The sequence below is a fragment of the Chelon labrosus genome (genome assembly GCF_963514085.1).
Source record: "Chelon labrosus genome assembly, chromosome: 15".
Taxonomy (NCBI): Eukaryota; Metazoa; Chordata; class Actinopteri; order Mugiliformes; family Mugilidae; genus Chelon; species Chelon labrosus.
In genome coordinates, this window is record NC_140348.1 from 16,411,365 (window position 1) to 16,524,004 (window position 112,640).

Sequence of the window (112,640 nt, forward strand, 5' to 3'; positions counted from 1 at the left end):
TCTCTGATCTTCACACGGCGGTGCCCCATATCTTCACAAGGCCGTGGCCTAATTGATTTTTTTTTTTCATTCAATATTCCCCTGGAGCTTGCTTTCTTGTCAGCCCCCTGGAACAAAACATTAAAAAGGAGGAGGAAAAAAAACTCGTCTCCTCACTCAGTGGGGAAGCACAAAAGTCTGCAGAGAGGGCCCGAAAAGAAACTCTTCTTTGAGGCTACCGAAAGGTCAAAATAATAAATGTAGACTCAATTGAGGCTCTCAGCGCAGACAAAGGGGGCAAAACGTTACATTTTGGCAGCGCAGACCCTCATAGCGTGATAAACTCATTTAAAGAAGCTGAAATAAAGAGCGAGCAGCATGGGTCCGGAGAGGGAGAAGGGGCTTTCAGTCTGGCAGGCAGGCCTGGCTCCTGGAAGGGCCTTTTCTCTTGCCCCAGTAGCCTCCCGTCTCTCCCCCAAAACCACTTTCATACCCCTAAACAACATTGCATCAGTGCCACCCAGTCATATTGGTGACTTTATCTACGCTTTTACAGCCAATTTAATTCAATGCTGTTCACACGAAATTAGTTTTTTATGCAATGAACCAATTCTATCAAAAGCAAAGAAAGCTCAAATCTGATTTACAGGAAAAAATATGCAGTTAATCGTTTACTAGAAGAAGCAATAGTTAATATAAAGTTAATAATAAACTTGATACAGTTTGGGCTGATGTTCCTGCAAGATACAAATTCTAAACTACAGTGTATGTCGGGAATGCAGAAACAGATTAAAAACATGCAATAAAGTAACAAAGTTCTCATTTTCATTATTAACAGCAGCTATTTGTAAAGTCAGTGTATAAGCCAACAATCCTGCAACTGTGACTCGAATTTTATGAAAGCCTTTTTATATGCAGATCAGTCTTTTGGGGGATTTTTGTTTTGTTTTGTTTTGCTTTTTAACCAACCTCTGTGGTCATGGAAAGGATTCCTCAGCATTTTTCCTGCCATCCAGCTGAGAGTTTTTCTGGCTCACATGAAACAGGCTGGGTGGAGTGGTTTTCATCTGACAAATATTTTCATTATCTCACATTCTTGGCATCAGAGGCCGCGTCGGAATAACACATTCACCGGTGTCTGCTTTGAATTATGCCCACCCAAGGGTGTCAGAAACAACACAGGCCGAAGATTAACTACGCAGTCTGTCGAGCTAATGACACTACCTTATTTTATAGCTTCAGATTAACTGCCGCAGTGTCATTAGACATTGTTTAGTCAGTGAATGTGCAAAGATGAATACAAAACATTATCTTTAGCCTCATATAAAATCATTTAAGACATTTATCAGCTAGTCTCAGTTGAGAGTTTGCAGATTCTGCACTGGAGTATAGCGCAAAATTAACACATATCACGCCAGTGTCCCTATGCGTATGGTTGTCTGTACTTATTGGCTTTTGGTGTGTATTTAATCTACAATGTGTCTTTCAGTGCAATAATTTTAACACTGTTTCATTTTTCTTTACTACTCCCCGTTTTCCCAGCAGTAACTCAACACAAGACCCTGTCTCTACTTGGGCCTATGTTATGACCTGACAGCTCCTGACAGTGGAACACCCCCACATAAATAAGCATTTGACTACAATGCAATGGCTAATTTGAAACCCTCAGCTATTGAGTGCCTTTCAAGAGATACAATTTTAATTAATAAGATCAAAAAACATTAGGATGCAAGTAATTATTACCAGAAAATTTACCAGAAAAACATGAATAGAAACATACTAGAAATATATTGTACGTTATAACCATCTCCCTGCCTTATAACATTTAACACAAACTGGACTGAAAACAAAAATGTATCTATCCATCTATCTATCTATCTATCTATCTATCTATCTATCTATCTATCTATGGCAGCTGTTGACAAGTAAATTATAAGATGTATCATCTTAAGTCTTTACCTGTTATGTCATGACATAAGGTGGCAATACATTATGTATACAGTGGGGACATTTTGGAAGTTTTGTTTGGGCTACTGGTGAATGGAGAGGGGCCGTTTGGTCCTTTGGATAGACTATATACATACACAAGAAAGAATAATAGTTTCAGTATCATCACAAACTACACGATTGCTAGTTGCAGTTCCTTAACAATTCACTGGAATAGATAGATAGAATAGCTTTTATTGTCACTGTGGAACACAGGCTGCACAGTGCTACAAGATTTAGTTTCCAACTCTGTAAGATGCTCAGTATAAAAACAGTAGTAAAAAAGTATAATATATATCTAAGTCTAATTTAAATATGAATATAAATCTACATATGACTGTGGAATACAAAATATGGCTCTGGAATATACAGATGCATGTACAGTAGGTACTGTGTTATCCAGCATAGATATAAGTTATTTACATAGCAGCAGCATGGTTACAATGTAAACTGGATGGATATATTTAGCTCTAAACATGTAAATGGATCTAAATTCTTTGGATTTATGGGAAATGTTTAATATTTAGTTTGTAAAATGTGATTATTTTCGAATAGAATTGAAACCAATCGAGCTAACCAATTAAATGTAGGCAGCCGGGTCACATGACCCAAATCTTTTTCTTTACCATGACGGTCAAGATAGTTAATCTAAAACCTCCTACTGGCGGACCGAAATATATAAAACACTTTAAAAGTTTCACTTCACGGACAAGAGCGGGCCCTAATCTAATTAATATTTGAGACTAAATCTACTACAAGGGGTTTGGTTTTGGTTAATGGACTGTTTAAATGATTACCACGTCCTGGTGTTGACGGAAATAAAACGAAGGCGGAAGTTGATGGAGTGACTCCTCTCACTTCCTTATATCTTGTGTGTCCGACTGACGACTAGTCGCTGCGTCTGCAAGGATGGTCGTACTGAAAGGAATCCCCGCAATTTTATCACCTGAGCTGCTGTATGCTCTGGCTAAAATGGGCCATGGAGACAGTGGCGGAGCTAGACTTTTATCCTTGGGGTGGCCAGGGGGTGGCCAAGGCTATTTCAGGGGGTCCACAGACTATAACAATGAATTTGTTTCTTGACTTATCAATTGCAATCGGAGTGTCAAATGTTGAAATGTACATACTAAGCACACAGGAGATCAGATTTGTGTATATATAATTTGCAGTTTATTAACAATGCAGAAAATGTAAAACACAACTTGGCAACAATTTTTCAATAATTAATTAATAATAACTAATTTTTACAAAAATGGTGAAAATGCACCAACACATTCATAGTTACTCACACAAACATCTCTCTCTGTCTCTCTCCCTCCCTCTCCAATATATCAACACACAGGCATCAATTATTTAGTTATTTTAAACAGTGACTCATTAGGACACCACCGTAAAACTTACTTTACGACAAGGATTTCTCTGTCCATGAAGGATATCCTTCTTCTCCTTCTTTTTCTTTGTCACTTCGTTGATCTCCGGTAACAGGCAACGATAACCGACTCCAGTTCAAATCTTCCTCTTCTTCAGTGGCGATTCTTCTTCTTCTCCTAATGAAGGTGGCTCGCAACGCTTTGTGGTATATAGCGCCAACTACTGTACAGGAGGGACTTAGCAGTCAATAGGCTTCACTGATTTAAAAATGCAACTGGCTCCTTCCGACAAGAAGTGCGGTGCGCCGGTGCCGCGATATGTCAATCATCTGGGGTGGCATCTGGGGGGTCCAATCAGATTTCAGGGGGGTCCAGTGCTACCCCGGCCTCCCCTCTAGCTCCGCCACTGCATGGAGATGAACTGGGTAGGATACATAGCATAGCCACAGCCTACAACCTTTGTACAGTGTATGACAGTAGGCTAATCTAAGTTTATGACAACACCATGTAAACAGCATGGACTGTAGAAAAGCAGTCTGTGGCACCTGTTGCTACACTGCACTTAAAGATTTAAAACCAGCTGTTCATTCATTCAGTCAGTGTTATTCTTTATATTTATCACAGTGCTCGCTGATGCAAATTTCCCAACATCTTCCACTTGTGCTTGTGGTCCTCAAGAAATAAGAGCCGATGGTATGTGAACATATCCACAGTACATATAAACACAATGCTGGGTGAGTGTGCCTTGTTAAAGTCAGTGCTCTCAACTCTGTGTCTGATCTGCAGGTTTGGGAATCCCGCAGCTTTTGGAGGCCATTTTAAAGCTGTTTCCCCTGGATAGCTATGTCCCCTACCTGGTAACACATCTATACCAAAACTAAAAAGTGGTGTTTTCTGTCATTTTTTATTTTCCTGCTACTATTTGAAATCTTTGTCATATGTCTCCACAGGGTGTTGTGATGGATCTGGTAGACAGTGACAAGCAGAAAGGCTTGGCTGTATCAGTGTGGAATAAGTACGAAGTGCACCTGAGCCAGGGTGTACCACCCCGGTTTGGATCTCACGTAAGGCATCCCGTTCACCCAGCAGTTAAAACAAAATTTAGCTTTTGTTCTCTTCATCTCTGACTCTGTGTGCTATTTCTGTTTACACACAGGCTGTTCTTGAGAAGGTGGAAAGGTTTGCTTTCTATGAACGTGCCAAGAAGGCGTTCGCTGTTGTGGCCACGGGGTGCGTATAGTCTCTGGTTCTTATGAAGTGTTCATTTGTTAGCTGTTCTTTTCACAAATCAGAAAACTTACCGACTCAGGAATTCAGATCCTTTTCAGTTTGATATGTGTTTCAGGAACCCAGCGATCTGACTAAACCGCCCTGATGTTTCACTACATTCATTAGAATAAACAAATATATAGAATATGTGCTGCAGTTTAAAAGTGTGGAACTGGGCTACTTTTAAACTCTTAATTATCGGAGGTTATAATCTGCACAGCAGAATAGTTGGAAAGTCTGCACAAAAGGTTTATATCCAAAAATGTGAATCTTAAATTTAATAATTTTTCTGTTTCTTGTTTTACTCAGGGAAACAGCTTTGTATGGCAACCTGATATTGAAGAAGGGCGTCATTCCTCCTGAGCAGCAGCAGTGATATATGCCTTATGTAGCAAGACTTATCAGAATATGAAAAAGGTTTGTTTTACGGCCCCGAGAATTCCTTTATTCATTTGGTATTAAATCACTTTTGTTATCACCAGAAACAGTATGTTTCAGTTCATACTTTCAATTACTCAGATAACCATTTTGTTCAGTGAAGATTTAAGTCACGTAAGTCAACGTAATTTCTTCCAGTTAAAATCAATATTCAGGTATTAAACTGACTTTCAGTATTGTTCAGTGTCCAAAAAAAGCTGTGAATTCAGAACATATTTTCTTTATTTAATCAGTATAGAGCTGACATGATTTTGTATTTTTGATAATGACTTCTGAATTGTACAATTGTTTTAAATAAATAATACACCCAAGATTTTTGACAAGCGTGTTAAGTCGTCTCCATCATCAAGATACATATGAGTGACACAGATTTGGATGTGTTTATTTTTACAGCAGTGCAATAGAATCAAATGACTCAGATATTTACCTCGTGTATTCACCTGCTGCAGCTACAGTGCCTCAGTCTAATTTGAAATGAAAAGGTTGTACACGGGTAGAGTTCAGTTGATCACTGATGGTGGAGATGATCTAGATCTTCCTCTGGCTCGCTGTGTTTCTTCCAAGAAGGCAAATCAGCAGGAGCCACAGCCCCAACGCCCTCCTGGTAAAGGACGGGCATGACGGGGTCTTTGTGGTAGAGGTCATCCATGTCCTGCTCTGGCTGAAGGTGAACTCTGACATCACTTTCACTCCTCATCTCACGTCTCAGCGGCTCCATCTGCACAGGTGAACCCAGGTCGTCTTCATCATTCTCGGAGAGTGCACCTCGGACCCCCATATCAGCTATATCTTTAGCCACTAGTGGGGCCAGATACTGGCTCAGCACCTCTCTTGCTTTGTCTTCATCCCATTCCTGTTCAGGTTCCTCTTGAGTCACTTCACTGAGGTCAATGTCATCTTCATCCTCCTCTGCAGCCACACTGTACTTCACGTTGGCCTTTGTCTCTAAGATCTCTTCATCGAGGTCGTCTTGGTCTTCTTCGTCCATCCAGGGCTGTTGATCCTGTTTACTGTCAGCCATACTCTTCCAAATTCTCATTTTGGGGTCGATGTCATATTGAATCTCATCCATGTCCTCTGGAGGCTCCACTTCCACTCCCAAGGACATTTTTCCATTGTCATCCATGGACCTGGAAGAAAAATTTTGCAATATCAGGTTACACTTCCAGTCCAAGCAAAGATTAGTCTCTCATTTTAGATTAAAGCAACAAAGGGCAATGATTTCAATGGTAGACTGACTCGTGTTAGCAAAAAGATCATATTATAATCCCGTGTTTGTGGCTGTGATTCAGCATCTTAAAGTTGAGATGATCTTAAAGTTGGGATAGTGAGAAATAATGTTTTCAGCTGAAGAACAAAGAGACGACACTAAGTTGTCTGTTACGGAGAACACTAAAATTGCTGGTTTGTACTGATTGTTGCATGAGGAACTAATAAACCATATCCCAGTGCCTTTCACCACTAAAATTTAGAGCCTAGCTTAATTTGCACACTCCCGCAAGAGCTGGTTTCTGTTCCAAAAGTAAAATAATGCTGCCAAAGCTATATTGAATACATTCTCTGTTTCTTTTTTTTTTTTTCCTGATTAACGTTATTTATTTCCCACAAATTTTATTTCATCCTTATCAAAACCAGACGCTGCTAATCTAGCATTTACGTTTGCCACAGTGTTAAAAATTTAAGATAAAGCCATAGCTATGGGCAATTTTCATTTTCAGTACAGCTTGTTATCTGTAAACCTTGTGTTAGGACGTCTTTGAGAAAACCACAACTTACAGAACAGCTTTCTGGATCACTTCATCTGTAAGTTTATTCTGAAAAGGAGCACAGGTGTTGTTCAAATACAGATGAGTGACCACACAAATATCATACAAATATTTTTATTTTAAAGTAATCAGGAAATTTGCCAAAATTTTTGGACAGTGTATATATAGAGGTATATATATACATACCCAAGGCTTTGCCGTGATGCCAAATATAAGCGAAACACAGACTATCAGAGAAATCCTAAAAGTGAAAAGACTCTGGATTAATGTCTAGCATGTCATATATGTACACGGAAATTGTTATTCAATCACAAATCACCCCATGCAATCCACACATGGTTAAGCATTAAAAAGTGTTGTAGACACTTTGAATAGGTGTAGTTTTGTAGTGTGGTTTGTTTTGTTGTAGTTTTCCTACCTGAACATGGTGTCTCTCTCTGTCAGCTCAGCGGTCTGAACTAGAAAGCTGCCTTCTGTTCACCTGCTGTGGAAACAAAAGACCAAAGTTCCACCAATAAACTTGTCCTGTTTTCTTGACCTTTGTATCTTCTGAAGTAAATCATTGTTCCTTATCTGGTCCTTGCATAATAAAATGGCTCGTCATCAAAAAAAAATAAACCACCTTTGGCAACATTTTGTCAACATATAAATGTGCTCCCTTCAATTACTGGCTACAGTCAAAATCCTGGATTTCTGCTATCAAGTCTAAAATCTGAATATACCCCGTGTATTTCTCACAGTGTTACGATTAAAATATCATTCTTGTGTTTATGATTCATAGTAATTTAATACAATTATCAGTATTATAACTACAAATTTTATGGTTATGTTTTTTTTTGTAAGCAGTCACTCTCCAGGCTAGAGGGCGAGACAGGTTAAGACATTTTATCATGAGCTTTATTACGCAGTAATAGTTTTTCTAATCTCCTTTAAGGGTTACTGCCTTGGCTCCACAGTGCAATTAAATAAACTTTATTGTTTTTTATTATGCACATGTATAATAATAATATTTTCAATGTAATAATTTTAAAGGAGCTTTGAGGCCCCCAAATGAAACTCAATGACTTTTTCATCCCCATGATGTCTCCTCTAGCGCCACCATGAAGTTGACATTTGTGGTTTGGAGTAAAATGTCCAGAAATGTGCTGGATGGATTGCCAGAGTTACACTTTGTATTATAATCATATTACTCATAGCCTGACCATAGCCTGACTTTTGATATTACCCCATCAGGACAAAATTTTAGTTTTTCCAATACTGGAATTAAAAACCAAATTTCTAAAATAATGATACCAGCTTCAGGCTTACCTCCTGTGCATATTATAAATGGTATAATGCTAGCAAGATAAACAAAGATGGTGAACACAGCACAACACTACTGCATATTCCAGCATGTTATACTTAGTGCAAGCACGGCTGTACTCTTAGCTTTGTTTCCATGTACTCACATACTCCTTGAAAATTTAGATCTTAATCTAAATTGGACTAACTTAACGAAATAAAGATTATTATAATAACCTATTAAATACTGGAATAACATTTGAAAGTTCCTTCAAGATGACTTAAAGGCTCAGTGTGGGAAACTGTAGCTCTAATTTTAAGTTAAGTGATTTTGGATTGTTGGTATTTTAGTCTTCTGGTCAATAATTTGTTCAGAAGAAGAGACATTGTGCACAAAAATTAAAATAAAGTCTATGTATCATGAAGCAACAATGTACTCACTCCCCATTATTGGCTCTATTTCATGGGAACCTCCCCAGACACAGACAGAGTCCTACTGTGTACAGCTACAGTCATTTAAAACGACTAATTACACTTCACATACACATACATTGTAGGAGGACAGATTGGAGGCAGATGATGGGTCTGTGATCTTAGTGCCAGGCACCGCACTCACTGAATCAACTGCGAGTGTCAGCTCTGATTTATGTTCATGCCGGGATCCTATCACAGTGTGAAGCTGCTTCAGAATAAAACTGCTTGGTGTGTGATATACACTAAGTCGTTTAAATTACAACTCAATTATGAATCACTTTTTGCTGATATGTGAACTCTAAGAATATGTTAAACATCTGTAAGCTGAAATGCACAGACGACCATAAACCCATTTAACTCAGCTAGCATAACATGTGGACCCCTCAGGAGTATGATTTCATTCCATCTCAGTGTTTCAGCATCTGGCAGACCCTCCATCAAACCGCTGCTGGCACCACGGCCCGTGAGAACTCTTCACCACACCTCCTTCACTGCTTAGACAACAGTAGGAGAGTCATTAAGCTAGCATGTGAGTTAGTGATGTCTCACGACAGCAGGATTCAGCACTCTGTACAACAAAATAGGAACAATAAGACACGGCATACACTTCCTGCCTTGTTCCAGGATGGCTCCAGCGCGTCTGCTGCTTATCTTCCCTCTATCAGATCCATATGTACAAATCCGATATTTCCCCTTGACTACCCCTGCTCCCAGGTTACTGAGTGGTCTGTCGCCTTCTACCAAAGACAAGCCCCCCATAACCACACAACGCCAAATATCTTTAAGATAGCCGATTAAATGCTGAACAACTGTCTGCATTATACTGTAAAAACAATATTGCATTTATACATTTTTTCTTTTACATTTATAGTATTTAGGCAACTTCGTTAATTGGCTTTCTTGCTAACATTTAGCAGGGAGACTGCCACCATTCTCATTTTTGTGTGATTAATATGAAGCTACAAAGGGGCCGGTTAGCTTAGCATAAAGACTGAAAGTAGGGGAGGACAGTTAGACTGGAAGGTTTTGAGTATATTTGTCAAATAGAACCAGTGAGCTTGTGATTGCAACATGAAAACATCCATACACTAAATACTTGGTGTTGAACTAGTATTATTGGCCATATATCGTGAGAACAGTGGTGCTAGGCAACTGTTAGCATCTATGCCACTGAAGCTAACAGTTTAGCAAGCTAACAATTGGGTAAGCAATGGTAATTGTAATAGTGCATAATATTAGGAAAGCCATTAACAAGATAAGACTCCAAACCTGAGACACGCTATAAAATTATAAAGAAAAACTCTAAACAACACATTAATTTACCAAAGCAAAATGTAAACTTTGATGGCCTCTGTCTTTTCTGAAAACGTCTGCACTATACACCCCACATGAGAACTTTCAGAAAATCTATGCAAAGAAAATTCATGAATATCACAAGTTGGGGTTGTTCATATGAACCCTTTTTCGTGAACAAAACCCCATTTAAAAGCACCAGAACAAGTTATTTTTTACACACACACATTTTAAACAATTCTGTTTGCACATGTACCGAACATTGCATTAGTTTAGTAACATTAGGTAGCTACTGCTTATTGTTTATACACTGCTTAATTGCTGACTTTATCTGTATTTGGTATTGCCTAATTTATCATCTGTCCATCTCCTTTATTGTAAATTATGCCATGTTATAGTTCGTGTCTACAGTTTACTCACATTTAGCGCACAAATCCATCTGTACATGTTTATAGTACCTTATTCAATCATTGTGTATATCTTGCTCATTCACCTGTATATGGTCTCACCTGTACATAGGTTTTGATCTGTAAATATTGTCTATATGCTGCAAAAACAACCTGTACCATACTGCTGTACACCACACTATTTATGCCACGTGCACTTACTGCCTATTGCACTTCTGGTTAGATGCTAAACTGCATTTCATTGCTCTATACCTGTACATGTGTAATGACAATAAAGTTGAATCTAATCTAATCTAATCTAAATTTTAGGCTAGCTAGGTAAGATAGTAAACTGCACGTTGTAGCTGTAAGACTTAAACAGGGACTCTTCATGAAGATAATGTAAAAACATTGCTGCCAGTATCCTAATGAAGAATACATGCAGTTCCTGACATTAAGGTCTGGAGATGTGATCTCCCAGAAAACATAAACCTGAGAGAAGACATCCCACAGAGTCTTGAAAGTGAAGTTTGATGGATAAAGTGTGCTAAAGCCTCAACCAAACCCCACTTGTGTCCTGCACACATCTGCAAACATCTTTCATGTGAAGCCCAGAGGTCCAGCAGCTCCAGTGTATTAACTCCTGACTGACCCACAGGTTTACAGGAAGATGTTCTCTTCGATCGATAGGACTCAGCTGCGTATCGGACTACTGGTGTTTTGAAATGTATGCAGAAAATTCATGAGCATTTGTTCGAATAGCAGAAAAGTTAGCACAGGTAGTTTTTCACAGCAGTAGCAATAAGTGTGTGTGGCACAGAAGGCCTTTTGAAAGATCCCAATTGATATAAGCCAGCAGAAATTGCTCCCATAAAACACAAAATTGTTGTTTTTACACGCTGGTAAATGCATTCGTAAAATGGGTGATACGTGACATGTTAATTTAAGCTAATTGTGTTACGTTTGGACAGAACCAGACCAGCTGTTTCCCACAGTTTTCAGTCCTATTGCTAAATTAAAATTAACAGCGTATCATGATTTTGACCACAGATATGAAGCTAGCTTTTGGCAGCCACAGTTGGCAAGACAGGTAATACGTAGGTGTAATAGGCGTTTCCCAAAGATTAAATTTTGAAACCACTTAACATTAGTCTCCAGGCTCCAATAAAAGCAATTACAATACAGTATAAACATAATTTTCAACATAACTATATACTATAAATAAAACTCTAACATAACATGAAGATTTATCACTGTGATGTGTTTTTGCATTAAAAACAATATTAATGATTACTTGTCTGTGGTGATGAAAATGTTGCTGTAATGTCATTATGAAGGCAACCACAAAAGATGGTGAAATACCTCTTAATGAGCGTCTAACCCTCACACACGTTGTCTTGTATCAAAATGGCTTCAGGTGATGTGAGGATAGTCTAATCTAATTGGTTTTTATTTGCGGTGTAGAGATTGTGCCCTGATTCCTCTAGAAGCTAGAGGTTTGGATTGATCTGCCAAGAGTATTAAGTGCAAATCTGTTTTTCCTTTCCCTATCGGACTGCGTCACTGTGCTTACATCCTGCTGTTGGCCAGAGGTGCCCGTCGGTGCGATGTATGAATGTGCACGTGTCATGTGAATGACAAGCCTTTTGGAAAATGCAAGGGCGACAGAACAGAATGAATGTGAGATGTCAGCAAGTAATGGCCGCTGCCAACAAGCTGTGAAACGCACAGGAACACAAAGTTATTGCACAAAATGCAAGAAGTAAGCCAAGAATAAATTGCTTGTCTGTAACTGTTTAAATGCAGCATTAAGTCGTGATTTATGCTCGTAATTCTAGGATAGAAAACATGCTCCAAATGTTGCAGCTTGCAGCAATTTATTGGGGAAACCACCAAAATGAATATTTGACTAAAGTCCCATTTTTAAATGAAGGCTCCTGGCTTCATGTTGCTTAACGTCTCTGTCGCACACTTGTTGCATATGTGTATGAGCATGAATGCATGTGTGTACAGTGATCAGTACACAGCTGATTAATATGTCATTGTACAGATGACAAATTAACCCTCTTCAAATTGTTATTTGAGTGTGGGATTTTCAAATCTGGCTCTGCTTGTCACTGCTTCGACTTTCAGGAATGCAGCTGTCATGTCTCAACTTGACTTAAAGTGGCATCTTTATCCAGATGTTTCTCCCGATAAAGAAACAAATAGAGAACATAACATTTAGCAGGTGACAATCAGACGGAGACATCAGACTCCACAACGCACAATGTACTGCTGTTTGAAATTAAATGTAAACAGAAGAGTTACACTAAAACAATCATCAGCACTGAGGCCTCATCATCGCCGTCACCGCTATCAGTAAATCCCACAAAGGTCGTCCCGGAGCTCAGGGCTGTTTTTTGAGGCTAACCACCTCTCTGTCTTTACACACAGTTTTCCGTCATATGCCCCGCACTCATAACATTTAGGAAAGCTGTGGTTTTCTAAATAACTAAAATTAACTAAATTATCTACAATTAAGTAAATTGATGCTTTACCGACATCCATTAAACACACATTAGACATCTAACGGTGGAGTTTACTTGCATGAATTACAGGGCTGAGGGAAGGACCTCCATGGAAGAGTGGAGGCGAACATGAAATGTAGTGACGACGGCTTGGTGACCGAGAGAGCTGTCAGACTTACGGAGTAGCCACAGAAAGAATTAGTGAGCCATCTGCTCAACAGTCGCACGCAGCCACTTTGGATTCAGCGTTTGACATTACGATTGCTTAATAACACGTCTTGCTTGCCGAACAGGTGGGGTTATAGCGAGTTAAGTAAAGGGAGGGATGAGCCAGTCAGTCTGGGGCCCCTGACTATCAGGCTCCTTAGGTAATGCCTGAGACAGCTTTCAAGCAACAATAGTGCTGACGACAGCCGATGCAGACGAGGGGAGATGGATCAGGAGCAGCGCAGCTCCACATGAGACGCACAGAGCAGCCTGTTATGTAACTGATGACAGAAGAGTGGGAAGGTCTTTGCTTAAGAATACGGTTGACCTTTTTGTCCAGAGCAGCTAATCTGAAAATCTGATCTGAGTATCTGCGTGAAAGATGCCCATTAGCTATGCAGAGCTGCTAGAATCTGACACAGAGTCGTTACACAGCTCTGACAATGTGTGTCACCCATGGAAATAACAATAATGAGAGGGAAAGTTAAGGTGGTCTCTCTCTCTCTCTCATACACACACACACACACATCCTTGTCCTCCCTCAATCACACCCCTCATAAACTCAGTAAACATGTGGGAGCTGTTAAAGTACGTTTAATAGCTATTTACTCTGTTTTGTATTCTCCTCATTAAACAGAGTTTCCACTGCAAGAGAACTAATGTTTTGGAAAACTCTGTTAAAATTAAACACGCATCATGCCAACCCTTGGCACACATGGCTCGTATATGTAATTAAGACATGTGCCCTCTATTGGAGAAACCGGAGAACTGCAGAGAGCCGAATGCTGACATGGATTCACAACATTTCTTGTCAGATATTCTTCTCAAAACTTTAAACCTTGCAGCAACATATTAATTTAGTCTCTTGCCGTAAGCTGATATGACAAATATTCCCTAACCTCTCAGCTCAGCTACATAGTAAAACATATTTAGCTATATTAATGATCCACTTTATCCAAACATTAGTTGCTAACTGTGCTGTTTGGAACTATAAATAAAATTACTCAAATGCTTTGCAGAACTGGGATGAACTTATTACAGCCAGTGACCATGTTGACAAAGAAGAAGTCATGTGATTTATTAAAAAACTTGATTATTGCTGGTTTAGCGTTCAAAGGTCTCCGACTGGTTTGCATTATAACCTACACGATGCAGACAATATGAAGATATGTGCCAGAGTAGTGATGGTTCATGCCAGAGAAGAAAAAGGCCTTGAGGGTGGAGTACATCAAACGCGAAGCACAAAACACAATGACACAGAGAGACAACTTTAACCCCCCCTCACACCCCTCCTGTCCCAGTTCTTGAATGCCTCCTCGCTGGAGTCCGCTGCAGGCCTAGCTGCCAGCTGGAGTACCCCTAACCTTTAACCTCTGACCCCTAGCCCCACAGAATTCATTACAGAGCCGTCAGCTGAATGAACGTAGAGGGGAGCGCATCTTGTGAAACACTGTCATGCGAGCATCCAGCACAGGTGTTACAGATGTTCTTCACACTGTTCTCCGGCACCTTCATGTGCAAAACTCACTGCATCCAGAAATCCTCTCGGCGACCGTCACGCTCTGCGTTTGTGTGTGTCTCAGTTTGCGTGTCGCAGCCCCATCTGTCCTGATGCTCCTGGGTTAAAGAGGAGATCCTGCTGCTCCTTGATGGAGAGCCGCCTGCTACAGAAAGATCCGGTTACAAGAGCGCCATGCTTTCATCCTTATTAAAGAAGCATGTGCCCGCTCTGAGCAGTCACGTCGGTGCAGCTCTCTGGTTTTAGTTCTTTTCTCTGTAGAGGTAAGATTTTACACAGATAAGGCCGGTTCAGACGCTCTCCTTGAAAAGAAATAACAAGCTCGGGTCTTTGTAATGGTTCATAAAAGACTTTTATCAAGGAAAGTAATTAATTCCTCCTTTTTGTGCATCACCATATTTCAAATACATATGGTTTCTACAGTCACAGGATAATTAGACTCCCTCAAGACAGAGGATGTCAAACTCAGATGATTCAGTTAAATGATTACTTTATCTGTGGTCACATCATCACTTATCACTGCTTCTAGGGCTGTTTCCTGTGGACCTCAGTGCTGTTGCCATAGTGCGTCCAACTTGTCCTTAAATGCTGTCCTCCATTTGAAAATCTTTCACTCTGCACAGAAACCTCCTGGCATCACAGAATTATCCCAAACTTTTCTAACCCATACTTACCAAGTTATAGGAGAGCAGGAGGAGTAAGACACTGTGAGACATTTTTAGATTTTAGTCTAAATGTTTGGGCCTTTTGTGATGTGTTTGTGATGTTGGCCACCAGAGAAGAAGAGGGTTTATATTTTCTAGTCAAGATGACAGTTGTTTTTCTCAAAGCAGTTATCTAAAAAAACAACAACAACAAAAAAAAAAACACTTCTAGGAAATGATTTAATGTAGTAATATGAAATTTGGAAAACGATTATGTTTCATTCTTTTTTGTATGTTTTACGCGATAGAGCTCATGATTAGATGTATAACTGGAGACATTAGACAACTACAAGATGCATGAATTATTTCAAATATTAATTTGCCCCTTCATATAATTTGGCGAGTTTGTTTTCATGCTCTGTTGCTGATGTGTGTCGCGCTGACAAATTATAATCGGATTTGAGGAATCTTATTACATGTAGTGCATCGTTCATCAACTGCAGCTTTTCTAACAGCCTCCATTCATGCCAGAGATCGCAAAGTCTGCTCATTACACATCATTCAGTGCCACGTAAACCATCCTCAGCGCAGTCAGAGGATGTGAGTCAGACCTCCACAAGCAGACCCTCATTTGAAGAAGATGACTGTCCCTCGATGTCTGTCTCTGGTCGTTTGTTGCCACTGTGCTCCCTGACCTCGGCTCCCAGACCCCGCTTTGTTCCCACGCTGCGCCCTGTGGAAAGTCTGGCTCCAACCTTTTCAAACCATAATTACATACCTGCAGTACGCAGACGACAGCGGAGTAAAGAGAGACGCAGCATGAAAAGGAAAGGGGTCACCATCAGTGATATGTGATAGCTTACTGCCACTCATTCGCTGCTGTATCTAATTTATGTTGAAGGACAACACTCTAAATTGGTCTTTTGACTTTGCTGTTTCAAACTAAATGAAATGTCCTCATATTGTTCAATATCTCATTGATAATATTATAACAGAAACTTTACAGTCTAGACATAAATGTTTCTTTGTGTGCCACACAGTTTTTTCAGGTCGTGCCAAATTAAAATCACACATTTGTAGAAAATGATTTGTGTAACTGCTGCACATCATGTCGTGGTTTAAAATTCCACATTAAACTCAATTGCATCGTCGCTTTAAGTAAGTATTTAGACGTCTATTTACAAGTTCTTCTATAGTTCAAAGTGACAACAAAGCATAACATTATCCTGTTTCAATTATACGGATTTTATTCAGCTGTAGTTCTGGTGGGTGAGATTTCTTTTTTGTTTGTTGAGGTTCGATTCAAAGCTGTGTGTCACCGCTTGTCTTAATCTCTTCCTCCTGTTCTCTTTGTCACAACTAATTGAAGTATGTGATGTCGGAAAAAGTCTGAGGAGGTGCACACAGCAAAGCTAATAATTACAGACATGATGTGTCTACTGACTAACAGGCACTCAACACGCACTTTTAGGCATATTTCTTGATTTAAATGTTATGAATGCTGTTCAGTAATCCACAGTAGACCTCGACACTGACAGTGCTTTTATCATCACAGACATAAACTCTCCTTTGTTAAGCAAATCACCAAGTAGAGGTTACTTGGCCATGAAGGCAACGCACTGCAGACTGTATGTACTGTATTTCAGCAACTTTTTGGGCACAAAGGGGTTAAATGATGTAAAAGGAAAGGTTAAACTCAAAAGTCACAGTGAATTAAACTAACATAATAATGATGCCCACTGTGTCCTCTCCAAATAAGCCACCACAAGATGAATCTCACTAAAGAGGGTTACTGTTACATTGTTGGTTTATATAGCCCTATGAACTTATCCCTGAGGAAAGACGCATGCCAGAATGGGATTTTAACTAATGTCACTAAATCACTCCCAGCTGGTCTGATTGCAGGAAATGCGTCTTTTCTTCTCACAACCTCGCAGAAAATAGTACACGAAGCGTGGTGTATTCACGTCAGTCCTCGGAACTTATGTTGAGCTTATGTCGAACCTCAGAGCGGTAACGTCCTCCAGGGCTGCGGTCACAGTCTGCCTCTGTCTGTCAGACCTCTCCGCTGCCATGAGAACCTCCCATTCATCACTTAACCTTTCAAAAGTGGTCGAGTCACTTCAGAAGGGGAAAAAAAAAAAAAAGGTTCCTGGCTTAGGAAGGTGTGAAGCGCGCCAGATCAGTGAGAATTGATTCCATAATGACGGCAACAACCGGCGTAAGGTCAGCCACACAGCGACTGTGGGCCTGAGTGGGTATTTAAAGGGTCTAATAGACATTTGAGCAGGCTTTGGTCTCATGCTTGTGAAAGCAGTTAAGCAAAGAGGCAAACAGCCCGGGGCCAGCAATAACAGAGTGGAACTGATTAGAGGAGGAGAAGGAAGGAGGGAGCGAGAAAGTAAAGAGGGGAAAAATGAGACAGGGACTGATAGCATCTTCTTACCCAGCATAATTATATTAGACAGCTAAAGGCTCCATAATCTCTCAAATAATGGCGTGTTTAAAATTGCATGAGAAATGTAAAGAATAACAAAAGAGTATGCCGTAGAAATATTTCTGTAATTTGGAGTCATGGCCATAATTAAAATAACAACGCGCAGCATTCATTTTGATGGGAATTCTCCTAAAGTACTCATTATCCCACAGTTAAAATTTGATGATTAAGTCTGTGGTTTTAGTGGAAGAATCAGATCCTATAAGTTTAAGAATAAATACCTACATTTAAGTATTTCATGCTTGAGAGTCATACATTCAGCAATTTTAAGCATGTTTATTGAATCAAATTAATTTGAATACATCACCACCCTAAAGAATGCGTAAGAAATTTATTTTGTCTGACATGAATTCATTAAACATTACACTAGTGAAATGCTTTTAAAGGTATTTTCTTAATCTCTCTGCTTGAAATCGCAAAACATTTGTCAGGAGCGAAACCTTTCATTTAATTCAATATTCCGCAGCCAAAACAGTTCAGCAGCGATGCACAGCCTGTGGAAATGCTGAATGCAAACATTGGTTCCTCTTTGGGCAAACACTTAATCATTCCAGGCAAAAAGGAGACATCTGCGAGATCACGAAAATACCTTTGAAAATATAGCTTGCTGCTGATATGTTTGATTTTCCCCCCTGAAGGCTTACATAAGAAGGAGCATGAAAAGCCAACGTGTCAAATTAAACGATTAAATGATATTGAATATATTAATGTACTCACAATATTATTAGCAAAATGATAGACAATACTCAATTATCATCTGTCATCATTTGCTAAAAGATATTCAAAGATCCTGGTTTCGGGTTGTATTTATTTTTCATTCTACTTTGACAGCACGTGGCCGTGCTGAACCTACCATCCAAGAAAAAAGATACCCACTTTTCCCTTCCTTCATCGCTCCTTTCTGTCCTCTCACTTTAACACCCTCTCGCCACCCCCTCACCCCTAACCTCACCCCATCTCTCTACTGCCAACTCTTCATATGTCAGTGAAAGCTGTTGCTAATAAAAGTTAAAAAGCAAACTATGAAAAGGAGGTGAGAGGGAGCAGAGGGAGGCACATTCTTTCCTGTCTGCATGAGAAGAGCTTTGCCGGGCTAAAAGGGAGTCTCAGTGTCCTGGGACAGGCCTGGAGGGGAGGGGGAGTGGAAAGAGGTTGGTGATAGGAGTGTCACCTCCGTCACCCTGGGACATGGAAAAAAACATTTTGTTTCATCAGGTTTCAAAAGCACACCACTTACACTGGAGACGCAGGGCGGCAGGACATCCCTGCACAGCAGTGGCAGAGCTAGAAAAACGCCGAGGGGAAAGAACCACGCCTTCAGAAACTTAAAAAGGGGGGGACTCATCCTCTCCTCTCTTCTCTCATCACCTCTCCTCGACATGGCTATAAGCAACACTAAAGCAGCACCCCAATAGCTCATCTCCATCTTCTCTATGTCCAGAGAAGGCGGCCATTGTGTGCCCGTTCCTCTTTCCCCAAGTCAGTTTCCTATTGAGGCTTTGAAAAGGCCTTTGAGGGGCCCTGTTTTGGCTGTGCAGCTCACCTGCAGAGGGGAAACTATGGGTCTATTCTAAAGCCCAGCAGCTGCCAGGGCAGAGAGGCTGGCACCCAGTGGGAGAGAGAATAGCGGCTGCAGAGCCTTTCAATATGAAGCCACTTAGTAACAGAAGGCATGTGCCAAGCCTGCAAAGCCAGAATGAAGAGTCACCCTTTGGAGTTCACCAAATATCAGAGAAGAATTAGGCCCATCTCCTCTTTGCTCCATTATCCACTCTGTCCTATTTTTGTCTGCGTGCTCTTGGTGTGGCAAGGCTGTTTCCAGAATAATAATCCACAGGTAGCAGGACACAGACAGAAGAAGAGCAGAATTATTTGGAAAATGCAGTTCAACAGGTAGGATGGTAGGAAAAAAAACGTTTCACAACTGGACGAACAAAATTCTGCGAAACAGTTCCCTCATCCATATTTAAAAGTGACTACCGAATGCCTTGACATGTGACAGATCGAGCTATGATACTGCTGTGAAGATCTCAGTGACTGCAGGCCTGTGAAGAAGCCTTTACCGCACAAAGCCCCTTTTCTGTCAGCGGGCTAGCTCCCACACTGGCGCTAATTTACGATGCCCTCACAGCAATTTCCACAGTCAGAGAAGTTCAATTGTGTTTTCCAGCTCATTAAGCATCAGCACAACAAAGCTTTCATCTTCTCCTTCATCTACTTCATCCCCCTCTTCTCTCCCTCCCTTTATCCCGCTGTCCACTAATCTGCCTCTTTTACACAGCATCCAATCTAAAAAGATGAAGCAGTAAAGGTAAAATGGGCTTCCTTATTCAAACTATTTTCCCGCTCCCTGCAATTAATTCTGTTTGTGTCCGGCTTTGTGTTTTGGTTGGTTTAAAGCACAGCCACGACTCTGTAGATTTCCCTCATACAGACGTAGGGAGAATTTAATGGTTGTTTATTCAGGGGCCTCTGCTGTGCCCTCCCATCCCTTTCAGAGCTTCATGAGACGACGTGGACTCTATTGTAATCTCAGAAGAATCAACTCTGCGTATTTGTTCAAGCTGTCACTGAGCTGAGATCAGAGACATGCTCTCAAATTTAGGTTAGTGCCTCAAATATCGTTTAATTTAACAATATTTTACAGCGTATCCGTATCGGCGTTTGAGAAGTACAAAGCTGCTGAAGTACAGCACTTTCCTAATGTCCAAGAGGTAGACGTGTGACGGATGGAAGTGAATGCAAAGGGCATTTCCCACCATCTAAAGCTTGCGCAAAAATGCCCCTGAGCAAGGCATGAAACTCCAATTCGTTCCAGTTTCAGATCTTCTGTGGGCAACATTATCAGAGCCTCTGAGAGATGTTGACGCCATAATTTACTGGCAAAATCAAGAACATCTTTTGAAGTCAATGTGAGTCACAAGCTATTAGAAAATACATAAAGGAGGAAATAGGGCCAGTCTACTCTGAGCTCCACACTGCCATATATCAAAACAAGTTGCTCTAGAGACATTTCCATTGTCACGCGAGCGGTCACATTTATGCATTCATACATGTTGATGTGATGGAAAAGACCATTAGTTCTGTTAAATGTCAAATAAAATCCTGTTTATTGTACACAGTTTAGCTGGAGCCCGTACTTTAGGAAAAATCTAGGAAACTTTTTTTTTTTCATCTTCTCAAATAGAAACTTACAAAGAAGGAGAGAGTATTAAATACTGAAATATGGCCCTTATTGCCGTCTTCTACTCAAGTAATAGTTGCACTGTCTTGCTGAGAGCAAGACAACACCAATACCAGTCTCATAGGTTTTTAAGTTTAAGTGAACAGCTAATCAGTGTGATCTGACCACCAATTCAACAGTTTCAACGGGACGAAAAGTCATCTATAAGGATCCAACAAGAGACACCAACATCAGCTTGGTATGTCACAGCCCTTATCTTTTCGATAATGAGTAGTAGAATACGCAGTCAGCTAAGTTTGATGCAATACATACATGCAGTGTTTCATATAATTCATATTTTTAATAAACTTTTATTTTGTCGTTTCTGTCCAGCGCTGTATTACAGTTTCATTTCCAGGATGCAAAGTGTCACATTTTAGAATTGCAGTATGTTCGTCCAGATTATACAGTTTCACCGCAAATTATTAGTTCCTGTTTGAACTCAAAGAGATACAAGGGAGACTTTTTATTCAATTGAATGCCTCAGTGGGCAAGTCATCCCTCAACAGGTGCTGCTGTGTGATTTGTCACAGTTTAAAGGGTCACAGCATGTTGCAGTGCAGCTGCCATCACTCCAGTGGGCTGGAGGAAGGTTGCTGGGAAATGTTTAACCTGAGCTGCGAATAGTCAATTGTCAACAGCGGTTTCATTCAAATCTGTGCGCCATTTTTAATCTTCCACTGAGCCCGCACCAAATGTGTTCACTGCCTTCCCCTATTGCGCCGTGGTCTGACCACGGTCTGCTGTTCCCTGAGAGGAAACAGAGACACTGATGCTGTGGTAGACACATACTTGAGATTTAATTCACTGTAAAACTAGAGACTGTAGGGGATTAGACCAATGGGATTCCCTGAAATGCTTCTCTCATTATACCTGAGACATCTTCAGTAGTTTATAATTGAGCTTCTCTGTATTTTAAGACTCTGCATGGGTTGAGGTGTACCTCCGAGTGTGTGTTTTTGTAGTGTGTGTCAGGTTTCTCTTGTTTCCATTTGTCCAGCGATGTCCCCCTGCTCCTCTGCTGTCATCACCCTCATACTAATGTCGCCAACATCTGCTATCATGCCCAGACAATAAAGACGCCTGCAGTATGATAATTTGACATGCCGAGCCTCTGTTAGTGGGTCATTCTCAAACATCATCATCCTCGTCATTATCATCAGTGACTGCAGGCTGCCATCTGAGTTCCCCCCTGCTGTCAGCGCCGTTACTGAGCTCACCCTAACCCCTGGCTCGCTCCAGGTCCAGAGAGGGTGTCCGGTTCCCTTAGTACCCCTCCATTTCTCCCAAACTGCAACAATACAGCAACAATATCTCTGTGTTCACCTGTTAGCACCTGGCACTACGGGCAAGACTCGGTGCTGAGTCCCCGTCAGCCAAACACTCTGCTCATCTCTGTTAGACGCCATGTGGGACGCGCCTTCCTGTCACCAAACCCAATATACTACATACAAAACACACACAGGCATAATAACCCGCTCGCTGCTCGCCTGTCAACACTTTCCCCAGACAGCCGAGCCATGCTAACATATAGAGAATAAATGAAAAGCACTTAACCAATCAACAACCCATCAGGTAATTACAAAGGTTTCAAGCCTCATCTGCCATGTGAGACCAGACTATATCCTGCTTAAGAAGGGAATTACTGAGATATCTTCCTCAAAAAGTAACAAACAGCCAAACAAAAATTAATTATAATCAAAGTGGGGGCTTCAGCATATTTTGATTTTGAATTGCATCACTATGCGCAATCCTACGATCAAATATTACAACTGAAAGAGTCTCTATTTTGAATTAGAAGGTTCTGTCATGACTTGACTAAACTTTGAGGATGAGGAATGTCAACAAACATTGCAATCCAACCCTGTCACCTAGAAATTACATCTATATATAACTACTTTGCAACAGAAACTTACTTTTGTTGACTAAAACTACCACAGATGGAAGCCTAGATGCAAACCAGTCTTTAGTGTCAAACTCCTGCCACCTTCGTGCAACTCCTGTGTGAAAGATAAATATAGAGCTACGTTCATTCATTAAAATAATGGCCTCCTGTGCGCATAATTCCGTAAGTGATTACGTTCAGGGTCTGAATTGTTTTTCCAAGAGAATTGGAAAAACAATTCAGCTCAATATAAATGTCGGCACGTTTTTTTGTGGACTTCCTTGAAGTCATACAGCACGTAGTCCTTCATTTGTTACACATACAAAGAGAAGTCGTGTGAATAATGTAAAGAAATCTTGAGAGAGAAGTTCAATCTCTGGCCTCTCGTCAGGCACAGACACAACCATTAAGATGTCAGCAAGTTGTGGAGAGAGGTCGAGGTTCACCTAAAACCTATTTGTGGTTCAGATGACCTACAGTCCGAATCAGAGAAACCTCATGTCATGTTTTACTCTGTGACATCCTGACAAATGTTCTCAGATGATAACGTCGGGTCGACATTATCCGAAGCATGTGGGAAGGAGGAGACAAGGTAAGTAAGTTATAATTGTTGTATCGCAGTTTGGATTGACAGGTTAGACTTGACACTGAGAGAAAACAGAGCGAGCAGCAGCTCACATGTCACAATGTGCTGACAGTGGCAAAGATGAAACAGCTAACTGAGACTGACATGTTGTTGCAGTTCCCTTAAATCTCAGATCAGATAAGGAGATGCATCGCTGGGAGGACCTCGGGCCCTCCACATCCTCTGTGGTTGGTTGGCATGATTGGGCCTGAGTGAAAGAGAGCAGGAGCCAGCTGAGCCTGTATGCTTCACTTTTTTATTTGAGTAATTGATGTAACACCCATATCAATCATGACCATTTACACATGGTTGTGCACATGGCGTACATGTGTGCTGCAAGTGCTGTGCCCAGTTTATTTAATATAAGCAAATCATGGCAGTGTGAGTTACTGTAAATGTCAGCATGGAAAGGAAAGTTTGTGATCTTACATGCACTGACATTTTGACATACCAATGTCGGCAGGTCCACTCAGACACACAATAATGTTCTGTTATTCCTCACCGGGCCGGCCTCCCGTGTCCTTTAAAGACGATACACTTTCACCACCACAAGTTCCCCGCTGTGAGTTTCATAAATGTTTATTCCACATGACTCCGGCCTCCTTTCCCTAAAGTTTGCTTAGGTTAGCTGTAAGCCCTGCCAGCTCAGATGAAAGAGAAGAATTTAAAAAAGATGACATTTATAAAGCCTGCTTCAACACGTTCGGTTTAAAAGAAAAACTCTTTGGAAAACCACAATTAACTCTTTACACAATTCCAGATCGGGGCAAGTCAGCAGGAAGGACAGGTGAAGAAAGAAAGAAAGAAAGAAAGAAAGAAAGAAAGTTTAGTCCAAATGTATTCAAGTAAATAAATATAAACGAAAACTGTTGTGCAGATACTATACTACAGTTAGGTTTTCAAATTGTTGACTTTTCTGGCATGTACTGTATGTGTGCCACTCAGGGTGAAGCAGGATATATTTTTATTTAAATATTTACTCATTCATTATAAAACAATGGAGGGGAAACAAAACATTACACAGAGCCCTGCGTCCCCTTTCAAGCTAACAGAGAGCGAGAGTGGTAATATTCACAGTAGGCAGAGGAGAATGTAATGTTGCACTAAATTACAGTCATTGAAAGCTTGTATGGTTACCCAGCGATCTATCACTGTCACACAGAGAGGGAGAGGGGGAGAGGGAGCAGACAGGCGCCAGGCGCTGCAGGATCAAAGCAGGAACATACCTCGGGCAGAGAAACAGTTAACTCCATTTAACCAATTGTCCCACAGACAATCAGACAGTCAGTATGCTTCTGCAGGCCCAACAGCAGTTCCCATTAGAGAAAGAAACTCTCACATATTGGGTTGCACTGAAAATGATTTCATTTGAAGAGCGGCAGAACAAGGCCAATTTGGACGGGCCTCTTCAATGGCCCCTTTATTGTCTCTCAAAGGGATTACAGACAATGAACACAACAGGCTGAAATATGGCCATAGACAATTTGATTACAGGCCACAAGATAGAAATTTACAGTGATAATAACTCTTAGGAACATAAAGAGTGCTGTAAATCGCAGCCTGGATTGCCTTACTACTTTAATGAAACATGGTGATGAGCCACTGTCAACGCATTCTCATGCACAACTTTCAAGATGGGCTCCTGCAGCAAGTAATGTCTCTATTAATTTTGTTTTTCAACATAACAAAACCTTTGAGTGAAATTGCTGTGACACATATCTGGTGAAGTTTTGGGCTTCAGTCCAGGAGACACAGAGCAGCATTAGCAGTCTCCGAGAGTCGTGTTTGTGCCCACCTGATGGATCTAATTGCCAGATTTACTCACCTTCTGGCTGTTTTCTTTACCAACTCCTAAGAGGAATATCTGACTGTTTAACTGCTAAATTCTACTCCATGTTTACCAGCCTGGTGGTTTTGACTGTACATCAGCAGTGTACTGCCACTGAAAAGGAGGTTGATGATAGCAGTGACAGGGAATAAAAAAAAAATAAAAAATAAAGCTGGGGCTATGAAACCAGAACATAAGACAGAAAAATGCTCCACACAGCTAAAGGGAACTGTTGAGTGTTTAAATGATCCAATTGTAATATAAAAATATTGACTGGTGCGGTTTTAAACTTAAAGTTAGGTCGTTTATAGATGGTAACTGATTTTAGCTACTTTGCACGACATGATTCCGCGCTGTGTCACTGATGAGAGGTTTACTATCTGTCAGGAACCAAGACGCATGAAATGGACCATAACACTTTCATTACAAGCCTGACCTATCAGAAAGCGCTTTAGCTGAGTCACGTGAAAACATCTAAAGACTGATAGGCAGGCAGCAAGATGAGAGAGAGACGTATGGCACTTCTCAGAAGGAGAGTCAAGTCGGTGCGTAAAAACTGAAGTTTAACCACGCAGCTGCGCAACTTCGTAGGAACCTCGGCAACAACACCGATCTCTTCAAGTGAAGACACGAAAACATAAACAGTAAGGGAGAGAGCGGACGGAAAATAGTTTGTATGGCACCTCAGTCGTGCGTAATGAATCCTGCGCAGGGATCACCGCCCTCGGCTTCTCCTGGGGAGACCTCGCCAGAGGATAGACCCGCTGGCAGCATGGGAACGGACGAGCTAGACCTGTCACCTGTCAGAAGATGTAAAACCAAAAGTTTAGATCTGCCTTTCAGCGTGGAATCCCTCATATCAGACAGGACTCCGTGCAGAAGTCTCCACTCCCCTGAGCCTGGCTCAGGCTGCGTCCGGGTGGAGGAGACCGAGTGTGCGTCACCGAGGGGACTTAATCGGTCCAAAGCGGAGGCGGTGGATCTCAGTGACAAGGAGACGAGCACCTGGGTCCAGGCTCCTTATGCATCTCCTACAAGTGAGTGTGGATATTATTTCCGTCCTAATTCTAAGGAACCTAAGCTAAGCTATTTTCAGCTGCTCAGAGGGTCTCCAGAGATTCTTGCACAATGGTGCAGCTGCAGTAATTGTATAACACATTTAATACCAAAGGTCTTTCGGGTATAATTACGAATAAGGCAAGATGGATTTTAAAAATCTGTAATGATCTCAACACGTTAGATTAGATAATGGAGTGTAATTTTAGAATTTAAAAACTGCAAATAACGGCACCTAACACCAAGCATCAGCACTGACAATCTGTCTGTACAATGTAGTGTCTGGTATTTCTCTGATGTGGCTTTGTTTTATTTTGATGTTTATGCCAAAATCTAATTCGACGGTAGATGTATTTATGTCATATCAGTTACAAATGTTGTATTCCAGTGATGTGACTTTCTGAATCTACTTCCAGGACTTCCCAGCCCGACCCCATGCAATCTACGGAAACACAAGAACAACAGGAAACCCAGAACTCCTTTCACAACCTCTCAGCTGCTTTCTCTGGAGAGGAAGTTCCGCCAGAAACAGTACCTCTCCATCGCGGAGAGAGCCGAGTTCTCCAGCTCCCTCAGCCTCACAGAGACACAGGTCAAGATCTGGTTTCAGAACCGCAGGGCCAAGGCCAAGAGACTGCAGGAGGCCGAGCTGGAGAAACTAAAGCTGGCCGCGAAGCCGCTGCTCCCGACCTTCGCCTTTCCTTTCCCCCTGAGTGCACCAATGGGCGCACCGGCCCTGTACGGTACCCTGAACGGACCGCGGCCTGCCCTACCTGTCCCAGGACTATTCAGCGGACCATATGGGATGTACTACTTGTCTTAACTCTCACTAACTTTAAGCTGCTTCGCTGAGAAAGCTGCCTTTAAAATGCTTTCAAATAACATTGCAAAAATGTCCATCTTAGGAATCATCTGTCTCATATTTAATCTGATGTCAAATATATATATTTTTTCGTTATAGCGAAAGATTTAATGGTGCGAGAATAATATTTTACGCAAATAATAATATTTTTATACAAATATGCTGATGGAACAATCTGGCAGTAGTTTAAAATTATTTCACTCGCTTATAATTTTCATAAATGTTCTTTGACTTTCAGCGATCATTTAAATTTTACAGTAAATTATTTGTTAACCTTTTACAGTGCATTCTGTAAAACCTTTTCTTTCATAGCGGAGTTTCGCTGCGCTCATTTTAGGATTAAACGCTCAGATTTCATTTGTAACTTTCTGTTGCTTAAATATTTTAGTTATTTTATTGTCCAGACAGAAGATGATTATTTAAAGGCCTGTAGCTCTGGGCTGAAAGCAATAACTCAAGAGGAGCCACTGAAGGACCCATGTGGATTTTTTTATTTCCATTCCAGAGGCCTTGGAGATTTTCTCACTTTTAAAGCACAGTTTCAAGTTTGGGGTTGTAAAACACTAAATTGCTTCAATATTTAAGGGTTTACATTGATGATTTTCCATATTTTCGCTCCAGTGTTGTCCGACTATTGAAAACACATCACTCTGCCTCACAGTTACACTTGGTGACATTTTAATTCAAAAATATGTGATTTTTTTTTTCTTAATAGTTTATTGAGAAAGGGATACAGAAATAACAGCAATCACTTTCACATTTTGGTACTTTACACAGACTGTAAAAACAGCTGGTAATAATGTGTTAGTGTCAGTTAATGTTGGAGGATTTGTGGACTAAAATAAAACTAAAATAAAAGTTATGTACCGAGGTATAATCCCCATGCAAAGTAAAACTCTGCGAACACACTTTTTGGATTATTTTAAAAACTTAACTGTTTAATCTAGCAGAGTCAGACTTTTTTTTAATAAGATAAAGTAAGTTACCAGCCAAGCCTGCTTAGTACAAAATTTGTAATTTCAACCTTCAAGTTAATGTAACAAATACAGACATTATCTGTACAAGTTCATATTCATTAACACATCCAACCGCCACCACACTAACATCATGAAACAGACTATGAAATGCTCATTGGTGCCTTTTAGCTGTTGTAATAAAATCTGTCTGTAAATTCTAATTTTGAACTTTCATTTTAAAAATATGTTTACTGAACAGCAACGAACCTTTGGATCTTTCAAGGTGAAATAACAACATCTAGAGCACATAATTTCCTAATCTTAACAAAACAGCTATAAATCGGCTTTACCGTTGTCATTACCTCAAAGGAGAATGTTTTTGCACAGAAGCTTAAAGAGCTCTCAAGTCAATTCATTCCTAAATGTAAATAAAAGTCCTGGTTTATTTTTGCAAACACTCAAAGTGCTAAAAATCTGTCATTAATGTACAGTGTATTTTATATTTCATGGGTGAAAACTTGTTTTGTACAATTATTAAAGTCTATAATGTAAATTCTTGCGTTCCTTTAGTTTTTTTTTTTTTTTTTGCACAAAATGTCTTCCTCTCGAGCCAAATAACTTCTGTATCTGCACACTATCTTGGAATTGAGATACACTACATCCAGCAAAACTGAACAGCATCACTCAATATGTTCTTTAAATGTTTCCTTTGGAGACTGTCATAAAAGTAAAGTTGTTATTTGTCAGAACACATGGTCCCATCTGCTGATAGGCATATCCACACAAAGAACAGAAGTGTGATGGGGGCCTAATAGCACACATAAAAGACATAAAACAACTGCGCACATCACTTTGTTCTTGTAAAAAACACTTTTATTTAAGTTGCAAATGGGACAGTAAATATATTAACAGTTTATAAAGTTGCAGATCAGTAGATAAGTTTCATTTCCTTCTCCCCCGCCGTCCTCTGAAGCCTCGGACAGAGCCGTGACCAAAGCACACATTTGTAGGGATTCTGACAAAGGAAATACAACTGTTATATATTTTATCTCTGTTATATACTTATTGATTAAATATTAAAAACTGTAGGATTATAAACATATCAACTTGCATATAACTGCATTATATAACAGCCCACATAAGAGTTAAGAGAATAAACCTTCTCCTATAGTGTACTTCACACAGACTTAACTAAATAAATGCAAATGTTTGAAACTTTAAAAGACCAGACTCTCACTGTTTGGGTAAAGACTATCCTAATTTGTCAGAGTTTGCCAGAGAGAGGAAAAACATCTTGAAAATGGAGGATTTAGTCTAGCTTAGCATAGTGCTTTCCAGAATTTCTTTAGATACTAACCTGTAGGAGTATTGTGGTCTTGGTGGTGCATTTCTCGTAGAATCTGGGTCCTGAGCAGCAGTGGAAAGGTCCTCCGTAGAGGCAGACTTTGACATTTTAGCAGCTTCTTCCTCAGTCTCATGCATCTCCATGGATTCCCCTTGCTCAGGTTGAGCGGACAGCACATTACACATAACCTCACACACGCCCTCTGACTCACAAACATCGTCCACTACCTCCATGGCTGTGTCCTTCTGCTGTTGTGTCTTCGTCTCTTTGATTCTGTTAGCAGAGATAGGACATTTAACTTACATATACAAAGCTATTTGAGAAAAGCACTTTTTTTTTTTATCAGAAAATGCTACACTAATATACATTTTACACACTATTAGCAATAAAGAGCTAAAGCAAGACTCACTCTACAACATGCCTGATGTTATCACGTTAACAAGAGAATATGAATGAGTCTATAAAAACATGGTTATACCTCTACAGTTGTGATCAAATGCATAAATCTTCTTGACCACAACTAACATGGACTCACTCAGACCAAGACCACACTTAGTAATTTTCTTACTGACATTTTGCTGCCATCTAGTGGACAAAACGTAGTGCGCAAACTCTTACCCTCTGTCCTTTTTGGTTTTGTCAAATCTGAAGTCTGGAGGGTACTTGTGAACTCTTATTAGATGGTCTTTCCTTTCTTTACTAGTCCTGAACTTCTGTCCACAGCCCTCCACCAAACACTGGTACTGAAGAACGTGAATGAAGTGACAAGAGAAACTTATTTTCAAAGCCTTAGTAGGTCATTTTTACAGGACAGCCTTAGAAACGTCATGGGAGATGTCTAGTTTATCACTGACTTACCATGTCTTGCCTCTGGGCGAGGATAGCGAACAGAGAATCATGCCACTCCTGGATGTGGATGTCTAGGAGGCGTGCGCTTGGCAGGGAGCGGCGGCAAGTGCAGCACACGTGTCTGTGCAGGGAGTTGTAGTGGTGCTCATAATCCTCCAACGTACTGAAGATGGCACGGCAGCCGGAGATGTGACAGGCGAACTCTGACACACTGAGAAAAGACAAGAGGAGGAGGAGAAAGGTGACTGACAGCCTGACCATCAACACTGACATTGCTGTGGGCTGCAGTTAAAAAAAGGAAAATCCACAGCTGTCGCTAAACAATTGTCAATTCTTGGGCAAAATTTAAGGAAGGATTTAGAACAGAAATATCAATTTGTCAATAATCAGTAGCCCCAACAAATCAGTAATAGATAGAGTTAATAGATAATGTGTTTTGTTCTAGAAAACTTTAGTCATATCCAGAGTGTGTGATATGAATGGCACAAAATAATCATCTTAATAGGAACAAATGAATGCTAACTTATCTAATTTTCCAAATGAGCTACAAGCTAGGATAAGTAGAAACATTTCTATAAATATGAGTTCATATAAATTCTATTTAATGTGCTTTAAGTCTTTGTTGTTAATACACATTTGTAGTTTTATGGTTCTTTGCTTTACTGTGAATGATGGGCTGTATAAATAAAGTTTTGTTTGTAGCTAGTTAAGTAGCCAACACACAAGCTAAAAAGGTCGACGAAACACGGATATAATGTGACTTTCTTACCAGAGCGTTGACTTGTCTTCTGCCTCCGAGATGTAGAGGTCTTGCAGATACATGTGTCTCTGAATGTCCCCATCCTGTGAACAGCATTTGTCTGCATTTAAACAAGCTAGCTCATACTAGAAAAAAACATGACGGTTAGTGGAGTTCGCCTTTTGGTTGCTAGGTTACCTCAAATAGCTCGTGGTCCTTGTGCAGGTGGATGAGCTTCGGGGTGAAGCTGAACGGGTTTCCCGGCTCAGACTCACTTCGCCTCCGCACCTCCTCGTCTGTGGCACCTGACGGACAGTCTTCCGACGGTAGAACTTGGGCAAACTCTGGCTCCAGCATCATTTTCAAACGTCTACATTCACTCTTGAATGTAACGTTAACCAACTCCTGCCGCCGGTAGCTGCTAAGGTCTTGTTTGTTTGGTTTGTAATTGGCGCGGGATGATGACGTCTATGTTTCGTTTTGTTTTTTTTGTGCGGGGTGGTTGTGAGAAAGAAAGCGGTGAATTACTGCCATCAACTGGCCTGGAGCTTCATTCAACATGGAATAATCATAAACTGTATACAGTCTATGGAGAATAATACACAGATTGGTGAAGTTAAAACTGAATTTAGGTCCATTACTTTATATTTTATTAAGATATTATGTGAGTCAAAATCTCAGTATTGAAGCTTTCATTGTGTACACTTTGAACACTCCTAAACCAATTAAATTGAACTTAATTACAAGGTGTGTGGGCACCTGAATGTAACCTACAGTGTTCATTTAAAATAAATAAATAAATAAAAACTATTGGTGTTTTTATGGTTTGTTCTGCTTCGATGCGTTAAAATAACATTTAAAAACAGGAGAAACGGCTTTATGTCCCGTACAACAAACCTTATGATAACATTTAATATGTATATTTCCTCACTGACACGTGGTTCAGCAAACGCATCTTACCTTTACACTATTGCCCATCCCAAAAATTTAATGTTCTGATATCTAGTGCTTGTATTGTTTTTATTAGGCTAGTTTTATCCTTACATAAAGCCTATGGGTTTATCAAGAGTAAAAATGAAGGTGCAACTTCGCCATTTTATCAGTAGATGGCGACAAATCTTACATTTGGATGTTGCTTTTTGAGTTTTTGATAGTGTGGACATTTTCACATAATTGAATAAAGAAATGGTAATTGCGTCTCAAATAGTCATAAAGCCTAAATATAGCTTGAGAGATACATTGCGGTGTGTGCAAAGTGCACACCAGCGCCCACTGATTCTCAATAAAGTGCAAAAATAACTTTTACACATTTTCCAAGCGAGTGTTTTAGTTATTTGTGTAACTTCTTTTGTTTCACTCAGGGGACGTTGGTTAACTTTTTGCAGTTTCTGGTTGTGACTCATGTGGTTTCTCGGCTTCAACTGGTAGGCTGGGGTAAATGTTCAGGATATTACACAGCGGAGATGGGCGGAGAGCTAATGGTCTTCGGTGTCTCCCTCAGACTGCCAACCGCACAATGACAGAGTCCGTCCAGTAGAGCAACATGTCACATTCTGGATATTTTATATGGATTTTCATCTCCTTATGGGGTATGTTCTTTCTTTCAATATTTCTTTTTTTCTTTTTTTCTTTCTTTCTGTCTGTCTCATAAATCATCTGTAATACTTGCAGGAATAATTGCGGGCAATGTGAGGACTCTACCTCATGTGACAAAGTACCAAACAGTGATACCTCAGAAGCTGAAGGATTCGTCTGTTATTAACGACGATGCTGTACCGAAGGTAACACAAACTCTATACTGTACTTTCATCAGATTGCTAAAAAAAAAAAAAAAAAAACCCTTGCAGAATGCATTCTCAGTCACTTCTGCTCCTTGTGTGTGAATAGAAATACCCTGATGTACTCCAGTACTCTGTGATGATTGCAGGAACAAACTACACTCTGCACTTGGAAAAGAACAAGTGAGAAAAATGTCATTTTAGTGTATCCATTTACATTTTTTACTGACATACACTATATTATTGACATACAGTTCTTTCTTTTTTCAGAGATCTTTTGGGGAAAAACTTTTCTGTGACATACTATTCTGACCAGGGCACACAAGTCTCCAATACATCTGATCATGGGGTATGTAGTTTTCATTTTTTCATGTATTAGTTGCCTATATGAGTAATGTATTCTTGATCTATCAAAATGTAGTATTAAATTAAAATTTTTGTATGTGGGCTTGATAATCGTGCTGAATTACCACTGTTGTATAATGGATAATTATTTCACATGCTTAAATGGATTAAGGGCAGGATATCCTGTGCCACCTACCTTATGTGTCATTTAATCTCCGGTGCAAGATCTTTTTTTAGTAGATAGATAGATAGATAGGTTTTATTCATCACATGCACAGTTATACATAGTACAATGCACAGTGAAATGTATGCCGGTAGTATGTGATTATTTGTTGTTTCTTTGTCTGTTTAAGTGTTAAATATAAGAACAATGTATTGTAAAATGCAGATCCTCCACTGAGAAGTTCGGTCTTGAAATTTGACCTATACACATTGTTATAGTATTTCTAAAATAGGTGATTTCATGTATATTTTACCATGAATTCCTAAGAATCGTCACCTACAAAGTCATGGCAGGGACATCGGGAGCAATGTCATTTCAAAATATGACAAAAAAGTTTCTCAACTTTAAAGTTCCCGATAATGAGATCTGACATCACACACAGTGTTGTTATGTGGAAGCGGAACTGACATATAAGGTCAATTGTGTCTTCCGCTCTGACCAGGACACGTACCCTTTATGTACAATACATTTTCCTCAGAAAATAATTTCCATTTGTGATTTTTGGAAGTTTAGGTCTTTGATTCTGTTATAAATGATGGATGTCTGTTCAGGTTCACTGCTACTACCATGGACACATTGTGGGAGTGGAAGACTCCTCCGCCAGCATTGGACTGTGCTCAGGCATAAAGTGAGTAATGCTGCTTGCAATTGTTCTTTCATGTTTTAGCTCTTATGGCAAAAAGGATTAAAAAAAGCTTCCTTTAAAGGAACAACAGATTCAATTAAGCCCACAATGATATGGTACTCAAAGTCTGCTGCTGTGACTCATGACCATGTGCGTCCAAACCAAAGAGAAGCATTTGTGTCCTCATTCAGAAAGGCTGCATGCAGCTCTGCGAACCTGTAACCAAGTCATGCAGACCTCTGTTCTCATGTTAAAACTGGCTTTTGTCTGCATGTTAGTGTCAATAATGTGAACAGGGAAGCGTAAACAAAGGTAGTCATCTGTTTGAGAATTAGATATGCTGTCCCCTTCAAAGTTTTTGTTTCGCTCCGCAGGGGGTTTATAAGTCTCCAGGACCAGATGTACCTCATTGAACCTCTGGCCGGTGCTGAAGCGGGAGAACAGGGTGACGGAGAGACCTCTGAAGCTCACAGTGTTGAGGGTCTCCATGCCGTTTACAACTACAAGCACCTGAGAAGGAAGAGGAGCTCCTGTTCCCATGGAAACACGACCACTTTCTACGACCATGGAGCTCGTCCGTCTGGACTGTTCCAGCTCAGCAGTCTGGTAAAGACACTCAACATGGTCACATACAGTGTTTGAAGACTACAGCTGATGTATTTGGACTGCTGACAGTTCTGTGCCAGTGATTCTGTGCCTGCATCAGATTCATGATATAAGAACACTTTTTCTATTATAGCTTGAAAATATATCAACATCAGAGATAAAACTTCATCAAATTTCCGTTCAATATTCAATATAATGATCTGAGATGAAAGGAAATGTGTAAATTAAGAGGGACATGGTTTAAAATTAGACAAGAGACTGAGAGCTATTACAGGCCAATGTTTCTGCAGCTGAATTAATAGCTATTGGCCTCAATATGCAAATGTGTTTTACATGTTTTAATGCAAAAGGTTTGTATCAAAATAGTTCATAGGATCCTAGTCACACATATTTTGATGCTATAGCATGAATTTGTACATGAAAACACAGTTGATTATTGAGTATATTGTCTACATAAAACGTGGGTGTAACTGAACAGATGCATAGACACACACATTTCATATTGTTAATATCCTCCACTTTTATGTGTTACTCAGAAAAGCAGAGCCCAGATTAAAAGTCATCCAGGAAAACCCAGGACTGTGGAGCTGGTTTTGGTGGTCGACAACACAGAGGTTCGATTTCTTATATTTCTATCTCAAACTGAGACTTTTACGCTTGAAATACTATTTATTACATTACTAATTTTTTTATTATTTCGTTTAGTATAAGAAGTTTGTCAGAAGAAAGACAATGGAGGACAGAGCACTTGAAATAGCAAACCATGTGGACAAGGTACGTTTCTTCATAGTCCGTCAGCTAAAGTGCTCAAGCCGGTTCGATTTTTCCTCTGCAGGCTTCATCACTCTGGATTGAATGCAAGAAATGTGTCCTGATATTTTGTTCTTTACTGACTGGAATCTGACCAATAGAAGAAAGGGAGAGTTCTATCGCTGTGAAAATCTAACTTAAACTGTGAATCTTCACACCTAAGACGAACATTTTCACACATATCCCACAATCCTCCTCACGTACTCTGAGAGTAGGACAAGTATGAATGCATCACTGGACAAGCAAGACTCAACAGTGGTTTCCTGTCTCTGAATATAGGTTCTGTGGCAGCATTATGCGTTTGACACACATTCACAAATACCGATTAGATATATTTCACGTTTCTTTTTCGGGTGCTTTGCAGATTATGCTAACTCGCTGTTCTGTTTCAGTTGTATCGCCCTGTGGGTGTACGTGTGATGCTGGTCGGTCTGGAGATCTGGTCATACAAAGATCAAATAGAGGTCAGCACTAATCCTGAGACCACCCTCGGACGCTTTTTAGAGTGGCGTCAGCGGAGCCTGCTGCCGAGGATCAAACACGACAACGCACAGTTCATAACGTAAGATGCTGCTATTTTAATTCTCCAGTAAAAAGACAGTGTCAGTTTGTTTAAGCTGTCAGAGCGGATGTGTAAATGTTCAAACATCAAACAAGTCTCTTCTTTATACAGTGGTGTGGATTTTGATGGCTCCACTGTTGGCTTAGCAAACACCAATGCAATGTGCACATCTAACTCCGGGGCTGTCAATGAGGTAATCATACTTCAATATTTACATACTTTGAAAACATTTCAGCGCAGAACAGGTAGAAATTAAAAATAAATGAAAGAGAATTGTGTGATCTCAGATCTCAATTTTAACCCGCTTTTGTCTACCATGCACACAGGACCATAACACTAACTCAGTAGGAGTGGCCTCCACTATTGCACATGAGATGGGTCACAACCTGGGCTTGTCCCATGATACTGATAACTGTGTATGTGGCTCCTTGACATCTAAAAAAGGCTGCATCATGGCTGAGAGTGTTGGGTAAGCTCAGTTTGTCACCTGCACGTAAACCAAACTGACAACTCTTAAATTCAGAGTAAACATCTTCCTTCTCTTATGTTGTTGTTGCTGTCTCTTCTTCTAGTTTTGTGTATCCAGAGCAGTTCAGCAGCTGCAGTCAGCAGCAGCTCAGCAGGTTCTTGGAGGAGATCAACCCTGCCTGTCTGCTGGATACTCCCTCCACTGATCGCATCTTTGGGGGGCCAGTGTGTGGAAATGCCTTCCTAGAGCCGGGAGAGGAGTGTGACTGTGGCACCGTACAGGTTTGTGCATGCCATGTTAAAAAAAATGCACCATATTACTTAAGCAAAGCACACAAAGCAGTTGTAATATTCTACTGTACTGTCTGCCACGTAGGAATGCAAGAATCCCTGCTGCAATGCCACCACCTGCAAACTGAATGCAGGAGCTCAATGTGCAGAGGGAGAGTGCTGCCACAAATGCCAAGTAAGTACTACTCACTGTGTCCTCTCTAGAGTGAGTGGAGTCACACTGATGCTAATTATGTGATCACCTAACTAGATGCAGTCTGACTACGCCGTCTGGCTGGTTATGTGTGAGAGTATGTATTTCAGTAGCCGGTACATCACCATCTGTGTTTCTCTCCGCTCTTCAGCTGAAGCCGACAGGCAGCGTCTGCCGACCAAAGGAAGGAGACTGCGACCTGGCAGAGTACTGCACTGGTTTCTCTGCCGCCTGTCCCACTGACGCCTACACCCAAAATGGCTTGTCCTGCAACCGTGGAAAAGGATATTGCTACAATGGACAGTGTCCTTCACGACAGGAACACTGCAAGAGACTTTGGGGACCAGGTATAACAAGTGTAAATTTGGTTTGAATGTGCTACGACCCTGATATATCAAGACTCATCAGGAAATCTTCTGTATAATTCTTGTCAGATGCTGATGTAGCTTCAGATTCTTGTTTCAACCTGCATGGAAACTGCAGAAGGACACTGTTTGGTCAGAAATGTTCCAGCCGGTATGTAGCTGTAAAAGCCAAAACTGCACAATAATAGCACATATTTATTGTTGTTTATTTATTTTTTTTACATTTGTGCTTGTGGTATTTGGGTCACAGAGATCAAGCCTGCGGGACTCTTTTCTGCTCTGGAGGATGGGAATTCCCAGTGACATCCAGGAAGTCCTTTTACAACGCAGGAAATGGAGAAATATGCAATGAGGCTACTATGAACCCTGTAGACAATTACCCTGCGGATCTGGGAAAGGTACCCACTGGCACCAAGTGTGGCAACAACATGGTAAGAGATCTGAAGTTGACAGTTGACATTTACAAAACCTCACTGCATCAGTGTTGAACACAAAGTCTGTGTTTGTCTTTTAGGTATGCTATAATCAACGGTGTCAAGAGATCAAGAACATAAAAGTGTATGGAACAAATGACTGCTCCGCCAAATGCAACAACCGCGGGGTGAGAACTTTGTTAAACTTTCAACACTTTAAAGTGCCATGGAGCCGGGACGGCGTAATTGACTGTGATTTCTGACAGGTCTGCAACCATGAGGGCAAGTGTCACTGCAACCCAGGGTGGGCTCCGCCTTTCTGTAACGTGCAGCATTCAGAACTGCCCGAAGGTATCGTACTTGTTTTGTCAGTCTTCATATGCACATGTACACACCAACAGTCAAGCTTGACCTGTAACGACCGCGATTTACACATGGCTGGATTAGATTTCTCATGGACCCTAAAACAATCGTGCTCTGTTCTGATGAGCACAAACAGACAATGATGTAATGGAATTTCCCTATTAGTCTGTACAAACGTAGTTACGATGTTACAGTGCATTTTGTTTCCTGAGCAGGTGACGTGTGTTCTTACATGTCCATCCTTGAGAAACAAAGGTATTTCAACATAATTCGTTGAAATTAAATGAAATTGTGTGTCTGTTTTTGTAGAGTCAAGTTTGATTGTGCTGATTGTGTCACTGGTGGTTGGCTTCCTTCTGCTTTTGGCCCTGGTCATTGCGAGTTTGATGTGCTGCCTCAAGAAAAAGAGACCTGCAAAGAGGTACAGAAATAAGTACAGATGTCTTTCATCTCTTGTTATACCATTACGTGCATCAAGACATAAAGAACATCCTCATCTTGCCCATTATCTACAGCTACTGAGTCTTTTTTTTTTCTTTCCAGATGCCTCCCATCCACCTCAGGACAATTCAACCCTCTGTTTCGGTCAAGCAGCACACGAGGCAGCCCTCGTCTTGGGTCCACACACATCAGCCAGCCTACATTTTTGGAGTCTTCTGCCACTCAAGCCTGTAAACCCCTCTTCTCTGCTCCTGTCAGACCACAAACTGCAGGACCAAAGCCTAGCAGAGCAGCTCCAGCAGTGAGTTTGCACTTCAGTCCAACAGCTTCAGCACCAAAGTCTGCTTTAGTGATGACACTGCATGAGTTAGTTATTTTTATCTATGGCTACAAATGGATGTGTGGTTTGTATTTAAAACCAATTTATTGAGGGTATTTTCGATGAAACCACATTTAAAGCTACAAAACATCTGCTGAAGTGTCTCTGAGCCACACACTGACAACCAGGGCAAATAACAAAGCTTTTGCTTCCGCTTATTTCTCTTTTCTGTCTTTACAGCCACCCAAAAAAGAGCCAGGGGTACCTCAGCCGTCAGTGATTCAACAGGTAACCTGCTCTGATGTTTTGTCTCTCTTAAAAGTAAAAGTATTTATACCGGTATGTTTTGTAGTAGTCCTTACTGCATTTCATTGAGCAAATGTATGTTATTATTTAGGTCGTAAGGCCGTTCATGCAGCCACCAAGTGTCTCAAGGAAGCCAATCTACACTGAGGTAATATAACATGTCTTGTTTTCTTTTTACGGACATTCATTGTAAGTTAGTTATTAAGATAATGTACTAAGTTTTGTCATAACTGTTTTTGTCAGACTAAGCCTCTACCTCCATCTAGACCTCTGCCACCACTTACAACCAAACCTGTAAGTAACACTATAAGCCATCTAACCCCTGTATTTGCATTCAAAAAGCTGATTGTTCTTGCCTTTGCTGCTTGTTTGACTTATAATCATCCTCTCTCTAAGATCATGAAGCCAAAGCCACCAATGCCTCCAGTGAAGCCGAAACCCTCTACAGTACAGTCTTCACTGCCACACACTCAGCTGGTATGTATTCAGAAAGCAGCCTGAGTCAACCAGACTAACCTAAATCTATTAAATCTCAGCAGCCGACATCCAGACATTCTTAAGGCATTCACGTTTATAAAGACGTCTGTGGTTTTGGGCATTGTCCCAACATAGCCATGTAATGAGTAACCAGTGGCTCAGTGTTAGGGAGTTGGTAAGCTCATAAAAGTCTCCTGACTATCTCTGAATAGTTAAAGAGACTGAAATAAACATATAAGACAGAGTTTGGAAAATGCATTGTGGTTAAGGAAGCTCATTTGAATGTGCTGATGGTGTTGTGTTTCTTCGTTTTTCTAGCTTGGAGGGAGGGCTGCCCTGATCCCCCCCAGCAGGCCCAGATGACAGAGAGACTAATTCGTCATGGCGTAAACATTGAGATCCTCTCACAGAGGACATTGTCTTTGTCCCACCTAGACGGACCAAGAAGATCTTCTCAGGAGACGCTTGTCTGTTTTCAAAAGTGGAAACCAGATCCACCGACGGATCAGCAACATTAAGTGACAGAGCTTTTCTGTCAACTGCGGTCTCCCTGGGGATTGCCACTGTCTGTGTCTTGCTTATATAGGCCTTCAGTATGCTGATGAAAACCTGAAGCCATGATAAACACACTTCTGTGCTTTATGGATGACGAATGGCTAAACTGCCATGATGATTTTTTAAGGGAAATGTCTCACTGCCTTGATCCTGAGATATGTGAAAACCACAAGGCAACTGCACTATCCATGCTGTGTTTTTTACTTACTGTTTACTAACTTCCCTCATGGTTTTGGTACTTTCTTTATGAGAAATAATGTTGTTAAGGGAGTTTAAATTGTGGCACTTTATGTTATTGTTTTTAATGAAGGAAAAATTACAAAACAGTTTTTTCTTTTCCGTTTTTGTACTAACCTATGTATGATTGACTTGGTAGGACTGAATTATTACATGCTGTTTTGTATTGACTTGATACATGTTGATTGTAATTCTTCAAGGGATTTTATATTGCTTATTCTATGCAGCAGACATGATTGCAGGGTCCTTCATTGATTTGTCCTGCAAACTCTGAACTCAGAATGTTTTTATTTATTGAGATTTACTTTTTTGCGTGTAAAACTGAAGCTTACAATAAAAAAAACTTTAAATCGATGTTTTTGGACGTGTTTCTCCGTTTTCCCATCCGGACTCCATAATCTGCGTTGCCATGGCCAACCAGCGGTCGCCTGGCAACGCTTCAAACACCACCGTATTTCAGGGAAGCTAACAAGCTAGCTGGGTAAAAGTGTTTTTAAAAGTGTTTAGAAACAGATGTTACTTTAAGAATAATGGACAGAGAACTGAACGAAGAGGAGCTGCAGGATCTGTTCGCATGGATAGACAAAATACCTCTGTCTCGGCCCAAAAGAAACATCACAAGAGACTTCAGCGACGGAGGTAAGTAAACTTAGCCTTTGATTATGCTAGCAGCCCTCCGAGAAGAGCTAAACTAACTAGCAGCAGCAGTAATAAGATCTCATTTTAATTAGTCGCGTAGCTCTCCAGCCACAATAAGCTTGTTTGGCTGTTTGCGTGTTTAAATGTGCGTGTTTGTTTGTTTATTTACCTGTGAACTGACTGGCTGTCTCTCTGCAGTGATGGCTGCTGAGGTTGTAAAATATTTCTTCCCAAAGCTTGTTGATCTGCACAACTATATCCCTGCAAACTCCACACAGCAGAAGCTCAGTAACTGGAGCCTCCTCAACAGGCAAGACACCAGACATTATTTCATATATTTATTTCTTTATTCAATTCGCACATGGACCTGATTGGTTCTCATGGACTGAAAGTTATTGGATTTGGATTTGAGAGCATATGCGACAGCTCCCAAATGAAAGTGTTGTCAGAATTTGGCTTCCTTACACATATACTCCAGAATGACCTACAACACAAGTTAATACTGCTTTAGCAGAAATAACATTGCTTAAGTTTGTGCTATTCAGTGCAACTTTATAAACACAAACTTTTGCTGGGCCTCTGCATCTGGTCGTGAGAACTAGTCCAACATACTCCCACTCACCCTCTCTCCCTAGACTCTGATATGGCACCTAGCCAGCTACAGATTTATGGGACGCCGCTGTAAACACATTGGACCCTATTGTGTTTAACATCACCATCGGTTAAATCACATGCAATCTGCTGCTCCTATTGGGACATGTTTTTTTTTTGCTTTATAAAAATGTGCTTTTCTCCTCTTCTTAGGAAGGTCTTTTCCAAGCTGGACTTTCATGTGCCTGAGGAGACACTGAAGAAGATTGTGCTGAGCACTTCAGGAGCGATAGTGCCTGTATTGAATACCCTCAGGGAGAAGATAGACAAGAAACTGGAGCACAGCTCAGAAAACATACTGGTGTGTGCTGAGGCATGTTATTATAAGTCACTATTAGTCAGTGTGAATGCCAGTTATCTACAGGATATTACTGTGTTCCTTCCTCCATGAGCATTTTGACTATATTTTGACCTGCTTTTCTTTTTAATCTAGGATCTGGAATATTATGACGCCAGGCATCAGGAGAAGCCTCATGCAGGTAGAGTCTGTTCTTGTATTAACGCAAACCTCAAATTAATAATTAGAGGAAACTGCAAGTGTCATATATGACCTTAAATCACAAGACAGTGATTAAGATCTAGTTGGAAGTTACAAAACTATCATTACACCAGTGTAACCAAGGGGACTGAGAAACTGCTGAATTAAGATGAATGTGATGACTGTGTTCTGACCTTACGTCTTGCGCAGGATGTATCCCTATGGAGAATATTAGCTGACACAGTCTGTCTGTAACCCCGACAGCAGCTACACTGACTGAAATTTGCCTTTTTTTAGCACAAGGAGGGAAGTGAGTGTAATTTTAGACTTTTTCTAATGGTCCTGGATTTGCTGGTCAGGGGACAAAATCGGCATATCAAACACACCCTGAGGTGGTTTTTGTGTTTAAGGGGAAACAGTGCAGGATACAGGATGCACTGATACATTTAAATTTTCACTTCAGTACCATGTCTTCTTTCAGACTGGTAGAAGGAACATGTACACATTACAAATACACATTTAAGTATATATTTTAACACATTTTGTCTATTGAAAAAGTATACAAATTAGTGTCTGTTATATTTTGTCATATTTAAAGATACAATTTTAGAAAACTTGAAATACAAGAAATTGTCAAAGTTATGTTTTGTAACTGTGAATATGTGTTCACAGTAAAAATGAATGGGATTTTATTATACATGTGATTTCTCAAAACTTTTTTTCTCTCATATCAGATCACCAAACTTTCCAGCTGCTTTCCAATGCACAGTATAATGTGTAGGTGTTTACTGAGGGGTTTGATCATATATCTTTCATTGCCTGAATAATATTATATTTTATTCCTAAGACCATGGAACAACATGCTTAATAACAGTATTTTCTGATTTATGAAATGACAAAAACTCGACTCTCATTATTCAACTAAATGAAAAGAATTTTGAACCTGACAGTGTTGTTATTGTACTGAAATTGTATGCACAATTCTTATGTACCTCATTTCCACAACGTGTTACACAAATATAATTGTCTTAATGAAAGTAATCAACTGGGGACATTTTATGGAGATATCTTGAAATTTTAAGAGAACTGTTTAGTGACTGCTGTCAGTGCTGATTCTACCACTGAAGTGAGGTTTTCCCAAGATCTTTTCTGTGTCTTCTCTTGCCTGCTTTGATATCACCAGCGTGTGTGTCCTGCTCACAGCCCCACAGATAGGAATGACCACACAGAGACACAAATACACCTCCATTTGAAGGCAACAGGCAGAACTGATTAGAAAAATGCCACAGCCTTAAGGGAGTGAATCGGTGATAAGCGTCTCTTCCGTTTCCCACACCTAATCCGTCCCTGAAACTACCCTGCAAAGCTGACCTCAAGCCAGCGCCTCCTCCCTCTGGTCTTTCCTCTTCCATCTACACCCCATTCACTATCAGACATAGTGCTCAGGTCCTCATATCAGTTCCCAACATCGCCAGATGGCCTTTATCGCTGGTCTGAGCTCAGCACTGCTGACTTAAAGCCTGATTTTTCTCTTTCTCTATCTTCTAATCTCACTTTCTTGTTTTCTCTCTTTCCGATTGTGGTCATTGCCCATTTGCCTCCAGTCCTAATCTCTTTACCTTAGCTGTGTCGAGGTGATTTATCAGATGAATCCCTGAAGGTTTTTTTTTAACAGCCAGTATGTTCTGTTCACAATTGAGTTGGAGAAATGGTATATTTTTGTTTTGTTCAGAAATCCATCAGACGGAAGCAAGACTTCTGGCACAGATGGCAGAGGTGAAAAACGATGAAAAAAACAAACAGAAAAACAGGTATCACCAAAATGTTGCCTTTAATTTGAATTAAACTAATCAGCCTCAGTGTTTTTTTAATAGTGATAATGTGTCTTTTTGTTTTTATTGTACAGTAAACTGCAGCACGCAGTAAAGATTTACTCAGACATGGACCCTACTTTCAGAATAATCCTGCAGGAAAAGGAACAAGCTGTCATGGCTTTGCAGGAGACGGTGGAGGTGCGCGCGCGCACACACACACACACACACACACACACACTAGAACGCGGGGAACATTTTGCTGACTCGTACAACATCTGCAAACAAAAGCGTCTTCCATTTCCACGTCCTGTAGGGTAAGAGCCTTGTCATACAGGCACACCACCTGAAATGTTGTTGCAGATGAGTGTGCGAGTGAGTCTGGGTGAGACAAAGAAAGAGGGAGTGAGATTTAAAATGGTGCGATGCATGTGAGTCATTCCCTGTGTCAGCAGCGGTCAGTGAGTCAGGATCTGCTCAGCGGATACTGCAACCTTTTTTTTCCACATCTGGATGTGAAGAAAAAAAGGAAAATAATGACACAAACGTGCAACTTCTCCTTCCACCACATTAGGAAGTACTCAGCAGTAACACAATTCGCAGTTTTAGAAAGAAGCCTCCTGTAGCTAAACCTTTTGCATCTTTGTGTGTAGATCCTACAGATGAAAGTGAACAGGCTGGAGCATCTGGTTCACTTGAAGGACATGCGCATTGAAGATCTGACGAGGCATCTGGAGACGTACAAAGCAAAAGGCAATGCGCGCTGATACAAACTTGTACACCGACTAGATGTAACGCACACACAGAAGTTCTGGGGTATAACCTTAGAAACATCAACGCCAGTAAACCCTCACTTTGTCAGGGAAAATGATGAGCTCATATAAAGATCTAAGGATTTTTCTACAGGCTACAATGAATTACACATGTTGAAATGCAGCAGTGGGCTGCTAGGTAGTAAAGTGTGGTTTACTTTAGTCGCTGTTGAAATCAGTTACGTCATTCATAAAAGAGAAGGATAGCATCCTTTTACGTCTTATCTATGGATAACATGACTTGTTGAATATGAATAGTTGCTTCTTTGTGAGGAGTGTAAAGCATGTGTTTTTCATGTGTTTATGTATCTACAGTTTTCTTTACTGACTGTCAAGCGCTCAATAAAGCAGCTGACCGCTTTGATGTTCCAAATTGTCTCGCTGAGAAAGAACAGAGTCTAGCACTTAAGCGGAGGAGAGATCTGAAGTTTCGCCATAAAACGACTTACGCAAACAAAATTATGCAGCGTTAGCTTTATTAACTGTAGCTGTCATTTCCTACAATGTCTAAAACTACATCAGTCATTTGTATAGAAATTCTGCAGAAAGGTGTAAATGTGAAAATGGGTCAAATATAGAAGGTGGTTATTAGTGACATCACTTCCCACTCTTTCAAGCGCCGGGTTTCAGAGCAAAGGCGACGACAAAGCTGAGAGATTACCAAATATAGCCAAGTACTTCTCAAAAAACTGACCGCAGCCAGTTGTGTTTCAGCGTGTCAGTGTTTGTCCCTACTGTATGTTGTCTTTGCTGGTGTAGAATAACTGGAGAGAGGCGACGCGCTGAGCTGTATCAGGAGCGGCTGATGTCTTCCAGCTGCCTGTTGCTGTGTTCTGTTGTGGTCGCTTTCACGTCCCACAATTAAGCCCTACTATCCAGTCTGTAGCAAAATAACAGTAAGGTAAAAAATATATTACATCTGTAGATAGATGGATCTGCATGCAAAACTTTACTTAAAAACAAAACTTTAGTATTATTAGAAAAAAGAACTTTATGTGTGTAATGTACATTTTCTGTATAAATCTATATCCTAACAGTGTTTTAGTATGACCCACATAACATTATGACCTAATACTGTGTTGGTTCCCCTTTTGCCACTAAACCCTTGACCTGGATTCTCCTAGACCTCTGAAGATGTGCAGCAGATCCTGTAAGTCCTGCAATTTGCACGGTGGGGTCTCAATGGATCAATGTCCAGTACATCCCACAAATCCTCAATTTGATTGAGACCTGGGGAATTTTGAGGCAATAAGTTAACACCTCGAACTTATTGTTGTGCTCCTCAAACTATTCCTGAACCATTATTATTGTGTTTGTTTTTGTGGCAGGGAGCATGATCCCGCTGAAAGAGGCCACAACGAATCAGGGTACAGCATTTTCATGAAAGGGTGTACATAGTCTGCAACAATGCTTAGATAGATGATACTTGTCAAAGTAATATCCGCATGAATGGTGGGACCCAAGGTCTCCCTACAGAACAGTTATTGCTTATGGGAGACTTTAAACAAGAATGCAGCTGTAATCGAAGCAGCAGAAGCAGACATACTTTTAGTCTCTAGTATGAGTTAAGCTCCACAAACAGTGAATCCCGCTATTCCCTCAATGCAGCTTAAAGCATACTGTATCTCACTGCCCATGAACTCTTTCCCCCGAGGTTTTTAATGCAGGCTTTACGTATGCTTCCACATGTTTGGCGCCATTACCCTACAGGGCTAGTGACTGTGGGGCTGCAGGGACATTTATTTCTTACTGGCATTTTGATGTCAGGATGATTTCATTCAATAAAGGTTTTTTGCTGAAGATGAAGAACCTTTGTACCAAACAAAACAATAAGTTAATGTTAATATTTTTCAAAAGATATATTTTTTACCACTGACTCCTGTTTTACGACCGTCTGAAAGGGCTTTCGTGAAGCAGTATGTGTTCAGATAAGAGTATAAACTATAGCTTCCTCTGCTTTAAACTCTCCAGCTCCTTTCCCTCAAAGCGGACAGATTTGAAAGCGAACTAATCGAGTGGATTTACTTTTTACAGTTTTACATGCTGAGGGTCAAAGCCTGGCCTTAACTCACAGCAACCCCGGTGATTTAATCAGGGTTATTCTCCCAAAAGAGAGCTCTATTCAGATCCACAGAGGACAAAAAACAAAGGATTACACAGGCTCTGTAGGACTCCTCATGATGAGTAATATGACCTTTATGTACCCCTTTAAAAATAATTTACCTTAAAACCCATCATTTCAAAGAACGGGAGAAGGACAAAGTACTAATACGTTAAGCAACATGAGTAATGATGGTCATTACATACAGTACTGTACATACTGAATGTAATATCAAGGGTTCAATAAAGATCTGAAAAAGCAAAGCTAAAATTTCTCGTAAGATACGTACGCAAGATAAAAATGTGAGAGAAAACAGCAGAACAGAGCTGCCATTGATGAAGACACTGGTGAATCATATTCGGTTGTTTTACTCAGAGATGAGGGACCACACCCTCTTCACGGAAGGGGCAGATCCACAAAGGAGTCAAGGCAAGATGGATCCTGCAGGACGTGATGATCGGGGACAAAAGGAAGGAAAAAGAAATGCTGGTTCATCCAGGAAGCAGCAAAAACCTGACCTTGACCTCGCTTCCTGAGAGGGAGGGCATTCAACTCGCTGACGACCAAATAATAAGACCACTCGTTTAAAAGAGCACAGGCCAACAAACACACACACAAAAAAAACCCTCCTCAGTTAAGTACACAAAAGATTAGACGAGATGTTTATTTACATCCTGCTTTATGATAGTACTTCTCTCAAAGTCTGTCATTTAGAAAAAAAACTGATCAGGGGTCAGACAAAAGCTAAACACCCTCCCTCTGAAAGACTGATGGTTTAGCTGTGAAAGGATACCAGAGATTTCCACGTGGACTGGTCGTAAAGAGGAAGCCATCCCTCATCTGGTCATTCAGGGAGTGGTCACATGCCCTCGCACACACACCCTTTGAATGCTTCCTGGAAAGCCCTTATGAACAGCTGACCGGCCGCTCTGGGAGAAGGGCTTGAGGTTTGGAGTCACGCTCTTGGGATGACCATTTCACAGCGGACACACACACACAGCCCTGTTTTTGTAATGTTTACAACACATTATGTGGGTTAGAACAACAGGGACTGTGTGATAGATTGTGTTTACATTTTCAGCAAGCGCTCCCCGAGTCGTCCTCACACTGCAGCAACCAACCATCCATTAAAATAAATAACTACTCCAAACATCCACTCTTGTATAAAACCTCTTAGACGAAAGTATTTGGTGGAGGTTAAATTCATCACCGTTTGTAAATCTAACGAATAAAAGTTATTGTGTTGCAAATGTCCAAAGTTCCTAAAACTTGGACGCACGTTTTTTTTGCCACGAATGAGAAGTGTGTGACCTTGTCAGACAAAATCTGGGTCAAAATTTCATCATTTTTGAGTGTGTAGTTAAAGTGTCCTACAGAGTATGGGAACTTTTAGTTTCACACCGTTTCCTTATTTAAATTTGTGCTCCTGCCAGTATATTTATCAATTTTCCAGTCTTTGTGTAAACTTGCAGGTAATTTAATTTGTGGAGGAATGTTATTACGCATTCATAAACTTGCTTGTCTCACGGACTTTTCTCTAAACATAATCCAGCACATAATTTCATCTTCCATTGCTCTGATAAACGGCTCTTATCTTTCAATTACAACTCCTCTATTGATTATTTTTAGTAAAAATCTGTTCCGGCTCTGAGAACTTAAACCAGATAATTCATCCAACGCGGTGTTAGCGCTCCCCCTGTTGGCAACCAAGCGTACTACACAAACGCCCACCGACACATCTCCACAGATAGAAGAGAGGTACCAAAATAGGTTTTATTTTACATAAGAACATTGTCAAAACTTGAAAACATTTTTTTGCATATAAACCTTTTAAAACAAGGAGACAATATTTGAATTTCACAGATTGTACAAAATATTGACAAAAAAAAAAAGAGAAAAAAAAATCTGTTTCATGAGTGATTCATACCCCTCTTTTGCATCTTTATTTGAACCCACCACCGAAGCGAAAGCAGAGTGCAGCTTTTAACTGCGGTTTGGAGGTCACGTAAAACAGCACGAGTAGTGTCCACTGTTAGTTGTGTCTTTCTCAGACAGAATCGAAGATGAGGCCGTACAGTACAGTACAGTACAGTATGTACATCCAAGCTCTTAAGAAGTCCAAACTGAGCATTTTACTCTGCAAGAATCACTGAATATTTAACTCAGGGTTAACCCATTTTTACAATAATTACTATTTAAGGCTTGAATTCTGAATAGTGGAAGCATTTCTGCAACAAAGAGCTGAACAAAATCCAAAAGCTGAAACAAATAAAAACTAGCACCAACTTGCATCTTTTTAAAGCCGAAGCGACGATCACATTCGTCTCCATCACGTCGTTGCAAAACCGATCAGAGGTTAAACAAATTCTCCTTAAAGTTGCTATTGTAATTGAGAGCTGTGTGTTGCCTGCAAAAGCCTGTCCACCGATTCTTGAAAGGAGATTTCGTTCATTTCATTTCTGTTTTACTAAATCAACATCCTCATTTTTTGTCATTATATCATTATTGTCTCAAACGCCTACTGTAAATAGAAGGTGCGCTTTAAAAAAATGTTGATTTTAGATGAAACCGTAGCTTTGCTCATCTTTAAATCAATTTTATTTGTGGATTTTGGCTTGTGGAGGGTGTTCGCTCTGCTTAACACTGAGCAGCTGTCTCATTAAAATGCCTTTCCTGAGAATTTACATTTAACCACGTCTGAATAAGCTCTATATCAACAGAGGTGGCAAACAGCCTCAGGCTCTATTAACCATCGGAGCCAAACTACAAATTTCTGCATGCATGACCCTGACAATCAAAGCAAGACGGAGGAAAGAAAGATGTGCTGACTTCTTGACAGGGAATAGAAATCACAACTTCCTACAACCCACTGTTACAGTTACTCAACTGCTTTATTGTTGCACATGAATTAACTGTGATGATTTTTTTGAATAAGTTTTTAGAAGACAAATTTGACTTTCATTTCGCTTCACGGTAAATGTCACAGGAAGCCAGCAGATCTCAACCACAATGACAGAAAACTAACACCAGAAAGTAAACCATAGCACTGCCCTTATGACAGCATTCGCCCAAACCTGCACTAATATTAAAACAAAAAAAAAAAACTTTCACAGCTCTTATCTGTAATTATTTCAGCCAACTAGAAATGAATGTGGACTCTATGCAGTGAAAACACCACATTAGTAACGACCAGACTTCTGTTGAAGTGTTATAAGCTCCTCGACCAGCAGCATTTGACACAAGGTGAGATTAAACGGCCATGACACCGACTTGTGTGGAGAGAGAACAGCCAACGAGTGACTCAGTGCAAGAGAAGCTGGTACAGAGATGACTTGACCTCCGAACACTCTTAGACCATCCGTTCAGCTTTTAATTAGTGTCACCTGTCAAGATTCCAGTGCTGCTAAAAAAAAGAAGCCATTCATTTTCAAAAATAAAAATAAAAATTAATAATAATTAATAACCATTTTTCTTCAGAAATCATTCCTCTTGCATACAACAAAATTAATTAATGCAGCTCCAAAAGCAAAGTTAAACACTGCACTGATTGCAAGCACGTGTAAATTAGGGCGACTACTTGCTGTCGCCTTCCCAGGCATAAGCATTTTTTATGCTTTTGATTTTTAACTATGGCACTGTTCTCATTCTTTAAACTCATCTTGAGTGGAAGATTTATTAAAAAAAAAAAAATCCTGTTCATCGCACCCTTCCTACTTCTCACTTCCACTCGTCTGTCACCTTAAACGTTTCCCACTCTTTTTTTTTTTTTTGCCAGTTAGATTTAAGACTGAAGTGTGTTGTTCACCAAACTAGCTGCAAAGCTATCATCTTCAGTTCGGTGTTCTCCACCGCACTGACAAGACATTTCCTCCCCAGGCTCCCCTGTCCTGTGTAGAGGCGGAGCCGTGGACTCACTGCCCATCTGGTTTCACTTTAAGCGAGTCTTGATCAGAATTGGGTAAAGAGGGGGAGCGCGGCGACTTGGGTGGATTATTGTTGCCCTCCACAAACATGTTTGGGATGTCCTGACCGAAGTAGATCTTACTGTTAGCTGCTATGGCCTGGTATTTCATCAGCTCCAGGTATTCTGGGGTTAACTTCAGCTGTAAGGATTCAACAGAAAGACGGCAGGATGTCAGGATTAGATTACAGTTGGGTTGTATGTTCTGTTCTCACTGATATCTATAACACAACTATACAGCATCTATATGGCTGAAAATAAATGACAACTGTGCTGCTGGAGCAACTTCAGTAGTGTGGAAGTGGTTTAAATCTCGAACACTGGCATACCCCTTATAATGCCAATAAGTGCCCACCCAGAATAAAAATGGTTCATGGCCCAATCACAGTTTGCAGGGGTGGTGTAACCCTCTGATAATCCATTATAAGAAAATATTAGCATAACCAATTACACTCTATACTACACCCTGCCCTTTTGTACATAGTACTTTATTTTATTTTCTATGCTTAGATTAAGTTAATTCATTTATTTTTGTGCTGTGTTTACGACTATAAACGTTTTGAATCTAATAACCAACGCTTGATTGGATTATTTCTCTCCAGTTGAAATAAATTAATCCTTTCTGTGCATGTTTGCCCCACCATCCTGGTCATCTTCTTGCATTGAATGAATTCAGTGTTGTCACTGAAACTGGGAACATTTTGTCCTTCATCCGTTAAATTTCTGACAGATTTTTATGACCAGTCATAAACGTTCTGATTGATGCTTTGGGGCGCGTAAACACACACATCTCTTCGGATCATTTTATTTAGCGTCTATGTAAACAGTCACGTTGGAATCTCTAATCAGAATTTCAATCGGACAGAAAAAATATTGTCCATATAAACGTGGGCCAGTGACTTGAGACACATCAGGGTCTGTTTCAGCTCAGGGTGATCGTGACAAACTTCTTGAAATAAATCAGAGCAGCACATTGTTGAAAAGGTTTGGAAAAGTCTGTCACAGCTTGGAGGGAATGTGGAGGAAAGACTACTGGACATTTGAAGTTAGTTTGATATAAACCATCTGGACAGTTTTACCCAATAATGGCCTGTGTCTATTTTAAGACGGCTCCGTATTGATCAAGTGGACTGAGCTCTCATTACAGGTCTGTCAGCATTAATGGCTCGGATCATAGAGATACAGCTCTGCCCTATAAATAAACAAGTCCTCCACGGACGGGACACTTGGGCTAAAAACAAGATGATGAAACGATGTTACTACGATTATATTAATATTAACTTAAATCCCAATGTTTATGTTGTAGATATCACAGAGCTCATCGTACTATGTGATTAGATGCACTACGTCTGTGTGTTCATGTGTTGAATTATTTTTTTTTTTACTTTACCCTGTTTGATTCAGCAAACTTGGCTGCCGTGTAAAATTCTGCATCAGCCTTAGCCCTCTCCCTGGCCAGGAAGGCAGCATCTGAAACAAGGAAGCAGTGTTGAATGAGAGACACATGACAAAGCAGAACCAGACACCACCACACAGAGGGACAGGCAAATTCCATCTCACAGAAAATGAAAACAGTGAGGCTTACCCTCTATTTCAGAGATCCTCTTCTCCGTCTCTTTCTCCATCACCTTCTGCTGGAAGTGGATCTCTGCTACCTGGGCCAATTTCTGAGCCTCTGTAGGACAGAAAAAAAAACATGAGTTATGCAGAAGGTAAAGGGTGTGCAGTGGGGGTTACACATGAGTGGCTGGAGGAGAAAAACTGCTAAAATTGCACCGATGGTCATGCAAATAAAAAGGAAAAAGAAATACTGTGGGCTGATTTACAGTAAAACACAACATTTACCAATAATAGCCTTCTTCCTTTCTGTCTCTGCTTCCTTTTCCACCACTTTCTGGGTCTGAGCTGTTATTAGCAGACGCGTCTTCTCTGCTTCCCTGCATAAACACACGCAAAACAAGAAGTACTTGTAAATGTTTTGCTTTCTGTTTGGTGGCACTTGAACTGAGCGGGCTGGTCACAGAGAAGCATGCAAGTCAAACTCACATGAGTTCAAAGTTCCTCCTGATGGACTCTGGGATCTTTGGCTTGGTGACGCGTACTGCCTTCATTCGGACGGTGAAACAGCGCCAAGAACAAAAGAGAGGGGGAGAAATAAAAAGTCACCCATTGCTCACAACCAATAATCCGAATAGAGCAAATGAGAGGTCATTTTTTTTGGTCATCTTATTTTATTTCACTCATGACCTACAATTAATCAGCTAATGTCATGTGATGCGACGATTGTTTTTTGTCTGCGTCTTTTCGGCCACTTGTTTTCGAGTCCTCCTCAAGGAGTAGGAGTCAATCAACGACCAGAAACTTATTGAGGACTAGACACAGCTGTCAGAGAGCTGATGGCTGTCTTGCTGTTAATAGTTCAGCATCAGATCGGATCCTCTGACTGCACTGGCCAAAAAACTAAATGCATGTTAGCTCTAAGTCACTCATTGCATCTGGTGTCATTAAGACATGAATGCAAACACAACTACTGCTTGATTCTGTGTCCACCAGGTTTATGAGCCATGCTTGATTGCCATCTTTACATAAATGTATGTACAGTAAAAACCTGCAAATATTGCCTGTTAACTAATTTTCCTTTAGGCTTTGTAATTCATTCGTTGCATGGGGCATGGAGATGGAAAGGAAGGAGGGAGGGGGGAAATCTCAGTTGAGGCTGCTACAGCAGAGAAGTTGTTCCCAGAATTTTATCATGACAAAAATGCAACCACAAACAAATACAAGTTATGTGTGTGTGTGCGCGCATGTAGAAATACCTGTATTGTTAGTCCAGGTGCCATCGCATTAAGATCTTTTTGCAAAGCAGTCTTTAGGTTCTCATCTATGATGTCTACAACACAAAAACAGGAACAGTTTGAACGGACATCATGCTGTGCGTCACATCTTAGGAATCCCTGGAATGACCACACACTATGTGCTGCGACAAACTGAAACAAAAATGTACTAACCAAACAACTCAATGTAAACCTCCTGCAGCGTGTGTACACTGCAGAACTGGTTGAGTTCGTGGTGAATCTTGTTGAAAATGAGAGTTTTGTCATAATCAGCGGTGTAGTTCCTCACAATATCCACCACTGCAAATAAAGGAACAAAAGCAACGGTTAATGGAAAGCCATGCCAACCACGGAGTTAATAAAATCAATCAAATAGACTTCTGCAGTGGGAGAAACTGGACCATGTACCTGCTGTAGGGACCAGCATGTTAACAACTTCTATCCTGTCAAAATAGATCATCACACCGCCACTGTGAAGAAAGAAAAACAACAACTAATAAATACATAATTACTGTTACAAGCGGATAAATTTCACAACTGCTACGTCCGTGCGCTCAGTCATACCTTGTTCCGCAAGGCACATTCTTGATCTCATCTGTCTGGAGCGTAGTCTGAAACAAAAATTCAAAGTATTCTCTGACACTGGTACTCAAGTCAACATATGTAAGATGACATTAAGCAGTGAATGCTTGCGAGACATGTTCATTTACACATTTATACATCATATATTTAACTACGACTAGTCAAAAGACGTGCATCTCCGTGAACCTGGACTACGAGATTATTCAAGGATTTTATTCTCTCTATATTTTCAAGACATACAGAAGAATAGAAAAGCTGTTTCCCTCTCAGCTAACTTTTACATTTAACTTTATAGGTTCAATGTGCTGAAGGTTTTTTAAGAATCTCAGAACACTCAACCAATAGCATTTTCTTATTTACTGCAAAAAAAAGTACAACTGTTTTTCCAGGTGCCATTTTAAGCACATGTAGTAACACAAAACTATTGCAATAACTTAGTCTAACATAGAACCACCGCAGCCATGGCTGAATGACAACCGTTTGCATGCTGTTTTATTTATAGAAGACACCCCCCCCCCCCCCCCCCCCTCCTCGGGTCTTATGAGCAGCGCCTCATGGCTGACACCTACATTAGACACGCTTTTGCTGAAAGGACAAGCTTCAGTGATGAAATATAAGTTTACCTGTACTGATCGGTAGGTGGTAATGAAAGGCAGCATAATGTGATAGCCAGGACCGTTGGGAGACGTCAGCAATGCCCCACCTCTGAAACAAATACAAGCAAATTTCTTGGTCTGAGTTATTCCCCTCAGATTATCTACTGAGTGCATCACATCGTCAAACAAGTTTTATACTTCCCAGAAATGTCTGTTTAGGATAGAGTTAAATGCTTCATTGTGAGAGAGAAAAATATTCAAAATCGTGCTCTATTACTTCTGCCAGACACATGTGTTACGGTTTACCTGTAGTACACAGCAAGGTGTCCTTCTTCTATCTTGTGAATAGAGGAGTGCAACAGGATGGCCGTCACTCCTGCTATTGCAGCAAATACTGCCCCTACATGCGGCATCGTCATCCTTGCTATCACACACCTGGACGCAGAGAAACAGGTATAAACAAACTAACATATTTACGCAACATTAAGTACTCTGGGTGCTGTTACACCTGTGGTTTGACTAATACAGCGTTGTTGTCAGCAGCAATACATGCGGTTAACTGTGTTGAACTTAATGATTTTAGAGGCTGCAGGAGTCTGCAGTGCTGTTGACCAGCGTTGCATCATACTGAGCTTCTCTAATATTCAAATGTAACTTCAAATGGAGGGGAGAACAAATTCTCGGAGGTGAAACGACAAGCAAGAAAGAGACAGAAAACACATCTGCACTGAACATTTTTTGTTATTATAATACAAGTGTGCTACAGCAGAGAGATAAATAACAAGACATGTTGTCTCAGAGGAAGACAAAACATTTCTGTGTCTTCATGGTTACTTTGTTATCAAGGTTTAGCAAAGGTCCTCTGAATTTTATTGACGGCATATAATTAAAATTGAATTGAATTGAAATTGAATTGAATGTTTTCTCCTCCTCTGCTCTTTTCATTTGAACTAGATTACAAAAGTTTGGTTTTGTCAAAGTTTAAATTAAACATTATACCGTTTTACAGCCTGACACATAAACAGCTTGGCATGTTCGTATAACTACCAGTTTACCAGTCACTGTCAGGTAGTGGTGTAGCCTTTACTTTAACATGTGCATTTCATATGTTGTTAACGTTTGCGTTTGTTATAGCTAACGCTAATATACACCATTAGCCTGCAGACACACAGCGAGTAGTTCCTTTGTCAGCACACGAAGCAATGTGTCGTACCAACGCTACGTCTCGATGTTACAGTCACACTGAATTAATTTTACTAAACAATAGCAAAGGCTGACCCCACTATTCGTTCATTTACGTTAGCCTAGCATGCTGGGCTAGCTAGCTAGATAGCCCTCATTATAGGGTGGATTCGGGAAGTCAGCCACTCCGCCAGTTGCTTGTAGCTTAATGCTAACTTTAGCTTGCTGTGTAGCTAGGGTAAAGCAAATGAGTTAACTCACCGTGCACTACGCGCAGACTAAATTATCAACATGTAGCCGTTAAACGACCGACTTATGAGAAATAAAATTACCACTGTTATCGAACCGCCTCCCCTTCTGCCCTTATCATTCAACGACCCATCCCCCTCACCCCGCCTCCCACAGGTTTCTGTCTTGCTATATTACGCTGCCTTCAGGGACTGTCGGAAATACTTAGACATTAAATGTTGTTAAAACGATTTACTTTTTAATATAATAATAATTATTATATTATATCATTATTTATGTATTATTAATAAGTATCATTAAATAACACATCCACCAAATGTCTTCACAGGAAGAACACTTCAATACTTTCTTAAAGCACAGAAATTAAACAGTCTTCACGTCAGTTTATTAGGCGGTGATAACGTCCTGACAGCCTGTTAACACAGCGGGACACAGAAGAAGAAGATGCAATGTTCTTATTTATTTATTTATTTATTTCATTACATGTATGTATTACATTATTATATTATATTAACTTGGTGTTTTGTGTTAAATTTAACTTCAGAATTACAAGTCCTGAAATTCCAATAAAATGACAAATGCAACCAAAAAGCTTCACTTCCCTAGGTTTTGTATTTCCACAGTAGCTATAGAGTTATATTTTGCCTTTTTTTTGCATACATTATTCTTTATTCCGTAGTTTCAGTATGGATTTCAGCCACTCCAGTAGCTTCGACAGCTTCACACTCACACAAGAAACAAACCAGTTCTAATAGGTTTGAGAAACAGCTTGAACAAAGGCAACACCTGGTACATTTATAAAAATTTATTCACATTCCATCATGCATAGTTTATCAGCAGCAATGTTGTACTCTAATCAATATTACCTCTAAAATAAATACATTGTGGTTACAGCTGGAAATACCTTTAAACATTCAGTGATATATTTTTAAGTTAAAACACGAATAGCTTACAACATCGTGCCGTTTCATACATTATTGTCAGCGTCACATACATATAAATGGAATTACAAAGCTTTCAGATAGTGTAACTCTGATAAGGCACCTTTTACGATACTTGTCTTTGGCCAGCTTCTACATCTTCGGAGATTCAGACGTCCCTACTTCATACTGAGTCCAGCTCCAGTCCTGATCCTATAGAGATAAGAAACATGTTTATACTTCACAACTAAACATACCAATCTCTATCTACCATTCATTTGGTAAATTAATATTATGTTAAAATATATAAACTACAAATCTGAATGGTGGACAATAATGCATTATTTGAAAAAGATGGGTGGGTGGAATATATTAGGTAGTAAGAGAACAATTTGTCTGTTAATGCCAAGTGTAAGGATTTGAACGACTCTGACAAGGGACATATTTTGATGGCTATGAACAATTCTCCAACCTGCCTATGATTCCTCTAACATTTTCAAACTGTCATGTAACATCATCAGTTTGTATCATAAGATTCCACATGTACACTTTAGTCAGATATGTGTATCTATGAAAGATGTATGTTTATCTTGCTGTTCTCTTCTCTTCTCTCTTTGCTGTTCTCTTCTCTCTTTCTTCTGTCTGTACCCGGCTGGCCTTAGGCAGATGGGTCCCTCCATATGAGCTGGGTTCTGCTTGAGGTTTCTTCCTGTTAAAAGGGAGTTTTTCCTTGCCACCGTTGCCTTCAGGCTTGCTCTGGGGGTTTCAGGCCGGGTTTTTGTAAAGCTTCTTGAGACGATTTGTATTGTTATTGACGCTATATAAATAAAATTGAATTGAAAATTGAATAGATGACCAGCTCAGAGCATCTGTAAAACGGCAACTCTTGTGGTCTGTATCTATCAATAGCGGTGCTATGAAGGAAAATCAGTGAACCAGCGACAGGGTCATGGACAGCCAAGCCTCAAGAATGCACGTGAGGAGTGAAGGTTGGTTGATGTGGTCCAGTCCAAAAGACAAACTATTGTAGCTCAAACCACTAAATAAGTTAATTCTAAGAGAAAGGTGTCACAACACAAAAGGCAACACAGTTTGTTTTGTATGGGGCTGCGTAGCCACAGACCAGTCGCAGTGCCCATGCTGACCCCTGTCCACTGCTGAAGGAGCCTACAAAATGCACATAAGAATCAGATGTAAACCACAGAGAAATGGAAGAAGGTAGCCTAGTCTATTGTATCACGTTTTCTTTTGCATCATGTGGATGGCTGGGAGCGTGTGGGTGTATGTATGGATCCAGGATGCACTGCCATGGAACTGTGCTTGGTCTGCAACAATGTTCAGGCAGTGGTACGCGCCAGAGTAAAATCCACATAAATTCCAGGACCCAGATTTCCCAGAAGGACATTACACCGTAATGAGATCATCATTGTTAGTCGCTTCAGCGTTTGGAAGTTGTGGCTGATTAGTGTATATCTAATTAGTTACTTCAATGATCTGCTTATTTGCAGCGGCACGTTCCTTCATTCCTCTACACCGTACCATAATACTGTGCTCCATCTCCTGTGTGGCGTCTTGCAGCAGAGAAGTGAGCTGACTCAGATAACGTTGATTTTCATCCAGTAACTGATGAACAGTTTCACTGAAAGAGAAAAGAGACTCCGTGTCATTTGAAATTCAGGAGTCCAGAGACCTCTTGTGGCAGTTTTATTGAACAGAAACCAGCAGATCATAGAAGTGATCTTCTAAAAAGGCAAATAAGCTCATGAAACAAAAACCACGTGTGCAATTCTTTTAAATTGTTTTCCAGGGACAATAGTCACATATACTGTTAGCAGTTGTGAAACATGATGCAGAAAACTGTTCTGTGAACAGATCTTACCTGTCAGTGGGGTGAATAAGTGACTGTAATGGAGAATTGCTCTGGGCCTAAATACACAACCACACACTGAATTAGCTACAGTACTTATTGACATTTCTATACATATAACACATTCAATTGCAGATCATTTTCTGTAGCGACATTAATGACATACTCACACAGGCAATCTTTAGGAGATACCAGAACTCCTTCTGTCTCTTCATTTGCATCTGCATCACTGCTGCCTCTGCAGTTTTTATGTTCTCTACCGCCCTCTCCAACTTAGGAAATAAATCCACGATGCGTCGCTTACACACCAGAATTGTACTGTAAAAAAGGAGAAAAACTACAAATGACACACAGTCAACCGTAAAATGTTTGTGAGTGCATCGAGTATGAAGTAAAGATGTGGATTAATCACCTGAGGTGAGTGTACAAGTCTTTTAGGACTCTGTCCTGGTTCTGAACTGTCTGCAGTATCGTCTTCACCATGTCTGAGCTGTCACTGTAGCCATGAGGAGGGTCAGGACCTGTAGGAAATGCATTTCTGTTATCATCTGTATACAATATTCTGACACAGAAATGTATGTACACGCTAAACAACACCAATCACGAATGCTGATTTTTAAATTCGCAGCCATGCAGAAGAATTAATTAAACAGCGAGGATCTGAAAAAGCATTCGACACATATTCCAGCTCATTTATTGAACACAGTAAGAAAGTGTCTTAAGTGTTATCTGTATTAGTGTTTGGACTCACTTTTGCATTTAGCTTTCAGCTGCTTGTAGAGTTCGATAGCCTTTCCTTCACTGGAAACAAAAATAGAGAAAACAACAGTGAAAACCCACTAAAACTTACATCCAAAGTTTACCTGAAGTTAAAGTGAGGCTAATTTGAAATCAGCAGTAACTCTCTGTCTTGCACAACATTCCCTCTTTCAGTCTACTTGACTTTCATTCACTAAGTACGGTATCCCAGAGATACTGACAGCTGTTCCATCACGTCTCCCTGTTTCTTTGCGAACGGACTCCTCTGCAACTCCACAATCTCAGAATGCAGAGCCACTATCTCTTCATCCAGATAGCCCACATCTGCAACCTACAGCAGAAAAAGAAGTCTTAGCATTGCTCTGTCTGTAAATAACTGCGGGCAAGTTTGTGCTGAATCACTATGACTTTAAACTACCTTTGTAAACTCATCAGCCTTTTCTTCATTTTCTTGCCATGTCTTCAGCATTTTTTCCGAAGCTTTACATAAACACAAAACAACAGAAGATAGTCCACTTAAAGTTTCGGCAAAGATGCAAAACCACAGCGTGTGTTACAACGGGACACAAACGTCCACTCACAGATGCCGGTGTGCCTCTGACTGATGTACTGCTCCAGGTCGTGCTGGATGCTGGCCTTAAAGAAAGCCAGTTTGGCTCTGAGCTGCTGCGACTGCGAGAACAACAGGTTCTTGTAGCGCGTTAAGTTGGTGTTGTATCGCAGCAGACTCAACCTATACAGGTACAAACACACATTAGGATTTTTTTCAGTTTAAAAGTGTATAAAATGTATTCATGGGTGTGTTTATACACTTACATGGCAGCCCTCTGCCCCTGGTACAGGCGAATGTAGTCCTCTTTCAGTCCACCTATATAGCTGACTGCTTCACCCCACACCTTTCTAAGAGCAGATAGTGGTAGCTGTGTCTTTGTCTCCCTGACTGAGACGACACATGATAAAAGATGCATTATTCCCATATTCATTTGGATATCACATTAAAATCATTTTGGAATACGTTAAAGATCTTTCAGCGTGTTTTTTCTTTAACTGTTTTTATTTGTCAAGCCAGGTCATGAATGTTAAAGTATGACAGTGTTAAGAGAAATACATGAATTTGAGTTATCGAATCATTTTGATCTTTTAACAAAAAAGGTTTTATTTTACTATTACATCCTGACAATAACATTAAGGAAAAGGGAAACGCAGTAACATACAGTTACATACTGTATCTCACCTATAAAGTTGACACTGTCTGGCAGAGGTCTGGCAGTCAGTGGTCCAGAGTACTTGGTTAGGCTCTTGTCGAACAGGAAGACTATGGAGGTGTCCCAGCCACGCTAACAGAAAATAAATATCAGTGCAGCCACGATGACCTGACATGACATGTGTTAACAGAGGTTTCTTTATTGATAAAAACTAAAACTCAAGTGGAAGTCGATGCTGGGTTGATATTTGAGCAAGCAAACCTATAAAATATTTCTCATTTATTGCAATCCAGCTGAAGTGCCTTATTTATTGTTGCTTCATGAGAAAATCTGCAGAAAGGTACAAGTTACCGCACTGTTGAAATAAGACCTATTACCAGAAACGACATCGTAATTCAGGACTACCCGATATTTCATAATAAACCAATATGTTTCAATTATGGAGATTAAAAAAACGGTAGATCTTGCATATACTTGTGTCTGCATCTGTTTTACATTGGATATTTTTGTGTTTGTCACATACCAAGCCATCTGGCAGACAGTGTACAGGCAGCCTGCGTGGGTCGGGGGAGATTCCCGTCTCGAGCAGCAGCTCCTGACTCAACGGGGAGATGTGTGTCTGAGTGTGCGTTTCCAGACGAAGCTGCAGGGAGTGTAAGCTCTCCTCAGCACCCAAAACCAGTGAGTGCAGCTGGGCTGACGTCATATCCAAAATATGGATGACCTAGACAAATAAATGTGCAGAGTAAGAGGTTTGTTTTGTTTAATTTAGTGGCAGGCACAAAACCATCAAAGCATCCCATAAATGGTTTAAGTCAAAAATAAATAAAAGTAAGGGCGTGGTATCAACCTTCATGTTGAGAATAGTTTGCAAAATGGTGTAGTAGTGAGGCTTGTTTGTGTCGGGATCCAGCCCTCCACCGCGCATCGCAGGGTCCCAGAGTAACAACATCTGCAAAAGAGACTCGACTGGTTCCAGCAGGGGCCTATAAATGCACAAACACACACACAGGTTAGACACTAATAAGAATGATGGACATTGGACTGGTAAGCCCTACGTCTTTTTGTCTCTACCTGCTGAGATTGTTGGGATATGGAAGATGTGTGGAGAATCGGACTTCTCCATTCATGTCCTCTACCGCCATGATGTCTTTGGGACCTTTGTTCTTGACTTTGCTCGTCCTTCAAAAGCAGGAAAAACATGTGACCAACAAAAAATGAATCCACAAACTGTTCTAAAAATCTCTGTTCACCCAAACTTTTCTTAATTTGTCTTCACATTTAATAGATGATATCACTACCAATAGAGCTCCGGTAGTTGACGTCCCCCTGCACCGGTAGATGTGGATTACTGCAATAAAACGTGCAAGGAGTAGGCGCGTGAAAACGGAGTGGTGGGATCCCTCAAGAAACGGATTTCGCTTGTGTAGTGATCACTTTATATCAGTTACAGAATCCAGCGTTTTCCAAGTCTTGTTTATTTAGCATGTTTTTAACACCATGTCCAACAGATTTCTTTTTGAAAAAAAGGCAAGATAGGCTAATGTTTATAAAGTGGATTGCAAAGGAGTGTTCCTCATTCAGCACTAAAACTACTCACAAAAATCGACACTGTTTTTAGCCGGCAAACTCCAAAGTTGGATGTACATCACAAAGCCTGACTGTGTCCATTTGTACCCCTCCAGGCTCTTGAATGCTTTCAGTGGCTCTCCGGAGTAGGACGAAGGAAAGTTAACGAGGTAGTTATATATATCCGGATACTGCAGGTCAGGAACATTGTCTGCGCCGGCTGTTTCAGTGTTCAAAAAAAGCCCACTTGGGGCATGATAGGGGTCCGTGATATATAGCCTGTCGAGTTTTGCCTTGTACTGGTCAAATTCTATCTGTTTAAAGTAAAACAGTAAACTCTGACGGCCGGAAATCAGTGCTCGTGCCATTCATTTTTCCTCAGAATTTTCCTGCCAATATGGCGACGTCAACAAAAAAAAGTCACGTGATGCCCGGAGCTCTATAGGAATTATATCATTGATACATGAATATTTGCTGTGATTTATGCTTAATTAATGTCTATTTATATGGACATCAGTGTAGATGTACCGAGGTTAGAAGAACAAGCTTATTGTTTTCACATTATATATACAGCATATGTGTGTATAACTCACCACTGTACAGGCTGCATGTGGTGTAGGAAGGGGCGAAAGCCACAAGTACATTCAAAGATCACCGTCCCAAAGCTCCAGTAGTCCACAGTTACAGTGTAGGGTTTACTCTCAAACAGCTCTGGAGCCTGGCACACATACAAAGCAGATTTATGATAATAGAGCATGACATTATTTAAAAAAACTATATAACATTTTAATGAATTCGTCACTGAAAAAACATTTACCAGATACTGGAGAGTTCCAACAAAGGATGTGCAGAGACTGCCCTGATCGAGGTCTTTTGCATAACCCAGATCTATGATTTTATGGACAAGCTGGGGGACAGAAGGTATAATGTAATGTACAATGCATACATGTCAGTGCAGATTACACAAGCTGCACGCATGCAAAAAAAGGAAAATTACTTCACCTTCCCATCTATCTCTTGTAGAACGATGTTTTCTGGCTTTAGGTCTCGATGAATAACCTTATTTTCATGGAGATACTGGATGCCAGAACCTGTGTGTGCAAAAAAAAATTAATAAAAACCTATATCCATTATGCATGGGCATTGAATTACAGTGACTTGTCAACAAAGTAAAAGTTGATGAAGACATTACCAATGTCACTGAGGAGCGAGAGGATCTCACTCTCTTTTAGCCCACAGCAATTTTCAGGTTTATTCAGCACCTAAGTAAAGAGGTGGATCAATTAAGTGCAATGTTTTAAAAGATAACAAATTGTTCTTTATGGAATACCCTTGTGTTACCTTGCGTAGGTCTCCTTTTGAACAATACTCCATGGCCAGCAGCGGTAAGTCATTTATAGCAATGGAGCTAAATTCCTCAGGAACTTCTCTGGCCTGAACAACGTTTACATGATTCAGCCTGAAACAGAAAGAGTACAAAATATGCTGCAAAAGTTTGACAAGAAAAGGATAAGGACAGTAAAATGTGTGCTGGTGATTGACACTCACTTCTTCATGATCTGAATCTCTCTGCTCCAGCGGTCTTTGTTCATGGAGTTGAGCTCGAGGCGGCAAAGTTTCACAGCAATCTTCGTTCCCAGCTCCTGCACCAAACACAGACAGGAAGTACAGCAAAGCAAAGACACACCCGGGTCTCGAGTTTACGTTCTCCTAGATGTACCATCTGTACTCAAAAGAACTCACAAGGTGCTGGTACAGGTAGACGTGCCCAAAGCCTCCCATCCCCAGTCTCTCCTTCATCTCCCAGGAGCCGCACAGCTGGCTCTGTCTGAATGCAGCCCGGTCCATAGTGTTAGGTCTGCTGCAGCCACTGGGCACCAGAGGTAGTCTGCAAGGGACCTCAGCTAGAAAGAACAAAATGTTACAGAGCCTTTACTGCAGATATTCATCAAGGCTTATACTATCTGTAGCAATGCTCTGTGCCAACAAACTATGTTATTACTACATATTAAGCGGTGTGCACAGCAGGTATTATGCATGCTTTATTCTTCACTAGACATAACATACATGTTAATAAACCTTTACAACTCTATGTCTTTAATGTATAATATATATTTCTGTGTTTTATAACAGTTTTTACTTTAGCATTTTTATCTTGTTGTAGCAAAATAGCAGTAAAGTGGTGGTTTGTTGTTGAAGGATTAACGATGTTAGGTTCAGGGAAGTCTGTAAACTCAAAGACAGCATGACTATCTTGACGATTTTGTCTACATAAAGCAACATCTCTCCACAAACATGATGAACTCACCTGTTCAGGAGGCCAGAGTCAGCAGATGACAGTTAGCTTACTTTGTATGTCAGAACATTGTTGCGCCTGAGTTAGCTAACCGTGTTGTTTACGGTTCGTTTTCCTATATAGTGTTTGGGTAAGAAGGTTGAACCGGCGAAAATATACCTTTACCCGTGCGAATCCATCAAACGCGTCTTTAAAGTCAAGGTTTACGCTCTGTTTTTGTTGTAGTTCAGGGTGTAAAGCGACACCGAGTGACACACCGCTCAGTAAAGTGAAAGTACAAACTGACAGGCAGATTTTGTTTCTGCGCATGCGCGCACGGTTCCATAGAAAGAGACAAGACACATGAGGCTTTCTGAGCCTGATGGGGGATTTCCCATCAGCCCACACCCAAACCAGAAGATATGCCTTAGTTTGCGGATTTAATGTCGACCATACTGTGGAATTCTTCAAACCATTCTTTAACCATGAAAACCGTGCACACCCCATTGAGCTATTTCCAAAACTTTGACATGTCCTAATTTGTTCACTAGGTGGCGCCATATGCACATTTTCATGTCATTCAGATTCAGATTCAGAAAACTTTATTTGTCCAGTTTAAGGCACAAGTGAGCAGCTTAACGTGCAAGAACAGACATTATAAGGAGCAAAAAAAAAAAAAAAAAAACAGAAATACAACAAGATACAAAATGCAAAGTATATACAAGTTACCATGCCATAAATGTTATAACTATCCAAAATGTCCATGGAGAATGTAAACAGATTGTATGAGTAAAGTGACTAAAGTGCAAATGTAAACAGTAAACAGTAGTTACAGGGATTATATATTTACAAGTTATAGCCGAGGTATAATGGGTAATAAATAATAACAACCAAGAGTCTCTCGTATGTGAGTATGATGGTGGGGGGCAATGGTTGTGCGTGTGACTGTGCTATGGTTGTGTGGGAAAGGAAATAGCTTTTTCTCAAGTGATGATGAAAGCAAGTGAGCTACTAATAGTTCTAGTGAACCCACTATCGTAGTTTCTTCTTTAGTAGGATATTGAAGTCAGTCATCCTGCATCACAAGCACTACTTTTAGCTACTATATTATGATAGTCCTTTACCTATAACTTCCGCACTGCACATTGAAGAAATCAGAATCAGAATCAGAAATCATGCTTTACATTGAAGAAAATCAACTGCCCTTGCAACAGATGGCTTAAAGTAATAGGAAACAGGAATTGCTCAATGTTAAACAGAAGATGAGCTCACAGTAGTCCACCAGAAATATGCAACTAATCAGGATGCAATGACACAGTGATTAAGAGCTGATGCAATGAGGGCCAGAGCCGATGTCCGTCACAACAAAACGTAATTCTCTGCAATTGTCTGTCTGTCTGTGAAGCTTTCAGGGTTTCAGGGTTTATGCAACAGAAGTCATTTTTCCGGCAGTTGTTTGCAGATAGATTATTTCCCTTCGAACTGATTGACTGCACCTTTAAACAGATTGGAACATTTGACAAAATGATTTTATGGACTTTAGAAGCTTCTGATGGCCATTATTTAAGTTAATTGGAGGTGTACCTGTGGGAAAAATAAATAAAAATTAGCCAAGACCTCAGAAAAAAAAACAACTGTTGACCTCCGTAAATGTTCTTCACAATTGGAGTAATTGAGGAGAAACTGCCCCATTTGTCTCTATAAACAATGCTATGTAAGTATAAACACCCTGGGACCATCATACCGCTCAGGAAACTCATTCTCTCTCCTACATACTTTGGTAGGAAAAGAGACAAATCAGTCCCAGATGAGAGCAAACAGCAGGAACTTGTAAAAACACTGAAGGAAACAGATAAAGTACATTACTGACATAACCAGAAAGGCTCCAAAGCAAGGAAGAAGCCACTGCTCCAAAACCACAACAAAAAGCCAGACTATGGTTTGAAGATGCACATGGTGTCAAAGATTTTAGAGGGGTGGTTGGATAAATCAAAAACTGAACTGTCTGGCCAAAATAACCATCATTATATCTGGAGGACTTGCAAGTCGAAGACACCAGGCCGTCTGGGAAGCACAGGGGTGGCAGAATCATGCTGTGGGCGAGCGGCTTTGCTACAGGAGGGATTGGTGCACATCAGGAGAAAAAAAAAGTTGACATCATAAGGAAGAAAGATTGTGTGGATATACTGAAGAAACCTCTCAAGACAGCTCAGCCAGAAAATGAAAGGTTGCAAATGCGTTTTTTTTTTTTTTTTAAAATGGGCAATGACCTCAAGCATACTCCAAAGTTGAGGCAGAATGGCTTGAGGCCAACAAAGTCGACGTATTGTATTGGCCATCATAGACCTCAGTCCAACAGAAGGTTTGTAGGCAGAACTGAAAGAGCACGTATGAGCAATGAGGCCTACAAACCTGGTGTGGTTACACCAGCTCTTTCAGGAGGAGTGGGCTGAAAGTTATTGTAAGAAGCCTGTGGAGTCAAACAATTGCCACCAAATACTAACTAAGCGTGATGTAAGAAAAAAGCAAAAACAAAAGCTGAAATAAATCTTTCTCTCTACTATTTTTCTGACATTTTTGTATATTCTGGATTAAATGTCAGGAATTATAAAAAAAATTAAAAAAAAAAAAAAGCCGAGTTTAAATGTATTTGGCTATGGTGTATGTAAACTTATGACTTTAGCATTATATAGTGTAATTTTCTTATAGTTTTTCAACCAGTGGATCACTTCATGTTATTCATTCATCATTCATCTTCTTTCTTATTCCTGTTGAGGGTCGCAGGGGTCTGCTGGAGCCTATCCCAGCTGTCATCGGGCGAGAGGCGGGGTACACCCTGGACAGGTCGCCAGTCCATCGCAGGGCTAACACAGAGACAGACAACCATTCACACTCACACTCACACCTACGGCCAATGTAGAACCACCAATTAACCTAATGAGCATGTCTATGGATGGTGGGAGGAAGCCGGAGTACCCGGAGAGAACCCACGCAGACACAGGGAGAACATGCAAACCCAGCCGGCCTACGGACCTTCTCGCTGTGAGGCATCAGTGCTAACCACCTCACCACTGTGCCGCCCCACTTCGTGTTATTCTGTATTTATTATCCTCTTGTTTTCATCACACTTTGCGAACTCTCATGATGTCAGAGTGGTTAACCTTTTGTTTTTTACTGACAAGATCTGACCGATGAAAGGAAGCAAAAGCCCTATCCCTGTGAAAATCAGACTTTGAGTGCTGAAGGGAAATTAGCTCACATGAGAATAACTTCTATATTTGCGTTCAGGCGAAATCAGTTAGAGTTTACAAGTACAAACGTGTGAAAATGAAACAAATGGATATATATGGGAACAATGGCCCTGACGTGTGCTTCTCAAGGTCATGTGCCTTTATAAATTTCCGGTTTTATTTAAAGAATTTTTTGTAAATAAGCTCAAAAGGAGAAGTGGACCAGTATCTTGTGATTGAATAGAGAAGCTGAAAACATGTGAAAGACACAGCTCTGCAGTTCTTTAAGTAATGTAAGATAGAGACTTGATGTGTGAAAACAAATGTTCTCACAGTTTGTCAGCATGTTTTGCCTCAGAGATAAGAGTTTTATTGATTATTGCAAGAGGAAATTCAAAATGATATGGCAGCACAGAGAGATAAAGTTAAACTAAAAGATCATAGAATGAGTGTACGACATAAACTAGAAGAACAGAAACAGATAAGAAAGATAAGAAAATAGTCACAGAAGAAATGACCAAAACCTGAAATCTGCGTATATAGTTTCAACATAATTGTTTCGCAGTACACATTTATACGCATCTCAGCTTATGTACAAGTGTAACATCTGTGGCATTTGTTCAGTATACATACAAATTTTCAGGATTCAGAAAGAGAAAGCACCAACAACACTTTAAAACCAGACAGAGTTTATTTTAGCTTCTAATGTGAGTTGGACAAAAATATATATGAATCACAGTTGTCTATGTCTATGTCATTTTCTCCTTCCTCATTTAGTCCAAACTGATGTCAGCGTGTTTCCTGTGCCTATAGAAATATAGACGCTCCTACACTCCTGATATGGCCCAGATGTCATAGAGGAAGAATACAGCAGCAAGACACACTTGTATTTTCAAATTGTTCATCCATGTCTTTGATTTCTTAAAAAAGAAAAAGAAATGATGTGTCCGTCTTTGATCTGATCTATTGTTTTTTTCTTTGGACTCCAGTAGCGCACTGAACGATTCACAGTTTGAGAATAAAATGTTGTTCTGGACAATTATGCTGGCTCTCAGTACTTCCATTGTCTGAAATACGATGTTTCAGAACCACCGTCATAAAAGCTGGCTTTCATCTAGAAGCCAACTTTCAGAAGTTTTCCACGAGCAGCGACCATTGGCCCAACCCCAGTCTCCATCCTAAATCCTGATCACTAAACCCTCATCCTGTACCATTGAAAGTTTTGAACTTCTTTTTAAATTAATTCCCAAGGCCTCTTTCGCTCATACACCAATCAGTCATAACATTATGACCACATACCTCATATTGTGCCTCCAAAACTGCTCTGACTCATCAGAGAATGGACATGGGCCTTCTGAAGGTATCCTGTGGTGTCTGGATACAGGACGTTGTTCCAGTGCATCCCACAGATACTTAATCAGTTTGGAATCTAGTGAATTTGGAGGATGGCTGCTGCCATCGAGGAGTGTCATTTCTATGGCGTGGGGGTGTCTGGTCTGGTCTAGGTGGGTGGTACATGTTTAAGTAAAATCCACACGAATGCCAGGTCATAAAATTTCCCAGCAGAACATTATATTGTCACACACGTTATTCACTTCACCTGTCAGTGGTCATACTGTTGCAACTGTTGGTATATATTGCATACTGTTGGTTCATAGAGTTAGAGGTAACGTGCCTCAAAGAGCGTGGACACTGGGATTAGGCCTGCCTATACTTGTGTGCTGTGATGATGTTTAAGGAAATCAATGACAAGCCGATGTCTGCTCATTATGATACTAGACAATACATTTGGAAATCTAATGCTTGGCTCACAGGGATTACTTGTACTTCTGCATTTCATATGAACATCAAACACTGTGACATTATCTATGTGCCGTAAATATGAAAGTAAAAATGGAACAGTATGATAAAGCTTTGTGTAAGTGAGACCTGTTACATGAACATTATTGTCAACAACATGCTAAGACAAAAAGAAACACATAATACTCCCCCTCTATACCTTTTCCTGTAAAGAACTGGAAACATCATTCATCAAATCACAGGATTTTCCCCACCTCTCACTGCTGTAGGGCAGCTGTAGAAATCTATGAGTGATGGGTGAAGTGATTAAGATATTAGGGTCTGAAAGGGGTGGATTTTAAGCCTTTAGGACAGGGTTTTGAGTGTAAACGGTGTTCAGACTTGACTGAGGGAATTAGATGTCTCATGTTAAAATGACAAAATCAGACCATCCAGGTTGCAGCTGGCTTCAACCACATATATCCTGGGTTTCCCTGAGTTGGGTAATTTTACCAAGTTTACTTCTTCTTTCGATAATACACCTGTGAGGGATTTAAAGTAAGCTCATATCAGATGGGCGCTATTGGAGTGAGTAAATGGCCTATTTTACATATGCTGTGTAGTTGTTTCAAGGTTATGGACTTGGAATCGTGCCCGTGCACACTACATGTCCGCAGAGCCGTGCACGGAGGTGTCACATCTGGCCATTGTCACCATCAAAGGGCAGGAAATGTGAGTAACACAGCCGTCAGAGTGATAGATGAGGTAACTTATTTCGAAGATTTTAGAAATTCCCTTGCAAAATGAATAACAATGCCCATTGTTTTAGGGGAAGTTGTGTTACATGGTTATTAAACACTGTTTACTGTCGGCACGTAGTAACAAGATTTAAGCGGATACACGGTATAAATCAGTATAGATGCCGTGCATGGACTTCTTAGAGAAAAAGTGAGATGTTTATAAATAAACCCATCCAGTAGTGCGTTATATGTTCTTACGCACGAGTAAAATCACACAAAAACCTCTGGATCTCTAAACGAATACAGTGTAAGAACGAGCAAGACTATGAATGTATATGCAAAAATATTTGTAAAGTGAAGGATCGACAAAGGAGGGTGACTGATAAGGGTGTGTGCTATTTCAATCAAAATATAATGCAATGATTTAACCCACTGTGATGTGCAACACTGTGACTGCTTGTGGAATACTTTTACATACATGTAATAACCAACATGTCTCATGGTTTGTTGTCAAATTTTAAAGTCAAATCCCTTGACTGTATTTAACGTTGCAGAGAGACAGATTCACTGCTGTAAACATCAGTTTAATATACAGTGAAGGATATATGAAAAAAACATGTTACACAGCTAAAAGTCTTCTTATTGTAGTTAATGGCGTACAGACTTTCCACAAAATACTTCTCATTTATTTCATTTGTTACTTCCCGTTAATCTATTTTTGAAATCGCACGTTTTAAGCACATCGCCAATTTTGGATATACTCTCGAGCGCCTGGAAGGGGAAGGGGAGTTGCATGTGTCACAGGACATGACCAATTCTCTGATTTCGCATCACCTCCTAAACACCTCCCACTGTTTTTAAATGGGAGGTAGCGTGGACATGATCAGCACTGCATCTGCACAGCAACTAACAGTGTGAGCCCAGTCCTCCCACTGCACAGGTGCACAAGCAGAGAGAAGCGGAGTCACCTCAGCTGGAAGAAACAAAGACTCTGTCAGCATTGCAAGTTCAAACAGAAAGGTAAGCAGATCTCTAACAAAGCTTTTAGTCAACTTCTCGGATGAATAAATCAAGTTTGAGTAAGCTGTTTGTTTTCAGAACTAATGCTTTAACCAATCAGCCATTATTTTTCATCACTATCAAGTTGACCCTGCATTCAAGGCATATCTAGAAATCCAGTGTCTGAACTGTACGCACTGCAAAACTAACGTGATACAATCCAATGCGCAGGCTGTGTCGTAATCAGCTAAACTAGACTGATATTGTACTGAGTGAGCAGATGTTTACAGTACAGAGCTCACACATCGAACACCCACTATCTGTACTCTATCTATGTGCACAGTGCAATCAACAGAAATGTATGTGTGCGACGCTTGATGAACTGGACACACAAAAGAAGCTCAAATGCCTGTGCAATTCAAAAGACCATTTCAAGATAATTCCGGGAACTGTTCGTGTGCTTCACACTTAAAGCCACAAGAACCACGCAGCTTCTCTAACCATGTGTCTCTGCAGTCACACTTGTCTAGTCTCTGTCATGTGCTTTATAGTAAAGTCCATATAAGGGAAGAGGAGCTTTATATCCAGGGTCATCCAGGGTTGTAATGTTTCATTTCTGTAATTTGATTTTAATTTTTTTTGTCCCTCCTCAGACAAACTATCCCCAGTAAGCAGAACCAAAACCAGAAGATGAACCTGTTTGTCATCATCGCGGTCCTTGCAGCGTGCACTGTCGATGTGGTAAGCAGTAATGAGAGGAAGTGGCTTTATGTTTAATAGCTATAGGAGACTCAGAGGTTTTTAAAGAACTGTGGGACTGAGTTTTTTTCTGCTCTTCTCAGGCTTTTTCCCAAAAACGCTTAAAAGATCCACTGGGTAAGTCAACTGTGCTGACAGTATTGTCAATATTGATTATTTATAACTAGATGTATTAAATGTTCTGACCTTTTTTTTTTTTTGCATTGTGATCTTCAGGTTGTCGGTCTGGTGACGGGAGCAGTTACAGGGGAACTGTTTCCATGTCATCGAATGGCCGTAGGTGTCTCAGCTGGAACAGATTTAAACAATATTGGACAGCTTCAAATGGACTTGGCAAACATAGACACTGCAGGTATACTTCAAGTCATATTGATGTGATAACTAGAAGTACTGTAGTGAGATATCCTGAGTTTAATTTGTTGCACTTGAACTCCAGGAATCCAAACCAGCGCTTGATGCCGTGGTGCTTTGTCTGGAAAGAAGGGAAGGCTGTGAAAGAATTCTGCGATATTCCCAGATGTAAGACTTTTATTTTTACATTACATCTATTTATGCCATTTCGTAAGAATTTTTCTAATACTCTTTGTTCTCTGTTCAAACACAGGTGCTTCATCACCAGTAAAACCTGCACCAGCTCCTGTAGATACAGGTAGTTTTGTTGTTTTAATCCACTTATTCTGCCAGGCAACGTTTGCTTTGTCTTCCATCAGCACTCACTGCCTTATCTCATGTGTCCCTCCAGAGCTGACATGCGGCGAGAGGACCGAGCGGAGACGGAATAAAATTGTGGGTGGCTCTTTCATACCCATAGAGTCACACCCATGGGTAGCTGCTATCTTTCACAAAAGCTATGGTTTCCTTTGTGGCGGCTCTCTCATCTCGCCGAGCTGGGTTGTCTCGGCTGCACACTGCTTCTCTGATAGGTGAGCAATCATACACATGCAGACACAGAAAACACAACACCATCGTCATCATATAATTTTTTCCACTGCAATTTTACTATAATGGCAATGTGACTCACATGTCTATGTAATATGTTTTTCACACTTGCATATTCTGTGTTTGTTCAGCGAGATGGCTGATATCCAATACCTGTCCATATTCTTGGGGAAGAATGCCATCAATGGCACGGATGCCGACAGAGAGCAGCGCTTCATTGTGGAAAAACTGATAGTCCACCCAAAATACAGTGACTCAGACTACAACAATGACATAGGTGTGCACACATATACTATATATATATAAATATATATGAGTGGGGAAGTTCTCTGTGTGCAGGACTCACACATGTGTTTGTCTTTACATATCAGCCCTGCTGAAGATCAGAAGCATAAGTGGAGGGAGTGCAGTGAGGACAACCTCCGTTCGGACAGTTTGTCTTCCTCCACCTCACACTCGGCTTCCTAAAGGTTTCCCATGCAGCGTCGCAGGATTTGGGAAGGAGACGCAGGGTAAGTACTGCAGACTCACTAACCTTTAGACTCATGTCTGATCGCTCAGCCATTTCAGCGATTTTTAAACCTGACACTGTGTTGTGTGTGCAGAGTCGTGGCGGTTCTCTCAGCTCCTGAAACAGGCCGAGGTGTCACTGATCTCCCACGATGAATGTAGCAGTGAGTTTCAGTACGGAAAGCGCATCTCTGACAACATGCTCTGTGCCGCGAGCCCTACCTGGAGCAGTGATGCCTGCAAGGTGAGCACACTGTCCATTGTATGAAAATGTATGGATGTGAGCATAATGCCTTTATTTAACTGTGTAAACAAACAGAAGTGAGCAGGGAACAGAAGCTAAAAGAGGTTTTAGATCTAGACATGTTTCCATTGTGTGTCAAGAAGTGTGGAAACACTGCTTTTGAAAAGTGCAGCAAACCATAACGTTAAATTGTTCACATCTATGTTAATTTATTACTCTTTATAGTTATTCTCTTTGCAAGTATGGTTTTTCATCTTTCTCACTAGTATATAATATTTTTTCAAATTTGTATTGAAATCATTATTAATGCTAAGAAGAAAATGTATCACTGATGGTTTTATACTGGAAGAAGTTAGTGTCTAATACCAAGTTGGGTACTTTAAATCTTGTTACCCAGAAATGACAGATTACTGTGATAATCTGATATCCTCAGTCAGTAATGTGTCAGAATGAAATTCTTAGAAAACTTTTAACTACCTGAAATATCTGAATCCAAAACAACTGAAAGACAGATAGACAGTTCTCTCCTTTAGAAGATTTAAAACTCTATGGCTGAACCCATTTTTCATGTCTTCTCTTCACAGGGCGACTCTGGTGGTCCGCTGGTGTGTGCAGTGTCCGGCCGAATGTTTCTGTTCGGGGTGGTGAGCTGGGGCGATGGCTGCTCCGCCAAGAACAAACCAGGGGTTTACACAAAGGTCACCAACTACAACAAGTGGATCGCCTCTGAGACAGGGCTTGCAGAATACACACAAGGAGTGATGTATCCCATAAAATGAAACCATCACAGAAGGTGATCTGTTGGGCATTGCATGTATCCTAAAGGAAAAACTGAGCTTTTATTTTTTTGTCAGTGTTAATGCAAGTATTTACTGATGTGTGCACGTTTGGTTTCAAGAGCAGCTGACAGTCTTTACTGGCTATATTTAGTGAAATTACTTTTGCACAGTTCAAAGTGAATGTTTTAAAATGTATTTTCTTGCATCTAGTGCATTAGATGTTTTTGGTACTTGTGCATAAGCTTTTTATAATAAGAATGTGGATTATTATTATTTTTTTTAAAAAAACAAGCTGTTATTTATCTAAGTTAATAAGTATTTTCTCTTTAAGAAGGCTGGCCCTGCTGTTGAGCATTTTTATATAACTAATAAATATAATATTTTGCATTACATGATCATGGTGCCTCTTTTATCAAACCCCACATTTGTCGATGTCTCCTTCGCATACGTGCTTGACACCACATGAAATATAAATGTCCTGAACTAAACCTCCCTTCATGACTAATATAAAGTCCGGTTTACATTGAAAAGGTAGTGACTCAACTGTACGATCATTTTGGAGGATGTAATTTGTGGTGCCGTTAAACTGTATTGACGTAAACACAACACAGTGTTTCCCATATTTAGCCAAGCCAAACGAGGTTATGAAAATAATAGCTCAGGGTTGTCAAAAACATGTGTCGGTACAACACAATACAATTCAATAATACCACAAACTGCAGCTTCTACAATGAAAACACAGTTGAAACAAAATCTCTCTCAGCTATTTTAAACAAATGCGGAATACCATAATCTTTATGAAGCAAGGATTTAGTGCAGGACTGTTAAATTAGATTAAATGTATTTATTTACAGTAGTGTACCTAATGAAGTGGCAAGTGAATGTAGCATACTGTGTTCATAAAGACAATCAGTGAGCTGTTTCTAAAGCACATAAATGTGCTCCTAACAACTGAGATTTTATTGAACTAAGTAGAAGATAAAAATTATAAAAGACAAGGTCTGGTGCATTTGCATTTTGCAATCACGACAAACATGAAAACAAGAACTGATCTTATCACTAATGTCACTTAGTGTGTGTTCATTTGTCCCTGAGTCAAACACTAGAGGGCACTGTTGTGTCAAAATCACACATGAGCACTTGCATAGTAAAAACATGATGAATATCACACACACACACACACAAAAAATGTTGAGTATAAACAGAGGTGATATACAAACGCTTCATAAGTGAGGTCAGTCGAAGCAGGATTTTTAAACTCCCAAGCGTCAAGAAACTCATGTGGGATGAAACTCAGCAGCTCTCTAAAGGCGCTGTGAATTGCTCCACTGAGCAACAATCATATCAACTTTACTGCAGGAGATTTATCTCCATATGCAGCAGGCAGCTCAGCTGAGAGGGCTGATGATTCTTGCTGCAAATGACACATAAGAAAGCAGACTGGTTATGCCTCTTCCAGACTATTTGCATTTTATGGGCACAATATGCACTGCAAATAATTCTCACCGTGGTTTAAAACCTGCATAGTGAGACAGAGAGGTTCCCCTGCAGCCAAAAAACAAAATGTTTGTGGAGTAAATCTCAGGAATCTTGTCGTTTTTATCTACTATTCCTTTTTAAAAGGAGCAGACTAGATAAACTGCTTTACATCTTTTCATTAATCACTCATTCATTCCTTGTTGCCGTCTGCTCTTCTGCCATCTCAACTCTCCCGTTGCATGACAATCAGCCACTCCCATCTGCCCTGCAGGAACCGTAGCCATTCCTGCATGTCCTGGTCACTTCATTGCCCCACACCCACCTGCTCACCTGTTCCCTATCCCCTCATTAGCCACACATTTTATTTACACTTACCCTCTACCAGAATGTCTATTGTGGCAGTCCATCTGAAACCTTCCATTCTCTTTTATCCTTCATCTCTGCCAGCGACTGGCCTAAATTCCTTATTTGCTGTTTCCTGAATTACTTGCAATGAAGCTGATCTACCTAAACCAACTATCAATGCAGCCAAAAGTATTTATTTAAAACTATTTCATAATCAAGACGTGTGTATAATTCTAAAAACTCATTATCCTTATCTTTTAAAGAGTCTCTCACTTTTAGACAACAGGAAAACCTTTTTAGCATGTTTACTTCTTTTTACTGTAATCTCCACAAACGTAATACAAACAGGAGAGCCGAGGCCAATGAGTTTCTAGTCTCACAGACCAGAATATTGCAAAGGGTGTAAGTAGTAAGTGTCTCTGAGTCTGCAGCTGAGTCCAGCACTATGAAAATATTTCATCCTCTGATTGTAAGGGAGACACAGGCTGAGAGAAACTAGCGTCGCACAGTAGTGGTGTTGTTTAAACAAAAGCTATATCAGCGTAAGAAACATGACTAAAGACTAAAAGCACGTACATTCATTCTTTCATTCATTCATCTTCTGTAACCGCTACTTCCTATTAAGGGTCGCAGGGTGTGCTGGAGCCTATCCCAGCTGTCATCGGGCGAGAGGCGGGGTACACCCTGGACAGGTCTCCAGTTAATCGCAGGGCTAACACTGAGAGACAGACAACCATTCACACTCACACTCACACCTACGGCCAATTTAGAAACACCAATTAACTTAACAAGCATGTCTTTGGACGGTGGGAGGAAGCCGGAGTAAAAGCACGTACACTGAAACAAAAAAAGGAGAGAAAAGAAAAAAGACGGATTAACGGTTCATAAGGAAACAAGAGAAACAGTCTCTATGACCTAAACGCTGACGTATTAATGTTGTTTTTATTCACTTAATTTGGCTATAAACCAAAGTGTATCTATTTTATTTGACAGTCAGGGAGTCTCCAAAGATTAAACGTCAATAAAATACAGTCCATGTTTCAATTTGGAATATTATATGCTATAACTGAATTAACCATTTTTAAAAAGAGACTTATATTTCAGTGCAATTAAGAAACTGGTTTATATCCATGTGCAGCCTTGTGTAGTTGAAAGTAGTTCTACTAAACATGGTTCTGTTGAGAGGAGAAGGCCAAGCCTCACATCCTTTGAGACATCTTATGACTCACACTTTTCTGTCTAATACCCCGCACTTCCAACAGAACACCGAAGAGAGACAGAAGAATTCCTCAAGAACTGTAAGCATCACTGATCCAACTACGGCAAACAGATTAATTGTAGTGTAAGCATCTAAGTACACGTTATTGCCGTATAACAACCTGCAATCCAGCTGCTCGTCGCGTCAGTACTCAGAGCAATACTTTAAAACCTCTCTAAGCAACCTGCTGCGATGTCTTCTGTCAAAGTCTGTTTGGACAAGTCCACATATACAGATTGTCCACCACAGGGCTACTGGAGCCAGTCAGAGGCTGTCCTACCCCCACTCGATTCCTCAGAGACGCCAGTTTACTTTACTGCTTCTCCTACTCTGCCTCAATCCATATATGGGGTTGAGATGCAGCGAGTACAAATCTTACTCCTCTTTAAGGACAATTCTTCAGGAGAGGAGAGGAGAAGAGAGGAGAGAGGAGAGGAGAAGACCACACCAGAGAAGACCAGAGTGTCTAGTCAGTCTGGTTTGGAAAGCAGCCTCTTGTCCACGCACACCCACACACAGAGGGCCAACACGGGGTCTCATGCAAGGGTATGAATACTGCCGTTTTTGCCGCTGGGGTCTCTGGTTTCCCCAACACATTCAGCTCCAAAGAGCAGGTACAATCCAACGAACCAACCACCCACTCACCCACTCACCCACACACACAAATGCACAAACTCCAAGAGAGAAACCAAACCTGTGCAAATGCTTCCATAAACTAGATTAACTCAGGTAGTTTTACTGAGTGAAAGTAAATGATCTCACCTTAATGCACGCATAATTCTAAATGCAAAGTCTGAGGTGAACGCTGAAACAGTGGGACAGCTGATCATCTAGTTGTCATCTGTTGTGTCAAGTTAGAGAAACAGCGTAGGGGTGTTGTGCAGTGATCGTTGAGACTCCTCCAGCTTCTGCCAGCAGCAAACTGAATCCTTGGTCTTTATTTAGACCTGGACATTGAGGCCTGGAGACATGAACTCCTGACCCACCTTTTAATGAACGCACCAGATCATGTGTCAGATGTAGGTTTGAAGCTTCATTTGAATGAGAGGGGAGGAAAAAAACAACCATTTCCTTCAGCATTAGAGACAGTGGTGCGGATCGTGCTCTCCTAACTAATGCTGTCTACAATTTCATGGATGTGAAGCTGACCTTTATGAGGCTGCAGGGAGCAGAGCCACAACACAGTATGTTTACAACCTTTCATCCTCGTAATTGTTGCACCTCCTCTCCAAAGACCTCCTATATGTTGGAATCCCAGTCTCTTCCCATTAATTTACCCGAACACTTTCCTTTTTGGGGCCACTGGCATGCATGACGTAATTTGGGAAGAGCTCCCATTCGTGTGTGTGCTGTGTGTGTGTTTATGTGTGTATGATTTGTGTGTGCGCGTACAGGGAGAGCGTCAGTGCGCACCAACACCAACCAGCTTGGCAGCTGTATTCCTTGGCTGTGATTGGGTGGAGGGCGGTGATTCCTTCTGTCACGATTTGGGTCGCTCCCACCGGAGGACACCGACCGTCTGAGTCCAGCCTTTTCCGAGGTGCTCTGCACAGGAGACGGTGCACACCGGGAGGAGAGGGGTTTCTTCTCAGGGGCCGGACTGACAACTCTGCATTTGTCGGCGTCGGTGGGGAAGGAGAGGAGCGAAGGAGAGGAGAGAAGGAGGATCATCAGTGCTGGAGCGACCAGCCGCCTTTCTTCTGTCGGGGCTGCGGTAAAAGTCGTTCACGATGCCGGTGTTTCACACCAAGACCATCGAGAGTATCCTGGAGCCGGTGGCCCAGCAGATCTCCCACCTGGTCATCATGCACGAGGAGGGGGAGGTGGACGGTAAAGCCATCCCGGATCTGACGGTGCCGGTGGCCGCGGTGCAGGCGGCGGTCAGCAACCTTGTGCGGGTGAGTCCCGAGTTTGAACCTGGGCGTCAATCCACAGTGAGCTCAGTGTCAAAGTGCCTGCATCCAGTGACATTTATCACCCAAACTTCCAAACCCGCAGGGCATTTCTGGAGACCGACTGGTGCAATAAGTGGTCTGACAGTAGCCTTTATTTAATGTGTCATAAGCCATTAGAATAGCAGGTCATCAAACTGTCCTCAGAGCAGCTCATTTTTTTATATACGACTTTTAGACAAATGGTGCTGTAAGTGCCACCATGGGCCTCACTCGCCATTTTAATGTGATATAAAGCTGCCACACTGTCGGCTGAGGCTCATGCGTGTTTAACAGGCTCCTGCAGTTATTTGTGCGCACACATGTCAAACTTTGGCCAGATTGATAATCCGACAGCAGCTCAATGAAGTTTGTAGGGCGGAAGAAACGAGTGCTGATTGAATCACACATCTCTCTCTCTCTCTTACACACACACACACCCACACACACACTCTCCCTCTCTCTCCCTCTCTCCCCTCTGTGGGATCAGTAAAATGCTAAATGTCACTTGTGCCATAGAAAGAGCTGTATTGTATTTCTCTCGGCCTCATCAGACTGAGATTATTGCAGGCTTTGCAGTTTATTAAGAAACTCAGCCACAAGAGCCTCCACAGAGACCAGACTTGCTCGCTGGTCATTTATCAGGACTCCCACCTCTGCCCTTCTCCCCCTATTATTCATCTTCCCAACTTCTTTGACCCTTCTCCGCTTCTCGCTTTCACCTCATCTGTCGTTTCTTCCACTCTGCTCCTGTTGAGTTTATTTGGTAGTTTCGTGCACATGAGACGCCGATGTCTCCACTGCCCAGAAAAAAAATCAATGGGGGCCACATCATTAATGCTGATCCAGGGTCGTCGTAACTGATGCGGGGGCGACCAGGCTTCACTCACTCAGGAGAAATCAGCAGCCGACAGAAGGAAAGGCACACTTACGCTGACGTTATGAGTCTGGCGTCGTGAGGAAAGAGCTGGTTTCACGTAAATTTTATGCCGAGATGTGATGGGCTTGGTCTGCTTCTTTGATTTTGCTTATGTGGACATGATTTTCCTTTCTAGGAAGGGTACTGCTAGTTAAATCTAAAAGCACTTGCTTGCTTTTGTGAAATTCCTCTGCATCTGTAAGGATGAGTCAGAAAGATTTTGACGTATGGCAGATATAGCTGGATTATGCAAAGGTTAATATTATATGTTTCAAGTATCACATCTTAACTTTTGCACACAGCACTGATTGGAATATATTTCAGTGCTAAGAAAAGAGAAAATCCAGCCATTCAACCCCAGATCATGATCTGCAGTGTTATTGTAAAAAACCCTGGAGTACAAACTGCACAATCTTGTGATCTGTACATTCAGAAAGTCCCGGTGTGGTTTATAGAGATTTGTAGGTGTAACATGGACTCAATAACGTGATGTAAGAGGAAAAATTAGTGTTAGAAATAGTCCCTTTAAGTAACTTAGAAGTGAATATGGCATCTTTTGTTGTTGTGTCATTGCTGCTGCCTCCCTGTGCAAGGACACACAAGATCCTTTTTGATAAATATCTCATTAACTGATAATGAAAGCGGGGTGCTCCGTTTGAACTCAATCACCGTGCCGTGTATTAATGAAGCATCCCCTTCTACGCGATACCATCCAGCCAGACCGAGTCCCTGACGCCCCACTGCTACCAGGCACGCTTTTCTTTCTCGGCTCGTCCTCGTCGTTGTGCTCAGTTGATCCGTTCAGACAGTGAGCAGAAGGAGGCTAATGGCAGCCTCGGGCTTGACGCTGGGTCTCGGATGACGGAGATGCAAGGCTACAGTTAGAGATCAGGGATGAGCGCGGGCCGGCACACGAAGGTGTCAGACAGAGGAAATGCTGTTAGGGCGGAGGTAAGAGATAGTTCACCCAAACACCTAATATAACAATAATAGCTAACTTTTTGGGAGGTGCGAGCTTTGAGACTCGTTCTGAAGAGATGATGTCTTCGCTGATAGAGGAGCCGGAGTTAAGAAGTGGGTGATAAGATGGTGTTGACAGAAAGCACAAAAGGTGCTTGAGAACTGAGCTTGTAAAATCAGCAGTACTTGGTTGCTGGGTAGATAAACTTGATTGGGTGTAAAAGATCCCCAAAGCTCTAAGAGACGCACTTCTGAGCACTTTATTTTAGACATCTGATTCATGTCTACACTAATTTAGTGCTAGGATATAACATAGTATACGGCAAGGTGCTGGCTTCACCACAAGAGTCCCACTGCACACTGATACAATTACATAGTTAACCACGTCCAGGGTGGGCTGGCTGTGGGGGGCACTTAAATCTAGGTCACTGAGACACTTAGACACACACACACACGCACAAACGCTCACAAGATGGGTGTCAGTCTCAATCTGTCAGAGGTTGTGCGTGGGTTGATGCAGATTGGGCTAACCACGCGGAAGATGCTGCTGCTGCTGGTGTTAAAACTTGCTGATGTTCACCTGATGACAGAGCAGTGGTGTTTGAGAAGTGGCGGCTCCTGAAGGAGTCAACATAGATCCTGAGTATGTCTGGGGGGGGGAGGGGGAGGAAGGAATAAATAGATTTACCGTTGAGTGAAGTAACCACACACTCAGCCCAAAGAGAGCGAGAGGAGGCATGCGGGGAGCGGTGAGACCGTCGGCTGGAACCGTCGAGCCGCGAGGTGCGGAATGAGTCAAGAAGAAGAGGCGGGATGGAGAGAGGAAGAGAAAACGACACTTTCAGCTGGACGCCGGCACCCTGCGAGGGAGGGAAAGTGTCTCTGGCGTCTTCAAACGAGAGTCTGCCAGGCCTCGGTCCGCCCTTCTACACACACACACACCAACTGTCCTCAGTCTGCTCTTCCATGTAAATATGAGCCATCTCTTCTCGTTCTTTGGCAGACACAGGATGAGGCTGTCTGGCTGTGTGTCCACATGTCCCCTCTGCTTCTCAGTCTGCTTTACACAAATCTACTCCCTGCTTATATTAATAAACAGCAGAATTGTAAAAGGTTTTACTAGCAGTGATAAAATCCACCCATTGACTGGCTGAGTATTACATCCATTTTGCAAAGTGTTTATGTCCTTAAGCTCGACTGCTTCTCGTTTTCTGGTTTACCCACACGCACACACGCGATTGCACTAAACATGGACATATTTGGCATCACAGGGTTCAGGAAGTCCTCATCTTTCTTTCTTTCTTTCTTTCTTGTTTAGATTTTCTTATATTAGGTCTTGATGCCGTACTGCTCTATTTCTGTATCACTTTAAGTTATCCTGACAATTTCAAAAGACTGGCCTAATGTACGTGAAGTTGAGCATTATTCTCTTATTTAATAATCAGAGTGGTTCAGTTTTTGTATGTGCAATAGATGAAACGACTAGGTGTCATAACCAAGTTGGTCCCACAGTCCCAGCTTCACACAATGTTTTGGCACATTTCAGCGCTTTGCTTTAATTTTACTACCCGTAACTTTCTCTCACTTTTCACTCTCCAGCAGTACTAGCTGTTTTTAGAAAAAAGTACCTGCTCAGCACTGAACAGCAGAAAACTGTCAGTGATCTGGTGAACAAATTGGAGTATTTAGCAACAAAGATTCAGATATTTCCCTTGGGGATTGTTGGAAACCAAAATCAGAGCTAAAATGAAAAAATGTGAGATGGTGCATGACTTGTTTGTGAAAACCAGGATGTCATGACATTCTAAAATAATCATTTTAACATGTAATATATAATCCTAAACAAATGGTTCTCAGAATGAAAGTACAAAAACTGCACCTCCATCAGAGCTGATCCTGTGAGTCTCGGGTGAGTCCGAGTGTTTAGTGTCAGTTGTGATTAACTTCCTTGTGAAGCAGTCGCAGCTTTCAGGACGTCCTACCGCACACACAACACGCTGCCAGCGTGTCCAGCAAACCACTTAACTGTGCATTAATAATGTATTGAACAGTCGATACAGAGTGTTGCCGCTTACAGGAAACTCTGGAGCTCACGCGGCTCTTTGATCAGTCACCTGATGGGACTCGTAGTGTCCGTCTGGGGGAGGGTTTGCTGTGCAGTGCGCTCTACTTGCAGAGCTGCATTCCTTGCAATTTGGATTTGGAAATCTCCGTGCATTTTTTATACAAGACACATCTCAATGTTTGTGACTTCTCACAGTAACAGAAGTATAACACTGACTAATGTACAGTTGATGCACAAGGCAAATGGCCATGGCAGCCTGCTGAAGTATACACTGTTTTAGGACACTTAAGCCGCTCTTATATTATTATATTACTTTTATCGCATTAAACATCAAAATGTCCAGTAAAATTACATCTATTTCAAAACACATGAGAAATATTCCATTAAACTGGTTAGCTATGCTTTAAATTATGAAACTATAGACAAACAGTTGGAGATGACAGACAAACAGAACTCTGATATCCAATCATGGCTTCCCTTAAGATCCCAGATGTTTTATTGTTTAGTTGAACTGCTTGACAACATCTGCTTGGAACCAAATTGTTTCTGTGTGAGTTTCCTTCGCGCTTCAGCCAGCAAAGCTTTTAGCGTATCCACACTAGAGCATCAACAAGCTGATATGTCTTTCCTCCATGGCATCCCACAGGTGCTCCATGAGGATTTAGGTCAGGGCTGTGGGAGAGCTGTTCTGACACTCGGAATTTGTTAAATCAACAGGGGCTGGTGCTTTACATCATTATCCTGCTGAAACATATGCTTCAATCACATTACTTTTTTGGTTGATTTCTTGAAGTCTGCACCCCAAATTCCAGTTAACAAAGCGTATCTTTTGGAAAACCTACCTTGATTTGGACGTTTGCACCTCAGTGCTTGACTGTAACTTAAGTGGTTTGTGGTAAGAATCGTGGACTCACACATCCCCAACAGATGCAGCGTTGCTGGACATGTTCGTTAGCAGATTTTATCCCAGTGGTAGTATTCTTCCGGCTCATGAATAATTTCCGCCAAATCTGTTCCCCTATGCACCCATACTTGCTGATCCTGTGAACTGAGTTGTATCTGGTAATTTTTCTTGATTGTACTCACAACTACGTGCTCTAATGTTTTGCTAGTCTTTTTTAGGTCTCTGTGCGTCTCTAATGTTTAAAGTAGCACGTCCTCCATTTGAGAATGTTTTGACAGTACTGCGGAGGATGCTTTGTTCTTCTCTCTGAGCTCACTTCACTTGTCTTTGCCATCTTTTCTGTGACATTTCACTAAGCAGTTTCAAAGTAATTTCTACTGGATGTAAAAGGACAGTTACTGCTACATACTCAGAGGCACATAGGAGTAACCACCGGTGTAGTTCATCACTTCAATGATGATGTTTGACAGTCTCAGTTTAGAACCTTTGGTCCTCATGGGTGGTTGCTGGTAGCTTAATTGATCACTGATGGAAACACTAAATATACTCGCATACTGGCACGCGGCTTGAAATTGCAACATTAGTCCAGGAAAAGCAAAACCCCAAAGCACGAATTGATGTCCACAATATTGTCCATAAAATAATAAATAAAACCCACGCATAGAGGAGACTGTTGGACCTCAGATATGTTCTGTGTGACGGCTGTTTCCTGAGTCTCTGGAGCCAGAAACTCTATTAACCAAATTTCACTGATGCAGCAGCGAGAGATTGATGTCATCATCTCGCTGTAATTGCATCTCGAGTTTGTGTGTGTCTGCGAGTGGGTGCATACTCGTGTGTGTTATAGGTTGCGTCTCTTGTGAGAGAGCAGTATGGCTTTTTTCAGCCAGCTGCATCACTTATTTGAACATCTGCAGGAGAAAAGAGCAACGTCACCCTGCTGCCGCTGTTTAGTTGGATGTGATTGATATTCTACTCAGCGCGCCTTTGTATATGTTTGCGCGTGATTTATGCGGTCTGTAGTCTCCGGGCGGGATTCAGGGCTCCTGTGTTTCTTGTTTTTGACAGAGCTACTGTGTCATACTCGTATCTCACCTCAAACATTTGCAGACAATGTTAAGATTTCAAATGAAAATATTATGCCGCATATTGTGGTGTCCATATTTTTGGCTTGTGCTGTCAAACAGCATGTAAATTAAGTTGCACAATTTGCTGTATGGAGCCAGTTTCTGTGTTTCCACAGTGTTTCATTACAAAGTCAAGATTTACAAGCCAGTACCAAATAGTTATAGTTACTTATATTTAAATCACCCAAATGGAGCCAGCATCAGAGTGACAGTGTTTCTTTGCACTGAAAGTAAATTGCTTAAAACAACCACTGCACATAAATACAAAATGTTCTTAATGTACGGAAATGAGTCTGAAGGCATGGAAACATTCGGAGGGGTCACAGATGGCGGGAAATATCCAGCGACTCTGAAAGAAAAATCAATACTCATCGTTATGTCTGCCAAGTTCCATTTATTCAGTAAAAATCGTACGCGCTACGTTTATTGTCACCATGTCGAGTAACATTTGTGCCTGATTTAATGTTGGAAATCATTACAGTCCTTCTCGTTGACTCTATACTGTCAGTGAAGTCAGGTGTGCTACAGATCTTCACTTCTTGGAGGACAACGTGAATGTCTCTCTTCCAAATTGTCCTCACGTCAAATAATAGACAGCAGAATCAACCGGGGGCGCGAGCTGCTTCCCCAGATATGACATGCATGCATGGTTGAAATAGGTGTGAATTGATACGCACCCATCACGCTATTAATAGGGCTGGCTTGAATACCATTTCCTGGGCAGCTAATGATAATGAAATATCCATCTGTTGCAGGTGGGGAAGGAAACCGTTCAAACAACAGAAGACCAGCTGATGAAGAGAGACATGCCTCCTGCTTTCATTAAGTAAGTCCGTGTCTGCCGCACCGTGCCTGCTTTGGAAGAAAGAAAACTTCTGTTGTGTCTTTGTGTTCCTCCCACCGTCTCTCACCCACAGCCTCTCAGAGTCAAAATTATGGAAACGATCCACTTTATCTCAGCAGACAGAGAACTTGTTAAAAAGAGGATTCCAGGCGATTCAGTGTTAGGAAACATGGCGGCGTTCCCAGCTTCAACAAAGAGCCACTTCTGAGGCTGAGGCCGGGTGACCGTCCGGCTCCTGCATCCAGACCGCTGAGAGGCTGTTTGTTGTTTTCCAGCTTGCCTCCAAAGAGCTGACATGAACTCTGGTTGCTGGCTGTGAGCTCCTACTCAGCAGTTCTGGGACATAAAGCTATGCTTGCCTGCTTGAATGTGTTGTATTTTTATGTACATTCATCTGTTTACTGCTTGTTCTCTCACTCATTTCATTTGTTCGTTCATTTTGTCAGTTTCCAATTAAATTTTCAGGGGTCCAGACCTCAAGGAGATCCACATGCCGCTCTCTCGCTGCTCGATCACACATACATGGGGCACTGCACCATAAATCTCACTCACAGGGCTTTGGAGGGGGCATGTGGGAATGTGAACCTGCCTAAATATAGATGAACCAGCAGCCATTGATACCCTGACCAATGGGGGTCAGAAAGAGGAGGGACCTGGATTTTTTTTTAATGCTCTTAAACTCCGTCGCCTTCTACGTGCTAAGCTTATCGCAGATCTCTAAGGCGAAGGCGATCCAAGTTTGAAAATGAGACCACAAGATTTTTTTTAAACTTAAATTGTTTGTTTCAGAAGTCAATCATTTAGAATCCCTATAGACATCTCTATGAACTGAATCCCAGATTTTATTGCGAGACATTCACAGATTTAGCTCTTTCATTCAGGGGAGACGATCTTTAAAGCGCAAAACCTAGAAAATAATAGAAAGAAATCTCTTCAGATATGTCCCGAACTGCGCAACACACTTCCCCTTCTGTGCAGCAGAGCAGCCTTTCCTGACACATTGTAAGCCTCGCCCCTCAGCTATGTAGTGATTTGCTTTTTTTTTTTTTTTTTTTATGAATGTCAGGTCTTATCTGTGATTTACAAGGCGATTGATTGATGTTATTGGTATGCATTGGTTACAATGTCCTAATCCGGCTGTATGTTTTCAGGGTGGAGAACTCCAGCTCTAAGCTCGTCCAGGCAGCTCAGATGCTGAAGGCGGATCCATACTCTGTCCCTGCACGAGATTACCTGATCGATGGATCCAGAGGGATACTGTCTGGAACGTCCGACCTCCTTCTCACCTTCGATGAGGCAGAGGTGTGTTTGTGTGTGTTTGCCTGCTTGTATCCACACACGTGTCCTGATAATCACTTGTGCTTCAGACGACTGGCATCTTTCAGAGAAATAAAGCCTTATATAGCTGCACAGAGGAAGGAGGAACTCTTGCTTAGAGCTGTGATAGAGTCTCAAATGCAGCCAGATCTAATCACTGAGATCAAATGACTTCCCTCTGTCATAACTCAGGATGTGTGTTTGTGCGTGTGGCTGCCTGCCTGCCCCGGTGTGTGTTTGTGTGTGTGTTTGTTGCAAGCGTTCAATGGCAGCTCCATAAGTAGAATCACATTGGCCACGTGATTATGCTCACCATGTCTCATCACTAGCCTCATTTTTGAAAGAGCAGCTACTCGCAGTCACAAGATGTACATCACAAGACTACACACACACACACGCAGACACACTAAAAGACACCTCACAACCAACAGATTAACTTAATCAGTGTCTAAAAACAGTTCACGAACAGAATGAATTTCGTTGTTATTATTATAAAATTTGTCTCTTAACATAGCCACCAGTTCTGTTTGTGTTTTATGCCTTTATAAGTGATCTAAGGTGCTTAATGATTGTGTCCTTTGTGCCCCAGGTGCGGAAGATAATCCGTGTGTGTAAAGGCATCTTAGAGTATCTGACAGTAGCCGAAGTGGTGGAGACCATGGAGGACCTCATCACTTACACCAAGAACCTCGGACCAGGTCAGCAGGAGCTTTTCTGAACGCTCTCTTTTATAACTCCTGCTCAGTGAAGACAACTCTGTGTTCTTCCTAAAAAAAAAAGTCCCTTTAAGGGCAGAGTGTCACACAGTTTGACTAAAACTGGAAGTCACGGAATCCTTGTTAAAAAAAAGTCCCCGTTCAAACTCGCCAGCGAGGGCGGGGCTGCTGATCCGCATAAGAAAATAAAAGATTATGTTTCACTGTTACTGTTACTAATCCAAGTGAGCAATAAATGCACACAGTAATCTACAGCCCACAGTCTGCAGCAGCAGTGTTTCAGGAGAGGCACTGTGTCTCAGTTCAGAACATTTTTCTAATTAATCAGAGAGTTGGTGAACAATTAATAGTTTTTGGTTTAGTCCACTGGTCAGACAAAACAACTTGTTTTAAGATATCAACTAGAAGTTTCTTTTTTGAATTGTCTACTGATTAATCAAGACGGCCATTAGCAGATTGATAGACAATGAAATAGTGAAGCTGAATGAAATTACTTTTAATAGTAGTATCCTAAAGTATCCTAAAGTATCCTTTTACATTGCTGATAAAACTACATAAATGATAAATACATAAAGAATGCGTGAAACCTTTTGTATGTGATGGGTTTGTTTTCTAAGAGCCTCACAAAGCAGAAAATGGTAAAATCGACCTTTGTTTGAGACGAGTCTTTGGGTTAACGATCCGTATGTCACGATGATAAAACTAAATTAACCACTGACTGCTCCTTTGACACTAAGACGCTGTAATTAAGGAGTCCTTTCATCGACATGAACAGGCTATTTATCATCAGCGGCAACAGGTCAGTTGTGTTGTCGGTGCTCTGTAGCATAATGAGCTGGAGGTAATCTGATGCCAAGGATTCCTCACACTTGACCGACGCTGCCATTGTGCGAGATCAGTCGTTCGCGAACTAACAATGTTAGAATGTGTTGGAACCACTCACTGGAGGATCTGATTGTTCTAGTCAGATAGTTATAAACCAATAACAGCTTCTGCGTTCTGTCTCTAACTCCTTCGCTCTCCCATTGTTTCCTCTGCAGGGATGACCAAAATGTCAAAGATGATTGAGGAGAGGCAGCAGGAGCTGACGCACCAAGAACACAGACAGATGCTGGTCAACTCCATGAACACTGTCAAGGAGCTGCTGCCCGTTCTCATCTCAGGTGTGTATACGTGTGTGTGTAGGACTGTGCTCCGGCGAACGACAGCGCAGGTCATCGAGCATCCAACAGTTGTTATAGCAACGCTGATAATTACAGTCATTAGGCTGACTACACGCATACATCGCCCACTGGCAGCTCTGCTAGCGCCGTTCATACCGCACATCCTGCACCAACAAAGAAGAGCTGTTTTATTAAAACCAGATCACATTATTCTATTATTATTACTAAAGAGCATAGTTTATACCAATAAACGCGCAGATAATCTGCAGTTTTCGTCACCCTTTCAGCATCTTTCAGCAATCTAATACTGGTTCACACCTACGGGTCTTTGTGTTGTTTTATAAGATAAAACAGTTCTGTTCATTGAAAAAGCTCATATTAATACCCAGCTTGAGACTGTGGTGACTAGGTAACGATCAAAGTAAAACACTTTGCACTCTGAAAGTGGGTGGAGGCCAAACACAGTCTTTAATCTATGTGGTCCTTCATGACTTAATAATACTCGTATTTCTATCCTCAGCTATTAAGATCTTTGTCGCAACCAAGAGCAGCCGAGGCGCTGGCGTTGAGGAGGCAGAGCGGAACAGGAAGTTCACTTTTGAAAAGATGAGCGCTGAAATCAATGAGATCATAAGGGTCTTACAGCTCACCACGTGGGATGAAGACGCCTGGGCCAATAAGGTACGACCTACGCTGCATGCTGCAGGTTTCCCTCATTTTATACCCCCACCCCACTCCAAAAAAGCTGCTTCAAAAAGCCCCACATGTCTACAGATTTTGTTTTGCAGCGCGTGTTCACACACATACTGTAACGACGCACTCTGCCAACATGTCCCACTGAGATGCATCTCCGAAAAAAGTCACTCTTCACTTTCTGACTCCACTTTTAGTTTTGCTCGGTAGTATAACTCCTGGTTTTTTCTTTTTTCTTTTCTTTCTTTACCTTCCTCCTCCATTCTTTTCCTCCCTGTAGAAGGTAAGCCTGTTTCTCTCCCCCCTCTGCAGTTTCCAGCATGCAAGTGTGTATGTGTGTGAGAGACAGAAAAGGAACCATGTCCACCTGCTTACATATATATGTACTGTATATCTGTCACGCTGGTATTTAACAGTAAGTGTGCCATGTGTTTTTACTGACTGTTACCTGATGTGATGACGCTCAGTGCTTCATCACAGTGTCGTTACATGTGCATCTGTTTGTCTCTAGATGTCCATTTGAGTCAAATGGCTTGAAACAGATGACAGTTGTTCAGCTTAATTACTTATCTTTAACAATAACTGCAGAAATTCAGCCTGTCTTCTGTCATGGTATATTTATTTTATCATGCTCTTAGTGTTCACTGTTCACTGATAAAGCTGTCAGTAGGATAGTAAGAGTCTTGGACGCTTTTGGGAACTATTTAAGGAAAGAGCAATGAGATCACTTATGGTAAAAAGATCTGTTTCACTAGTCGAACCTGTAACCCTGCATGTTTCTCTGCACACAACTTCCTCAGACAATGATCTATCTGTTTGTGTGCTTGTATGTGTGTGCTCTTGCTGTGGAAAAAAACATGCATACTCCGTGTATGAGCTGTGATAAGCACTTACTGTCAGTGGGCGAGGGAAACCACTGGCACACGATGACTGCCGTCCTCCTGGGTCATGAATTATAGAAATAAGATGGTTGGTGTCCAGACACATCCATAATAGATGGGCTGTATTGAACGGTTCCACTTAAGCGGTTCATTCTTCTCTGAGCTGGAAAACACTTCTTTCTGCTTCCCATCTGGTATGAGGCAGTGGAAGAGTTGGTGACATTTTAGATGTGAAATGGTACAAATGCCTCTTTTTTTCCTTTATAATCAGTACTTATTTTTAATTAAATATCAGTTAATCACTGTAGGTCCTACTTTAAAATACAGCATGACGGCTTCTGTTTTTACAAGCGTCTTTTTTCATGGTAAATTATTAAATGATTTCATGGTCCCTCATTACCGTGAACACAGGTAATGTAGTTTATTTTATATACGGCACTCTGGAGCCATAAACCCTGACTTTGACCCCAAAATGTTTATTAATCCACAGCTGGAAATAGACTCCAACATATGCAAGATATACTCAGTTTTTAAGTTGCAGGTTATTGTACTACATTATTGGTAAAGCAGAAATCAGTGACCAATGCCGTAATGTATTATCATATCTTTTTAATTAATGCCCCCTGCTGTTCAAATAAAGCTAAACAACAGCTGTGTTTTCTCTGCACCTCAGGATATGGAGGCTTTGAGGAGGTCTCTTGCTTTGATTGAGTCGAAGATGGCGCAGGCTAAAAGCTGGCTCCGAGACCCTCATGGACAGCCAGGTAGCTGTTTATCCGTTTGTGTGTTTTCTCGTTTGTCTCCAGCTAAAACCCCTAATCAGAGCTTTATGTCACTCCACAATCTCATTCATACTAGGAGACCCCGGCGAGGTGGCACTGCGAGTGATACTGGACGAAGCTGGTAAGGTGGGAGAGCTGTGTGCCGGGAAGGAGAGGAAAGACATTCTGGCAACCTCTAAGGCTTTGGGACAAATGACGGACCAGATTGCGGATCTACGAGCCAGGTATTGTTTTCCGTTCTCTTTACTGTGTCCGTGTAATGTGTTTCGTTGTCACGCTTCAGCGGAGTCCGTTTGTCTTTTCTGACAGAGGCCAGGGCCCGACCCCGGGGTGTATGCAGCGAGCGGGCCAGTGCTCACAGGGCTTAGACTTGTTATTTGGCAAAGTGGACAGTGCTGCGCGCAGGCTGGAGGCTCTAATCAATGCCAAGCAGGCCATAGCCAGGAGGCTGGATGCTGCACAGGTCAGACAGAAAAACAACAGGAGAATGATGCCTCCTCTCTGTACTATATTTGTCCCATTTGTGTCCCCCTTGCTCTACTTATTTTCCAACTTGTGGTTTTATTTTACACTTGTACATGTCCTTCAGGTAACAAACACATTTCAACTGAGTGCTCGTCTAGCTGTTCAGATATTCAAGGAGTTAAATCTACAGTATTAGTCACCTTTATCATCCTTGTAGTGTTTTTGTGAAGGTCTTTGTTTCTTATTTCATCAAATATAAATTGCGTCATGCAGCATATGTGCATTTCTAGGCATGGCTGGCTGATCCTAACGGAGGTCCTGAGGGGGAGGAGAACATCAGAGCGCTACTGGCAGAGGCCAAACGCATCGCCGATCTGTGTGAAGACCCCAAAGAGAGGGATGACATCCTGCGCTCCATAAGTGAGATTGCAGGGCTCGCCGCCAGGCTCAAGGAGCTACGCAGACAGTATGCTCCTCCCTCCTCTCACACATGCACGATCAAGGATGTATTGTGAACACATTGTGTAATCCTTAGAACCTCTTTTTTTTAGGCAAAGGCTGCAACATCATAGCACCAATATTTTATCTGCTTGGAAATTGTGTTGTTGCCTGTCAACTTTGGGCATCAGTCCTCCAATAAGGTTTCTAACCATTTGAATACGGTGTGTTGGGGTCAAGGTGTTTGTATGCAGGGTCGGGAACAGCTTGAGAAATAAAACTGAAGAGTTTAAAGGGAAATACCACTTATTTTAACAACAGGCTTTAATATTTGAAATAAATTTCTAATGCATCAGATTTTTCTTCTAAATTGTGCCACAATTCTGTGAAGGACAGTGAGAATGTGCGTACCCAATGATCCTTGTGCTGAGCAGATCCACACAAGAGCTAGCAATCTGAGCTGTAAAAGGAGGAAATGTGGAGGCATTAGTACATGGGAGGATTTGGAGGTGTTATCAAACACTTTCTAATCTGGAACAGATTGTACTTTTATAATACAGCATGTGGCTCAGTAGATATATCATCCCTGGGTGATCCTTTAAGAACTGACTGTTCAAGACCACAAAAGAAATACTACATTTTCACACACTCCCAACTGAAGCAATTAATACAAACTTTTTTTTAATCTTTATTTTTCCTGCACTAAAAGTGGCATCAGCCTTGATGTGGAAGAGTGGTATTACCCTTTAAGGTGGTGTCTATTGAAGGTGTAATGAGACTTTAAACATTTGACGGGTTGGTCTGTATTTATAAGATAATTTCTAAAAACACGTGGTTTTTATGCTATGTTCTGTCCACCCCTCAAACCATCCATTTGTTTCTGGCTCAGGGGTAAAGGTGACAGCCCCGAGGCCCGTGCATTGGCAAAGCAGATTGGGGCGGCACTGTTAAACCTGCAGTCCAAAACCAACCGAGCAGTGGCCAACATGAGACCAGCCAAGCCGGCCGTCACCCTGGAGGGGAAGATGGAGCAGGCCCTCCGCTGGGTGAACAACCCCGGGGTGGACGACAGAGGAGTAGGTGAGCAGGTTTTGGCGACGGCGGTACGAAAGGAGGATGTAGTAGTTTGTCTCAAAAAATAAACACTCTGACCTTCCGTGCCTTTTGTCACCTACATGGACGATGAACAGTGTGTGAAAGTGGGCAAGGCAGGAAGTGGTGGCCTTTGCAGTTAGCCACCAAATATGTGATCATGAATGACGTGAGGTGTTTGTGGTGTGTGCGACGTGACTGCAAAGAGGCAGTTTACTCAAGCAGGAAATTTTTAAGTGCGGTAGAGAAATGACTGTGCCCGTTTCCTTAAATACCCAGAGTGAAGTATCTCATGCATGAATCACTAAAGGACTAACCGGACTTAGGAGAGCATTGTATTGTTTACATGCTTTATTATGCTGTCTTCCTGATTCCTGATTAAATCGATTGTTTCCTATTTTCTCGCATGCTTCCCTATGGGAGCAGAGTGTGAGATGCTTCAGTGGAACACAGGTACCTGCCCACTATTCCTTAGAAGATAAAACCACTGTAGATATTTATGACTATATGAAACCTTAACTGTGATTACCTAGAAACATAATGAGATCAGCATACATGTCATGTAATTTGCTGGAAATAATGAAATCATTTCTCTTCCTTTGTATTAGACCACGTTTCCGGCAAATACAAAAATAGTGCAATGCCATTCAGGAGTCTAAATATGGACCTGTAGTGGCCGCTTCTGGGTTTTATTTAACACCAACAAGGTTGCCAGTATATAAGTGTTGTGTGACCCCTGCCCTTTGTCACCCCTCAGGTCAGGCAGCGATCAGAGGAATGGTTGGGGAAGGGAGGAGGCTGGCGGGTGGCCTGTTGGGGCCGTATCGACAGGATATGCTCGGACGCTGCGACCGAACAGAGGCTCTTATGACAGCCTTGGCAGACATGGCAGCCAGGGGTGAGGCCGAGGCTCCTCACGCACGGGCGATAGCTGCACAGCTGCAGGACGCCCTTAAGGTATCTCAACGTCTTGAAGATTCATACATTCTGAAACTCAACCTTCACTCTCATTATACACTTATATAAACTATACTCACAAGTCCAAGTATGCGAAATATATCTTCTTGAAAATGTGAGTAAAAGAAAGCATGAAATCTTCAGAATATTTGTGCAAATGCTGCAGCACTAAAACATGGAGTCTTGAGTATGAATGGTATATGGTGCAGGCTGTGTTAGTGACGAGTATTGGTGCAGAGCTCCACCTAGTGGACTGATGCAACACTCTCTGCTTCTACTAGGACCTGAGACGGCACATGCAAGACGTGATAACCCAGGAGGTGTCTGATGTTTTCAGTGACACCACCACCCCTATCAAACTGCTGGCCGTGGCTGCAACTGCTCCTCCCGATGCCCCAAACAGACAGGAGGTCGGAAATGTAGCACTAGCCCTACGCGATACAGATGTTTTGGTTGTACAGTATATGAGGATTATGTCTGACAGTATTAATACTTATGTTTCCCGAAGGTGTTCGAAGAGCGTGCAGGGAACTTTGAGACCCACGCAGGACGTCTGGGGGCGACTGCAGAAAAAGCTGCTGCCGTGGGATCAGGCAATAAGAGCACAGTAAAGGGCATACATGCAGCTGTGAAACATGCCAGAGAGCTCACGCCACAGGTGCCTCTGTTTGCTTTGGCGTGCCTGATTTGCATGATTACGAGTTCCTTGGTGAAATATCTGGCTGTCATACACAATCTGACCGTGACATCTTTGTTAATGTCCAGGTGACATCTGCTGCTCGGATCTTGTTGAAGAATCCTGGAAACAAAGCGGCATCTGAGCACTTTGACACGATGAAGAACCGGTGGATCGCCAATGTGGAGAGACTCACTGGTGAGGATTTTATTTTGTATTATAAATAAGCAACCGTTTCACATTTTAAATAAATGCAATGCTATATCAGCCTGTAACGATTTCCTAAACCACATTATGATCAAAAGGGTTAACATGTATCTGTGTGTGTGTGTGTCTCCAGGTCTGGTTGATGAGGCCATCGACACCAAATCTCTGTTAGACGCTTCCGAAGAGGCGATAAAGAAAGACATCGACAAGTGCCGAGTTGCCATGGCAAATGTTCAGCCCCAAATGCTCGTTGCCGGGGCAACGAGCATAGCAAGACGAGCTAATCGGGTCCTGCTAGTGGCTAAGAGGGAAGTGGAGAACTCTGAAGATCCGCGGTTCAGGGACGCCGTGAAACATGCCTCGGACGTCCTCTCACACACCATCTCACCCATGGTGATGGACGCCAAGGCGGTGGCTGGGAACATACAAGACAAAGGTAAAGGACGAACACAAGAGGACGTGGCGACAAAGAATGACACGGGTTTTGCTACTTTTCTTTGTGCTTCACCTTCTTCATCTCAGGTCTGCAGAAAGTCTATTTGGACTCGTGCATGAGGATCTTGGCTGCGGTTGGAAAAGTTAGAGAAGCCTTCCAACCTCAGGAGCTGGACTTCCCTCCTCCACCTCCTGACCTCGACCAGCTCCATGTAAGCACATTCAAACCCACATATATTCAAGATTATTCAAGTAAACCTTTGGCTGACCATTTCCTTACCAAGAATCACTGAAATTGAGCTATTAACTTCTCCAGTGGAAATAATAACAACCACACAAACGTATATCTACGCCAATATGTATTTTCCCAGGTTAGTGATCAGCGTGCGCCACCCAAGCCCCCCTTGCCAGAGGGTGAGGTGCCTCCACCTAGGCCTCCCCCTCCAGAGGAAAAGGATGAGGAGTTCCCAGAGCAGAAGGTCGGAGAGGTGCTCAGCGAGCCCATGATGGTGGCAGCCAGGCAGCTGCACGACGAGGCACGCAAGTGGTCAAGCAAGGTCAGTTCACACAAACACAAATTTCAAAAATAAAGTCCACACAGGTTTATGTTTTACTGTCTTACAGTTATGGTTGCAGGATATTACTTCTTCAGTTCTGTGTAAATGTGAATTTCATGAGATCGTCCTGAAATATGGAGATCAGTGACTCGATTCCAATTTCAGAGGAAAACTGGAAACTGTCATCTGTTCAAGGTGTGGGCATGTAATTCTGTAATGGCTTACACATGAACACTTACATGCACAAAGGAAAGATAAGAAAAACAGTCGTCTGCGTAGAAGACGATCGAGCTCCACCCCCATCTATAGGAGTAGACTTTGTGTTTCCTCCAATCCCTGTGTGCCAATGTTTTGTATGCATGCATCCAGATATTTTTGTGTGCATATAGGGAGAGTTAGTCTGTGTAAATATTCCTATCCAGGAATTCCTCTTGTCATCTTTCTGCAGCTGTTTTATGGTCTGCACATTTATGGTATCTTTGGAAACCAGGTGCTAAAAGTCTTTCATAAAAGCCTTGGGTCTCACTCCAGCACACTCTTAAACAAACTAGAACGGGCGCCAACCACTGGTTTTGGTTACCTTATTTGATTATGCAAATACTTCATAAACTGTCAGCTGCTGCCTCTGGGACATCATCCACCTGCTTCCTTCCCAAACCAGCTCCTCTTTTTTTTCCCTTTCAAACCCGTCTATGCCTGTGCGTCCAAGTCCCCCCTCCCCTGTTCCTGCACCTTCTCTGTGCTTGTATCCTCCTCCTTCCTGTGATTCTCCTGTCCTTTGATCTACCATCCAGTGCCTCTCATACTGTACTAAATGCCTACTTTTCCCATGCTTCCTTCCTTCCTGCCATCCCCGGCTTTCTCCTTCCCCTCCTTCTCCACATTCCTCCTTTTTTTCTCCTCCTCCTCCTCTTCTTCCCAACCCCCTTTTGCCCCCCTCCCTTTCCTTCCCATCCCAATCAATCCTACTCCTCCAACCACCAACACCCCCCTCCCCCCCCTGCCTGGCCCAGCCTGAGGATGAGGAGGCAGTAGAGGAGAGGGAGGTAGATGATGAAGATGAGTTTACTGATGGTGAGGATGACTATGAGCCAGAACTGCTGATGATGCCCTCCAACCAGCCTGTCAATCAACCCATTCTGGCAGCTGCCCAGGCTCTCCACCAGGAGGCGCGCAAGTGGTCCAGCAAGGTCTGCGCACATACATGCTCATGAGCGCACACATTCAACCAGATGTGGGTCAGACAGCAACAAAGGGAGGGTTGTAATGTACCGTTTGACCCCAAACACTCACACATACATCCACGCATGCAAACAGATGAATGCATCACATAGTGGAAAGCCCCGCAGGACAAGAAAACACCCCTCTGGAGCACTAGCTGACAGTGGCCGGGGCTGTGCGAACAATGAGCTCTGCATCTGCCACTACCATGGAAACCTCCAACCAGCTGCAGCTGCTGTTTTACTGTCGTTGCATTGTACTCAGACATGGTTGACACGCGGCTGAGGCCATGCTAAGGTTGCACTAAAAGGTCAAGGACTGTGGGAATGGCAAGTTTGTTTGTTGCAGCACGTGGATGAACTGGCTTCTCAAGTAGGTAAAGTGGTTCAAAGGAGGAGCCAGGCGCTCCATCTCATTGTCAGTCACTCGTTGTCTGGACAACCTGTGAAGTCAAGGATGACAGTTTCCCAAAGACTCCCGGGTGATGTAGCTTTTATGTTAGACCGCCTGCTTACCCAGTACGACCACTTGCCTCTGCTTCTTAGTCTCAGGGTGTGTACTAATCACTACAGCACTGTGAACCTCACCTCATGGGTATTAACCTCAAGTTGACTGCTATCGGAGGAAGACGGTGAGAAGATCAGTTATGAATAGATTACATATCGTCTTCCATTAGGGTTGAAGGATATGTGGTAACTTGCTTTGACACTGCATGCAGCTGAACACGCTTACATTGAATGTCTGCCTTGCTTTTATAATTCATTAATACGAAACACTTATGTTAAGTGTTTGATGCCACTGCTTTCATTGTCCTACATTGAATCCTTTGACAAATGTGCAGAGAAATAAAATTCTTCCATTCAGACCTCTTATCCAAAGGAATGCTCGTCTGATCACAGCTCGTCTTCCTCCTCCAACTCCGCCCCATTCTTCGCAGGGTAACGACATCATCGCGGCGGCCAAGCGGATGGCTCTGCTAATGGCAGAAATGTCTCGGCTGGTGCGCGGTGGAAGCGGGAACAAGCGGGCGCTGATTCAGTGCGCCAAGGACATCGCCAAGGCCTCGGACGAAGTGACGAGACTGGCTAAGGAAGTGGCCAAGCAGTGCACCGACAGACGCATCAGAACGAACCTGCTGCAGGTGAGGACACACTCATTCAAACACATACTGAAAAAAATCCTCAGTGTCAGAAACTATTTACTCATCTCCCTCCTTCCAAAGGTGTGTGAACGAATCCCTACCATCAGCACTCAGCTGAAGATCCTCTCAACAGTCAAAGCCACCATGCTGGGACGCACAAACATTAGTGAAGAGGAGTCAGAGCAGGTAAACACACAAAACCGCCAGAGCATCTAACTATGCAGAGTAGCACTAAAATAATCTCTGCAGACACATACAACGATCAGGTATTACATTATGACCGCTGTCAGGAGAAGTAAATAACATTGACCATCTTGTAGCATTGTAATGTTCTGCTGGGAATCTTTTGGACCTGGGGTTTGTGTGGATGTTACTTAGACATGTAGCACCCACCTAGACCAGACCAAGCACCCCCACCCCATAGCAATGACACACCTTGATGGCAGCAGCCATCCCCAGCAGGATGCAGCCTGACACAGGCAAACACACAAAAACGTTTTAGGAACAACTAAAAAAAAAACATGAAAAACAGCACAAGGTGTTGACCTCCTTATTCACTCGATCCCAAACTGATCAAGTATCTGTGGGATGATCCACAGAGGCCCCTCCCCTCAACCCATAAGACCCAAAGGCCCCCCACTAACAAAATCCTGTAGCCAGACTCCACAGGACACCCTCAGAAGGCCCATGTCCATTTTCTGAGTCAGAACTGTTTTGGAGGCACAAGGGAGACCTACACAATATTAGGAAGGTGGTCATAATGTAATGCCTGATCGGTGTACCTCACAGCGATCTTATTGCACTAAAAGCTGAGTTGGCGGCCTGCCCTGACTGCATTAACGGGATTAAATGAAACCTGACCCATTTAATGTCTGTATGGATACTGACTCCACATATTGGTTCAGTGTTTCACAGTAGTGGGAAAGAAGTACTATTCATAAATATACTACTGCGGTTCTAAAATCAAGGTACAATGAAGGTTAGTGAATTACTCACACTTCCATCAAAGAGAGGAGACATGTCCCCTCTAAATTTATCAAATAAGTCAAGAAGCAATACATGTAGCAGAACATTTAGGTTTTTCTACATCATTAACCATATTACAGGCCCTCAGATTTATATTATAATCCCACAGCCACAAGCTACAGCAGTAAAATATTCACAGTGCCAACAATTCATTCATAATAATCCATCAATGACAAGGGACTTTTTTTTCTTTTACTTTTGTGACTACACTTTCTCAAATAACGCTCTCATCGGTACAGCTGAATAGGTATTTGTTTCATTTTGTCCCACCTCTGTTGTCACTTCACCTCTGCATGTTTCCCTGCCCAGGCCACAGAGATGTTGGTCCATAACGCCCAGAATCTGATGCAGTCAGTGAAGGAGACGGTCAGAGAAGCAGAAGCAGCCTCCATCAAGATCCGCACAGATGCAGGATGCACCCTCCGCTGGGTGCGCAAGACCCCCTGGTACCAATAAACATAAACCCCGGCCACCGAAGCTAGCAACACTCTAAACTCTGCATCGATAGCACAAACCTCGAGTAAAAAGTAGCAGCGTGCAGACTCGTCCCGAGTAAGCATTTTGCGTAACTTCAAGAGGATACTGCAGGATTTTGAGCCATTTCTCCGCTGTAGTTTAGTTGTGTGTGCGCCCGGAAGCTTTAGACTTGCAGGTTTCATTTATCGGAGTGAGTTCGGCTTTGCTCTCCAGTTCCCTTTATCTGTAACTGTGGAATCACGCAGGCTTATTGGAGACAGTTTTTTAATATATATTTTTGGTATGTTGTGTTACAAGACTTTATCCAAATCCCAGGTATATATATTTTTTGCATGGAGATTTTTTTCTATTTTCTAAAGGCGAATTATGGCACTAAGATGCTTATCTCCTAGATGAAGTTTACTTTGCATTCAGTGAAAGTTTCTTATTGTCTATTGTATATACAATACTTGTTTTATGGAGAACACTCAGCTTCATTCACTGCATCCGACACTAGTCTTGTACGAGTCGATGAGCTCTCCGCTCTTCATGTTTACTTTGAGTACTAACGCTGTTCTTAACTAAAGATCTGGTGATGCATCGCTGCTGCTGTCCAGTGATGTTTATACTTGAAGAACTAAAAGGTCTTCTGGTTTAAAAGTGTAGTGGGTACAAATGATAGTTTTAAAAGTTATTGTGTAACCTGAAAAAAATGTATGGATGTCGATCATATGGAGGGATTTTTTTTATTTTTTTTTTTTGATTGCAGGAAGGTAGACAGAGCTATGTTTTCATTTTGTTTAACTTTCACAGTGAATAATGCCAAAGGATTTGTTTCTTTGCTTCATAAAAATCTCTTAAAGCTCAAAATCCAGGTTACTACAAATAATACAGACCGCTTTTCTTTACTTAGTGAGGTCTGTTATTTTTTAGCAAAAGAAATTACGAATGTTTTTTACTCTGCTTTGAGTTTTTCTTCTTTTTTTTTAACCTACTTGTAGCGTTTTGTGTCTGCACTCTGTAACAGTTGAGCTGTTGGGATTTTTCTAAAATGATCAAAACCAATGAACTTAGACAAAGCCTTCTAACATCCAGGTTTTACCTTTCTCCACCCCCTCTAAATTTTAAACAGATTTTAAAGCAGATTTTTCTTTTTTTTAGACAGCCCCGGTGGTTTAAGAACAACAAAAAAAGACAAGATGTCTTTTTTTAGAATATTTTTTTTAATTATTAAACTAGCGTCTCTGTCTGGGATTAACGATAACTCAATATTACATGCAACTAGATCAGTGAATGCATGTTTCATTCCCTAAACAATAGGTTTTTACAATGACTGGGTAAATTTAAATGTTAAATGGAGAATCTGTATGTGTGTGTGTGCGTGTGTGTCCGTGTGAAGTCCTTTCACCTAAACAGTATTAGCGAGCCGTCCCTGTGGTGGTCAGGGTCAGAGCTCTGAATAGCAGCACAGAATGTTAACTGCATTATTGTTATTTTTATTTGGGCCTACTGAGCACGTAGCAGTCACTACTGACCCCTCACTGAGAGCGACAGGGTGTAGATGTGTGTGTACTTGATGTGTTCATCCACGCCCTGAATGTATTCTGATAGCTTCGAGCCCTGCCAACACATCTGCTGTGCCTTGGAAGAATAAAAGTCTTTAACGATGACTGGGGTCAGACTCTTACTGTGACTCGAGTTTTATAAGTATGGCTATATATATCTATATGAAAAAAGGGCAAGGTTCTTAGCATAAGATAAGTTAGCATGCCAAGTAGCTGGCATGCTAACTTATGTTAGCATGCCAGCTACTTGGTACCAAATGCACAGGCTAAGCTGAAGCAAATGCAACTTTTTGTGTTTCTTGAAGATAAGAATTTCATTAGTTAAACAAAATAAATTCTAACCTAATGGTGGAACCAGATTTAAAGGCAAGGGCTCCCTGTTCTTTCTTACAATTCAATGTGAGGGCGAGACAAACGTCCGTACCAAATTTTGCCAAGAAATTTCCACAAAGCCAAAACCACAAAGGTCATGACACCAGAGATAAACATCAAGGATGCCGTTTAAAAAAAAAAAAAAAAAAAAACATACACACACACATAAACACGTAATTGAAAGCTTTTATAAGACATCATATAAACAGAAATACAGATTCAGCTTCATACAAGAGCTACAAGTAGTATTTTCCACGCGGACAATTGATTGTGCAAATGCTGTGCTGAGTAAAGAAGTTGCATTCAGGATTATGCGAGGATTTTAAGGTGATTTCTGCAAGGTTCACCAGCTTGTAACTACACTCCGCAGACAGCCGTAGGTATATTTTTAATACACCTCCGTAAGGTCTCCAAAGCATGCAGTTTGTGCTGTAGTGTGTGCCCCACAAGGCACTTTCCCCTACTCTTGCAAGGCCACATTAAAGTGAGTGAACGTGTGCAAAAATAGCTGCACTGAAGTTAGCGCCTCAAGACACTGGATTTTTCAAAAATAAACATATCTGTGTTTATAAAAACTGGCTACATTATATAATGTAAAACGCGCGTTTTCAAAGGCGCGTCTCTTTACTCACAGGCATCGTGCAGGCGAGATTATTCAGGTGCGGTGGTGAGGTGAAGAGCAAGGCGGTGAGCTGTCCTTTTGTCAAACCAAAATATTCCCCTTTGACAACACTCAGAGTGTTAGATACGAGTAAAAAAAATTATCCAAAAAGAAAGGAATGATTCAAACTATGCAGCACATTAAAACTGGATAGAAACAAATAGCACTTCAACACGTTCACATTGATTATTAAGGCTTCCCTTTACAGGACACAAAATCATCCAGTTACACATCTGCAACTCCAAACATGTAATAAATATCTGTTAGACTGCAGTATTCTTCATTTATAACAAAGAGTCAGGGGTTTTATAATCATTATTCAAGAACTGACTCAGCGGTGTGGCAACCCTGTTTGGCACATTGGATCGCCCACCTTTGGCCTCCGACAGTCGATACTCAGGTCCGCACTTGGAATTTCCCGGCTTTAGTCAAATACTTGACCCCTTTAAACGGCTTGTATTTCTCGCCATACATGTCGAGACGGCTCACTTTCAGACCTGCACAGACGGGAAAGAAGCCAATGTGAAGGGAGTGACATCAAATCCGCCAACGTCAAACCGAACACCATCACCAAAAGGTGGAGATAAATAATGTTGACGAACGGTCTGATGAGTTAGGTTGGTTGGATTTTAAACTTAAAAGATCTGATGGAGTGAGGATTACCTGATATGGCAAGCTGCTGTATCTTCAGGTCGATGTTGAGTGAGGGGTTGTCTTCGGGTTTGGGGACTCCTGCCTGCATACTCAGGCTGCCTCGCAAGTTCGGAAGCTTCTGAGGGTTAAGTTTCCCGATGTCCCAGACTAACACCTAACAAAACGGAGAAGAAGACAAAGCTTTTTAATTTTAGTTTTAACTGTGTCCAAGACCACCATCTGCTTCACAAAGGTCTTGGTAGATTAACTAAAAAAAGTAGTACAGTAGTTACTATCTTGCTGGTCTGTGACAAGGTGTAAGCGGAAACTTAATTATCCTTTATTTATCCCTCATGCGGAAATTCATTCTCTGCATTTAAACCATCCAACCCATTTGTACACACAGTAGGGAGCACACTCAGACCCAGGGGGCTGCCATGGATGCAATGCATAGGGAGCAGTTTAGGTGCTTACTCAAGGCACTCCAGCCATGGACATAGAGAGGGATTTGAATCAGTAACATTACAGTCTCAAATCTACTATTCAAACCCGTAGCGAAGTCCCCTGTTATGTGACTGGTATAAGATCCCTCTGACTGGTAGTGCTAACCTTGGTGGTGAGGTCGTAGGTGTAGTTTCCCTGTGTGGCTGTGAGGTTGGCACTGAGCACGGTTTTGGGCATGTGGACCGTGACCATCAATCCCTCCACTGTCTTCCCCATGGTCTGCTTGGGTCCGATGGTGACGTCCAAGCGACCACCAGAGCCCGTCTCAAAGAAACTGATGTTCTGCTTCACATACACTGGAAGGGCTACGAGACTGAGGAGGGGAAACAGACGGGGCCGACCACAGTGTTAACAAGTAAAAAATCTACTCATCTACGCTAAAACACAATGAAAATATCAAAGATTTTATTTATAAGATGATGATGTTCACAAAGTCCATCAATACGTAGGCCACAGCTGCTGACTGATCTAATCATGAGGACGTATATTGACGCCTGCGCTTACTTTTGAGAGCTGACATGATACGTCATGAGAGTGAAGTTTCCATCTGGCGGGACGAAAGAAAGGACACGCTCGGCCTCCCAGCGTTTAAACCGCACACACGGGTGGAAGCTCACGTCATCGAGGAGACGGGGATTCTGTCAGCGAAAAGGTGGGAGTGAATTTTTGGAGCAGACCACTTAAGCACACACAGAAGAACCGAGGTGAGAGGAAATGAACCCACCATGAAGGACAGAGTCAGGTCAGGCATCCCAGTGAGCTTCACACAGGCTTCAATTACACCCTGGATCTCTGCAAATACTGTCGTACCTAAATAAGAAATGTTGGAAGAATTTAACAAGGTGCAAATTATAAATGATACGACCTTACAAGAGGGGGAGAAAAACTCCTGTCGTCAATGCACTCTTGCTCTATGGTGATCAATAAGTGCTGGTTTGTACCTGATTTGTCCACAATGGCATCTATTTCCTCGATCACATCAAAATACGCCTCGTTGTTGGCGTATTTAACACCAGCACGCCTCCACGGGATATTGGACAGTTGACCTGTTGGCAACTTTTCTCCAACATTACTACTTCCTGGGAAACACACAAAACAAAGGCAAGAACATAAATACTTAAGTTTGTTTAGATTGACCTTTAACCCCAGACTCAGCGCGACTTTGTTTTTACCCGTGAGCGTATTGACGACTGATCGCAGCATGGTGGGAGGCCTAATCAGCTCCTTGAGGACGTTGGACTCCGTTGCGAGCGGAAAGCCGTTGTCCAGCATCTCCTCCAACAGCTCGTAAACTGTCACCACATTGTCATTGATCACGGCCTCTGAGCACTCGCCAAAATAGTCCTGTTGGCCAAAATATCTGTTATCAGTGATAACGCTTTAACGCTGACACACGCAAAAAAAAACAAAAAAAACCTATTGTGAGTATTCAAGAAATCAGAGTAGTTTTATTCAATTTTGCACCCACGAATAAATCAAACTGCAACTCTGGACTGCCACTTTAATTCCACACAATACAACTATCTGTGAATATTTTTTATTATGCTGCACTGCCCTTGTGTGCGGCTTTACTGATTAAAACTGAGGCATTTTAGTTTGTGTATCACTATTTTCAGGTTTGGTCATAATCTTTCTCTAAAATGATCTGTTGAACTGAAGATATGTCTCCCTCTAGCTAAAAGTTGGTATGCATTTTTTCCCCCTGTCCCTCTCTCAAAGTTTAAATATGCAGGGATGGCACAGAGGGAAATAGAAAAACAAGGGGCATTTTGTTCCCCGTGCTTCCTCAAAATTGATGCAGTTTTTCCCAGCTTGTTTTGTATTTGGAGGAGGAACTATCTTAAATGCTGAAGTCAGGAAACAAAGGTCTTAGTGAGCAGCAAATTCCACAGGTTAAATCAACAACTGTTACTACTGTGTGTGGCGCACTGACAAATATGTGTGACCACTTATAGGTAAGTAAACCCCCTCTGCCCGGAGCTGCATACACGCAATATATCTGCAACACAACACTTTTAATCTAGGGTGGTTGTAAAACTTGGCAGTCAAAAAAAATGAACACCTGAAATGTGTCTGCCACTTTGTGCAGGAACTCAATGACGAAGAGCGGAGGGACTTCGGTCTGGACCACAGAGAGGAAGAAGAGCTTTCCCCTGTACACGGTGATGAGATAGTGGTGTGGGGTCTGCAGGACAGGGGGCACATTCTCCGGGTCCACTGCCTTCTCCTTCGCCTCGAAAAAGTAATCGCACACACTCCGGCTGATCACACTCTTCCAGTGTTTCTCCAGGAAGATGTCCCCCGTGTGATTAATCAGGAACAGGCTGTGAATCATCTCAGCTGCAACAATGAGGTGGTTGTTGTTGTTATTGTTGGAGCTTTGTGATACTGAGTAAGAGGCACAGATTAGATCTGCAGCTTTAAAAAATATATATATAAAAATCCTTATCAGTTATTTTATAGTCCCCAAATCAAATCAACACACTGCAATAAATTTACTTGCTGTTACTTGTTGTTAACATTAATCTGTCAAACTAACTTTAAACTCAGGTAACTTCACCGGCTGGCTAGCAATCTGACTTTAGCAACTTCATACATTTATACAGTCTGAATCACAATGCCGATGGCGAAATAAACCTCATAGGAAGAAGCGTAACGACCACCCAACATGTAAGACGAAAATGTACAAAGTTTTACAGCTTATTTAAAGTTTTACCTGCTAACTCTAGATGACTGTTCCAAGAGTATCAGTCGGTGCCAATATGGCAGAGCTGCCTGAGTTACTAAAGACGCGCCTGCAGCTCTATGCACACGTAAACACAACAAAGTCGCGAGTAAAAGTCGAGTGAAGTCAAAATAATATTATTTACGTGCTAAAATATATCCAGCACGATTTAAACCTTAATCGACTGCAGACATAACCCGAATAATACTTTCATATAAAAGTTTATGAATTTGTAATCAGGCAAACTTTTCGGGCAGCTACACCCCGGCGGTCTAGATTGGTTGGTTTAACCCTGCGCAAAGCCTTGCAGGTAGCCCCGCTGTTATTGCTTCATTGGCAAAAAATATGAGGTTTCATGGTACGATTAATTTAAAGATATTTTAGTGGAGAAAATGGGTAGACTATTGCACAGAAAATCTTAAACTGAGACTCATCAGCACATGTACAACCAGGACTGGAGAAAATTTGACAGTCTCCACCAGCTCCTGTTTGTCCGTTAATTAAAATACTTACTTTGTTGGATGGTTGCACAGTTCCCCTAAATAGAAACGGACCCTCTGCTATGGCGGATGTTGCAAGCTGCGGTGGTAAGTGTGATGCAGAAGTTGCAGCTGTAAAACCAAACAATGAGCTGAGTATTTTACATGTACCGGCAAACTGTTATTTATCAGGAAGTGTAGGCTATTTTATTATTTTTTAGCATTATATTGTTACTTACCCAGTTTGTATATGTTTTATCTATTAACTAATGAGTGCAGCTTTAAAATCTTTACTCAAGAAGTTGCATACATTAACAAAGCATAACGTAAGCTTCTTAACTTCTGCACCTTTGAGGAGTCTCCACAGCCTCAGGGGGAGGCAACTCTCGCCTGCGAGCCACTCCTCAGGGAGACAAACCCCCCTCGACCCTGATAGTCTGACCGCATTTTCGTCCCGCACCTTCACCGGCTAAGGTGATTGCAACGTGCTTTTCTTAATCAGCCATGGCGTCTGAAGAACCCAAAGCAAAGAAACCCAAACTCTCGGAGGAGGAGGAGAAGAAGACAGAGTCTCCGACCAAGGAGACTCCTGCCAAACTAAGGTGACCGACGACTAAATAAAGAAATAATACTTAGAGCGAGGAGACGCAACTCTTTCTTGTGTGTTGAACGCTAAAGTGCGCAAGTCTAATACTGATTTTTACAACTTAAACTTGATCAAATGTGGTGCGTGCATGAAAGGGTGACATTGAAAATCAGTTAAAAGTGTTGACTGAGCCAGCATGGTCGGTGGTGGTGGTGGTGGAGGAGGAGAGGTCGTAGCTCGTTCCGGTGTAAAGTCCTTTGATCTCGTTATCTTTCCACTTACAGATGCTTAGCTTAACAGCTAGCTCTTGAGGTCTGCTCCGCTTGCACGCTGCTCTTGTCAAACGAGGGGTGCCAGTGTCTAATCTCGAGTTCAACGTGACCACCACCTGCCCTGCATGTTTAAAAGCTGCAGGGAGAAATGCCTGGGCGCCTCTGTTCATTCAGTGCCAAAGGTTTTACTTTGCTGCTTGGTATTACTGGAGGGAAAGGTTCCCTGAGCCATCCGGTACCAGCTCCCAAAAAACAATGAATTGTAAAGCAGTCACGTGGTCGGCAGTGTGTAATGTTGTGATCACATTTATTCGACTGAGCAGCAGCCTGTTGTTTTCATGTCGTGCCGTCTCGGGGGCGCCTGTCATCTGCACTCTTCTGTAATTTAGCTTTATATGAGTGAGGATCTGTGGCTCGACGAGGCTAGACCGGGTGAAATAAGCCAATCACCAGACAGAGGCAGACCCTTCCTCCTTCAGATGCCTCCAATCAGTCAGGCCTTAGTAGGAGGGGCTGGTGGTTGCAGAGGAAAATCGACCTGCCTGCACGCTGAGCAGCTTGAAATTGTTAAGTTTTTTGGATGCTTAGCTTTTACTGATCCGGGTTTAGGCTGCTCAACAGGTCTGCCAGTGTCTAGCACAGAGAGGGACACAATGTCTGCTGCAAGGTAAGAGCACGCTGACATTCGAGAACTGATCTAAAGCCAGACATTGGTTCTGGGTTGGTGTAATTGCCCGCACAAGCCCAGCAATCACCAGACTGCACATTTTGAGATGTATGGCCTGTAGGAGATAATAGTACGGGTGTGGCATCTGTTGGCGGGATGCATTTACTAATTTCCAGCAACACAAACGCACATATGTTGGTGGTGTTGCTGTCTGTCGTGCAGTGGCGTCTCCCCGCTTCTTTGCTCTCTTCCCTTCTTTCCTTGTTAATTCATCACGCTTCATTAAATCTTCACCTCAGGCGAGTGTGGAAATGAAAGCTGTGTGGGAAATATAGTAGCACATGTTCACGTGGCGTCAGACAGGCGCTGTGTTCAAAGACCATCTGGGGTTTTCCCAAAAAGGCAGATGAGATTCTGTTGCCATGAAGGGTGAGAAATGACACAAATCTGAACAGAGATGTTACTAACGTTCCACTTTTTCTGTATCGTGCACCTATAGTTCTGCATTTGCATACAGAAGAACAAAAGTCACAGGCTAACCTGGCAGGCTGTAATTGGTTGCTGATGTGTAAGCAAGTATGTTATGCGTTGACACAGAGCGCAGAGTTGTCATAGTCGTCGCCTTATTGGTAGCGAGAATGTCGCTGTGCTGCTTTAAATTGCTAGTTACTGGCGTCACAAGACTTGCTGTGATACTCAAGCATTCTGTGTTTTGGCCCGAGGAAAAGAACAGACCGCACACACACAGTACACCACTGTCCTGATGTTAATGTCACAAAACCAATTACATGCAAAATAGACTGGACTAACTACATTCATCTTCATTTTATGGTTTTGTTGATGAGTCATGCTTATTTACAGACTCAGTCTCTCTGTCCTGTACCATTTCTGCTTTTTTTTTTCTCTCTATATATACCACTCAAAGATTTTAAGTCATGTGATCGAAGGCACATGGAAACAGAGTAACTGGTTTTGAAAAGTGAATGCTCAGCGCTTAAAGCCAAGTAGGCGAGCATGAATTTTGCACAATATTTGTTTTCCTACACCGTGCTGAAACGAGCACTGTGTGACTGTTTGTCGAGTCAGTGAACAGTTTAAAGCTATAGTGGATTTCCAATCCGGTTGAACAGTGAAGGAAAACTCAAATGAGAATAGAGTTTTTACAGTTTTTACTTTTGCGTCAGTTAATTAAATGTAAAGATCATGCTGCTGTGTTAAAACCAACTGTTAATGCTGTTTGTTTTTTTGTTTTTTTTGTTCATTTTTCAGCCCGAATTCACTCTTTGGGATGGGAAACCCCTTACTGGACATCATAGCCGTAGTGGACAAAGACTTCTTGGACAAGTAAGAACGAAACAATGAGTGATTATATCCTAACTTCTCGATTGGTTGTGCAATAAGTCGTTAAAAAAAGGGGAAAAAAGCTGACCCACACAATCAAAAACCGCTGCTTTATTTCCAAAAATATGAATGCACTCGCTGAATATGATCATTTTCATTAAATCTTATACCGTATAAGCAAAAGAATAATAATGAGAACGCAAACTAACATGTGGCGTCACATCAGGGTCAGGCTGACTATAAGAGGAGGAGATTCCTCCATGTAATTTGATCAATGGACAAACAAGATAATGGTGATAAGAGCGAGCAGAGCAGATGTATTGCTTTAATATATCCTGAAATGAGACTGCTGGGAGGTTCTGGCTGACTGACACAAACAATCATAGCCTTGTTTTATCATCATGTCCGTGTTATGAACAGTCATTTATTAAAGCGTTGTCGGCCAAGCCTCAAATGCAACTGGAAAAAAAATCATTGCGCGACTCAAAGATCTTGTATGCGATTATGAAATCCCTGTATAATTGTGTATTTATAGTATTTATTTATACACAATGCTAGATTATCTTCAGTACACGTCATGCTGCCAAGAAGCAATCATGTTATCTATTCTTCGGAAGGAGGGAGTATCTTCTTTGAGATGGCAGCAAGGGCTCAAGCCTCCCGCACACTCCTTGAACTAACAGGTTTTCTACAAAACAAGGCACATAATCATGCATGAATATAACCTGGTTACTAAATCTAGTAACTATACCCAATACTTTTCTATCAGAAACAAACAGTCATAGCCTTGTTTTATCATCACGTCCGCGTCATGAACGGCCATTTATTAAAGCATTGTCAGCCAAGCCTCAAATGCAACTGGAAAAATCATTGTGCGACTCAAAGATCTGGTATACGGTTATGAAATTCCAGTATAATCCAGTTATTTTTATTATTATTTAATTTAATTTATATTTCTGGGATACTGGAAGCCATCAGCAGAAACCTACAGAGTAGCAGTGAACTGTGCCTTCGAGTTCCAGCTCTGTGTCTACTCAGAAACCCCTTGCATAAACTCCTGGATTAGAGCTACTAAAGCACAGCTCTACTTCAGCCTCACGTAGAGTAAAGTAGGACTTAAACTGCACTTTAATCCCCAACCCAGTGTAGCCTTGTCTCTGTTTAAGATTAATGGCTACATATTGATTTGGACTGAGCATTTTGTAACTGCTGCCGGTACAAACAAAGCTTCTCAAAACGTTTCCCTGGGATATAATGGCTGAACAATTTCCAAAGACATTAACAGCACATGCGGTGGTACCACTGCTCTGTTTTCAACCTTTGTATAAATATAATCCAAATTCTTATTGTGTGTGTTTGAATGGATTTTGTATCTGATGACTTGGTGAAACTAATCCCTCTTTTCTTTTCTTTTTTTCTCCCCTCCTTCTATTATTCGCAGGTACTCTCTGAAACCCAACGATCAGATCCTGGCTGAAGACAAACACAAAGAACTGTTCGTACCTCCTACAGTATTTTGCAACATTATCTGTAGAAACCAGGCTGTGGTAGCGCTCTTACACACAGGTTTACCTAATCTTCTAACAGTGTTTGCATTCGGCACACGGGGATGCGTCTGAAATCAGAGATTGTGCCTCTTCGTTCTGGAGCAGGGTAGTCAAAACAGGCGCACGCCAGAAATCACCACGATTGACCTCTGTTCCCTCGTGGACGGCCAATAGCAGAGCGGCAGACCTAGTACAGCGAGACAGTCTCGTCCAATAGCAAACTAGGACGCTTCACCTCCCTGTCCCTCTGAGACAAGAGCCAGAACACAAACATTTAACAGCAGGAGATAAGAAAGGCATATGTGGCCATGTGTGTTTCTACTCATGTATGTTGACCCTTCATGGCTGTGTATGTAACCACAGGTTGTCCTTTAGTAATATCAGCTTATTCATGTATTT

The 112,640-nt window shown here is 41.5% G+C and overlaps 10 protein-coding genes and 1 pseudogene across 17 annotated transcripts in view; 7 read left to right on the plus strand and 4 right to left on the minus strand.

The window, feature by feature from the left end:
* The first annotated feature begins 2,720 nt into the window (after nt 1–2,720).
* On the plus strand, nt 2,721–5,032 carry fuom (fucose mutarotase). Its single transcript, XM_084562129.1, has 6 exons — nt 2,721–2,953; nt 3,936–4,028; nt 4,122–4,192; nt 4,286–4,399; nt 4,492–4,565; nt 4,914–5,032. Exons 1-6 carry the CDS (start codon nt 2,875–2,877, stop codon nt 4,978–4,980), a joined length of 498 nt encoding a protein of 165 aa, XP_084418255.1. The 5' UTR covers nt 2,721–2,874; the 3' UTR covers nt 4,981–5,032.
* A 20,647-nt stretch (nt 5,033–25,679) lies between these two features.
* On the plus strand, nt 25,680–28,594 carry msx3 (muscle segment homeobox 3). The gene is made up of 2 exons (XM_084561517.1): nt 25,680–26,217; nt 26,653–28,594. Exons 1-2 carry the CDS (start codon nt 25,857–25,859, stop codon nt 27,057–27,059), a joined length of 768 nt encoding a protein of 255 aa, XP_084417643.1. The 5' UTR covers nt 25,680–25,856; the 3' UTR covers nt 27,060–28,594.
* Nucleotides 28,595–28,905: 311 nt separating this feature from the next.
* On the minus strand, nt 28,906–31,674 carry znf511 (zinc finger protein 511). Its single transcript, XM_084562376.1, has 6 exons — nt 31,186–31,674; nt 31,018–31,091; nt 30,258–30,459; nt 30,018–30,142; nt 29,412–29,672; nt 28,906–29,069 (listed from the first exon to the last, which is right to left on the minus strand). Exons 1-6 carry the CDS (start codon nt 31,345–31,347, stop codon nt 28,997–28,999), a joined length of 897 nt encoding a protein of 298 aa, XP_084418502.1. The 5' UTR covers nt 31,348–31,674; the 3' UTR covers nt 28,906–28,996.
* Nucleotides 31,675–32,503: 829 nt separating this feature from the next.
* adam8a (ADAM metallopeptidase domain 8a) lies at nt 32,504–40,758 on the plus strand (the record flags this gene model as incomplete). The annotated part of the gene is given in 26 exon segments (XM_084562268.1): nt 32,504–32,521; nt 32,525–32,576; nt 32,659–32,768; nt 32,875–32,948; nt 33,036–33,114; nt 33,885–33,961; nt 34,333–34,564; nt 35,101–35,178; nt 35,270–35,338; nt 35,767–35,936; nt 36,048–36,129; nt 36,263–36,405; nt 36,509–36,686; nt 36,781–36,870; nt 37,040–37,235; nt 37,323–37,404; nt 37,504–37,684; nt 37,768–37,854; nt 37,933–38,017; nt 38,339–38,450; nt 38,573–38,771; nt 39,030–39,077; nt 39,187–39,243; nt 39,339–39,389; nt 39,492–39,572; nt 39,891–40,758. Coding segments are annotated over 26 exon segments (2,676 nt in total). The 3' UTR covers nt 39,936–40,758.
* spef1 (sperm flagellar 1) lies at nt 40,756–45,679 on the plus strand. The gene is made up of 7 exons (XM_084562267.1): nt 40,756–41,003; nt 41,202–41,313; nt 41,808–41,955; nt 42,088–42,133; nt 43,865–43,943; nt 44,039–44,144; nt 44,597–45,679. Exons 1-7 carry the CDS (start codon nt 40,895–40,897, stop codon nt 44,708–44,710), a joined length of 714 nt encoding a protein of 237 aa, XP_084418393.1. The 5' UTR covers nt 40,756–40,894; the 3' UTR covers nt 44,711–45,679.
* A 2,919-nt stretch (nt 45,680–48,598) lies between these two features.
* erlin1 (ER lipid raft associated 1) lies at nt 48,599–56,408 on the minus strand. 2 transcript variants are annotated; one of them, XM_084561305.1, is made up of 12 exons: nt 56,273–56,408; nt 55,136–55,264; nt 54,857–54,938; nt 54,216–54,262; nt 54,060–54,121; nt 53,826–53,951; nt 53,634–53,707; nt 52,864–52,922; nt 52,663–52,754; nt 52,403–52,492; nt 52,208–52,287; nt 48,599–50,959 (listed from the first exon to the last, which is right to left on the minus strand). In XM_084561305.1, the coding sequence occupies exons 2-12, from the start codon at nt 55,246–55,248 to the stop codon at nt 50,768–50,770; spliced, it is 1,017 nt and encodes a 338-aa protein (XP_084417431.1). In that variant the 5' UTR covers nt 55,249–55,264; nt 56,273–56,408; the 3' UTR covers nt 48,599–50,767. The 2 variants fall into 2 exon arrangements, with proteins under 2 accessions (XP_084417431.1, XP_084417432.1); XM_084561306.1 differs by having other exon boundaries at nt 56,344–56,383.
* A 642-nt stretch (nt 56,409–57,050) lies between these two features.
* LOC311500361 (inhibitor of nuclear factor kappa-B kinase subunit alpha-like) lies at nt 57,051–65,504 on the minus strand. Of its 2 annotated transcripts, XM_084561718.1 has the most exons (22): nt 64,889–65,448; nt 64,324–64,484; nt 64,129–64,223; nt 63,922–64,039; nt 63,773–63,842; nt 63,583–63,671; nt 63,398–63,487; nt 63,174–63,298; nt 62,086–62,193; nt 61,862–61,997; nt 61,535–61,735; nt 61,041–61,143; nt 60,623–60,746; nt 60,388–60,539; nt 60,225–60,286; nt 60,028–60,137; nt 59,799–59,848; nt 59,460–59,568; nt 59,218–59,365; nt 59,060–59,106; nt 58,720–58,819; nt 57,051–57,393 (listed from the first exon to the last, which is right to left on the minus strand). In XM_084561718.1, exons 2-22 carry the CDS (start codon nt 64,426–64,428, stop codon nt 57,334–57,336), a joined length of 2,202 nt encoding a protein of 733 aa, XP_084417844.1. In that variant the 5' UTR covers nt 64,429–64,484; nt 64,889–65,448; the 3' UTR covers nt 57,051–57,333. The 2 variants fall into 2 exon arrangements, with proteins under 2 accessions (XP_084417844.1, XP_084417843.1); XM_084561717.1 differs by having other exon boundaries at nt 63,174–63,487; nt 64,889–65,504.
* Nucleotides 65,505–69,608: 4,104 nt separating this feature from the next.
* LOC311500253 (urokinase-type plasminogen activator-like) lies at nt 69,609–75,117 on the plus strand. 4 transcript variants are annotated; one of them, XM_084561521.1, is made up of 10 exons: nt 69,609–71,624; nt 72,257–72,344; nt 72,446–72,479; nt 72,579–72,881; nt 72,967–73,011; nt 73,105–73,285; nt 73,433–73,578; nt 73,673–73,813; nt 73,907–74,055; nt 74,640–75,117. In XM_084561521.1, the coding sequence occupies exons 2-10, from the start codon at nt 72,294–72,296 to the stop codon at nt 74,832–74,834; spliced, it is 1,245 nt and encodes a 414-aa protein (XP_084417647.1). In that variant the 5' UTR covers nt 69,609–71,624; nt 72,257–72,293; the 3' UTR covers nt 74,835–75,117. The 4 variants fall into 4 exon arrangements, with proteins under 4 accessions (XP_084417647.1, XP_084417646.1, XP_084417644.1 ...); XM_084561520.1 differs by having other exon boundaries at nt 72,579–72,714; nt 72,799–72,881; nt 72,967–73,285; XM_084561518.1 differs by having other exon boundaries at nt 72,967–73,285.
* A 3,881-nt stretch (nt 75,118–78,998) lies between these two features.
* LOC311500199 (vinculin-like) lies at nt 78,999–102,607 on the plus strand. The gene is made up of 22 exons (XM_084561449.1): nt 78,999–79,814; nt 86,578–86,648; nt 87,818–87,968; nt 88,573–88,681; nt 89,740–89,862; nt 90,383–90,543; nt 92,110–92,200; nt 92,295–92,442; nt 92,528–92,681; nt 92,974–93,149; nt 94,011–94,201; nt 94,971–95,170; nt 95,452–95,580; nt 95,679–95,828; nt 95,936–96,044; nt 96,187–96,489; nt 96,576–96,700; nt 96,860–97,045; nt 98,059–98,235; nt 99,204–99,407; nt 99,489–99,593; nt 100,743–102,607. Exons 1-22 carry the CDS (start codon nt 79,647–79,649, stop codon nt 100,887–100,889), a joined length of 3,378 nt encoding a protein of 1,125 aa, XP_084417575.1. The 5' UTR covers nt 78,999–79,646; the 3' UTR covers nt 100,890–102,607.
* A 387-nt stretch (nt 102,608–102,994) lies between these two features.
* On the minus strand, nt 102,995–108,237 carry ap3m1 (adaptor related protein complex 3 subunit mu 1). 2 transcript variants are annotated; one of them, XM_084561447.1, is made up of 10 exons: nt 108,177–108,237; nt 107,863–107,960; nt 106,687–106,964; nt 105,797–105,968; nt 105,566–105,703; nt 105,349–105,434; nt 105,129–105,262; nt 104,730–104,937; nt 104,151–104,295; nt 102,995–103,984 (listed from the first exon to the last, which is right to left on the minus strand). In XM_084561447.1, exons 3-10 carry the CDS (start codon nt 106,957–106,959, stop codon nt 103,884–103,886), a joined length of 1,257 nt encoding a protein of 418 aa, XP_084417573.1. In that variant the 5' UTR covers nt 106,960–106,964; nt 107,863–107,960; nt 108,177–108,237; the 3' UTR covers nt 102,995–103,883. The 2 variants fall into 2 exon arrangements, with proteins under 2 accessions (XP_084417573.1, XP_084417574.1); XM_084561448.1 differs by lacking the exons at nt 107,863–107,960; nt 108,177–108,237 and adding an exon at nt 107,341–107,364.
* A 50-nt stretch (nt 108,238–108,287) lies between these two features.
* The window catches only part of LOC311500200 (adenosine kinase-like), an 8,592-nt pseudogene continuing 4,239 nt past the window's right edge, over nt 108,288–112,640 (plus strand). The window contains exons 1-3 of the transcript XR_014699987.1: nt 108,288–108,430; nt 110,623–110,697; nt 112,136–112,224. The product of XR_014699987.1 is annotated as an adenosine kinase-like (transcript). The remainder of the gene's footprint in view (nt 108,431–110,622; nt 110,698–112,135; nt 112,225–112,640) is intronic.

What these genes read in the sequence shown, in the direction of transcription:
- ap3m1 (XM_084561447.1), bottom strand. Translation starts at nt 106,959, where the DNA reads ATGATTCACAGCCTGTTCCTGATTAATCACACGGGGGACATCTTCCTG. An exon ending in ACCTGACTCTGTCCTTCATG is followed by an intron (nt 105,263 to 105,348) that starts GTGGGTTCATTT and finishes TTTCGCTGACAG; the next exon opens with AATCCCCGTCTCCTCGATGA. An exon ending in ACAGCAGCTTGCCATATCAG is followed by an intron (nt 103,985 to 104,150) that starts GTAATCCTCACT and finishes CCGTCTGTGCAG; the next exon opens with GTCTGAAAGTGAGCCGTCTC.
- LOC311500199 (XM_084561449.1), top strand. Translation starts at nt 79,647, where the DNA reads ATGCCGGTGTTTCACACCAAGACCATCGAGAGTATCCTGGAGCCGGTG. An exon ending in GGTGGACGACAGAGGAGTAG is followed by an intron (nt 94,202 to 94,970) that starts GTGAGCAGGTTT and finishes GTCACCCCTCAG; the next exon opens with GTCAGGCAGCGATCAGAGGA. An exon ending in CGCGCAAGTGGTCCAGCAAG is followed by an intron (nt 98,236 to 99,203) that starts GTCTGCGCACAT and finishes CATTCTTCGCAG; the next exon opens with GGTAACGACATCATCGCGGC.
- msx3 (XM_084561517.1), top strand. Translation starts at nt 25,857, where the DNA reads ATGGCACCTCAGTCGTGCGTAATGAATCCTGCGCAGGGATCACCGCCC. An exon ending in TCCTTATGCATCTCCTACAA is followed by an intron (nt 26,218 to 26,652) that starts GTGAGTGTGGAT and finishes ATCTACTTCCAG; the next exon opens with GACTTCCCAGCCCGACCCCA.
- fuom (XM_084562129.1), top strand. Translation starts at nt 2,875, where the DNA reads ATGGTCGTACTGAAAGGAATCCCCGCAATTTTATCACCTGAGCTGCTG. An exon ending in TCAAGAAATAAGAGCCGATG is followed by an intron (nt 4,029 to 4,121) that starts GTATGTGAACAT and finishes TCTGATCTGCAG; the next exon opens with GTTTGGGAATCCCGCAGCTT. An exon ending in CACCCCGGTTTGGATCTCAC is followed by an intron (nt 4,400 to 4,491) that starts GTAAGGCATCCC and finishes GTTTACACACAG; the next exon opens with GCTGTTCTTGAGAAGGTGGA.
- erlin1 (XM_084561305.1), bottom strand. Translation starts at nt 55,248, where the DNA reads ATGACGATGCCGCATGTAGGGGCAGTATTTGCTGCAATAGCAGGAGTG. An exon ending in GGTTTACATTGAGTTGTTTG is followed by an intron (nt 53,708 to 53,825) that starts GTTAGTACATTT and finishes TTTGTGTTGTAG; the next exon opens with ACATCATAGATGAGAACCTA. An exon ending in CACCTGGACTAACAATACAG is followed by an intron (nt 52,923 to 53,633) that starts GTATTTCTACAT and finishes GTCCGAATGAAG; the next exon opens with GCAGTACGCGTCACCAAGCC.
- LOC311500253 (XM_084561518.1), top strand. Translation starts at nt 72,294, where the DNA reads ATGAACCTGTTTGTCATCATCGCGGTCCTTGCAGCGTGCACTGTCGAT. An exon ending in ACGCTTAAAAGATCCACTGG is followed by an intron (nt 72,480 to 72,578) that starts GTAAGTCAACTG and finishes TGTGATCTTCAG; the next exon opens with GTTGTCGGTCTGGTGACGGG. An exon ending in GGAGCAGTGATGCCTGCAAG is followed by an intron (nt 74,056 to 74,639) that starts GTGAGCACACTG and finishes TTCTCTTCACAG; the next exon opens with GGCGACTCTGGTGGTCCGCT.
- spef1 (XM_084562267.1), top strand. Translation starts at nt 40,895, where the DNA reads ATGGACAGAGAACTGAACGAAGAGGAGCTGCAGGATCTGTTCGCATGG. An exon ending in AACTGGAGCCTCCTCAACAG is followed by an intron (nt 41,314 to 41,807) that starts GCAAGACACCAG and finishes TCCTCTTCTTAG; the next exon opens with GAAGGTCTTTTCCAAGCTGG. An exon ending in CTTTGCAGGAGACGGTGGAG is followed by an intron (nt 44,145 to 44,596) that starts GTGCGCGCGCGC and finishes CTTTGTGTGTAG; the next exon opens with ATCCTACAGATGAAAGTGAA.
- znf511 (XM_084562376.1), bottom strand. Translation starts at nt 31,347, where the DNA reads ATGATGCTGGAGCCAGAGTTTGCCCAAGTTCTACCGTCGGAAGACTGT. An exon ending in TCGCCCAGAGGCAAGACATG is followed by an intron (nt 30,143 to 30,257) that starts GTAAGTCAGTGA and finishes CACGTTCTTCAG; the next exon opens with TACCAGTGTTTGGTGGAGGG. An exon ending in AGACCACAATACTCCTACAG is followed by an intron (nt 29,070 to 29,411) that starts GTTAGTATCTAA and finishes TTCCTTTGTCAG; the next exon opens with AATCCCTACAAATGTGTGCT.
- LOC311500361 (XM_084561717.1), bottom strand. Translation starts at nt 64,428, where the DNA reads ATGGACCGGGCTGCATTCAGACAGAGCCAGCTGTGCGGCTCCTGGGAG. An exon ending in AGACAGTGTCAACTTTATAG is followed by an intron (nt 60,747 to 61,040) that starts GTGAGATACAGT and finishes GTGTCGTCTCAG; the next exon opens with TCAGGGAGACAAAGACACAG. An exon ending in GGAGACGTGATGGAACAGCT is followed by an intron (nt 59,849 to 60,027) that starts GTCAGTATCTCT and finishes TTTTGTTTCCAG; the next exon opens with TGAAGGAAAGGCTATCGAAC.